At 43.8% G+C, this 144179-nt stretch overlaps 1 protein-coding gene across 1 annotated transcript; it reads left to right on the top strand.

The window, feature by feature from the left end:
• Positions 1-35482: 35482 nt before the first annotated feature.
• LOC144797895 (extracellular calcium-sensing receptor-like) lies at positions 35483-92119 on the top strand. Its single transcript, XM_078668697.1, is given in 7 exon segments — positions 35483-35585; positions 43979-44348; positions 45080-45371; positions 51487-52317; positions 63203-63430; positions 90982-91105; positions 91200-92119. Coding segments are annotated over 7 exon segments (2868 nt in total).
• Positions 92120-144179: the final 52060 nt, after the last annotated feature.

Below are 144179 nucleotides of genomic sequence, written 5' to 3' on the forward strand. Positions count from 1 at the left end.
AATCCACCTCTTGGAGAGGTGTTGGATTTCTTCTGGAGGAAGGAGTACCAAGCAAGAGGTGCTCCTCATATACATATGTTGCTGTGGATCAAGGATGCACCTAAATTTGGAACGGATGCAGACGACTCAGTGATGAGTTTCATAGAACAGTATTCTACGTGTGCTGTTCCAAACGCAAAGGAGAAAAAAAGCCTAAGAGAAAAAGTTCTACGTTTCCAAAGCCATCGATGTGGAAAGTACTGTCGTCGTAAATTCCGGAACAAAGACAAGTTCTACACCAAATGTCGTTTCGGCTTTCCACGATCGGTGATTTCTAAAGGAAGAGTGAACAGTTTGATGTCTTCGCTGCGACATAATGTGATGAAGAAATCACCTAAAAACACATACAATTTGAAGAGGAACGAAGAGTCTAAGTACATCAACGACTACAACCCGGTGATTTTGTCCATGTGGAATGCTAACATGGATATACAGTTTGTGGCTGATAACTGTATGGCTGTGGCTAGGTATGTGACATCTTACATCACCAAAAAAGAGAAGACAGAATTGAAGGATATGTGGGAGGACATTTCCCATGAAAAGAGCCTCAGCAAGAAGTTGTACAGTTTCAGTCTGAAGATGTTGTCGCATCGAGAAATCGGAGCTTACGAATGTTCTGACCGGTTGTCTTCAGCAAGTCTCTATGCCAAGTCCAGGAGTATCGTTTGGGCGAGTGTTGGTCTTGCTGCAACGCGTAATCGAGTTCTGAAACCTGTGCGGGAAATTGAGTATTTGGCGGAAAAGGAGCCAAACAGTACCGACATTTTGAAGAGCAACATGTTGGATACATATTATCCAAATCGAAGCAGTCACCTCGAGAATGTTTGTCTGTATGAGGTTCTGCAAAATTACATATTCAAGAGGAACATCAAAGAAGATACTGAGAAAGGAGTGTATGCTGTAATAGGAAGTGAGGGATGTCTGGTCAAGCAAAGAAAATGCCACTTGATAAACCATCGAAAATTGAGTGGCGAATCTCCTGAAAAAAAGGAGTTTTTCTATTTAGCACTTTTGCAACTTTTTAAGCCTTGGCGTGCAGAAGAGGAACTGCTTGGAGATTTCCTCTGTTACGAAGACTCTTTCAATGCTGCCAAGGAGACCATAGAATGTCCTGCTTTTCCCAAATATGTAGAAATGTTGAATGTGGAAATTGAGCAGGAAGCAACGATTGCAGCCGAGATTGCCAGAGACAGTTCTCAGGACAGTCAGAGTTCTGCTTCATTGAGTCAGGATCCACTAGGAGGACCTCTTATCGAAAATGAAGCTGCCACTGCTATGAATGAAGTGGAAAGAGCCATGGCACATGCTCAGGAGGATGCGGTTAACTTAGAAGAGTTGGAAAGACAACTCAACGTTGAGCAGAGGAAAATATATGACGAACTTACCATGCAAATTGATCATGGATTAAGTCATGATAAGAAAGAGTGCTCATGTACGTCGTTGAAGCCTGTCCGACTGTACGTGAGTGGAGAAGCGGGAACTGGAAAAAGTTTCCTTATTAAAGCAATTTCATGTTATTTGCAGGAAAGGACAGAGTCATCGCTGTCTTGTGTTGTCACCGCTCCAACTGGACTGGCAGCACATAACATTAAAGGGATTACTTTACATCGTTTACTGATGCTGCCAGTGGAGCATGACAACAAATTAGAATATCACAAGCTATCCGGAGATGCTTGTTTTGAAGTTTCAAGAGTCTTGAGGAAAATGAAACTTCTTATCATTGACGAAGTAAGCATGGTTTCCAATGTTATGCTTGCCTTTGTGCATTTGAGAATGCAAGAAGTTCTCAAAACAGAGTATGATGTGTTATTTGGTGGCAAACACATCATTGTTTTTGGAGATCTTCTGCAGCTGACACCAGTGAAAGGGCAACCTGTGTTCAAAATGCTCACGCATGAAGATACCAGGAAGTGCTTAGGGAGTATTGGCAACGTCAATATATGGTTAAACTTCAATTATGCTGAACTGCATGAAAATATGCGTCAGGCAAAGGATGAAGTTTACAAGACTATTCTACAAGATGTTAGAATTGGAAAAGTGACCGAGCATGGGAAAGAAGCTTTACATGCACGATTACTGACAAATTTATATCCAGACGAAGATGTTGTGCCTGAGAATATTTTTCAGAAAGTTACTGAGAAAAAATCTGGAATATGTTTGATGCCAACTCTTGCAGAATGTGCCAAATTCAACAACAAAATGTTGCATTTAGAAAAGCAAGAGATTGTGAAATTGGAAGCTATTGACAGAGTAGAGCATATGGGATCAACAATTATTTTGTCTGAGAATCTGAAAACAAAATTGGATTCATTAGAGAAGAGTATATCTAAAACTGCGGGTTTTGAAAAGACTCTGAATGTGTGCTTGAACTGCCGTATAATTTTAAGAAGGAATTTACATGTTGAAAGAGGTCTGGTAAATGGATCAATGGGTAATGTTGTTGATTTTGTGAAATACAGAAATAGAGATGGAATTGAATTTTTAAAAATTAAATTTGATGGCATTGAGGAAGTACAGCTAATTGCTCGTTGTTCTGCTAGATTTTTGCTTGTAAAAGACTTATATGTTCGTCGTAAGCAGTTTCCTGTTTGCTTGGCATATGCGGTGACAATCCATAAATCGCAAGGTTTAAGTGTAGACTGTGCATTGGTGAATATTGGCAGTTCTGTGTTCAAGGAGGGTATGGCATATGTGGCATTGTCACGAGTTAGGACTTTATCGGGATTGTACTTGATTGAGTGTGATGTCACAAACATTTGTGCGGATCTAGATTGTGTTAAGGAATACAATAGGTTGAGAAGAGAGTATGCGCCACATTTGCCTCAGTATCCTTTGTTTGAGAAACGTGTGGTAGGCCGGAAACGAAGAAATGTGACCAATACTGGGGAGGTTGTAGCAAAAAGACGAAAAGTTGATGAACCTGAAATTATAAGCAGAAACAAAAAGGATTCTGTTGAAGATGTTGTTGGTTTTCAATTTGAAAACAGTTCTGGTGTCAACTGCTATGCTAATGTAGTGGTTAATGTTGTCTTTTCTCTAGAAACTTTAAAAGAACAGATTGTGGTCAATTCGGATCAAAGATTTTGCAGTTTGTTAAATTCTGTGTTAGAGAAATGTAGCACTGATAGAACAAACATAGAAAGTGTGTCTGAAATTCGAAATCTGTTAGACAGATGTTCAGGCCAAACACAATTCTCTCAAAATAGTCAGCAAGATTGTCAGGAGTTTTTAATGTATATGCTTGATGTATTGCATGATGAAGGTGTAGATGTAGATCACCTGTTTGGGCTTTCTTATCAATGGCAGCATGACTGCGAGAACTGTAGGGTATCAGCTACTACTAGTGTAGACTCAGAAAGATTTATATATTTAACTTTGCCAGACAGTAAATCAGTCTCTTTTAATAAGCTAGTAAAAGCAGCTGATCACAACATGGAGTGTAGCCAATGTAAATCTGAAATGATGTCCACTTTATTTATACGAACATATGGCCAGTATGTCATTTTAATGTTCCAACGATGTAGGCCTGATGGAACAAAATTGACAACTTTAATTAAAAATTTTGTGGCTTCACAGTTGTCAATATCAGGAAGGACTTTTGTAACTGTAGCAATTATATATCATGATGGTCCTTCAATAACATCAGGACATTATACAGCTTATTTAAAGTGTAGAAATGGCTGGTCATTCTGCAATGATTCTGTTTTAATTTTCAAAAAAAAATTGCCATATGACCTTAAAAACTCTTACCTGGTGTTTTTAAAACCAAAATTTTAGGGAAAGAATCTCGGGATGTGCTCTGAGGAATTTCAAGAAGTTCTTATGGCTCCTACACTATTTGGCCTTGAGGATAAGTGTAGTACAGAGACATAACTTCTAACCATAAGACTGGACGTCATGGAAAAATAACTGCACTTTGAATGAGTTCAGAAAAACTATTTCTTTTTATAAGCTAATTGAAGCAGCGAATCAAAACATGGAGTAGAGGGAATGTAAGTCTGCAATGCTGTCTACTGTTTTACATTGCTTTGTGATTAAAAGTGATGTAGAGAATTAAATAATTGTACTAGTCATAAAGGTAGTGTAAGTCTGCTTCATAGTAAGCAGTATCAGTGTGATAGGAAATGTAGAACATGATTGAGCAAGAAGGGGAAGATATTACTAGTCCAGGATTGTGTAAATGATCTTCAACATTTTAATTCTGAAAGTTGCGGAAATGCGAAAAGACGGGATTGGCTTACAAGAAATCCAAGAGTTATACATGGCTCTGACACGATTTGGCCTTGTGGAATCGTGTGGTAGAGAGCGAGAAGTCATTTATTGTATGTAACATGTTTTTGAAAACGATGGAGGTTTTCTTTCAGAAAGTGGCGGGTTGAAAGTAATAACAGCACAACAGAGTGTAAGCTGTTCATAGGACATCCTTGGCCGTCATGGAAAGTAAGTTAACTTTAAGGAGTTCTGAATTCTGATTTGTAATGTATGGGTTTTTTAAACACAATCATTTTGATTGTGTTTTTTTTTCCCCGCTGTTATATGATGAATACCTTCAAGTCACTGTTTTAGTGAAATTTGATACATTCTGAGAACAGCAAAAATAAACCATTTAACATGTATAATTAATTCTGTTCTGTTTGCATTTATGATGTACATGTAGAACTGTGTAGGAGGCATGGAGAAGGTGAGGCTTCTGTCAGTGTCAAAGTTGTTGCATACAGTGCTCATATTCTACGTAGTCTTTTATATTTCATTACTTTCACTGTTTCTGACAGATCTAAAAAATTTTTTTTTAAAAGAACAGTAAGTATAAGGGAAGGAAACAGACAGTTATGTTAAAAGAAACACAGCTATAGGGAATAAACTAGGGATACTGTTACCCGCAATCCTCTGCTGATGATGTCACTGAGCATGTCATGAATGATGTAATATGTGACATCATCAGCAGTGGATTACGGGTAATAGTATCTCTAGTTTACTCCCCTATAGCTGTCTTTCTTTTAACATAACTGTCTGTTTCCTTCCCTTATACTTACTGTTCTTTTTTATAAAAAAATTTTTTTGGTTCGCTTCCGGTTCGCGTACCGGGGAGCGAACTGGGAAGCGAACTAAGAGAAATAGAGGTTGGCACAGTTGCAAATATTGTACCAATTTTTTTATAACGGGGAGGTAGTTCTGAAAAGAACTTTTTTTTAAATTGTTTTTGTTGTTTTATATTTTTTTTATTATTTTTCTGAACATTTTTTTTACTTTTTTTGAATTTTTCTGAACAGTTTTATATTTTTTTTGTTTTTTTTTCGGAGGGGGCAACGAAAACGATTCATTGTAAAGGGCTCAACAGGAGGAAGAAAACAAAAAAAAGAATTTATTGTTTGGGGAGTTTCGGACAAACATGAGCATGATTGTTAATAGCTCTGTTGATCAGAGTGATGCTACTTTCTGCGTAGCAAATGATTCCACTGCAATGTACGCAGACTTGTTTTACTTCACGAAATCTCGTTTGTATATTTGGCACCATCTCCCTGCCCTCTGGTCCCGTTACTTCCGGTACAACAGATCTTCTGGCCATAATAGGGAGATTATCTAGGTCGTCCTGTTCCTCTTCTTCCTCTTCTTGCTGAATTATAACTTTAGCAGGTGGTCCACTCTTCCTTGGATGTGGTGGAGGTGGTGGGGAAGCACCAGCTGAAGCTAGTAAAGAAGCCATTGCTCACTGGTAACAAAGGGTCTTTCTCTCACAATGATGAAAGTCAGAGTGAGGAAAGAAGGAGGGATTTTCACCATTTGGGAAAAAAAATAGTTCTCAACCAATGAAAAGTGTTCATTTTAGATCATATGACCTAGTCTTACATCATTAGGAAACCGAAAGTGAAATGAACCAATGAAAAGTGTTATTACCAAGTCACATGACCTGCTGTGTTTACGTTACGCGCTTTGCAGGGCCTCCCGGTTTGCTTCCAGAAACCTGTGCTTTGCGACTCGGTAAGCGTACGAGTTCGCTAACGTAGCACGTCATATGACGTATCACGCGACAACGCGAAACGTCATGCGGACGGGAGGCGTCACGATGTTGTTTTCTAACGCGGCAGTTGCGGTAAAGAAACGTTTACCGGCTCGCGGTCTATTTCGCGGCATCAAGGTCAGCTAACGGGAAGCTTCCCGATTCGCGAAGCGGGAACGAAGAAAAAAAAATATTTAAAAAAAAAAATTATTCATAAACATATAAAATATATTTTTGGATTTAAAGAAGAATACATTTTACAGCTACAGATATTAGCTGTTAAAAAACCAATGAAATTCACAGAAAAAACCATAGGTTATAGACCATATATAGTTAGGAATTAGCATTTACAAAACCTTGAAAATTCACTGAAAAAACCATAGGTTATAGACCATATATAGTTAGGAATTAGCATTTAAAAAACCTTATTTTACTCACACAAAACCATTGAAATTCCATATATAGTTAGTTGCACTAACTATATATCGCGCACCCGTAATCCACTGCTGATGATGTCACATATTACATCATTCATGACATGGTCAGTGACATCACTGATGACATCACTGATGACATCTCAAATGACATCACTGATGATATCTCATTTGACATCAATGGTCACATCAATGATGATATCATTAATGTGACAATACAATGCATCTCCTCACACTTTAATATAACCTCTGTTACACCCAGTGTTAAATACAGAGTATAATTTTTGAAACCATTGACACACCAATACTAGTTACTACATACCCACTCACTGATTCCTACGTCTACACACACATTCACTCATTCACCCATACAATCATTCATACATACAATCACTCATCTTTACAACACTATCATATGCACTCATACACCTATACAGACACTCACACTCTGCCACTCATCCATGGAGTTACTCACACACCTAGTCAGTCCTGTAAAGAATCAATCACAGTTCCATTTTCTAATCTACACAGTTAAACATAGAGTACCTTACATTTTAAAACATATACTAACACATACTTACTCTCTTATAGAATCACTGATACAAGTACACATTGATCTGCACAGAGTCACACACCTCCCAGCCAGTCATACACACACTCAGTCTCCCATACAAATACTTGTGCAACCAATCAATAACCCATATAGCTACTTATATAGCTACTGATCAACACATGCAGCAGCTTGCACAACAACAGACATGCTGATGCACACTTTCAGACAGTTTAGTCACTAACCCGTGCATTTAGTAAGACGCATTTAATCACTCACTCATACAGTCAATCACGCACCTACTAAAACCTTCATTGAGACACTTATACATCCACTCATTCTTCAATATGTAAAACATATTTAAACTTTACAGAAACACATAATCACTGGATGTTGTCATCAGTGATGTCATTTGAGATGTCATCAGTGATGTCATCAGTGATGTCACTGACCATGTCATGAATGATGTAATATGTGACATCATCAGCAGTGGATTACGGGTGCGCGATATATAGTTAGTGCAACTAACTATATATGGAATTTCAATGGTTTTGTGTGAGTAAAATAAGGTTTTTTAAATGCTAATTCCTAACTATATATGGTCTATAACCTATGGTTTTTTCAGTGAATATATATATATATATATATGAAACGGGAATCCAAGCCCTTGCAATTTCCACAAAACAAAAATGCAACGCACTCCAGATCCAATTTAAGCTTTTATTTTCAGCTGTACCAGCTCACACCAATACGTTTCATGTGAACAAGATCCCATGGGATCGAAACGCGTCATGCTGAGGTGTGCCACATTGGGCTGAAATAAACCTTTGTGCACCTACCTGTGGTCCGGGCTCCTATTTTCCTGCAGAACCAATGATGATCGAAGGATTGAATAGAGTATATATATATATATATATATATATATATATGTTCCTTAGATTCTTCTCACTTCGTTCCTTATGATGGAAGTCACGGCACAGCAAACAGGTAGGTTTTAACAAAGAATATTCATTTACACACCAAGTGCAAAATAACGTGCATTGATATATTATACAATGCTCTTTGTCCTCACTTACAAAAAAGAAAAAGACAGCCACCTGGACTCCATCACCTACTAAAGGTAAAAATACAGCTCAATGTATCACAGAAGGACAGAACCTACTTAAGGTGAACACTGAACAGTACTTTTTAGGATTCAAATTACCAGCATTCCAGTGTCCTGAATGTGCTGTGCCCACTTAGGGCGGCTACATCTCAATGAATAAATGTGCAATAATGCGCTGCTTTTCGGACCCCTCTGTGCAGTTCTCCATGAATACGGGGGGTTCCAGCCTCGAAACGCCTCGGAAAAGGTTAAATAATGAAGGTGTGCAGGAATCAAGCTACAGCGAGGCAATCAAGGCTGGAAAGCTGGAGGCAGCATTGTGTGCTCCTCTAAAGCTCAAGGGCTTTTTACGGGATAAAATTACATGCACGACTGCCCTGGCCGTGAGAGGAAGCACCAGTTTCCAGGAAGGCTGAGGAAACAGCTTCAGAAAGGAACTTTTCCTCTCTGTGAGGCACGCTGTCCCCTGGGTGATTATGCTTGCGCACCTGGACTCCCTCACCTACTAAGGTAAAAATACAGCGCAATGTATCACAGAAGGACAGAACCTACTTAAGGTGAACACTGAACAGCACTTTTTAGGACTCAAATTACCAGCATTCCAGTGTCCTGAATGTGCCGCGCCCACTTAGGGTGGCTACATCTCAATGAATAAATGTGCAATAAAGCGCTGCTTTTATGACCCCTCTGTGCAGCTCTCCATGATTACGGGGCGTTCCAGCCTCAAAACGCGTCGGAAAAGGTTTATTAATGAAGGTGTGCAGGAGGCAAGCTACAGCGAGGCAATCAAGGCGGGAAAGCTGGAGGCAGCGTTGTGTGCTCCTCTGAAGCTCATGGGCTTTTTGCGGGATAACATTACATGCACGGCTGCAAAGGCCGTGAGAGGAAGCACCAGTTTCCAGGAAGGCTGAGGAAACGGCTTCGGAAAGGAACTTTTCCTCTCTGTGAGGCACTCTGTCCCCTGGGTGATTATGCTTGCGCACCTGGACTCCCTCACCTACTAAAGGTAAAAATACAGCTCAATGTATCACAGAAGGACAGAGCCTACTTAAGGTGAACACTGAACAGCGCTTTTCAGGACTCAAATTACCAGCATTCCAGTGTCCTGAATGTGCCACGCCCACTTAGGGCGGCTACATCTCAATGAATAAATGTGCAATAAAGCCCTGCTTTTCTGACCCCTCTGTGCAGTTCTCCATGATTATGGGACGTTCCAGCCTACTTAAGGTGAACACTGAACAGCACTTTTTAGGACTCAAATTACCAGCATTCCAGTGTCCTGAATGTGCCGCGCCCACTTAGGGTGGCTACATCTCAATGAATAAATGTGCAATAAAGCGCTGCTTTTATGACCCCTCTGTGCAGCTCTCCATGATTACGGGGCGTTCCAGCCTCGAAACACGTTGGAAAAGGTTAATTAATGAAAGTGTGCAGGAGGCAAGTTACAGCGAGGCAATCAAGGCTGGAAAGCTGGAGGCAGTGTCGTGTGCTCCTCTGAAGCTCGAGGGATTTTTGCAGGATATAATATATATATATATACATACATATATATGGCCAACAAAGTGCCACTGCCTGCCGAACACTTAGTTGATGTGGCCTGCACGCATTTATTTTCCAACAAACGTCCTCCACCAGGAACAGACCGGGGCACATCTCGGGTGTTTAAAATGCATTTATTTCGGCCTTTTAAAACCTGCCTTTCAGTCACTCTGCATGACGCGTTTCAGCTATTCAGCCTTTATCAAATGCCTCGTGTGAATGTTTGTTGTTTCTCGTGTGGGTGGTTAAGTAGTCCCTTGGGCTCCCCATGCATGGTGGATATCGATGAAGGACTATGGATTCACTGGCAGATCTTCTGCTAGTGATGCCGCCATACTTGCATGGTTGCAGTTCTCTTTTCCACATAGTAATTAAATAATTTATTGCCAGTGCTTCATTTTAGTCATGCCATTTAGATCCTCAATACCTTCAGGTATTGAGGATCTAAATGGCATAAGGCGACTGGCGAGGGGAACCGTGTAAAGTAGTCCTACCCCTTTCTAAACAGCGCATGGTGGTATTTCGGAGAGCTGTCAGTTACCAACTGTGCCCATCATAAAATGGAAGATTATTGCTCAATTTCATCTGCACCAAATTGTCCCGTATTTACAAGATAAATACATTACAATGATTAAAGCATGTTAAAAACAAATACAATTTGCTGATGTTCACTTACTAGGGGTATGTGAATAAATGGTTCTCCAAAATCACTATAGCATTCATTATCTGCAATATCCATACTTTCCTAGTGCCTTATAGGTAATGTAGTCAAAGGAATCACCATGCAACTCCATAATATCAAATCACTGAATTCCAAGCATGTTCCAACATAAAAATCAATACACACAATCCGAATGCTCCGTGTAACAGTAATCCGCCTACGTTCGCGTGTGTGTAAGGGTAGCGTATTTGTGAAATACAAGTGCAACGTTTTGTCTTCCCCAATTGGAGAGACTCGCAATGGTTCTCTGGAGTCTGGTATTGCTCACACTGAAATAGGCAAATAGGCATGATGACTCAATAAGGGGAACCGCCAGTTCTAGGGTAATCCATAATGGAGACATGCTGGCTTGGAATTCTCAGAGCTGGTTAATGCTCGAGCAAGATACTTGTAAGAAGTCAGTGTAGAATGGAGCAAATAGCATTAGTGGAATAAGTACGTTGGCAAGCAGGCTTCATACAGAGATGAATTCTAGCGTGCAAAAATAGAACCCTAGTTAGTGGGTAATTACAAGGGGCAGTGTAGGTGCTAGCAGTGTTCTGGACTGAAAATGGTGCAAAACCTCACTTTTTCTCCTTGGAATAATGACATTATAACACCCCTAATGAAAAAGTGTCCTTATAAATTTCCAAACACATTATAGAAGAATATAAATACTTTACATAGATGGAGAAAAAACGTAGAAGATGAATCCAGGAGAAAGGATTAGGGTACAGGTGCCGCAAGCCTGTGACAGAGTCCCTCCCTTTCATCTTGTAAGAGAGAAAAGAAGAGACATAAATAAAAATGTGGTTACAGAAGTACCAGTCACATGGTTATCATTCAAATATTCTGCAAAAGCACTGCCACATTCTGGATTGTGCTAATCATGTTTGTGTCTGTACCAACTACTGCCTACACTGTAAACTGCGGACAGCAGGGCTCACAACTTGAATTCAGCCTTCATTATTAATTGCACAGAGAATTGTACTCCATGTCCTCGGATTTTGTCAAGAAGAACTGACAAAAAGCATTCCTCTATGTCTATGCTAACTACTGCATTCGATCTACACTGCGGGCAGAAGGGCTCACAATTCAGATGCAGTGGCGATTGCAGATGACGCAGTCCAGTTCGCAAGACAAGTTGCTCCCAGCGCAGCCTGCTGGGACCACGCATCATCACATGACGCGCACATGCTGTGTGCTTCAGGTGCTACTAACTTACTGCACCATAAGTCATCGCCACGTGGCCATATCAAGGCAAGACAGTGCTCCCACTGTGGCACGCCGGGACGATGTATCATCGCAGGGTGTGCACACACTGAGTACTCCAGGTGCAATCCTTTTGTGTTTAATATTGAAAGTTTAAATCTGAGCAGGACCTTATTGCTGGCCCCATACTTGTAAAAATAATTTGTTCAAGTAAATATTCATTGGAATTTAAAATTATGATTCTGGTTCTGTTTACTTTAGAATGGGTCATTTAAAATGAAATAAAACACTGGATATTTTGAAGAACTTTGAACGATTGCTTGAAAGAATAAGGTAAAAGAGAATGTCAAAGTACTGGAAATAGCTTACATATCACACTAGGACTGAATTCAGCTAATGCATCCTGAATGAGGCATAATTTACAACATTAGGGTATACCACCCATTAATGAGGTGCTTAGTCTTCCACTACCTTCCCTATTGGTCCAGCTATTGAATTGGGTGAGGTTTTGCGGGCAGTGGGAAGTTTTCCACTTGGGTGTGCGCCTGGTTCAGATGGCCTTCCCTCTGATATGTTCAAAGCTAATATTTCATTGTAGGCCCCACTCCTCCTAACAAGTGTCTTCAATGCCTCCCTAGCTCCTGGCCCCCAAAATAATTGGTCTCATGCGATCACTGTTTCTATTTTCAAAAAGGGCTCCAAAAAAGATCCCCACTGTTATCATCCCATTTCACAGATTAATTGTACTGTAACAATCATGGGATGAATTGTGTTGGACCACTTGCAGTTATGGGCCAAGGAGCACAACATACTTTTGGATCTCCAATTGGTTTCCACGCCAGTCTAGGAACAGTTGAGTAGTCCTCAAATCTAGTTTTCCTTATTGCCAGATATACTGTAGCAGAGCATGGCAAGTTGTGCCTGGCATTTATGGATTTGGTTTCCGCTTTCAAATCTGTCAATAGGTCAACACTGTGGGGTATTATGACTGATATGGAGGTTGACCTGTATATTGTTAATTTTCTCAGAGATTTACACAATTACATCACTGCCAGCGTACAGTATGGTTCGGGGGAAATACATCAGCCTTTAGTCTTGCTAAAGGCATATGCCAGGGTTGTGTCTTGGCCCCTTTATTTTTTCTACTTATATAAACAGCCTGGAGGACAAGTTAGTCAAACTTAGGGCCGACTATCCTTGTGTTTGTGATCGTAGTATCCCTACACTAATCTATGCAGATGACACAGCCATAATTGCCAGGACTGCAAATGGCCTGCAATGCCTGATGTACAGTTTTTGTGAGTTCATGGCCAGCCTAAATCTTATGGTCCATCAAAACAAGACTCATATAATGATCTATGGGGGCAGTAAGGAGGAAAGTTGTCAATGTTCCAATTTTTTCTTATTTAGGCATCCCCTTTGAAACACACCTCTCATGGGGACAGCTAAATACCAGTAGAGCCATTGCCTTTTCTAAATTACTGGAGGCTGTCCTCAATTTTGCCTTCAGACTTGGCCAGAAGCCAATAAAGGAACTTTCAACTGTTTACAAAGCCAAGTGCTGATCTATTACTTCTTACGGGGGAAGGGGTGTTGGGCATTAACGGTTCGTGGAGCCTTGGATTAACTGAGAATAGTTTTATTAAGAGGCTCCTAGCTGCCCCACAATGCACTAGCTCTTTTATATGCCACACAGAGGTGGGGATTGGATACATTAACAATCTTATTAAAATGCAACCCCTCCTTCTGTGGCTTAGAATTTGGACCAATAGTCAGACCTCCTTCAATAGGGCTGTACTAGCAGACTGCCTGAAACTCGACCATTTCTGAGTATCCCTTGGATGAAGTATATTCGGAAGATCTGTCGCGGCTTGGGTGGGAGGATTTGTTTACTTCTCCAGGTAGTGAGTCAGCCAGCTCTAATATTACCTTGAAAGACACGTTTCTAGAGGGATGTCTGGAGGGCAGAATGCGGAGAGCTGTAGATAAGCCAAAGGTCCTGGCTTTTATGGGGATTTGTTTGAGAGTCAGTCCCGCACCTTTCTTAATATGGGTGGGCAATAACCACCGTACATTTTTTTTGTTAGATTCACGTTATGCACAGTGCATTTTTTGGCTGCATTTCCATCACAAAGTTCCCATTTTCCCACTTACCTCTGTGTCATTGTCATGATCAATCGCCAAAAACTACTCTACATTCTATGTTTTTTTGTAAGTTGTACTTGCTTTTGAGAAAACTTTATTTATTTCCCATTCTTAGGGATGCAAACATTCACTACTGCAGAGCAGCTTTCACTTATCTGCAAACTTTGCCCACCATTAAGATCTGTATTCTTGCTGCTGTATACATTGAACGTGCAATAAAGCAGAGGATCATCATTCTTATGTGATGTTTTATGGATTTTTTGTATTTATCTTCATGTTCTTTTTTTAATAATGATTATTTATTATTGGATCACTGTACACTGATGTGTATTTTATATATGTCTGTGATTGTGTTTATACTTGAGTGGTCTAACTAGAACGAATAAAGTTATTTGAACTGAACTGAATACATTTAGGGTCATGTTTACTAGTTTCTCACGCAGCGTGGGGCAGCATCCATAAATGCTGCACTTCGTGAGAAGAAGAGAGCAGGAGAGCCCACTATATACAGAAATGTTGCACTCCTCCTCTCCCTAGCGCCGGCACAGAAATGTGCTGCCAAGTACCGCGGACACACGTTTGCACTATAGGGTAAGCGTGTCTCCGTGAGTCTAGCATAGGTTTTGTACTGGAAAGGTACACTTCCAGTACAAAATGCCATGCTTAGACTAACTTGAAACCTTTTCCTACTTGGAATGTGTGCTGCACAGTACAACTCACATACAAAGTCGGAAAATGAAAAAGCAGTGAAAGCATTTCTGCTCCATAGCACCAATTTGAAATGGATGCTATTTTCCCATGCTAAACTCTGTCTACTTTTCTTAAAAAGTATGGGGAAAGCCATTGACTTGCAAACAGTCCAACAGTACATAGCTCCTTGCACATGCTAAGGCACGTAGCCCTGTCTTTTGTGGATTAGAACTCCCCAAATATTTTATCTTTCACATTTTCATATGATTATGATTAATTATTTTGGGACGTTCCTGGCCTCCAGTTACTGGTTCACCTCCTTGCCACCTTGTCACTGTGACAGGATTTCCTGCAAAACTACTAAGCACTTTATATTATTCTGCCCACTTTATGCAGACTATACATCCTGATTCTTTGTCAGGACCGGAGGTGAGGATTATGCTATTCTTTCTTCACTTTATTTAATAGCAGCCACTCTAAGTGAAACACAATAAACTACAATTCCCATGAAACCGTGGGAATATTCAAGAGAAAACAACAATATAGTCCAACAGGTAGAATGTCCTTCCACAATCCACCAATCAGGGGGCTCCAGCCGGATCATAGTCCCTTATCACTGTCCCTTCCTCCTCTTTCTTCACTGCTTGGAGCCTGAGATAAGTGCACATTTTCATTCTCTCATGCGGTGGTAAAATCTTTGTATCTGCTTGACTTGCTCTGTTTGGCTCAAATTGCGATCGACACATGACACCCTTGCTTGTTCTCACTGTAAGGCTTGCTAGTGGTGCGCATTTTATGCTTATATGGCACTCACATCTGCGCTCATATTCTTACTTTTGTCTTTTTGTGACCGCTCTCTAACGCAGCATTTGTATTTTGTGGCGTCCTTGAGACTCAGGCCCATCTCGGGCTGCAGGAGTGTTTTCTCCTTCGTGGCCACACTTGGTGCGGGCTCAGCGATGTGGTCCTCCCGCCGCCATAGGGCGCCTGATCGGCGCTGCTCGGCCATGGTGCGCGCTCAGCGTTCTGCATATTCTGTGCATTCCAGGGATCGGAGCTGCAGCACCATGGTAAGCCTTGTTGTCTGGAGACCGTAAGCCAGTGTGTGCAGGTCTGTATTTGCCTAGTGGCATGTTTGGTTTACGCCCTGTCTGGGTCTGTACCAGAGTACTCGGCTTACTTCACACTCTGGGGTGAGTGCTCTTCCCGTCACCTCACACTCCCAGGAGGGAGTCAGTAATGGGCAGGTCCTGTTCTGCTGGGACCTTCTACCAGACGTGTCACCCATTATACTTTTTTCACCAGGGCCCCAAGCTTTTGCCCAATAAAAACAGTGAGGCGCGCCCGCAGTGAGCTTAGGATGATACCCAGCCCCCCCATAAGGCATATCCCTGCCATTTCAGCCTGTGCTCATTTATTAGTGGCAATTGCAAAAACAACAATTGATGGACAGAATGCAGAACAATGCGTGTGTGTGTGTGACATTGATCCACATTCAGTCCATCACTTGTTGTTTTTGCAATTGCCGCCCTAAGTGCGCTGGGGATGCCCAGACGTGGGTCCCAGGCACTCCACACCACTTGGAGTCAAGCTAGCCGGGCTGAAGAGAGGTGTTACCTCGAAACCGGTCCGGTCCTCGGATGCTTGATTCCGTTCTGGGAAGGACATGGCTTTTGTAGTTCGGACTGGACTGTTCCCATGGGGCAACAGGGTCAGAGCTGATTTGCATATCGCCATTGTCTAACCCAGGGTGGTGTGGAGTGCAAAAAAACGATGGATTTGGGCCCAGATCTTTTGACTGGGGGAGTGTGTGACATTGATCCACATTCAGTCCATCACTTGTTGTTTTTGCAATTGCCGCCCTAAGTGCGCTGGGGATGCCCAGACGTGGGTCCCAGGCACTCCACACCACTTGGAGTCAAGCTAGCCGGGCTGAAGAGAGGTGTTACCTCGAAACCGGTCCGGTCCTCGGATGCTTGATTCCGTTCTGGGAAGGACATGGCTTTTGTAGTTCGGACTGGACTGTTCCCATGGGGCAACAGGGTCAGAGCTGATTTGCATATCGCCATTGTCTAACCCAGGGTGGTGTGGAGTGCAAAAAAACGATGGATTTGGGCCCAGATCTTTTGACTGGGGGAGTGTGTGACATTGATCCACATTCAGTCCATCACTTGTTGTTTTTGCAATTGCCGCCCTAAGTGCGCTGGGGATGCCCAGACGTGGGTCCCAGGCACTCCACACCACTTGGAGTCAAGCTAGCCGGGCTGAAGAGAGGTGTTACCTCGAAACCGGTCCGGTCCTCGGATGCTTGATTCCGTTCTGGGAAGGACATGGCTTTTGTAGTTCGGACTGGACTGTTCCCATGGGGCAACAGGGTCAGAGCTGATTTGCATATCGCCATTGTCTAACCCAGGGTGGTGTGGAGTGCAAAAAAACGATGGATTTGGGCCCAGATCTTTTGACTGGGGGAGTGTGTGACATTGATCCACATTCAGTCCATCACTTGTTGTTTTTGCAATTGCCGCCCTAAGTGCGCTGGGGATGCCCAGACGTGGGTCCCAGGCACTCCACACCACTTGGTGTCAAGCTAGCCGGGCTGAAGAGAGGTGTTACCTCGAAACCGGTCCGGTCCTCGGATGCTTGATTCCGTTCTGGGAAGGACATGGCTTTTGTAGTTCGGACTGGACTGTTCCCATGGGGCAACAGGGTCAGAGCTGATTTGCATATCGCCATTGTCTAACCCAGGGTGGTGTGGAGTGCAAAAAAACGATGGATTTGGGCCCAGATCTTTTGACTGGGGGAGTGTGTGACATTGATCCACATTCAGTCCATCACTTGTTGTTTTTGCAATTGCCGCCCTAAGTGCGCTGGGGATGCCCAGACGTGGGTCCCAGGCACTCCACACCACTTGGAGTCAAGCTAGCCGGGCTGAAGAGAGGTGTTACCTCGAAACCGGTCCGGTCCTCGGATGCTTGATTCCGTTCTGGGAAGGACATGGCTTTTGTAGTTCGGACTGGACTGTTCCCATGGGGCAACAGGGTCAGAGCTGATTTGCATATCGCCATTGTCTAACCCAGGGTGGTGTGGAGTGCAAAAAAACGATGGATTTGGGCCCAGATCTTTTGACTGGGGGAGTGTGTGACATTGATCCACATTCAGTCCATCACTTGTTGTTTTTGAGAATGCAGAACAATGTCATACATTCACCCCAGTACAGAGATCTGGGACTAAATCCATCGTTTTTTTGCACTCCACACCACCCCAGGTCAGACATGGCCATATGCAAATCAGCCTTGACCCTGTGCCTTATGGGAACAGTCCAGACCGAACTGCCAAGCCATGTCTTTCCTGGACCGGAATCAAGCATCCAAGGACCGGTTCCTGGCTATCAGCCTTCATCAGCCTGGATAGCTTGACTCCAGTGGTGTGGAGAGCATGGGACTCACGTCTGAGCATACCCATCCCACTCGGGGTGACAAGACGGCTGTAATGCCTGAAACCGGTCCTCGGAAGCTTGTTTCCGGTCCAGGGAAGGCATGGCTTGGCAGTTCGGGCTGGACTGTTCCCATGAGGCACAGGGTCAGACTGATTTGCATATAGCCATGTCTGAACTGGGGTGGCAGAGTGGGCTAAAGAACGGTGATGGATCAAACCCAGATCTTTTGACTGGGTGTGAGTGTTTGATTGGTTCAGATGCTCCATCCATCACCACCCCCCTTTTGCACCACTTTGGCTGCCATAAGTGTGGCCGGGTATGCTCAGACGTGAGTCCCTTGTTCACTTTGCCACTGGATTCAAGCAAGCCGGGCTGAAGACAGCTGTAATGCCAGAAACCGGTCCTCGGAAGCTTGTTTCCGGTCCAGGGAAGGCATGGCTTGGCAGTTCTGGCTGGACTGTTCCCATGAGGCACAGGGTCAGACTGATTTGCATATAGCCATGTCTGAACTGGGGTGGCAGAGTGGGCTAAAGAACAGTGATGGATCAAACCCAGATCATTTGACTGGGTGTGAGTGTTTGATTGGTTCAGATGCTCCGGCCATCACCACCCCCCTTTTGTACCATATATTAGTGGCAGCACGCCACAGGGTACAACACCCTGAGTGCCTGGGCATATCTCCCACCTGGATCCCTATGTTGATGGCCAAGGGAGGAGGAGGACCCCCTTGCCGCACTCCTGTTTGATGATGAGTTTTATGATGTGGTGGACGCATCAATTTACAGGGCCGTGTCTGAAGCAATGGCCCCTCTGGAAGAGCGCCTTTCGCGCCAGATTGCACAGGCTTGCGACAAGTTGTCAGGTGCGATCCCGGGTAACGCAACCCTAATGCTGCCTAATGCCCCCCTCCTGACATACAGCCGCCACCAGCGTAGCACCCCCACGATGTGGGAGTACATCTAGAAGAATTTGCTACGCTTAAGCAGGCATTCTTGGCCAGCACTGCTCCTCCGGCGCTTGTCTCGGACCCCACTGATGGGGATCACAAGGACACAGATGATGACACCGGCCCCTCCCAAGCCTGGCTCCCCTCTTCTCAGCCCCCCTCTTGCCCGCTGACTTCTCAGAACAACTAGGGTCTTTGTGGGGACATGCTGGACCCAGATGAGATCCTTCATCTGACGTCTTCGGAATGGGCTCCCTCGGGCAAAGTCACGCAATATGTGGCGAGCCGCATTCAGAAGCCTGAGAAGGATGCCTGCAATGCCTCAGGGAATGTCCCTGCCCATCCTTGGAGGGCAAGGTGACCCTAGCACCCGATATCGACCCACGAAAGGCCACCTTCTTATAAAAGTTTGTTGAGGATCCTAAAAAAGGGATTGATATGTTCTGGCTGGCTTGCCAGGACAAGCTGCTGGACAAACCGAACCCATTCATAAAGATCTTGGATATGGCGGAGGAGGTGAAGGCTTCGGGCTCCCTCATCTCCCCGGATAACCCTCTCCTCATGGGCAATGGTTTTCTTGGGCTACTCCAACTGCACCCTGTCCACTGAATGGCATAGGTTCTTCCTGTTCAAGGTAGACCCTAAACTTGGGGACCTGGCGGACTCGGACGTGGGACCGGTAAGGCAGGGTAGCCTGTTTGGGGAACTCTTTATTAAATACTTGGAGAGGTTTATGAGCACCTTTACCTACCTGGATAAAGCTTAATCATCTATTAAGTACGTGTTTCACTTCCGTTTTTCCGTGGGTCTGGTTGAGGAAGGGGCGCTCGACCAGCTGCCCTAACCAATTTACTCCCAGAGGACAAAGCACCCACCAAGACCAATACCAGGACTAGGAAAGATTTGGGAACTTCTATCCCACCAGAGGGCGGCGTTGGAGTTCTGGACTTTTTGGTTCCGTCCAGAGGTGTCAGGGATAACACCCGAAGACCCCGGAGTTCCACCTGTCTCGGTGCACAAACAAACAGAAACACGGGCTTCTCGATGGTGGCGTCAAAGACCAAAGGTTTATTACTGCAGGGACACAGAAGTCACAGAAACTACACATGGGCAGTATCTAGGAGCCTGTTCAATTTGTACAAAGAGGGTTGTTCCTTATATACTAAATATTCTGCTCGGGGCAAATTCTTTACATGTTACCACAGTTCTAAACATTCGTGTCTTAAACAATAAATATTTGGCGTTGTACAGGAATCGTCAACAGTATCTGATGTCAAAACATTACGAATGAGGGGTTCCCACTAGTCCATCATAATCCCATGTCAATTCTTCATTCAAGACCCGGACCGCCTCATCGTAAATTTCGTTACCTCCCCCTAATAAAGGCCCAGAAGGAAAAGAGCAGAGCCAGGTGTGGAAGATAGAAAGACAGGATAAGAAATGTTTGTGGGTTGTAAATGGGCACGGTTACCAGCTTCGGTCGCCTAATCATGATCAGGCCAACGAACACAAGAACCAGTATAGCAGGACTGGCCTCAGGCTGGGGAGGCAGTTCTTGCCGAGTCATGCTGCTACAGCGTTGCTGGCCTAAGGTGCACGTGTCACTCGCAAGGTGAATCGCCGGTTAAGGCCTACGTGTCCTTAAATAAAAAGAGGTCATTGCGTGTCCATTGATTATGTGAGGGCAAGGAATACAAAATGGCTTCCGTGTTCTAAGATGGATGTCATGGGTAAATCACAAATGTGTTGGTAACAGGAGTGCTCTTGCTCGTAGCATAGCGAAAACACCAGGATATACTAAATGGATCATTTGCGGTTCACTGATACCGAAATTATGTATTTACGACAATGTTTACAAACACGAGTAAAATCGTCACGGAACCTCAGACCCTCCTTTTGCCCTTACATAGGCAATTACTCAGTCTATATCAGAGTCAGAGTCTAATTCTATGCTCATTAGGTCAGTGACATGTTGTTGTATCATCATCCTGTCTCGTGCCTTTTCTCCTAATGCAGGTGGTTTTCTGAAACAGGTTGCAGCACAGAGACTACACAGAGCGGGACCACATTGGATAATAAGACAGCACGAGAACAGAAATACTAGGATGACACCAATGACCATCAGAACCTTCCATCCCCACGCTGATACCAGAGTCCAAAACCACTCCATGAAGGACCAGTTTCCCTTATCTACGTGTATAGAGTCGGAAATCTTATGTAGCTTAGAGATTGCTTCATAGACTGTTGGAGCATTATTTGGAATAAAGACACAGCAGCTCGATTGGATCATTCTGCATACCCCACCTCGATCTGCAAGTATTACGTCTAGAACCATACGGTTCTGCAACGTCATGAGACGATCCGCCTGAAGCTCAGCTGTTAAGTTACTAAGGGCACCAGCAGTTTCTGTAATAGTAGATTCAACTACCCGTGTTAGTTGACGTAGATTTCTACTGTTGGCCATAGGCCCCCAAAACGGAAGGAATCCTTTGAAGAAGTCTCCAGCTTCTTGACCAGCGGTATCTTCCTTGCTGAAGACACCTCTTGCTACTCTGGTTTTGTGATAATCTGAAGAAGCAGTGTATGTCGGGGGTAACAATCGAGCAATATAACATGAACCTGAAAAGTCAGCAGGCAGCCATGTATATGCTCTGTCCTGACAGATGAAGTAGGTACCCCTAGCAGTCAGAAAGGCAGGGGAGGAGTTAGACGGAAATACGTAAGTCTCAACGCACTCACTCCTCCCTAGCTGAGCTCTCAGATTTCTCCCATTTCCTTGCAAACAAACCTGACCTCGGTGAGGCACGACCCAAACTGAAGTGGAGCTTTTACGCTTGCTTTCTCCCAAACTAAGGCGATACTCTGTAGAGTTCCAACTCAAATACACCCGTAATTCATCTCTAGGATAAGGTGGAGTATTATTGACGTCTTTAATCATGTCAATAATTCCCTGGACTAAAGCTTTGTTGGCTGAGTTGTATTTAGTGGACCGTGGTGGACGCGGAGGATAGGTCTCAAGGGCATATGAAAAAATGGTCTGAAAGGCCTGAAATGATCCATTGTAGCTAAAAGGCAAGACTAGATAGGGAATGCCTTTATCCATAGTGTGAGGTATCAAGCCACACACCCAGCAGTCTGTAGTATTAACTACCAGTTGGTGTTGATGCAAGAGCTGTACAAATGTATTGTTAATAAATTCTGAGCGTCGAGCTTGTTCGTGTTCAGGAAATGAGTGAAAAGAATGCATAGAAGAAACCGTAGAAGTAGTAGGATCAAGGGAAGGTACTGTAGTTACTGGCATAAAAATCAAATGTACACCAAAGACGATTCCACCCACCAACGTTATCAAAACAATTAAAAATGTAACTGCACATTGCATTAGAAAGCATTTGCTGTGTAGTATTCTGTACAGTCTATTTCTGCGAACATAAATTACATTTTCTCGTTGTAGCTCAGGAAGCTCCATCTTCTACGACCGTTCGCGACCACTGATGATGTGTACGTAGATGAAAATGCCTCTATCAGCCCTGGGAGTTCCCAGAACTAACAGAAAGATCGACCTTGTGTCTGACCCCCGCAGATTCAACTAGGCACACAGCCACGACCCTACGGCTACCCAGACGGCAAGGCAATTTTAAAACAAAAAGAAAGTATTAGCAAACTTCCTGGCTGGAGGCAATGTATAGCAAATTCAAATCTGAAAATAGGCAGTTTCCTGCTTTATTTGTCCATATTGCGAGAACGTAAGTTGTATCTCAGTTTTGCAGGAGCTGTCTGATCTGGAAACAATGTATTTTCAGCTGACGTTGCAATGTTCACGTTCGCAGATGGCAAATGTTCATTTGGTGCAGATGGCAAATGTTCATTGGGTGTGGATGACAAATGTTCAGGGTTCAAAAGAGCAGTTTCAGGAGGAGAGTCAGAATTTGGTGAATCCGTGATCAGTTCTGCTTCGCTGAAAGGTATGAACCTGGGGATTTGTTCCGTTTCAGAGGCACCGATTCCTTTCTTTACCCAGTTGTCGTAAGGAAGTGGCAGAGGCACACGTTTAGCATGTGTCGTATGGATCCAGTTTTTCCTTCCGGCCACACGAATAGCAGTTCTCGTTGCTAGCAGGACTTGGAAAGGGCCAATGAATCTGGGCTGAAGATTTTTTGTTCTTGCAAAATTTTTGATGACCACCTGATCACCCGGTTTCAGCTGATGGCCTAGACTCTCCGGTGGCTTTGGCAATGCATCGAAAACCTGTTGGTGAATAAGACTCAATTTAGCAGTCAAGTCGAAAAGGTAATCAATTAACATTGGGTATTCCAGCTGCTTAAATTCTTTCGGTCTAGGTACCCCCCAAACATTTGCAGGACGGCCAAAAACTATTTCATAAGGACTAAGCCCTACTCTAGAATGTACGGTTGCTCTTGTTGATAGCAAAGCCAAAGGCAATGCGTCTGGCCAGGACAAACCCGTGGATGCTTGTATCTTAGCAAGTTTCAGTTTAAGGGTGCCATTGTAACCCTCGACTAAACCCGCGGACTGGGGATGATTCGCACTATGAAACTTCTGTCTAATCCCTAGGCCGGCACACACACTCTGCATAACTTTCCCTACGAACTCACTTCCGTTATCTGACCATACAATCCGTGGCATTCCGTATCTGGGGAAGTATTCTTTAAGAAGAATTTTGGCAGTGGATAAGGCAGTATTGTCCTTCAGTGGGTATGCTTCGATCCATCTGGAGAAAGCACAAACTACCACTAGGACGTATTTCAGATTATTGCAACGATCCATGTGAATGAAGTCTAGCTGGATCACTTCAAAGGGGCAGGAAGGAGGAGCGAAGTGACCTGCAGGTGTGGGGATTCCCTTGCCAGGATTATGCATCAAGCATACCATACAATTTCTCACCACTCTCTCTGCACACTTACTAATCCCATCATTCTTCCAGACCGGAGCCAACATCTTACAAATCCCTTTTGAACTGATGTGCGCTGTTCCATGTGCCATCGTTACTACTGCAAGCACATACGCATCAGGCAACATCCAACGCTGTTGTTCCGACAAGTCAATCCAACACCCACTCGAGTCCAATTTACCCGTGCTCTCTCTCCATGCAAGCTTTTCCTCCTCAGTCGCCTCTTTCTGAATTTCCTTCACGCTTTCCACTGTGTCCTCACACATTCCAGACTCAGAAATCCATCTTGCAGACGTTGCAACATACATTCTACTCATCATATTTCTAGCTGTCTGTTTTGCAGTCTCATCAGCAAAAGCATTCCCACGACCAACATCATCCGTGATTGCTTTATGAGCACTGCATTTCACAATCGCAACTTCAGTCGGTAAGGTTAGAGATTCCAACAAGTCATTAACTAGCTGACCATGTTGAATCTTAGTCCCATGGGACGTAATGAAACCTCTCTCTTTCCACAAACGGCCAAAACTATGGGCCACGCCGAACGCGTACTGACTATCTGTGAACACATTCACTCTCTTTCCCTTAGCTAAAACGCACGCTCTTGTTAGCGCGATCAATTCTGCAGCCTGGGCAGAATTCTGACTCACTCTTGCAGTCTCCACAATCGTACTCAAGGTCGTTACTGCATAAGCAGCAGTCACATCACCATTCTCCAATTTGAAGCAAGACCCATCAACATACAACGTGCCATCTGGATCTGACAACGGAGTGTTTTTTAGATCAATTCGTCCTTTTGTTTCTTCCTCAGTTTTGAAACAACAGTCGTGTGGTTCGGAATCACTCGACTCTTGGCTAGTCGGCAACAATGTTGCTGGATTCAATACATTGCATCTTTTGATCTGAATATGACTAGCTAATAGTGTCAGTTCATAACCTGATAATCTAGCACTGGTAAGGTGTTGCGTCTTGGTTCGGTTCATGAGTGTATCCACAGCATGAGGAACCATAACTACTAGCATGTTGTTCATTACTAAACCAGCAGATTGTCGAATGGAAGCTGCAGCTGTAGCTCTCAAGCAACTAGGCAATGCTCTAGCTACTGGAACTAATGTTGATGAAAAATACGCACAAGGGCGTTGTTTATCACCAAATTTCTGCGTCAAAACACTCAATGCACAACCTTCTCTCTCGTGGACATAGAGCGTGAATGGCTTACTGTAGTCGGGTGTACCCAATACAGGTGCTGAACACAGTGCATTTCGTAACTCAGAAAAACTCTGCTGACATTCAGCAGACCATGGTACCGGACTCGGAACACCTTTCCCAGTCAAGGCTACCAATGGTTTTGCTAAAAGAGAAAAATTTGGGATCCATTGCCTACAATATGAGGTAATACCTAAAAAGGCACGTACTTCTCTCTGCGTGCTAGGAACATTCATCTGTGTAATTGCTTTTATTCTCTCTGGGGTCAACTTCCTTCCCTCCTTTGACAAGAGATGACCTAGGTAGGTCACTTCTTGGCAGCAGTATTGCATTTTTGAAGGTGACACCTTGTGATTCAAATCTGACAAGTGATGCAATAAAGAAATCGTAGCTGTTTTGCAAGTTTCCTTGTCATCGGCAGCCACTAGAAGATCATCGACATACTGTATTAAAGCAGAACCAAGAGGAAGTACGAAGGAATCTAACTGGCTTTTTAATGCTTGACTGTAAATGGATGGGCTTTCACAATAGCCTTGTGGAGCGCGTTTAAACCTAAAGCTTCGTCCTCCTAGAGAGAAACCGAAGATATCTCTGCTTTCCTCGGCTATCGGAATGCTGAAAAAGGCATTTTTCAAGTCGACAACTGAAAACCATGCTGCTGTAGCAGGAATCAACGTTAACAATGCAGTAATGTCTGGAACCACAGGAAACTGTGGGATCACAATTTTATTAACCTCTCTAAGATCAATTACGAACCTATATACTGGAGGTTTTGTTGGGTCAGTTCGTTTCAAAATAGGCAGTACAGGACTATTACAGACATTTCCTCTAGTCTCTTCTACAACATCTTTCTTGATCAGGTCTTGTACTATCAGTAGGAGCGCACACTCACCTTCACTAGAGATTCTATATTGTGGAATTCGTGGAAGTTTGACATTTGCTTTCAAAGTTACTACATAGGGTGGAATTTCCAATAGACCTACATCATTAGGACCAGTCGCCCAAAGAGTATCAGGGAGTGAACGCAGCTCTGGTGGGAGCGCATCCATCGACAAGTACATCGGAGAGATTATTCTTTTACCCAACGTAAGTTGTACTCCTGCTGGAGAACAGTACAATGTCGCGTACAGGCGTTTTAACAAGTCTAAACCAAGCAGATTTTCGTTACAACCTGTCGTCAAAATCAGGGGTGCTTTCAATTGACAGGGTCCAACAGAAATAGACAAAGGACCAGAAACAGGGTTGTGAACAGGGGCGCCCGAAAAACCTACTGAAACGTTTGTTGAGCCAGACAAAGGTGCGCCAGGGAGTTTCGCATGTATGATAGAACTTTTTGCTGCACCAGTATCCAACAGAAACGGTTCGACTATACCTGATGTTGCTACTGCGACATAAGGCCCACTCTGATCTACTGGTACTGATACTACTCCCTCTCTTTGTCCATGGCTGTCCTAGTACTCGCTTTGCTGACCTTCCTCACTAGCTTCATAATAGTCTTCCACATGATATTGTGGAGACCTATTCTGTTGGGCAGATTGTCCATTTCGCTGGTCGAAATAATTAGAGGGGCGATCACTTGTCTGTGGAGGCATAGCACCTCGTCCTCGACCTCTAGAGTTTTGCATAGAACTACCACGACCTCTCTGAGCTGCCGCAGCATTATTTTGTGCCCGAACTGGACACTCATTTTTGTAATGACCTTCCACTTTGCAATAAGCACATTGATTCCATTGGTATTGTGGTCTTTGAAAATTATATTCCGTTCTTTGATATGACCCTTGCTGCATATTCGTCTGATTCGTGCGAGGCGGATAAGCTTGCTGTAAAAGTACTTTAGTTTTTAAATCTTTCGTCTTTTTATCTGATTTTTCCTTTTCTTCTTTATCCCTATTTTCATAGTACTGGGCAGTCGCAAGTATTTGCGCAGTCGTAGAGACAGCCCACGCATTTTCAGAATTCTTTAATTTACTACTAAGTTCTGGCAACAGATTGTGCACGAATTTATCAACAAATAATCTCTGGCCTCCTTCTGTGCTCATATCCTGACCACTATGATCCACGAAAGTCTCCTCGAATCTTGTGAAAAAGTCGGAGACGCTTTCGTCTTTCTTTTGTTTGCACGCGGACAATTTGTCCCAGTTAACGCGCAATGCTGGCATCAAGGTTTTCATTAAATCGATTATTCTACCAGGCAAATTAGCAATTAAAGGTTCAGGTTTGGAACCACCTATTTGTTGACCATCCGCTGCAATTATAGCTGCCCAGTCACCACCTAGGGCAACTGGATGATTCTCTTTACGAATTTTAGCCCAAATTGGTTGCGGTACTACATTACCAAATAGCAGATCTATGTCAGCAAGATTCAATACACAAGCGTCAACTGTTTGAGCCAACTCTTTGTAGTACCCTGCAGGATTTTTACGCGGATCTGGCAAGGCCTGTTTCACTGCTAATACTTCAGCTCGCTTCCATGGAATATGTATCCATACTCTCTGGAATTGGGCCGGAGCGGCTGCAATACCAAGGTTTACATTAGCTTGCACAGCTTCACGCCAAATTGGTGGAACCTCTCTCATTGGATATTGACGATTTTGTTTCGTACTACGTTTCCCTAACTTTCTTGGTGAACGAAGGGATGGGTCATTCCTATAACTTAAAATCAGTTCCATCGTTTCTTTTATATTTTGACCAACTATCATACCTGCAGCAAACTCTTTCTGAACATTAATTAATTCTCCTAGATTTGATTCAGGGTCATCCTCTTCCAATTCCTCACGTAGAAGGAAACACATTTCATCGAACACATATCGTTGTGTCGGTTCGTTCCATTGCATAAATGTATCTAATACATCTTGTACATTATATCTTCCAACTTTCGAAACCCATCTAAGAGCAGTGGAATCTAGTATTCCTCTTTCTTCAGTACTGGGAAGCTGACTACGCCTCTGCACAGAGTCAGAGGTAGGAGTCTTAATCAGAGTTTTATAGAAGGGAGATAGAATATTAGAGACAGAATCAGTGATTCTTCGACGAACAGAAAGCGGAGTCATAATATTAGCAGAGGCAGTAAATAGAGTAGCAGTTGGAACAGATAGATTAGGAACAGTAGGAGTAGCAGGAAAAATAGCTTGTGAAGTAGCAGGTGTGAGCGACACAGGCATAGGTAAAGAAGCCGGCAACCCTAGAAGAGGGGTTGTCGAAGGAACATTAATATTGACCACAGGAGGTACAGGAACTTGATTCAGGGGAGCGGGAACAGGGACACCAGGTTGTCCAGCAACCGGTAATTGAACATTCGGTATAGGTGGAGCCGTAGCACCCTGTGCATACGGTGGGGGTGATCGTAACAAGTAAGACAACAGGGGATCCTTTTCAGGGTCCTCTACTATCTTAGCCGTACTCGATGGCAAAGCAGGATAGCACTTGTCTATCGCTAAATTACGCTCTCTATCGGCCACCTCCATCGCTTTCTCAGACTCGTTGAGTTGCAGCTGCCTAGCAGACTGTTCTAAAGTCAACTCTTGCTCTTTCTGTTCTTTCTTCAACTTTTTAATTTCTCTCTGTTTAGATTCTTTTCGCCAATAACGGAAAGAATCAAACATTGCCGGCCGGGCTTTCTTCTTAAACAACCTTCTTTCTAGATTATCGAGAACTTCAGGTTCAAAACTACCATGTAGTGGCCAACTAAGGACACCATCTTTCTCTGTGAAGCGGATCCATACCTCATTATAAGAGATAGGGCCCACACCAAATTTGCAATATAGATCATAAAGGGGAGTTCCAATCGGAGGAACCAAACACGAGTCCTCCAACTGGGAATCACTGTTGCAACTAAAACAAGACAACATACAATTTTTCCGACTTACCATTTTATAATCCGGAACACAAAACAAACAAGACACAAACAGAAAAGATGCGCACTCGAACCAAGAACTTAGGCCTACCAGAACTGACAAATGTATCGATACCTGAACTGAACAGAATGATTATCGTAACCAGAATAACCAGTGATAATCTTACAGAACTGAACTGAACTGAGAACTAAAAGGATTATCCAAACAGGAGCAACCCTCACAAAATACTTAACTGAGGTACTGAAGACGTCACCAAGGAGAAACCCGTCACGTCTCGCCGTACTAAGGACTGCACCTCGGGTCCAAGACAGGGCGACGGTCAAGGTAACGGACCACTGCAGCCGTCTGAACGGGAACCCTCGTGGAAGAGAACGTCGGGGCCACTTTTGCGATATGCCGGGATCGATGAAGTGGGGCGCCTCCCTCTGAAATCTTCACACGAAGCTCCTCGAACTCTTCAGGCTTTTGGACCGGTACCGAATGACGTCGCCCCACGTTGGGCGCCAAATGGAGTTCTGGACTTTTTGGTTCCGTCCAGAGGTGTCAGGGATAACACCCGAAGACCCCGGAGTTCCACCTGTCTCGGTGCACAAACAAACAGAAACACGGGCTTCTCGATGGTGGCGTCAAAGACCAAAGGTTTATTACTGCAGGGACACAGAAGTCACAGAAACTACACATGGGCAGTATCTAGGAGCCTGTTCAATTTGTACAAAGAGGGTTGTTCCTTATATACTAAATATTCTGCTCGGGGCAAATTCTTTACATGTTACCACAGTTCTAAACATTCGTGTCTTAAACAATAAATATTTGGCGTTGTACAGGAATCGTCAACAGTATCTGATGTCAAAACATTACGAATGAGGGGTTCCCACTAGTCCATCATAATCCCATGTCAATTCTTCATTCAAGACCCGGACCGCCTCATCGTAAATTTCGTTACCTCCCCCTAATAAAGGCCCAGAAGGAAAAGAGCAGAGCCAGGTGTGGAAGATAGAAAGACAGGATAAGAAATGTTTGTGGGTTGTAAATGGGCACGGTTACCAGCTTCGGTCGCCTAATCATGATCAGGCCAACGAACACAAGAACCAGTATAGCAGGACTGGCCTCAGGCTGGGGAGGCAGTTCTTGCCGAGTCATGCTGCTACAGCGTTGCTGGCCTAAGGTGCACGTGTCACTCGCAAGGTGAATCGCCGGTTAAGGCCTACGTGTCCTTAAATAAAAAGAGGTCATTGCGTGTCCATTGATTATGTGAGGGCAAGGAATACAAAATGGCTTCCGTGTTCTAAGATGGATGTCATGGGTAAATCACAAATGTGTTGGTAACAGGAGTGCTCTTGCTCGTAGCATAGCGAAAACACCAGGATATACTAAATGGATCATTTGCGGTTCACTGATACCGAAATTATGTATTTACGACAATGTTTACAAACACGAGTAAAATCGTCACGGAACCTCAGAGTGGCAAGCACAGAGGCTGGTACCTTCAACAACTCTGGTGAGTGTCATTCCTTCTTCCCTTCTAAAAGTATGGGGCCTTCTGGTGAGTTTTTTCCAGGCCTGGACTTCCATCATGGGAGACACATGGGTTCTTCAGATGATTCAGGGTTTCCGGATAGAGTTCTATGGGAATCCCACACAGCCTGTAGCCCTGCGGCCCATCTGCTTCTCCGGGGCGGATTCTGCTCTGTTGGACCAGGCGGTTCAGTCTCTCCTAGCCAAAGGGGCGATCTCCCAAAACCTTCCCCACCCCAGGGGGTTTATCAGCAAGCTCTTCCTCGTGGATAAGCAGACAGTAGTCAGCGCCCAGTCATCAATCTGCGAGAATACAACAAGTGGCATATTTATCGTCACTTCAAAATGGAGGGTATTCACCTTCTCCGGGATATCCTGAGACCACAAGATTGGATGGCGCGCCTACCTCTTGGTTCCTATTTTTCCCCCACACAGTAGGTTCCTACAGTTCTCCTAGGGGTGCCGGACTTGCGAATTCAGCACTCTCCCATTCGGACTATCCTCAGCCCCATGGTGTTTTACCAACGTCCTCAGAGCAGTGGAGGAGCGTCTGCGGGTGCAGGGGAGGAAACTTATCTTCTATCTAGATGACATCCTAATGAGGGCTCAATGTCTCAGGGCGCTCACACAGCAGCTCCAGGCAGTGGTCAACTTCCTGCAGGGCTTGGGTTTTGTTCTCAACAAAGCAAAATCCACCCTGGTTCCCTCCCAGAGAGCGATTTTTCTAGGTTTCTTAATCTACTCTGTCGAAGCTACTCTCTGCCTCCCTTCCAGGAAGATGAAGAAAATCCACCTCGAGCTCCGGCGAGCTCTAGTGAAGCCTGCATCTCCCTCAGGCAAGTGGCCCGCATTGTGAGGCTCCTCTCCTTGTCGATCCAAGTCATCTTTCCAGGGCCATTGAACTACTGTGTCCTTCAACGCATGTAAGCCACCCACTTGCGCAGAGGTCTCTCATACTCGTAAAAGGTGGTATTGACGTCGGAGGCCAGGGAGGAGCTCACGTGGCAGCTCACCAACATGGAAGCTGGGAACTCATGGGCAATTTTTGGCTCCACGACAGATATTGTCATAGAGTCCGATGGCACCAAGCTAAGCTGGGGAGCGAGGTGCTGCGATTTCACCACAGGAGGTTTGTGGTCACCTCTAGGACAATGGTTACATATAAATTGCTTGGAACTTCTGGCGTGCTCCTTTGTGATCCAATGCTGGACCAAGGACTCGAACCAATCCTGTGTCCTCCTCAAGATGGACAATGTGTCAGCGGTAAAGTACATAAACCACTAGGGAGGCATGCATTCGAAAGCCATCTCCGATCTCGCTGCCAACTTCTGGCAATACTTCCTGGACCATCGGATCTCGGTCACGGCGGAGTACCTGCCAGGTCAGGACAACCAAGCCGCAGACTTCCAGTCACGCCACTTCCACAAATTGATCTTGTGAAAACTGCACGCAGGTGTGTTTGTGGATCTCCAATACAAATGGGGACCTTTTTTGTGGACCTCTTTGCCTCCTGTTTGGACCACCAACTGCCCAGGTTCTTCAGTTGGAGGCTGTATCCTCTGGCAGAGAACACAGATGCATTCCTCCAGCACTGGATGGAGGAACAGGGCTATGCCTTTCCACCGTTCTCGATGAGCACCTGGGCCTCCGCCCAGGTTCGGTGACAGGTGGCAGACGAGGTGATGATCACCCCTGTTTGGAGATCTCAAGTCTGGGTTCAAGTTCTTCTGGATCTTTATTGAGATTCACCAATCCCTCTGTCCCTATTTCCAGCACTCCTCAATCCGGCTCAGCAGCCTCACCCGCTCATCCTACAAGGGTCTCTTGCCCTCATGGCGTGGTGGATTAGAGGGGACAATGATCCCAGGCCTGGGCGGACAGTACGGTTAAACAATACAAATCCACTTGGGGACACTGGTCTCATTTGTGTTTGCGACGGGATCTCGATCACATTCTGATTTTTTTGGCTTCTCTGGCCAAGGAAGGTTTGGATTACAGCTCCATCAATACGTTCATATCCACTATATCGGCAGGGCATGTATCAGTGGATGGATCCCTGGTGGGGGAGCATCCTTTCGTGTGTCGTCTCCTTCAGGGGATAGGGCTGTCCCTTCCTCCGGAGCCAAGATACTCTTATCTCTGGGATGTCAACCAAGTGCTCAACCTTTTCCTTTCTTGGCAACCGCATAGATTCCTCTCCCTGAAGGAACTCTTACAAAGCTAGCCATGCTCCTTTGCTTGATTTCTTGTAGGAGAGTGTCGGACGTGAGGGCAATGGATGTTTCAGGCAGAATCTTCTCCCCCTTCAGGGTTACATTCACTATTCGTAGACGAACCAAGTGTGGAATGAAATCCATCTCATATCCAGCCTTCCTGAATTCTCCAGAGTTGTGTGTGGTGTCCTGCCTAAAGACCTATGAGGAGATGTCGGAGGAGTTCTTCCCTCTGGCTGAGTGACAACTCTTCATAGCTCTGCAGAAACCCACACAGAGCTGTCTCTTCCCCTAAAATTGCTCGTTGGGTCCGTAGGGGATGCAGGAAGCTGCCATTGATTTGCAGATGTTTGGTGCTCACTCTCCAGGTGAGCAATGGCTTCTCAAGCATTTTCCCTAGGGGCACGTTTGGAGGACATCCTTAACACTACAGATTGGTCTTTGGACTTGAAACGGTTTTACTTCAAACCGGTTCTGCAGATGGCCCACTTGGTGGTAAGTAAGCTTTAAACTAGCATGATCCTCACCTTCGGTCCTGACATAGAATGAAAGAATTCCTAGCTATTGTAACGGAAAGTTTCAATTCTATTAAGGACGGGGAGGCGATATTTATCCCACCCAAGGTTTACCAATATTTGAAACCTCCTTACACTCGCTGTGGAGTAAGTAATGCTTTCATTATACCTCTGGCCTGTATTCTAGTGTGCTGTGTTGTTGCTGAAGAGTATAGGATTGCATAATATTCTCTTGCAGGGCTAATCCTTAGCCATGGTCGTGTCTTACGATATGTTGTTTGGTTGCAGGAACGGATGCAGGCAAACAGGATTCATGAATTGCTGATGGAGGCTGTTCCCACGCGATGACAGAGGAGGAAGGGCCAGTGACAAGGGACTATGATCCGACTGGAGCCCCTGATTGGTGGATCATGAAAGTACATTCTACCTTTTGTTTTCTCTTGAATATTCCCAAGGTTTCATGGGAATAGTTGTTTATTGTGTTTCACTTTGAATGGCTGCTATTAAATAAAGTGAGGAAAGAATACCATATTCCTCGCCTACGTGTCCTTAACAGAATTGCAACTTTCTGTTACGATAGTTAGGACATTTTTCATTCTCATGGACAATCCTTAAAAGAAGTCTTTTAACTCACGTCTTGAAGGCCTGACATTTCTGTGGCACGTAGAGTCCCTAGTGACCTAATTTTCTGTTTTAAATTGTATAGTTCAGATCCATCATGAAGTTGAATTGGCGTTGTGAGGTGTCATGATGTGTTTTGAGCTGATCTTTATTATATATTGCTGAGCCAGAGAAACACTTATTTATTATGAATTTATACTGGCGATGTGCAATCTTATGATTTTAACTGATATTTAATATCATGTCTTAAGTTTTTATACTATGCTGTATATAAATTGTCTTTACTCTGAACTTTTAAGGTTATATATTCGAACGAATAAAGTTTTATTTATTATTGATATTGAAATAAATAGGGTTTAACCTCAGAAATCATGCTGGCTGCTTGGGAACACCCCTGCACCACCCACGGTACACTCCCTTGGTGCTAAGTAGTGCAAAAAAGCGCTACGATTAATGGGCACATGCATCAAACGAAATTGCATTCGCAAACGGTGAGAATCGCAAAATTCGGCCGTTTGCGAATGCAATTTCTACCTCTGGGATGCATCATGTTCAACGTTTTTTTCCGCAAATTTAGGAATCGCAAACCTTTTTGCGATTTCTTAAAAAATCGCTAATTTAAGGAATCGGTAAAATTTGGAAAAATATTGCATGCATGAAAAATCTCTATTTGCGATTCCTTAAAAAATCGCAAATAGGAATTCCCTTTTTTAAGAACAAGTCAGACCAGGTGGTAAATTTTTGAAAAAAATACAAAGCAGGTGTAACTCATCAGTAGTGTATTTAAGGGGCTCCAGAATGCATCTAAGACTTTTTCACAATGGCAGCACTCTTTGTTGTGGCACGTATGTTGAGGTTGAGAGCAGCAGCAAGGAGGAGAAGGATTGTACATGAGAGAATTTTCAGTGTGCGCATCACCTTACTAGTGCAGACACAGGCAGAAATCTATGATAAGTATAGGTTAAATGCAGACTCAATTTTAGATTTGATAGATGAATTGTACCCAATCTTGGAGAGACATACACGCCGGACACAAGCCATACCAACCCATGATCAGGTATTGTGTTCCCTACACCTCCTTGCCTCTGGGTCCTTTCAGGGTGTCATAGCCATTGCTGGTGATGTATCCCAGAGTTCCCTGTCATGTTTTTTTAATGCTTTCCTAAATGCCATGTTGCAAAGGATAAGGCATCACATTACATTTCCAAGCACCAAACAGGAATTGCTTCAAACAAAGTTAGATTTTTACAACATGGCACATTTTCCCCATGTAATTGGCTGTATAGATGGAACACATGTTCCCATTTGTCCTCCATCTGAAAATGAGTACATTTACCGCAATCGGAAATGTTACCATTCTCTTAACATTCAAGCAATTTGCAATTCAAGAACTATCATCACTTACTTAGTTGCAAGTTACCCTGGAAGTGCCCATGATTCCTACATATTTAGACATAGTGCCATCCACACAAGACTGCTTGCTGGAGAATTTGGAGATGGATATTTGCTGGGTAAACATATTTCTATCCATTGTTAGTAATCTCTGTACCATGCTGTCCCATTTTACTAATTATTGTTATCTTCCATTCCAAAAACTCCATAGGTGACAGTGACTATCTTACTCCTGCAAACCGTAAAGTACTGCAGTACAACCATGCGCACATAGCAACTCGCAATGTAATAGAAAGAACATTTGGAGCCATGAAATCTAGGTTTCGCATAATACATAAGACTGGTGGAGCATTACAATATCGTCCTGATATTTGCTGTAAAATAGTTGCAGCTTGTGCCATGTTGCACAACTTAGCCACTAGGAGAGGCCCAGAACTGGAGGTTGAAGACGTACTCCCTCACAATGACAACCAGCCTCAACAACCACAACCAAGATTACGTGGTCCAGATGCAGCAGAGGGGAGAAGAAGAAGGGCAGAGATTACTCAACATTATTTTTGACAGAGGTAAGAACTACGCCACGTAATCTTGTGCTTAACTTAATTCATTTTATTTTTGAAATGTTTAACGAGGACACTATGTACTCAGGGCATCTACCTGCATGCATTTTTTCTGACAGTTAATTTTTTGCATCTATTTTTTTTTTAAAGTATCATAGCAATGCTTTTAACTTCCGACATTATCCAAATTTCAACTATGTATTTACAGAATTGACATACTACTTTTTGCGGCCTCGCACCCCTAATGCCTTGCATGCAATTCCACCATCCCCCTTAGTTATGCTGCTTGCAAAGTCTTGCTTTCTTGTACTACGGCGTCCTCCAGCTGCAGGAGGTGCTACTTGGATACTGACATTTGCGCATTCTTCAATACCCTCAACATGTAGTATGCTCCCAGTTGCTTTTTCATTTTGCATTTTTTCAACATTACTGTTTAGAATCAACATTCCTCTTGCAATATCTCCACAACATTGTTTCATCTCTTTCTGCATGACAACTGTGTTCTTGGTTAGCTGAGAAGTAGTGTTTGAGAGATGATTTATTGACCTGGTGTACCCCTGCATGCTGCCAAATGACCTATTATGAATACTGGCGTTTCCTACTTGCTGTGCCTGTATTGCTGAACACATTGTTTCAATTGCTGTTGCAATCCGGTCTAGTTTCTCACATGATGCTGCATGAACGTTCTCAAATATATTTGTCATGTACTTTAGACTGTTATTTATTGCTCCAATTTCATGACTAATGTGACCAGAGTTTCAACTCTAAAGCACTTGCATTGCTCTCATCTTCATCTTGTGGTCTATTTTGTGATAGACGTGCCCTTCGCCTATAAAACTGTTGTATCCTATTACACCTGCCCTGCTGTGTGTGAATTCTTGCAGTAGTTTGAGCAGGTTGGTGGACTTGGACATGTACATTTGAATCTTCATCACTGTCAGACTGCTGCAGTTGAAGCACTCTGTGTCTTTGACTTCTTGGATGAATAGTGGGAGAAGAAGTTGCTGAATGAATTTCATTTGTGTTCTGACCTTCCAGAATATGTGACTCTGACCAATTATTTGTATTAGTGTCCTCTTCTGCATCTATGATTACAATAGTGCAAATAGTATGTTAAATTTAAATTGTGCACTTTTTGCAGCATGAACTAAATTACATTTCATAAAAAAAGAACATGTTGCAAGGATAGTCTCCTATTCTAACAGTGGTGCAGTGTTTTTTAGATGTAAACACTTAATTTTTCAGTAACTCAACATGTACTGGTGGTTGAACTACCAAACCCATGATGCATTGCTTTAATCATTTAAAGTGTTAATATTAACAGCTGTATTCCAAATAGAAAGTAGTAAGTTAAAGGGATTTCTAATAAGCAGCTAGGACATCATTAAGGGTGTCTTTCACTCACATTTGAAAGTAAAAACACATGTATGAATTCTTACCTTGAGATGGGCCAGCTTGCTCAGAGGTGTCAATATCTATGACTCCAATTACTTCTTCATTTGTAAGAGTTCCTTCTACCATGTCCTCAAGAGGGGTGTTAGGTCTATCCCTGTGTGTTCCACCACCAGTCTTTTTTTGCTGCCTTAATTCGGTTTGCAATTCTTTCCTTGGCACGACTGTGCAGGTCATACCAGCGTTTCTGCAAATTATCAATGTCACGGTGTGCCACCCCCACAGCATTTACTTTGGCTTGTATAGCAAGCCACAGCTTTCTCTTTACTGCCTCAGGCACCTTCAAAGATTGCCTCCCAAAAAGCTGGTCCTGCCTCACTGTGACCTCCTCAATCAGTATTTCCAGCTCCTGGTCACTAAATTAAATTTTTCTTTTCCTGGCCTGCAGGTCTTCTCCAGCATTTTCCAAGGCCATTTCCCCTTCTGCTGCAGACAAAGAAAGTCCTCCAGTTATTCAAAGCTGAGCTCCAACTGCCAACTGCCACTCCTGTAGCTCAAACATGGGCGCAGGTGTGTTTAATTAGTCTCCTGGCTTCCTTGGTAACAATGGTTACAGGTGTGTGTAAGCAATCTCCTGGCTTCCTTGGTTACAAATGGTACGGGTGTGTGCAATTACTCTCCTGGCTTCCAGTGTGTGATGTCTTTACTATGTATCAATTTGCGAATTTGGTAAAAATTGCGATTTTTACCGAATCGCAAAAACACAGCGAAAAACATGATGAATTTCAAATTGCGATTCTTTAATTGCGATTCCTTAATTTTCGCAATTAAAGAATCGCAAATTGAAAGAATGATGCATGAGGCTGTAAGTGTATTCCAGCACTAAACAAGCTCTGAGCTGAAAAGTAAATTAGTAAAAAAAGACTTAGCGTTGCTTTACATCACTTTTGTGATGCAAACACTGCGCTGGATCTCAGTAAATAGACCCCTTACTGTCCTTTTCTGTTGTAGTTGAGTGCACAGTTGTGTGAACTTAGAAAAGAATATGAAATTAAAAAAACAGAATTCTATTTAACACCATAGAGTAGACTATTCAGTCAATCTAATTCAAGCGGGTGCTGTGACTTAGCTTGTTAAAATGCCTGCCTACTAAACAGCAGATCAGAGTTCAAATCTCAGTAACACCTTGCAGTTTTGATCATTAAATAACAAATAATTTTCATTAAGTAGCTCTGTGATACAACTAAAAAGGAAAAGTCTGATTCATCTTACTATTGAACAGTTCTTCTTAAACCAAAATATACCTCATTGTGTTTTTTATGATTATAGAAACGATACTGTGAATGTATATTAAAAAAAGTATATCAATGGGGAATATGGAGATGAAATATAACCCTAGGGTTGAGGAATATTGATGCATTCCAGTCTTTGTAAACTATTAATGAAAAGTAATCCACTTTTAAAAGAGTTCTTTTTATTAACACTTAGGGGGTGATTACGATGGTGGACGGACTTAACTCCGTCCACCATCGTTGCGGGGATTGGGACAGGCCACCATGGCGGTCACCTCGTGTATCTCTCACATTGCGGCGAGTGCTGCTGGATTCAGCACCCGCCTCAATGTCTTAAATGCACTGTTTTCATTTCCCTGCACTACGTGGCAGGCAACATGCTGTGGCTTCCACCTGGTGCAGGGAAATGTAGGGGGGTACCATCGGTGCCCCGAAGTGCTAAACAAAACTCCCCCTGCACAAGGGGGGCCCGCAACAGGCCCCCAAAGTACATCCCCACCAGGCTTAACATGGCGGTTTCACCCCCATGTAAACGCTGGCAGGGAGCAGCATCGTAATATGGGGGATGGTGTCTGCCAGGCACTGCCACCATTCTACTGAAACAATGCGGTCCGACAGGCAATCGTTACGATTGCTGATTTGTATAGGGATGGGTTCAAACTGGAATGGCATGGTGAGCAAACAAAAGACGGATTTCGGCCCGGATCTCTGTACTGGGATGAATGTATGACATTGTTCTGCATTCTGTCCATCAATTGTTCTTTTTTAATTTGTCACCCCGAGTGGCATGGGTATGCCCAGACGTGGGTCCTGTGCTCTCCATGCCACTGGAGTCAAGCTATCCTGGCTAATGAGGGGTGAAACCCCGAAACAGGTCCTAGGATGCTTGGTTCCAGTCCAGGGAGGACCTGGCCTGGCAGGTCGGGCTGGGCTGTTCCCATTGGGCACAGGGTCAAGACTGATTCGCATATAGCGGGATTCAAACTGGAATGGCATGGTGAGAAAAAAAACAATGGATTTAGGCTCAGATCTCTGTACTGGGGTGAATGTATGACATTCTTCTGCATTCTGTTAGTTCTTTTTGCACGGGGCCCACAAATGGCAATTTACTAGGGACTTACCAGTAAATCAAATTTGCCTATGGATAAAAAATCATAATCACAATTTACCTGGGAGCACTTGCACTTTAGCACTGATCAGTACTGGTAAAGGGCCCAGAGTAAACAATCCCGCAAAAAATAAGTCCAGCATACCGTCAAAAATAGAGGAGATAGAGGCACAAATATAGGGGAAACCATGCCAAGGATGACAAGTCTAACATGGATTAAAACTTCACAAGAGAGATTTTATCTTTTAGGGTTCTGCGTGAATATGATTCCTTATTTAGGGGCTTTCCCGGTTACAGGTTCTTGGTTTGATTCTTTGCCACCCTGACCCTGTGATGGGATTTTGTGCAAAACTACTAAGCACTTTATATTATTTTGCCTACTTTAGGCAGTCTACAGATCCCAATTTTAAGGCCACTCCTTAAAGGGAAATCATTTAACTCGCATCATGAGGGATTGACATTAATGTCATACATCCCTTGCAGCACCTTGAGTCCCAGTTGATTGGTTTAACTGTTCTAAATTTTATTATTCAGTCCCTGAGTCTAAGAAAAAAGGTATGCATCATGAATTTAAATTCGGGATGTGAGGTTGACTGATTTATTTTTTATCTGATATGTGATTGTACTTTTTACGTTTTCTTTTTATACACTACTGAGTCTGAGAAAAGGATATGCATCATGAATCTAAAACAATGAAGTGTGGTTGCATAATTTGTTTTATCTGATATTTAATTGTATTTAGTATGTCCTTTATTATACATTGCTGTATATACATTCTTTTCTTTTCATGAGGTTTTATGGTCGTACACCCAACCGAATAAAGCTTTATTTATTGAATTGAATTACAACCTCACTTCCTTCTCACCCACTGGTACAGCAACCAACCGAGTTGTTAAAGTACCTTCTCAACTCTGTCTTAGTTGTGAGTACTTCAGCAAAGAAAGCATTTTTTGTGTGATATAGAGTGTTCACTACCTGGATAAGAACATTTAGAACTCATCCAGATGTTAACTCAAACTGCGCTCATATTTGATGGCGAGAACGTTTTTCCATCTTCAATCTTTCTCCCAGAGCAAGGTGCAAAAAGACAGGCAATGAAGGAAGGAAGAAGTAGATAAAAATTGGAAAACCATGACAACGGGAGGATTCAAGGATGAAAAGGAATCTGTAAGAGATGGGAAGTGTAAAGTGGTGTAAAAAAGAGGCACCAGGGTGGACCAGGGTTTGGAAGCTCCGGTATTTGACAATCCCCAATATTTGACAGCACTGGTGGCAGGCTTCTGAGAATATCTTTGGATCTCTACACTTTTATTTATTTACAAATTCATCACTGATATGGACCTTGTCGTGACAGTAGTATAATCACACCTACTGCTAAAAGTAATGACCTATGCACTCACTGAACGTTGATGGATGGATAGATATTTAATCTTGGAAACGTGCCTGCCTGGTACTCCTTCTCCATTTGCACTTGGGTGCTGGTGGGTTGAAAGAAAGTACATCATTTGTCAATAAACATTACTTCATTAGGTATTGTGCTCCACTTCGAGCAATTAGCATATGTGTTATTATCTCTTTCCTAGGAGAACTCCGGAAGCAATCTTTTTAAATGACTGCTCCTATGCGTTGCTCCATTGGGAGCTGACTTTTAAATAAAGGATTGCAGCACACAGCCACTGGCGCACACAATAGGCGGATCCATCGGCGAACAGAGACAGAAGCAGACAGAGTTTAACAGGTCCAAATAAGGAGTCAAAGGGAGTTGAAAAAAAGAGACTTCAGGATCGTCAAAAGAAGGGAGAAAGGTAGACTTTGTCTTGGATGCCATGACAACTGCAGAAGATGTCACAGCATCATACATTCATGGGCCCACTCAGAAATACCAAATATTAGAGTGCCAGAGAGAGGAGACATTGGAGTGCTGGATCCAGATAGACACTCAGAAGGAGAAGTTATCAGAGTGCTGGACCTACAGGGACAAAGATAAGGGGCAGGAATTACATATTTCAATAGCTTTTTTTTTATTAGACGAAAATGAGCTGAAAGGACCCAAAAGCTTTGCAAATAGAAGTTGAAGAGAGCGACTACCAGGCCCCATAAGACATGAAATGCGCCGATGAAGCATCCTTGTAGCACAGGGACACTAGAATTCAAATCCTACAATCATATTGTGAGTCCAGGAGGGATTGGGGAGTGTCGCTAAGTACAGCACAGGGGTCCACATTGACCCTAACGAGCTTCAGATACAGGGCCCTAGATTCACAGAAACACAAACATGTGCAGAGATGAACTCGAGGCCCCTGGACCACCCATCCTGTGAGCTTTAGAACATCCTGTATCCACAGATACACTGTGAACAAGAACCCCACAGACACCGGGAGCCGTGGAAACACCCAGATGTGCACATAGACTGTCCGAGAGCCAAAAAGATGTATACAATGAATTTAGAGGAAGGTTTGTCGCTTGGTCTCTGAGATGGGGTCTCCCTGAGCACCAGAACCGGCTCATCTTGGAATGGAGGGCGCAGCTCCACGGGAGGACCAGTGTGGCAGAAAGCATCTGCCCTGGAGCACGACTGTCCTAGAGTGTCTCTCGGCCCCCAGCAAGGACCCCATGGACTGATGGCTGACGGTGTGAGGGCTCAGGTGGATGCAAGTAAGCGTGGGGGGGGCTCAGATTGTGCATAGATCACTGGTTTGTGGGGAAAAAATGCTCTTTGTAAAGAGTGGTCCTTATTTAAAGTTGGGGAAATGCATGACTTCAGCCAGAACGTGGTATGTGTCCCCCCACCACATTAAGAGTGCATTGATGTCAATGGCACTCACACTTTGGCATACAGGGCACCTGACGTTATTTGGTGTATGCCCCTCTATGCCAAACTCTAACTAAGTAAGAGATATGATAATCATGGAGGTATCAGTGCAGTAGGATCCAATGCCCCCCCCCACTGTTTACTATTCAATATGTATATTGTCCTATGTATGAAAGCGTAACTTTAGCAATATTTCCATCCTCTCTGCTGTGACACTGTTAAACGCATGGTATTGCATTTCCAAAATGACATCCAGTAGATAAGTAAAAAAAGTATGACAGTGAAACGAGTGTATGAGTTATAAAATAAATAATAATATATGCACACACGCACAAAATAACCCCCCAAAGGCAACTCACAGAAAGTAGCTGATCTAATCCGCCCCAGGCAGAGCGTAACCCATGCAGGCGTTTTTTTGTGTTTGTTTTATACCCATTTCTCTATTTATTAAAATAAGACTTTATTAAAGTAAGACTTTAAACCCTGCAGACGTGACAGCTGTTGCCTGCGCCTGTAAAATTGCAAGACCGTTCCCGTCTGCCTCTGCCTCACCACATTTAGCAGTGCTGCTGGCGGGCTGTTGAGAACATCTCGGGTCTTCCTGCATTTAATTTGTTACAAATGAACAGTATTTATCTGTGCATAGATGTGTCATTCTCAAAATTAGCAATTGGCGAATTGATCTGTGTATGTTTCGAGAGCTCTGCACTTTTCCTCTTTGACTCTTCCCAGTTAATATGACCTTTGACATATTTAAAGTGCATGGATATTAGTTTACTTCCAAAAAGTAGTTTGGTATAAGCTACACAACAAACACCTGCCTTCTTCCACGGAATGCTGTGGTGGCAACGAGTGGTCTTCGAAAGCAAGAAATAAGAAAACGAGCATACATTTTCTGCTTTGTACAAGTAACTGCAGCAAATCTAAATCACTCGGGAAAGTATAAACATACATCGTATGATTCACAGATATGTGAATTTTACTGCAGGCCCTGGTTTTAGGAAGGCAGGGATTTGAACCTAAATTTGCTGAGATAAAATTGAAATAACGTAGAAACAAGCAGTGCAATCCAATAGATCAGATTTATGAATACACTGACAAGCCAGACCTAAGAAATATCGATGTGTGTTAATGCCTACCTCCTCCTATGTGTGGTGTAGCCTCAGAAACACACCATACATGTGCCCCTGTACATCAGGCAGAGGCAACTGGATATAAACACACAAAATGACCATAACTGTGTGGAGGGCAAGCACTTTTTTTGTGGAGACACGCAACTTCTGGCCAATCAATACATATACTCCTGGGCCTCAAATATGTAGGAGGGGCCAATGCTACTCTCTTGGTAGTTCTCACATTCTTATATGGCGACAGCTGCATTGTCAAGCTAGACCATAACACTGAATATATAGGCTCATTTACAATTTGGGGTATTGGTGTAGGTAGGACTTTATCCTATGGATTCAGTTGTGACTAATTTTGCAACCCTCCTCATGTTTATTTCTACCTTTCTTACAATTGTTTGCTATTCACAAAGGTATTTAGCTAGTAGTATCTTTACGACTGCGGAGCCTCCACACATAAAAATGTAGGAGTGACCTATCTTATACAAAAGTGTAAGTTTACCTTTGTGAATCAGGCCCATTGTCCTCTGCTATTTGTTACCTGTAGATTTTCTGATTGCCTGTGCATCTCGGTCAGAGCTACATAAATACATTAATAAACAAATGAATATTAATGGTCCTCAAAAGAGATGTTTACTTACCATAACCTGTTTATTTTTAAATTCATTTAGTTACATCTTCATCACACTATGACAGATCCAGGGCAGTCTCAGCAACAAATAACATTACAGCAAGCAGAATACAGATTTTCTCATCCAGTAGTGGAAAAGACAAGGTGTTTCGGCAGGAGGCGAACAGTATGTCCTCCATACGTTTTACCCAAATCTGCCACAAGGCAGTGGTGTATTGGATGGCCACCTTCCTAATGCCCCTGTGTGTGACTCATCCTGTGACAACCATGTGCCAACTTCAGAGAGCCACTGTTAGCGGATTCTCAAAAGATGGTGCAATAATGCTCGGTGGGGTCATTGCTATCCATGATGCCAGGGAGTACGAGGTCATCACCTTCAGAGAGGAACCAACAGTGACCACATGTCAAACGTAAGCAAGACTAGCACTTCTCCGGAGAAATCATTATGTTGTCACTTCTCTTAAAGTCTTATAGCATGTTTTGCTATTTTATGTTAATTTATACCATGTCACGTAATATAGTGCTATTTTTTTATTAAGAGATCTTAGGCATAGCGCACCATTCTTACGTGGGAGTTTTATTATGTAAAAATGCACTATTAAATGTATCTACATTATCAATATGTGCATAATGTACAGTGTCTTTATTACATATTGACGTTTTGAAGTATAATATTAAAGTGTACATCCTTTTAAAATTGCATTCAAATACTTTATTAAAGTAATTCGAATTGGATTTAACGTATAAAAAATGAATTAAATTTTTCCAGTTAAATAAACTATACAATTCAATAGAGATAGATGTAACCACCAATGTAATTGTCTTTTCTGTGATGTCCACCGATCTACTTATCAATTCTCAGTATTGATATCAATGTTGTGTTATTGATATAGTGGGGGTGTACCACTGCCTTCAGAAGATAATGCTATTCTTCAACGCTGCAGTATTATTTGTAATGGATCCTCAGGTGATAGTGCAACTTATGATTAAGTTGCGTAGACAGAAAAAGCTTCCACGAGACTGCGCCAATTTCCAATTACCTGATGTAATAAGAATACATCTAAAATAATTATTTTGCAGATTGTAATGACTTCCTTCACAGGCCCAATACGTGACCTCTTTGGTGAATTTTTCAATGCAGGTTTGTGTTCGAGAATTTCCTCTGGCAGCAAGCTATGGTGTTCGCGATTGAGGAGATCAACAGTGATCCTGCTATCTTACCCAACATCACCCTAGGGTTCTGGATCCACGACTCCTGTATGGGGATACAGCGATCACTTGAGGGTACTCTGTGGATGCTGACAGGAAAAGAGGAACCAATACCAAATTTCCAGTGCTGGAGAAGTCACCCACCTGCAGCTATCGTAGGGGATGCCATCTCGACAAGTTCAGTGCTCATGGCACGGATACTGGGCTTGTACCGATACCCGCAGGTGAGATTCTGAAACAGTTACTTCAGTGGCATCATTAAAAATGACTGGGCCCTCCTCAGAATGAGGTGAGGGGGTTCTGAATCTCTTATAACTTACAGGTATTCATTGCCCTTGAGCTCAATAGGGCACCCTGTAAAGAGATGAGGCCCCCCATGCATCGTAGGGGCCTGCATTACACCCCTGAGTCACTCACTTAAATGTCTCAAGAGATGAGTCAAACGTGTTCAAGTGAATATAGAAGCAGAGGAAGTAACAAACTTTACTAGCGTAGCATCAGCGACTGAAGCTTGAAACACAAGTGGGATCAATTGCGGAAGAACTTTTTATCGGCCCAAATGGCGCACTTCAAAGATCGTAAACTAAAGCCTAGGTCTCATTGGCTTCATTTTGGCAAATCCAAAGTGTTGATAAAGGAACTCCCACACACCCTACCACCATCCTGTTTTGCGCCTGTGTATGGAAGGGAGCCAAACCCCGCATTGAATGACATGGTATCAGTAGTGGCCGGCCTTGCTTGTGGGCAGGGGGGATTCGCGGGTGTGTCGCAAGGGGGGGATCGATGGGAAATAAAATCATAATAATAAATTAAACTTAACTTTCCACCAGATGCCGCATCTTTTTGGCTCCTGCTCATGCTCTCCTACCTCAGACAGGAACAGCAAGCAGGCAGCCAGGCTCCTCCCCTAAGCCAATCACAACACTGCAAGCAGCAATCTGATTGGTCGGGCCGCCGCCCAGCCAGGGGCTAATGGGGTGGCCATGTTCTAAATGCAGGGTGCCACAGAGCCTGCATGGAGAGAGCAGAGTGTGCATGACTGGTTTGGGTGGCCCAAGAGTGCGACCAAATAGTCTTTGCACAGTCAGGAGTGAGCAAACCACTCCTCTTCTGCACTGCACAAAGAGCAGAGCAGCCCCGCCCACCTGCCCACCTGCAAAGTTCAAAGGAACCATAAAATGGTAATAACTTTTAAGTTATTGCCATTTTATGTCTTGACTTTCTTGCACTGCGAGAAGGCAGTGGGACGATGCTCCTCCACCCTAGTGGACGAGCCACACCTGGTTAGTAAGGAAGCAGCAGACAGGTTAGTTCATAAACTTTGAGCAGTGGTTGATCGTCCTTGCATCCGAGCAATGCTCTCTAGAGCCTATTAAGAAACTCTGTAGATATTGTGGTTGCATTAAACGGTTTGCTGGATTTCCGTGTCACGCATGAGTTTTTTTTCTCTGCGTACTGAGATGACTTTCACATGAACAGAACCCATCCAAGCCAAACCCAACCTGGGGTGCGATTCACCACACGTGCATGTTTGTAGCATGATTCCATTTCAGAATATATATGCATGATTTGCTTCTGCAAGTTTAAGTTTTGCTGACATTTTCTGCGCAATCTAATTGTGGAGGGGAAACTAGAATGCTTAATTCCAAGTGACCTCTATTTACTGAGTTGGACAGACATGGGAGTGTCTGTAAAAATCGAAGTTATGAGGAATGCATGCATTCATGCAAATCTACCCGCAGGTGATTCCCGGGACCTGTTGACCAGGTCAAAGCTGGAGGAAACTGTCTCCACGGTCAGGGATGTAATTTGGGAATCATCTGCAGATATCTAAGGGTGTATTTATGGAATTACTTATAGCACTGTAGTAATTCTGCATACAATAATACAGTGTTCAGAGAGGCAATGCAGATGCATCAAATAGAAATGAAGCAACAGTAAGAAAAAACTACAAAGCACACGTTAAGAGGGGAACAGTCAGCAAACATTTACAGAATAAAACAGATAGGGTGCTTGTTGTATGGTATATAGCAATTCACAGTTCAGACTGACTGATTCAAATGATACAGCAGGGAAATGCAGAGTAATAAAAGGCACCTCACTAAAGGTCATGGTCAAACATAACATAACAGCAGAGTGGTCCAATGCAGATCCAGGCAAAACAACACAAACCTCTGCAAAACAGGTCATGTCAAGCAATGCAGGGCATGCAGGATAATGTAGCATGCAGGGAAGATGGGCAAAGCTCCAGTGCATCAGTAAAATCAGGTACCGGTAAAACAAGCACTTGCAATGCAATAGGTCTTGGATTTGCAAGAGTTTAAGCTATTGGCATTGTAAATGACAATGCCTTTTATGTATCTGTTATGCTAATTAACACATAATAAAAGGCGTTGTCATTTACAATGCCAATAGCTCAAACTCTTGTAAATGCAAGACCTATTCAAAGGAGCACCCACCATTGTCCCGGGCTGCTTGAAAAGTGAAAGTGTGCATGGCGGGCTGCTTGAAAAGTGAAAGTGTGCATGGCGCGCTGAATGTTGCAGGAAAGCATGTTGTGCCTGCAGTAGAAGAAACTTATTAAAGAAAGTAGGCTTAAAAACTGAGAAAGACCTACGGTGTGACAGCCGAAGTTAAAGGGCCAGTCCTCATGGGAGGTTACAAATGAAGACAGGTAGATACTAAAGAGGTACTAACACACCTTTTAACGAATCAGAATCCAGCATTTACGATGGGCAATGACACAAGCCAATGACAAATATGGGCAGAGAGTGGGCGGGGCTTCTATTCCATACTCCAATACAGCATGCCACAGCGCATGCGCTGCCCAGGCTAGACCTAAAAAGGTTATACAGCTCACAGCATGAATGACAGAGAGTAAGGATGCTGTCACGCAAACTAACACCACACGCTGTGAGGCAGAACACACCCAGGCAAGTTTTACTTATTTGAGGGCGGAAAATAATTAGGGTGCTTCCTGCTTTAAGTCACAGACCTAGTAATGCATGTCTGTGCGGAAACGCACAGAATAAGGATGTCAGCACTGCAAAAGGTAACAGCTATTATAGCTTTTTTACATAGTAAGACTTGGCTAAGAAGTACCATGACACATTGAAAAGATTGTAAGAAAAGCACAGTGACGGGTGGGTATGTGTGGCAGGGGGCAAAATAAAATAAAATCCACTTCTGGCATGAATTAGAAGATTAAAGAGTTTACCACAAACCAAAATACTGAACTTTAAATCTGGAAGTAGGTGATGATCAACAAGGGTTAAGTCTGGCTTGAAAGTGAGGCTGGCACTATGCCTTATTATGCGATCAACAGAGAAACAGCTTTCAGAAACACTACTGAGAGAGGGGTTTCAGCTTCGCCAACATCGAGTGCAGATTTTGATTGGGTGGAAGTTGTGTGCACCTCCTGAAAAAGAGAGCTTGCACTGAGCTTGTTTTGCTTTGTAGGAAATCCTGAGCTCAATACAGCAGCAGCAGACTGAGTTGGTTATTGGGACAAGCCAGTGTTCAAGGCTATAGGCCTGAACTGTTTATTATGAAAAGTTAGAACAATGGTAGGTGGATTGACGTATGTCTTGTGGACGTCAATAAATGAAGCCAAAAAGATTGGGAGGATAATAATTACACTGTGATAAAGCTCGTAGACAGTCAGTTTTTGAAAGGAAATCAGAAAGATTACAAATGTAGGAAAGGGTTTAGGTGGTGTTATCCCTTGGTAGAAGATGTGCACTTTCAGAATAGTTGTTAGTCCATGTTGGAGAGTGTTGTATGACATTTGGGCAATTTGGCCTGTGTAACTGCATGGCTCAACACAGTTGTTTGCTCAATACAGTGGTTCCGAGGTTTTTTTTTTAAAGAAAAGCCAATGCTAAAGGCATTTATAGTTACAACATAACCTGACTATGCATTATCTGAAAATGCAGCTTACATATCAAGGGACATGAACAGAGGAGGTTTTGATAGAATTCTTGGGAATAATCCCTTTGTTTTTGCACCGTATTATGGACTGAGGATATTTTGTGAATCATCCTCTGAATATCTATGACAAGAGACTATGAAATCAAGTGAGACCAATACCTTATAAATGATAAAGATCAGTAAAGTTGAGATCCAAATAAAATTGCTTTCAGTCTTTAAAAAGCAACAGACCTTGAAATGCCGGTTAGCTGTTTTATGAAATAAGTTGTTATTTTGCATATGAATTCATTTGTGAAGTAATAAAGATTTACATTTGAGAATCTCAATTTCTGTTTGAAGAATTGATAGACTTTAAAATGCTGCCACTTGACTATTTTGATGGACAAATAGTAGAACCACACCAGTAAAGTGTGGTCGGGGCTGGTACTGGGGGATTACTGCAAGGCCAGAAATCTGCTTTACCCAATAGTGTAATATATGTTGTATTTTTGACTCATGTAATTCTGTACCTACTTGCAATTTTATTGCTTTACGTTTGATGGTTGACTTGTGGGAAAGCTTATGCTCAATGTAGAAGGCCTCAGTTTGGTAGAGTGACCATATAATGTAATGGCTATCTACACAATTGGTGTATAGGAAAGTTATGTCAGATGCAATAGGTCTGGTCTATTTATCATTAAAAAGTATGACATAAACAGAAGGCCTGATTTATTTATTATGACGAGCATATCAAAAAGTCAATAGTCCCTAAGGGTATTGTTATTTGACTGTGTTAAAGCCAGTACGCCTGTATTGTCTTACATGTATTCTCATAGATTTACTACTATAGTCAGGGGGTCTAGTGTTGATTACATCGCAGACAAATGATTATGGTGATGAGCAAGTGATGAGGGGTATTGGACTGATGGTTCATGAGGAAGAGCTATTTTGGATCCCATGGGTCCAATTCGCTTATTATGACATTTTAGAATAAAGGCAGTAGGCCTGACTTATTTATTCTGAAAATCGTATGTTAAAGTAAAAAGATCATTATGGGTGGATTGATATTACGCTGTGTTAATCCATGGAGACCTGCGTTTTATTACATTGAATCTCAGAGTTTAATGTGGTATGCATGGATTATAGTGTCTTCTACATCTTTTCACAAACCCTTAGGTAGAATATTTGCAATGTGATAATTCCTCCTACTCTCTTTTAGCAGGTGTCTATTGTCGCTGGAGAAGCAGCATTTAGCTTGATCATATGTGCATATTCCCTTTAAAATAGGTGTGCTTCAGTGTCTTAGACAATCATTTAATCACCATTGTTTCTTTGTTAATGTCCCTTTTTAATGTGTTTACTTTTCCCTTTTTTTAAGTGTCCTACAGCTCCCCTATGGCTAATATTCCTAAATAGAATGGCCATCCTAAAACTCTTTGCCCAGAATGTATCATTGTTTTCCAGTTTTAATATGCCCATTATGTTTGAAAATGACAATTTACATTGCACGAGTTATAACGCGTGTCATTACAACGCATTTTTTACATTGCAAAATCCATTACAACGCATGTCGTTACAACGCATAATCCAATTGCAACGCATTTACTATTCTAAATCCGCCGGGGCGTTACTTTGGGGACTGGGTTGTAATGGATTATGCGATGTAATGACCTGCTTTGTAATGGATGTTGCGATGTAACACATGCGTTGTAATGACATGCGTTGTAACGCTTGCTTTGTAAACGATGTTTCCCATTATGTTTAGATGCAGCTTTTTGGTCACATTGGATTAATGCAAAAGGGATACACTATACACGTTAGCATTCAAACATGGCTGCTCAGTGCAATGTTTACTGAGAGACCATCTTTGAATTACAGTGTGCATTGTTTTTAACACTCTGAAATTGTCAACAATTTGCTACTCGACATGGCAGCTATGTTGGACTTTAAAAACAGTGATAACCTATGTACAATACCATTACAAGACTATCACTTGCTGCTAAGTTTAATTTTATTTTTCTATTGCACGCACATGCCAGCAATGTTTAGGAGGTGGCATATTTTATTTTCCTGCTTTTTATTCTTTCATTTATCTTCTACATTCTTCAGTTTGTGAAGATTCTGTGTGCTTTTGAGAAGTAAACTTGTACCCCATGCACTGGAATGCAAGCACTCCATAAGGGAGTAGAATAAGGTAAATAGTAAGCTTCAAGTCACAGCAAGACCTTAAACACCTGGTAATGACAGATCTGCTGTTTTTTATATCCTGAAACGCATTAAGGGATATCCTATTTTGCCCTGTCAACAATATACTCCTATCGTGCACCCAGTCCTTCCCTTCCACAAACTCAAATAATTTTTCAAACTATGACAATTCGTTTTTAAAAAGTAATGTGTTAAAGCATCACTTTCTGTTTTATTATTGTAAAGATAAGCTACTCTGCTTCAAGTCCCCTTCTAAGTAACCGGAACCAGTTCCCTTCGTTTTTCCGAACCATTCCAAGTGACGACTTCCAGTCCCATGGTTTGGCCCAACTGGTGATGCATTTTGGATGGACGTGGATTGGTCTTCTGGGTGATGATGATGACTATGGACAACAAGGAATACATCTGCTGCAGGAAGAGCTCCTGAATGCCGGTGTTTGCATTGCTTTTTCTGCAAACATTGTCACAAGCAGGGCTGACAAGAACGCCTTTCAAGTTGTCCAAGTAGTTAAAAAATCAACAGCCCGAGTCATTGCCATCTTCTCCAATGGGGCCAATTTGGCAGTGGTGCTGGATGAGATGGTGAGACAGAAGGTTACTGGGAAACTGTTTGTTGCCACTGAGGGCTGGTCCACTGCCACTTCCCTATCTATTGAAAAATATGCAAAAATTCTCACTGGCTCCATCGGCTTTGAAATCTACAGTGGAGAAATGCCAGGATTCAGAGACTATCTCACTAGCCTGTGCATTCCAAGTTTTTCAGATCTTACATTTTTACAAGAGTTCTTGGAAGGAGCCTATAACAGTGATTGGAAGAACCAGAAGACCAAACAGATTGTGCAAGAGATCTGCTCCAAACTGAGCAGTGGAACAGAGGATCTGAAAAGTCTTCACATGAGTCGTAGTGGTATTTCCAGATTTGGACTACCGTATAAAATCTACAATGCAGTGTATGCCATTGCACTGGCTTTAGAGGACCTGAGATCCTGCAAGCTGGAAGAAGGACCCTTTAGCCAAGGGGCGTGTGCTAGCATCATGCATTACCAGCCATGGCAGGTGAGAATCAATATTTCTTCTGACAGCTTTACTGCCAAAGTGATACTGACTAGTGATTCACTATGTTATAGTTAGGGGGGCACTATCAGCTTTGCTGGCTTGCAGAGCCGAGTACCTGTTTTATACCGTGCTTTATGTGCCTTGAGTGTGTAAAGTGAATTTATTTAACCCGAAAATGTTCTGAATTTGCACTCAATTTTCAGATCATACAGCTAGGAAGCAATGAGCAACCTTTGCATTTGAGAAATACCAGGTTAAATAAATTCACTCTATGCACTGCAGGCACATATAACAGGCTCTTGGTTCTGCACAAGCAAAGCCCATTGTGATACGGATCATAGATTTTGGCTCACTAAATTGGGTAAATCCATCAATATCAATATACCACTAAAAAGGAGTTATGCCACACACAACACAATAATGACACACAAAAGTGGAACACTGACAGCCTCACCCATCCACTTCTCACTCAGAGCCTTCACTAGCAAAGTAATGTCTCTGATACATACAATTGGTTCAATTCAATTGGAAGAAACACCAGCAAACAATGAGAATGTAGAGCAAAGGTTAAGAGGGCCAATAGTATCACTGCTGGATTCAGAAATGCGGGCATTCGCCTCTGAGATCTGATTCACTCATCAAATTCCAGATCATTTTAAACTGAAAATAATGTTAAGGGAAAGGATTGTAAGTCCTTTGGAAAAGTAAAAGATGATTCTGTAAAAGGTGATTGTTAATGTTAATGATAAAGCCATTTATAACGCGCTTGAATCACCCCGAGGGGTATCTCGGCGCGACCAGGCAGCCAAGCTGCCTAGCAAAACTAGCTCAAAACAAAATTGTCTTCAGTATTTTCCTGAAGCAGAAATGGTCCGTACAGGTCCTAATATAGAGTGGGAGCTTATTCCAATATAAAGGGGCCAGTTGGGAAAAGGACCTGTCACCCGAACGGGTCTTCTTGATACGTGGGATGCTTAACAGTGCTTTGTCCTTTGATCTCAACAGTCTGGACGGAAGGTACTGTGTACGTTTGGAGGCTATGTAAATGCAGCCATGATCAGTTAAGGCTTTGTGTGTAAGGTAGCACAGTTCGAAGATAATTCTCCTCCGAACTGGGAGCCAATAATGGGTTTGAAGTAGGGGCGCCAAAGCGGTCATGGCAGGCCAATTACAGATAAGGTGAGCCGCAGTATTCTGCACCACCTGCAGTTTAGATAGCAACGTCTCATTGGAGGAAGCCAGCAACATGTTGCAGTAGTGGAGGCAACTAATCACCAGGGCCTGGACCACCATTTTTCTCGGCTGAGAATGGGATGAAGGGGAGAGATCTTCTCAGCAGGTCATTAATGTGAAAACAGGAGCCAAAGGTAGACATCATCGGTTCTTTCAGTGGGAGGGATTGACCCATAAGTACTCCCAAGTTCTTAAACACCAGCTTAGGTGAACGAGCAGTTCCAAGTTCAGCTGGCCACCAGTCGGCAGACCATATTTGTTGTGCCTTGCCAAACAACATAATCTTAAACTGGAGACAGTTATCTGTCATCCATGAGAAAATTGCTGTCAGACCATCTTGAAAACATTGTTTTGTTTCAACTAGGTCTTTATCGAAGGAGATTACTAACTGAGTATTGTCAGCATAAGTAATCAACTCAAACCTGAAAGCTCATACAATCTTAGCCAGGGGGGCCACAGATATGTTAAAGAGCAGCCGGCTGTGACATGAGCCCTGGGGAACCTCTTTTTCTAATGCTACGGTGCACGATTTAAAAGAGCAAAGGATGGGGGCATGGCCTGGCAGTCCAACATGGGGGAAGCGCCTTAAGGTATCTCCTATAGCCCTAAAAAATCCTTCATTATTCCTGCCACATCGACGCGCCTATGCCCATCGGGCACCCTCCATGGCCCTTCGTGATGCCCCACGGCCACCTGGGTGTCCATCGGAAATACACCTTGGTGCATGCTGCATGATCTGCGGCCACTGGCAAAACGAGGCTCAGAGTGCCAGCATCGGCATAAGCAATGCACAGCACCGGAGTGCGTGAGGCACCACCAGGTGGGCTGAGGTGTGCCCTGGAGGCGATTGAGGCTGCTCTCTACCCTGACGAAGGGAGCCATCCTCCTGCTGTGCTGAGGTGGTGGCAGGACTGGGGGCATGGTATTTCTCTGTCCTCCTCAGCCCCTTGGCCTGGACCTTGACGGACACTTTGAGCCGCGGCGGGGGTACGGTTCACCACTTGGTGCCCTGTGGGGGTGAGTAAGAGGGGTGATCCCCGCTGCCGTGGTATTCCTGCGGGGGACCTTGCTGGTGCGGGAGTCTCTTCCCGGCTGGCCGGAGATGCCAATGACTGGACCCGAGTTGCTGAGCCCCTCCCCGGGTCAAGCTGGATACCCGGTTTGGTGGCCATATCGGGCCACGGTGCTCTCTTGCCCTGCGTTCCGTGTTGCTGGAAGTCTCCGGGGAGTGCCCCAACTGCTGCAATAATGGCGGGCCCGCTGTGGCATGTCCCTGACCTGGAAGCCCCCAGGCCCGAACTTGTGTGGTGTGGTGAGGCCTGATCCGGGACTGTGCTACTGTGGGATCGGGGGTGAGTTATCTCTGTTACCTTCTTCCACCCTCCCACCCCCCTCCTGGACACAACTTTGACAACATTCGGCGGTGTGTGGGAGCCTGTGCTGCAGTAGTGAGGTGCCCCATCTGACTTCAGGGATATTGATGAGGGAGAACCTTGGACAATCTGGGATCACCCTCTCAGTTCTCTAGGGCATATCTGCATGGCTCTGGCCTCAGCAACTGGCTCTATTGGTTATTCTGTGTGGATGACGTGCTGCCCCGATTGATATAGGCTCTGCTGCAGGACATGGGAACCCATGAAGGGTTTGAGCGGCGGTCTACCACCAGTTGTCTCGGATTCCTTGTATAGCTGTCCCAGGGCCAAATTGACCACATGCCGCTCGCCCGCCTCGTGGCCCATGGATGGAAGTTCCAGTATAATCTTGGGAAGAGACTGAGATCCTATTTGTAGCTGGAGCACGGAAGTGGACAACGATACCCATAAGGGGGGTGGGTGGTGCCCGCTGGTGGAAGCGGCCAGGCTAGGTCTCTGTGCGGCTTGTGGGTGTGGTGTCCTCCCCCGACTGTCGCTCCTGGCCAGCCACCAAGGTGATTGGGCTGGAGTCATCAGTCTCATGACCACCTTGAAGCAATGGTGTATGCCTAGACATACATCCAGAGGCGACCCTTACACAAATCGAGACAGAATGGTTAAGGATAAAGTACCTGGCACTAACTCCAAACAATGCACAGTGGATAAATACACCGGCGCTATGGCCCAACCACCAGAACATGCGAACTTGGCTACACCCATACCTTATAATGCAGCATTGCTCGCAACAATCACACAATCCAGAGGCATGCTGGAGGCTAGGATCGGTGCTGTTTTCTTAGATGTTATGCTGCTCCGTCAGGACCTCCGAAATGCAGTGCAGCGTATTACTGAGTCGGAATCTCAAATTTTGACAGGAGAAGATATGGTAACCACCCTCCAAAAGAAAATGTCTACTCTTAGAGACACTCACAAGGGGACTAGCGACAAACATGTGGAAGATGCAGAAGTGCGTGCCCGAAGAAACAATATCCATTTTGTGGAATTTCCTGAAGGTTGTATTGGTAATCATATGGAGGACTTCCTTATGAAATGGCTTATAGACTGGCTCCCCCCTAACTCAATGTCTCAGTGCTTCATCATTGAACGTGCGCAACTGGCCCTTTTGCAGAAACCATCAACTGGTGCCCATCCTCAACCAATTATTGCTAGATTCCTTAATTATAAGGATAGGAACGTCATTATATAGCAGGTCTGGTTGAAGGAAACCCTTAGCTATGCCTCCCATCACATGATGATGTTCCCAGATTACACTAAGATGGTTCAACAGCGTCAACAGTCTTTTGCCGAGGCTAAGGCCTGCCTGTGGGGCTTGAGATCCAGTATTCCCTGCTCTTCCCAGCCTGTTGGAAGATGTCCTACCAATCATGGGCACCCTTCTTCAATACGCTCGAGGAGGAGTTGAATTGGACGGATGAAGTTGTAAAACTGAAGACCCACGCTCTGCCCAAAATAGACTCTGACACTTCATCGGGGGGTCTAGCTGCGATCTCCACACAATTAGCGGCAAGCAACATTGTCAGTCGTGTTCCAAGAGATTATCCAAAACTCACAGTAAATCCCCTACGCACTTGATGGAGGGTCAACCGGTGCCAACATCATCCTAACTCACAACTGCAGGGCCATGTACCGACATTTAATAAACTCAACAGCAAGAATATAAGGGCTAAGTTTGTACATACAGCCCATTGGTTTTAAGACGCCTATGTACAAGGGATGTTCATTTGGGATCAATTGGCAGGGAGTTGATCCTACCCTTCCTCGTTGGGTGAGGGATGCTCACCGTGCCGCGCTGAATGCTTCAACTTTATTGAGGTGCTGGAGTAGAGGGAGGGCAAGGGGGGTTATGGGAATTTATTATTTGTTTTCAGTGTCATTATCATTCACTACCTACATGGTTCCCAGGTGGAATTTATCACTCATGCCTCAGAAAAACGAGGAAAAAAGTGATTGAAGACAGAATCTCTACTCATGCACACAACAGCAAAGAACTCTTCAACATCATCAAGGAGTTCGTCCAACCCACCAGCGAGACCACAGACAACCCTCCCTCACAAGACCTCTGCGACAAACTCAGCACCATTTTCCACCACAAAATCAAGAGCATCTACGACAACTTCGACGCAGACAACCAACACACTGAAGCCTCACCAACCACCCCTGACACCCTGAAGCCAGCTATCGACAACTTGACAACCCTCACCACCGAAGACATACTGAAGACGATGAAGTCAATCCATTCCAAGGCCCCCATGGACCCCTGCACCACCACATTTTCAAAAGAGCCGCCGACACCTTCACACCCATGCTCTGCCACACCAACAACTGCTCCCTGGCAACCGCCTCGATCCCAGATGACTGGGAACACGCTGAGATCAACCCCCTCCTGAAGAAACTAGTGACAGACCCCACCAACCTCAAAAACTACAGACCCATCTCCCTGCTCCTGTTCCCAGCGAAAGTCATCGAGAAAGCCATAAACAGCCAACTTGCCACATTCATCGAAGAGCACAACATCCTTGACCCCTCCCAATCCGGCTTCAGAAAAAAACACAGTAGGGAAACTGCCCTCCTCGCCGGAACAGACGACATCCGCACCTTACTGGACAAAGGAGAAACAGCAGCCCTCTACCTCCTCGACCTTTCAGTGGCGTTCGACACAGTCTCTCACCGCACCCTAATACGCAGACTCCACGACGCAGGGATCCAAGACAAGGCCCTCGACTGGATCCGCTCCTTCCTTTCCGGCAGAACTCAGTGAGTCAGACTCCCCCCTTTTCTCTCGGACCCTACACCTACCAACTGCGGAGTCCCCCAGGGGTCTTGCCTCAGCTCTACGCTCTTCAACATCTATATGGCTCCTCTCACCCCCATCGTCGGAACCTACGGACTCAACATTGTGTCAGACGACACTCAACTCAGCCGACTCAAATTCCACGCACCCCAAAGGACCCAATGATCAGCCCAGCTCTCCTATGCTATCGTCCCCCGCACCAGAAAGACCAGATCGGAGGCCGCTCCTTTTCCTTCCACGCAGCCAGAGCCTGGAACGACCTTCCGCTCCACCTCAGACAGACAACAGCGCTCCCCATCTTCACAAGAAACCTCAAAACCTGGCTCTTCGACAGACCCCCTCCTTGATGGACTGGAACCTGCGACCCCCTCCCCGCATCACCTTGAGACCCTTCCAGGTGAGTAGTCGCGCTTAACAAACACCTGATTGATTAACAAACACCTGATTGATTGAGCGACGATCCATAAGTCACACCACTATATATGCCATCTGCCATGAAAGAATCCAGGGGACGGGGACTTAATATTACGAGCTGGAATGTCTGTGGCCTTCTAGATAAGATTAAACGGGGAGCAATACTTCGCCAAGCTAAGCACTACAAGGCGGTTGTCCTGCTCATACAAGTAACTCACCTGTTAGGTAATAAGACTTGTGAATTACAAGTCTTTAATTTCTCAGTGGGGAAAACACTTTTTCCATGAAGGATCATCTTTACATACACTTGGAAAAATGTTGGGGGTGTTTTCCCTCCAAATTTCTGCCTGAGGTATGAATTCATTCCACTCTCTGAAGGTATACAGGAGGTAAATGTGCCTTGAAAATGTTTTAAAATATTCACACATGCATACATTCATATGTGTTGATTTACTTTCCAAGAAATGGCCACTCTTGAGACACTATACCCTACCCATTTGAGCACATTTACTTAAATTTAATATTAGACCACAATAGTGTCATTTTACATGTGTGTAAATTACTTTGCACAAATTGAGCCTCTGCTAATAAGTCAACCCATGTGCACCTAAGTTGAATTCTGTCTTTAAGAATATGGTGGAAGGTGTTCAGAAGTGTCTGCAGCATTGAATCAATAAAATTAAACTTACTAAGGTAAGAAAAATTACGCAATTTAGCCATACTCTAAGATTTAACCCATGTTGTTTAATTTAATTGCTTTTAGAAACCTTTTTGGGCTAAAAAGCACTCTTATTCATCTTCTCAGTGTACATATTATGGATCAGACAAAGAGATGCTATTATACTTGTGTACTTTCACATGAATGCAGCTTTGCTCTAAAAAAGGATGATATAATTAAGCACATACCAATGATTGCAATAATCCTACTATTGGAAATGCCATTCTTTGTATGGGGAACCACAGATTATGGCCTTGATGTTTTTTCTGGCTGTCGAACTAAGTTAACCAGTGGAATAGGGAACGTGCTCCCCATTTAACCATGATGGGACTGTCATACCCCTGATTTGTAATATGAACTTACCTATAAGTCCATAGTATATGGTACAGAGGGTAACTAGAGGTTGTAAGTTAAATCTCACTAGTAGGCTGCAGCACCCATTGTGCCGCCCTCTTTAGTGACAGTGCAAAGATGATTGCGGGATTTTCACTTATAGCCGGCCTGTGCATATTAAAACTGCAAATTCAACTTGTCACTGATATATGAAGTTCCAACTCTGACAAAGTCTGAATCCCCCAGGAAGCAGCTCCACGCCCCCCTCTCCCTCACTCACCCCACGCTATGCAAGTTCCCAGGAAAGTCCATTTTGTGCATCGGAGGTGAGCAGATCATGCTCACAAACAATGTACATCGTACATCATACAACAGCAAATCAACCTGTCAATATAACCCCTTTTGATAGCTTAATACATCTCTTTTAAATATTAGTATTTTAGCACAAACTAGACCGTATTGCCAATAGGGCAGAGTGCACAATATTTAAAAGTAGGACATGTAAAAATGTGATGTTTTGCATGTACTTACAATAAAAAAAACTGAAAAGCTATTTTCCCTGTAGCAAAGCTGAATGTTCTGTTTGGAAGAATTGGTGTGCAATATTCAATTTAATATTATTGCCTGCTAGGACACACCTACAAATGTAATTCTTGGACTTTTTGAAATACTTATTAAAATACCAATTCACCGGGGAAGTTGGTATCCTATAAATATTTTTTAAAGGGTAGTTTTTTTTCTTCCCTACCTAATGCCCAGAGAGGTCCAATGGCATGAGCTCCAACTGTTACATGGCAACTGTTGAACATTGGGTTTATGGTTGGCAGAGGTATTCATCCTGTCCAATCAAGAACCACAATCATAGTCAGGGTAAGTCAGATACAAACCCTAAATTAGCCTGTGTTTACCCTCTGATAGCTTGGCACAGAGCAGTCAGGTTTAACTTAAGAGGCAATGTGTAAAGTATTTGTGCAACACTTCAAACAGTAACACAGTGAAAACAACACACAAAAAGATATCACACCTGGTTAGAAAAATTGAGAATAATTTTGTAAGTAAAACAAGGCCAAAACATCAAGCATCCAACAAGCAGAAGTTGAGATAATAATTTTAAAAGAAACAAATGTAAAATAGCTCTTAGAAGCAATAATTGCTTAAATGGGATACCTGGTCGCACTAGACCGGGGTAAAAGTTCAGTCCGACCACGATGAAGTGCAGGCCAGATAGAGGGACCCACTTTGGCCTCCTGAACCAAAGCACCATAATCCAGGATGCATCATCATTGACGAAGGTGCCAGATGCTGCCATAGCAATGTGCAGGTGTTGAGCCACACAGTGGATGAGATGCTTAAAGTTTATCCATGCAACTGCAGCGATGTGTTGGTTTTGAGTGCAAGGCACTTGTTCCAAATGCGATGCACGGCTGCTGCTTCCATAGTAGGCAAAGCATTGATTCCTAAGGCAATGCACTGGTTCCATAGGCGATGCCCCAGGTCCTCTCCACACAACAAAGAGGATGCACAGGTTCTGACTCACGCAAAGAAGATGCGCCGTTCTGAAGAGTATCCGTGGGTTCTGGTTCAAGCAACACTTTATACCCACTTCCAAGAGCCCAGGACTGGGTTTCGAGCTACTTGGCAGGGCAAGACATGCAGCAAGCAAATTCCTGGTGATATAGCATGATACCTTGAAGTCTTTGATGTCCCAGAGACTTAGAACAGGAGGCAAGGGGTGACATGTGTAAAAAGGGAAGATTTTGTCCTGGCAAGAGGTTTATCTTCAAAACGAAAATGCAAACCAACCACATTTGATCCCTTTTCAAGCGGCACAACCAAGTTTATCACTGAATAAATCCAATAAATTGAAATTTATATGCTTAATTCACTTATTTCACTGCTTACTCTTTAAACTTTTCCCCTGTTTTTGAAAGTAATCAATTTATTTTTACTAGTTCCCATTCTTGTGCGAAGTTCTTCATAAAACACAGGAACAAGATCCGTTTCCACATGTCACGTCTTTATTTAAAATAACCCAATGCATTTCGGGATACTTCCCTTCATCAGGGGTGTCTACAATGCAATAAAATGTATTAAACTATATCACCACCACCATCATGAATAACATTCCTAATTGCTTAAACAAACCCTATTACTGCGTTCATAACAGCGCAATTAATGCGGACTGTAACACTCTATATTCACCCCAACCCGACATCGATATCAACGCTGCTACTCAATGGCATCACGTTAGGCCACTGATGAAAAGCCTCCATTGGCTCCCAGTGGTCAAGCGTTGTGTATTTAAGCGGAATGTACTATTTTTAAAGCTCTTCACGGCAACAGTCCAGCCTTCATCTCCTCTAAGATTCTACGTTTTGCCCCCTCTCGTAACCTGCGATCCTTCCACCTGAATTTGTTAGTCACTCCCACTTTTAAACGCAAGAAACATGGTGGCTCCCGATTTATGACTTTAGCCCCCAGTTCTGGAATTCTCTCCCCATGGAGATGAGGTCTGTTACCTGCTTTGCATTATCCAGGAAACAGCTGAAAACCTGGTTGTTTTCCCAGCCATAAGATAACTAGGTTACTTTCCCTCTGCTGCTACCTTACTCACTACCCCAGCGCCAAGAAATTGTCCGGTGAACGTGCGCTTAATAAATATTTTTAACATAACATAACATTACCATAACATTATATATACAGCATTCACCAACGTGGACAAATCCTCTTCCCCATGCTAACTAGTACCATCCTGTCCTCCTGTGTTTCCAACATTCAAATCTATTTATGCAGTTTCCCCCCCCAGTGTGTATGAAGGGTGGTGAGATGCACACCGGTGTACTCAATATGTAATGGTGTGCAGACTTGCTCCGCACTCTGCCCAAATCATGCTGAACGTATGAACAAAAATATGAAGGAACTACATTTGATCCCTATTCAAGCAGCACAACCAAGTTTATCACTGAATAAATCCAATGCATTGAAATTCATATGCTTAATTCGTTCAGCGCGAATTTTGCGGAACGCGGAGCAACTCTGCACTCCGTTACAATTTTGAAATGTCTAGCATGGTTACATATTGTGCATCTCACCACCCTTCATACACAAGAGGTGTGTGCCAAGTAGAAATGGCAGAATAAACTGCACAAACAGGCTCTGCAATGGCATATCCGAGACATGGATAAGGGGCTACTTTAGAGGGTGACACAATCAGTGCTGCAGGCCCACTCGTAGCATTTCATTTGCAGGGCCTGGGCACATGTACTAGGTACTTATAAGTAAATTAAATATGCAAACTGTGTATGAGCCAATTATACCATGCACTAGGCACTGGTTAGCTATGGTAAAGCGCTCAGAGTTCTACAGTCAGCAAAAAAAAAGTCAGAAAAAGAAGAGACAGAAGACAAAAGGTTTGGGGAGTAATGTTGCAGAGAGGGCAATTTCTAACAGCAACTAAATAGCCCCCCTGATGTAGTGTGAACATTTGTCCTCAGAGCAGGACAAAGGACTTGGTTGTGCGGAGGTGTGTCTGTTTCTCAGCAGGATGACCATCTAGGCTGTGCCAGTGAATTTGATAACTTAATAAAGGGCTACCTGGTCACAGGAAAATGTCAGCTAACTTAAAGGCAGGGCCCTCAACTGTTCCACCAGGCAGGCAGGCATCACATTTGTAAAGTCTTTGGTGCGTTAGCAAAATTAGATTCCACAGTTGAACTACAATTCTCAAAGACTTGTCCCCTTTCTGTAAGGGAGGTCAAATTTCATGCCAGGCAATTCTGCAACACCTACAGTGGCCTTCTAAGCTTTTTTGAGGAACAGATAAAACACCCCAGAATAATATTCTGTCCCTAAAGAAAAATAATAAGTACATTTTGTGTCTGTTTAAAAATAAACCCACTCATAGACCAATCATACTAATAAAAGCAATATATTGATAGTCTTTCTTATGCCCTCTTTTTCTAGCTTCTTCACTATATTAAAAATGTACAGTTTCGGGACAGGTTTGGCAGAGGGAAGTTCTTTGATGAACATGGAAACCCTCCTGCACAGTATGATATTGTTAACTGGCAAAGGAGTCTTAAGAGCACTATCATTCAGGTGAAGGTTGGTCAATATGACTTCAGTGCACGGGCAGAAGAGACCCTCGTTATTAACACTAGCGCCATCCAGTGGAATGATGAGAATTCAAAGGTAGGCATTTTTCAGGTATGTATATTTTATATTGCTATTTGTACTTTTTTATATAGCTGGTGTAGATAGAGGAGTATTTGAGGGTCCCATGGGGCAGGGAATGTGGTGGAGTGAAGAAACACAATAGACGGTAAACTCATCCTTCGTTTAAGTTATTTTCTCATAGCACAATCATACTCTCAAAGGTTGGAATGGCTGCTTGCCAGGCTGTCTCTATCCAAAACAGTGTGATCAGCACATGAATCTGTGTGTTTGTGATGCATGATTAGTCAGCATTGAGAAAACACTTGAAATATGTTCTTATGAAATTTTGATAATTGCCTTATACACAAAATAAGATCAGTATTTTCTCCAAGGCAGTATTCTTCATATTTATTATACATTCTTCTCACAATGTCCTTACTGAATAAATAACTAATTAATTGCCCATGGTCTGCCACAGGAGGCACACGGTTAAAGCTGACATTGATCAAGTGAATAAGTCTCTTTTATTAGTGAGCCAGTTCCTCATTGTTTGGCAATTCCGTGAGCATGATTATGTGAATGGGTGAATGAAAGAAAGTGTCCATGTGTAGATGAATGAGTGAATGGATAGATAAATGAATGAATGGGTGAATTAATGAGCAAATGAATGAATACGTTTGTGGATAACTAATGGGTAGGTGCATGGGTTTACGGCTCAATGGGTGAGTGCATGAATATATGGTTGAATAAATGAGCGCTGGATGAATGAGTGAGTTCATGAACAGATGACCACGTGAGTGGTTTTAGACAGAATTCACAAATCTTGTAGGCTGACCAAGCAGTGAATGACGTTCTTCAAATTTCATATTTGAATCACCTCTGACCTCGCATGAAAGCTGCATGTCTCCCTCTGTGAGCCAGATTGTTACTTTTAGCAGAAGAATGCGGGTGGAAAAGGCAACAGTTTGAGCAATGCTTGTGTTGATTGCTTGAGTCAATAGGCCTGAATGTGCCCACCATCTAGTAACAAAAAGCAGTCCAGTGTTCAAAAAGCAAAACTCCCAGCTGGCTGGGCAAGGGTCTTTCCACTAAGTTGAGATTGATTGGTTCTGGTGTCCATGGGCCACTCACCTATACAGCTCTACCGGCAAAAAGAGGGACTGCCCATCACCTGTTTGGGTAAGTCCAAGTCAGCCCCTCCATGGTTCTGAACTCACACAGGAACCACTTCCAATTGGCGGTAGTGCTGGGTTCACAACCATGGTGGGGCAGCTGCCCTGCTCTCTTATCAGCTATCATAACATATATGGACTCGTTTGCTAATCTCTCCAGTAAAGCACAAATCCATAAAATACCAAACATCAGTATCTATTCACAATGTCTATGGCAAAGGTTGGTCCAAAATACCCATGACACTCCCACTGTAATGGCTGAGGAAGACTGGCCTGAAGCCCATGTCTACGTAAGTGTTATATATTTCTCAATTACATGACATTTTGCAACTCTGGCCTGTCAGATTTCTAGGGTAAACAGTGGTATAAAACATGCCATTGTAGGTAGATATAGGTATAAAACCTCAAGCCAGATCCACAGCACACTTTGGTATAAAACAGAGGTTACAAGTTGAGCGTTAGTGTTGGGGAGAAGGCTGCAAATAGCCCAAAACTGGTTGTTAAAGGAAAGTGAGAGAACGCAAGCAAAAATTAGCCAATCATTGAAACCACTGCTGGGGTAAAATGTGACATCCTGATTAAAAAGAATTCATTTACAAGTGTCCTGTATATTATTTAAAAGAGCTGTAGGAAATTGGGAATTAGTTGTGGTCCTTAATGGGACCCAAGCGCACACTCTAGTGCTTAACTCTCTCGGGGTAGCCAAACAAAGCATTTCAAGGCATACCAAGGGGAGGAGGTGTGGGCTAGGGATCACTGAAATAATATCGAGGGACAGAATATCGACCATCAAAAATATCGTTGAAAAAATATCGACAGTCAAAATATCGAGTTTCTATCTACAAACAGGTAAGTACAAAAATATCGAGTTTAAAATATCGTTTACAAAAATATAGTTGTAAAAAATATCGTATTTACTAAAAACAGTGTTAAATTAAATTAATATTAATAATTAATTACTAAAATATACTTAAAATTACTTAAATTAACTTATAATAATTAAATAATTAATGAAAGTTAAATAAATTTTTTTTTATTTCATATTTATTAAACATATATATATATATAGTAACAAAATATAATAAAATAATACCCAAAAACTGAAAACTGACCCTGAACCCTAAAAATACCCCTTTACCCAAAAACTGAAAACTGACCCTGAACCCTGAAAATACCCCTTTACCCAAAAACTGAAAACTGACCCTGAACCCTAAAAATACCCCTTTGCCCAAAAACTGAAAACTGACCCTGAACCCTAAAAATACCCCTTTACCCAAAAACCCAAAACTGACCCTGAACCCTAAAAATAGTTACCCCTTTACCCAAAAACCCACAACTGACCCTGAACCCTAAAAATAAAAACGATATTACTTCACTTACCTTAAAAATGATATTTTGGCTGTCTATATTCTGTCCTGTCGATATTTTGTCCAAACGATATTTTTTACTCGATATTTTGTCCAAACGATATTTTGGAGTCGATATTATGTCTGTGCACCGTGGGCTAGCAATTACCATTCACTGGCACGCAATAATAACTAAGCCTGGGCAAAGTTCACGGAGTTCCGCTATGCAACACTCTTCGAAGTGCAAAGAAACTCTGCCGCACTACGTGAAGCTCCGCGAGTGGCGGACTTTCTTTAGATAAATGCAGTTTGCGGTGATTTTCAGCGCCAGGTGCTTGTCCACACAGTGCAATAATCGCGAACGGCATCATGCACAGCGCAAGCGGGCGCTGCTTCCTTTCTGCCGCTCAGGTAGATTTTTACTCGAGCCGCAGCTTTCACAACGCGAGCGGGAGGTTTCTCAACGCGAGCGGTCACGTGCATACACGACCACTCGCAATGAGAAATCTGACCGCCCGCGCTGAAAAATCCCGCCGGGAGGTTGATTTTCCACGCAGGCATTTGCCAACTTGATGTTGACGGTAACGAATGAGGAAAAACATCGCCGGGAGGGGGATTTTCCACGTGCCCGCCAACTTGACGTTGATGAACGCGAGCGAGGGAAAAAACTCCATTCCGCAGAGTTTTTAGGAACTCTGCGAGCTCCTCATAACGCGGAGTGCAGAAAACTCCACAAACTCTGCAAGCAGAGCAGAGTTCACCGCCCAGACTTGATAATAACACTCAATAAATAACTTTCCAGTCAGTGCTTTTTCTTTAAAAAAGGATAAGTACATTTATTACACACACACTACTAAATAATGCACATGAATTTACAAATCAATGCATAACACAGATAGAAAAACCTTAGATGACATTCTGAAATCACATTTAACCCCTAAACGGTCATGACTTCCAAAATCACAGTACCCCCCCCGTACACCAGATAGCACATCACATTATAGGGGGCATCACTTTAAATAAAAGGGGCCTGTTGGCTTACTGAAAGGATCATCATAACATATAAGGCAAACCTATTGGCATTATCGAAAGTTCACCACATTAAAAGTGAAAAATCATGAGTTAAAAAAATCATCACTTAGACTTAGGGCCAGATGTAGGACACCAAATAACGGTCGGTATCGGCCGATTTCGGCCATTACCGACCGGTATTTGGTTTTTGATATGTAGGGGCCTAAAATTTACCGGTAAATTTACCGATTTGGTAAAATACCGAATCTGTAAAGTTACCGAATCGGTAAATCTAGATGTAGGTGGCACTGAAAACAGTGCCACAAAGTTAAAGTTAAAGTCCACATTTGTAAAACGCACAATAACCCGTAAGGGTCTCTAGGCGCTCGGGGCCGTCGGGAAGATTAAGCGAGCTATTGCCCAGAGTCACATGGTGCTGGGCTAACCTGCCGCCGGAGCCGGGGATTGAACCGTGGTCCCCAGATTCCAACGTCAGTCGCCCTGGCCGCGGCGCCACACCTCTCCCACAGGCCCTTAAGAATTCGTTATTTACCATGAAATAATATTTGGTGGAAAATAACAAATTCCTGTGTACATGCACATCTGTGCATGTACACTTGTGCCATGTGGCACACATATATGCCCTAAGGGCATGTATGTGTGTCACATGGCACACAAGCCAGAATCAGGGGGTGCAACAGGGTGTCAAAGTGACACCCTGTCCCCCTTGACAATTCAGTAATTTTACCGAATCGGTAAATATCGATTCAGTAATTACCGAATCACACCGATTCGGTAAAAATTACCAAATTATTTCCTACATCTCATTTACCGAATCTAGAATACCGAATTGGTCAAATTCGGTATTCTAGAGTCGGTAAATGAAATTTACCTACATCGGGCCCTAAGTCATTAATCATGTATAAATGCAGACCTTAATGTCAAAAAATAATTGGCATGATAGCATTTTAACATTGATCAAAATCACTGGGAACATAAATGATTAATAAAAAGAAACAAACATGATGGATGGAATGCAGAATAAATCAAACATGCACCCCCATTCGAGAAATCTGGGTTACATCCATCCTTCTTTTGCTCACCATGCTACCCCAGTTTGGACCCAGCCATATGCAAATCAGTCTTGACCCTGCTCCTCATTGGAATGGTCCAGCCTGAACTGCCAAGCCAGGTCCTCCTCGACCAGAAACAAGACTCCTGGGACCAGTTTCAGGGTATCCAATTGTGGATGTACAGAAGTAGTTACCACAGTCAATTTTGGGATAAAGCACAGTGACTAGGGTCCTGATTAGCAGGAACCCAGTCCGACTAGTCAAACACACACCGACATCAGATAAAAACGTGGGGGTAACCATGCTACAAGGATCCTCCTGCCTTCCTACACTCTATAAATTACTTTATTTCCCTTGGGCTCGCTTCACAGCAGTGCAACTGTGTATATCGCACAGAGTGTCTAAAATGCACATTCAACGTGGGAGAAATTCTCTTCTGAGATGAATGGCCCTTAAATCAAACATCAGTGTGAAGTGAGCACTGCAACTGAGAAACATCACCCCAGGACCTATGCATTCATGCTACCTCTGGATACAAATACCACGAAGAATGCATCTGGTGTACTTTGCAAGCCTTGTGGTAGTGCAACTAATTGATTGTAGCTTTCAACTTAAAAAGACTTGAAAGCCATCACTGCCAGGGCTTTTCCAACTAAAGCTACAAAGAGGCAATAGTTGTCTGGGCTTCCTCCTTATTCCAATGGTCCTGGGCTGTCCCAGCCCTGATACAATGTGACAGCTAATTTACAGATGCAGATTTTCTTCGCCATCTATTCTTCTTTAGGAAGTGAAGGAAGCACTATTAATTACTCATTTTTTGTAGGGAGGTCTTTGCTCCCTCTGCTTAGAGCAGAGCAATTAACTTGGCCCAGCAGGATGACAAAAGACCTGGGGCTAGATGTAGGTAATCACAAATTACCGATTCTAAAATACAGAATTTTACCAATTCGGTATTTTAGAACTGGTAAATGGGATGTAGATAATTATTCGGTAAATGTTACCGAATCTGTATGATTCGGTATTTAAGAATCGGTATTTACCGATTCGGTAACTCCCATTCATTCCTATGGGCCTGGAGGCCCAAAGGAATGAATGGGAAGCCATTCACCATAATACCGAATCGGTAATGGGTAAACTCATGCAAGGGTGGCAGGGTGTCACATTGACACCCTGTTGCACCCCTGAATAGTGCTTGTGTGCACATGTGGCACACATACATGCCCTAAGGGCATGTATGTCTGCCACATGGCACTGTTGAAAATGCACAGAATTGCATTTTCAAAGGTATTCGGTATTTACCACCAACTTACAGTTGGTGGTAAATAACAAATCCTTAAAGCACATAAGCACTCTTAAAAGTGCTTCCTGCATGCCATTTACCATTTCGGTAAATACCAAATCAGTAAATAATGATTCGGTAAATACAGAATCGGTAAATACCAATTCGGTATTTACCGAATCATCCCCTACATAAGAAATGGCTCAATACCGGTCAGTAAGCCTGAAATGTACCGAATTTCGGGTTTACTGACCGGCAATGGGCCACCTACATTGGGCCCCTGGACTCTGATCCTAAGCTGAGACAGTGAAAAATAAAACTTCCAAATGACCCATGTTATTTATATATTATTGTGTGACCTGTGTAGTCAGACTGCAGACTGGAAGCACATATTTCAACCTAGTTTTATGCCACAGAGGACTGTGTAGGCGTAAGTGAAGCAAAGCTGCACTCTAAGGCAGATTTCGCCTACATTGTCACTGCAGACAAAACAATAAACCATACTGACTTCAACTATGAATGCTATCTGATATGTTAAGGCCTATACCAGTTCTGTGCCTGGCTATCTGTGTGCAGTTACTGGACTGCCCACAATGGTAGTCTCAAACATTCAGCCCTCACACATGTGCACATGTGTGTGCCTACATGTTCACATGTAACCAGCAAAGTGCCTCTTGCCCTAGCTGCATTGCAGCAGGCTTATCTTAAAAGACAGACACTGGTGGTAAATATGTGCAGTCAATTTACCAGGTGATTACAGTGAGTGAGACACACACAGTGATCCTCACCCACAGTAAAAAGTCCAAAACCAGACGATCAAAATAGCAAAAAATTCAGGTGCACTAAATAGGTGGAACCCATTTTGCAACAGTGGCAATCCAGGGTAAATAAAATAGGCGGTTATCTTAATACAGTCCTGTATCTCTAACAATCACCAACAAAAATGTTCTAGAGCATGGCTTTATTAATGATGTCTGCTTGGGTTTCGAGATTTATTTATTTATTATTTTTTTTTTTTTTCTTGTCCTCATTTGCCCCTCTTCACCCTTTTCTTTTACGGTAGCGCCCCAGGGGTTTTTCATCTCATATAATAGGACATTTTTACTCTCTTAGGAGGGAGTACACTCCCATAACCGGCCTACGTAGAGCATATTTCCACCAAGATTTCAGAGTGACTTAATCATAGGACTTTCTTCCACGCTTGCCTTCACAACTTCACCCACACCCTTCACCCATAACAGTTTAAGAAAGGAGTCCAAAATCTATATCTCTTCTCATGCTGGCCGACCATATCCAGCTTTGCTACAGCCCTCATAGCTCTTATCCAAGCCAAACTTGTTGGAGGATCAGCAGAGACCCACAGCTTGCATATTTCCCTACGGGCCAACAATATAGCATAGAACACCAACTTTACTTTATCGTCCAAGCCCCTACCTTGTAGATCTGCTCTTCCCGTAATAACAAGTTCAGGGCTTACCTCAATATGTTGGGCCAATGCAGCTGACAAGCATTTACTCACATCACCCCAAAAATCTTTTATCGCCGGGCATGTAACAAACATATGCATGTCGTCCTCGTTTGGGCTGCTGCATTTAGGGCATCTCACCATACCACCATCTTTGAATTTCGCCAACTTCTTTGGGGACCAATACGCCCTGTGGAGAGTAAACAAGTGGTTCCTTCTTAAATTTGCAGGTTTTACCACCTTGTAAAGAATCAACACAGTTACTTGCCAATGATCTTCTCTAGCGGTCCTCGGCAAGCACTCTCCCCACAGGCGTTCCGGCAATGTAAATGGTCCATCCTCCATTTCAACTATTGCCCAGTACCAGGTCGCCACTTTTTTCTTTATCGTGGCCTCCAAAGCCAGCTTCTCTTCAAACTCGTTATATACCCCTATTAAATGTTCTTTCCCAGCTGCCCAACTTTGTATCTGGAAGTATTTAAACTTCGAGAATATTTGCCCCCACTCTTGTTCACAGTAAATCCACGGCAATAAACTGCGATCTATAAACAGATCCCCCCATCTCTGAGGTCCCTCTACTTTTAGCATCCTTGCCAGTGCATCCTCGGCCCAACTTGGGGTACCTGGTAGATTCCAGATCAGTGCTCTTACACTAAAATATGGTATTCTTGTGGCCCACCTGATTCTATACCAGACCATTGCCAAATCTTTCAGAACTTTTAGTCTCACTTTTTTAAAGTACTTTGGGTCAGAAAATTTATACATAAATCCATTCTGCTTAATGTTCTCGACTCTCAACATTGCAGACAGTAGTTCACCAATAACTGAACTTCCTGGCGTTCCCAAAAGCATTCTACAGTTTTTAAGCAAAAAAGCCCAAGAGTATATCTGGAAATCTGGTGCACCCAAACCTCCTTTCAAAAGTCTTCTCCTTATTTTATTCCAGGATAAGCGTGATCCCTTAGAAGCCCAGATAAAAGACCCGATCTCGCTCTGCAGTCTCGAGAAACCCTCTTTCTCAAACATAAGAGGGAGCATGTCGAATAAGAAGGTTATCTTAGGTAACGCCATCATCTTCACCAAGTTGACACGTCCGTAAATTGTTAAAGACAGATGGGCCCAACCCCTCAAAGCCGAAGATATTTCCTTCCTGACTTTAACAAAATTAACTTTGGTAAGATCCTTTATGTCCTGAGTAATTTGGACCCCAAGATATCTTATTTCTTTTTTACACACTATACCCTCTGCTGCCAGGTTCCAAGACATAATTTCTGTTTTATCAGCATTTAGCCGATATCCCGAAACTTCACCAAATTTCTTCGTTAAAAAACCTATGGTGTCCAAGGTTTGATGCAGATTTGATGTTAAAATGACGATGTCGTCTGCATACAACCCAATCTTTCTAGCCCATCCCTGGAACTTAAAAGGGGGAATCCTGTCTGCCTCTCTAATTCTGCAGGCTAACTGTTCAATATATAAATCGAACAAGAGAGGGGATAGAGGGCATCCCTGCCTTGTACCTCTCATTACTTTTATCGGCTTAGTTAATACCCCGTTTACTAAAACTCTTGAATTAGGTGACTGGTATATTCGAGCCAATGCCCCACCAAAATTAACCCCCAATCGTAGGTGTGTTGTTAAAGCCTTCATAAACTCCCAATTAACGCGATCGAACGCCTTGGCGGCGTCAAGAGCAACAACCGCCAAGGGGAGATTGTGTGTAACTGCGACATCAATGCTACCAATCAGAGAAAAGGTTAGCTCCCTTAGATATCTGCCCTTAATGAACCCTTTCTGGTCTTCATGAATAAGATGGGGGATTACTCTGCCAAGCCTATCCGCCATGATCTTAGCAAACAACTTATAATCACTGTTTAAAAGCGATATAGGCCTATATGAGTCCATGTATTTTGGTGATTTCCCAGGTTTAGGAATGACAATAATGTTCGCCTCATTCCATGATGTGGGAAGAGCCGCCTTTCCTGTGAAAACCTCATTAAAGACCTTAGTTAATAAAGGTACCAGACTCCCCCCAGAACCTTATAGACCTCAACCGGTAACCCATCCGGACCTGGTGCTTTCCCTTTCTTAGCCTGCTTAACAGCCTCCTCTACTTCCCCCTGTCTGATTTCCTGGTTCAACACCTCTTGGAGTTCTTCTGTCAATGGATCTAAAACTTTTATCCACTTTTCTATCTCGTGCTTATCTGGGACAAGATCTTCCCTATAGACCTCATCAAAATGTCTATAGAAGGCTTCAACTATATCTTTAGTGTCTGTAACTAAACGGCCCGACTCCCCCTCTTTTACTTCTTTAATCGTATTTCTTATCCGGTCCCTACTTGCTTTCCAAGCCAATAACTTACTCGTGCCTTCTCCATATTCAAAGTGCGCGAAATTTGAGGCCTCCCATCTTTCTCTCACCCTTTTGTTGACCACGGTGGCTATCTCCTCCTTCAGTTGTTCCAGTTCTTGAACAGTTTTTTCCTTTACCAGAGTCTCCCCCGTATTCACCACTACTGCCTCCTTCTGGCGAATATCCTTTTCTAAAAACTCTATTCTGTTGTAGTAAGCTCTTCTTTTCCTTGCACCCATTGCTCCCAGCCTACCCCGAAGAAATGCCTTAGCTGCCTCCCAAACACTGTCTATCTTTGCTGAACCCATATTATGCTCGACAAATCCATCGACTTCCTGCCTAAGAGTCTCCATAACCTCATGATCATACAAAACAGTACGATCCAATCTCCAAACTGAACCTGAATCGACAAATTCTGTTTTGAGCTCCAAAATAACCACTGAATGATCTGATAAATGTACCCCCACGTGCATTATCTGTTTCACTCTATCCATGAGTCTAAGGTCTATTAAAAAGTAGTCAATCCGGGATCTATGATTATACTTTTTATTATAGTATGTGTATCCTAATACCTGCCCCGCCCTTTGTCTCCATACATCACAAAGACCAAACTGATCTATCAGGCCCTTAACTCTAAATGACATTTTACTATTAACCAGGGCCCTGCTATTAGCTGATCTATCTAATTTTTTATCCAGCACCGTATTGAAGTCGCCAGCAAGCACAATAAACCCTGTAAGACCCATCATTTCCTTAATTAACTCATCTAGGGGGGCCAGATCATCTTGATTTGGACCATAGTAACCTATAATATTATACATGAGCCCATTTATCCTCAAATTCACAATCAGCCACCTACCTTTGATATCTGCCACCTTACCCTCAACAACACAATCTAACCCTTGCCTGACCAATATTGCAATGCCTTTAGTTACCACCACTTGCGGAGTATAGAAAACATGTTTTAACCATCGCTGTAAACCAATAAATTTCTTGCACTCTTCTTCTGTTAAATGGGTCTCTTGTAAAATCATAATTTGAACCGAAAGATCTCTCAAGTATTTCATAATCCTGTCCCTTCTAGCTTTAACCCGAAGGCCATTCACATTCCATGACATACAAGTTAGCACCATTGCACTACCCTCCACCATCCCACATCTTCCCACACCCCCACACTTCCTTTGAACACCCAGGTGCAAAAGTGGCTTATGAGAAATGTTTTCATGTTTTTTCCCCCTACCCCATACCCCTTCCAACCTAACCCAACCTTTTTCCCTGCCCTCCCACCCTTATTCCCCCTCCCACCCTCCCTGGAAAACCCAACCAACTTCCTTAGACCCATCCTGGGCCCTTCGAGTGCCTGTTCGGGTGGTCGTGTTTCTTTCCACTACCATTTTCCATGCAAAAAGGAAACCTCTACATGACTGATGCCATTTTCTCACTAGGTTTATATCAACTTAATCCTTCCCTCTATACTGTTAGAGCCCTCCATTCTGACACTGTTCCAAGAAGCCATCTACATCTTCCACAAATCTAAAAGTATACATTTTATTTTTCCACATGACTTTTAGGAAAGCTGGGAACTTCAGTTGTACAGTTGCCCCCAAGCTTCTTAGTGGTTCAATTCTTTTGCCCAACTCTCACTGTCTGTTTGCAGTTACCACAGAAAGGTCTGACCTTTCCTCTACTCTCGCTCCTCCTACCATCAATGCCCCCTTCTTCAGTGCCGCAGCAAGGATCTTTTCTTTTAAACTATATGTTAAGAAATTTATCAGGATCCTTCTAGGCTTTGAGCGATTTGGGTTCAGTCGGAAGGGATCTCGATGTATCCTCTGAATATCCAAAAGGATCTCCTCTTCTGTTTCCTCTATCTGCAATTCTGTTTTTAATAGATGAACCATAAACTCCTTTATGTTGTCACCTTCTTTCCCCTCCGGAAGTTTCAAGATTTTTAGATTATTTCTACGCTGCATATTTTCTAATTTTTCTAAGCGTTCCTCATACATTCTTTCCTTAAATCTAACCTCCTCCAGATCTTTACTATGTTCCTCAACCTTGCCTTGAATCTCCTTAATTTCTACCTCCAGCGCTTCTGTGCGGATATTCAGCTCCTCAAACTTAGCCTCCAAAAGACCACATACCTCCCTGATCCCTTCTTGATTGGCCTTTGACTCCTCAAAACCTCTATGCACATCAAAATCTAGCTTTTTTAATAGGGCAATAACCACACTGTCTGAACCCCCAGCTCCCAAGAGGGCCTCATCACTTTCTTCACTTCCCCCTGATTTTTCAGCTCCTAATGCTACTAGTATACTGGGAGGAGCTCCTATGCTCCCAAGTCCACCACTAGCGTCCAGATCCTCCTGCTCAATCCTTGCCACTTCTCGATTATCTTCCTCCATCTCTAACAGTTTATATCTATTTGGACTCTCGAGCGCTGCCCAGTCCACCCAAGCTTTTTCCGGACCGGCCTTCTTTATACTGTTATCACCACCTGCTGACTGTGGTGACTTCCCACTTTCCTGCTCTTTTGTTGAGTCTTTAGAATTTCCTGGTGTAACGCTGTCGAGGACGGAACCCTTTGAGAGTACAAGAGTCTTGGGCAACGGCTTGAAGTAATCGTTCAAGGAGGGGTTCACTGCTATTGTTTTTCCAGTATACCTGTTCTGTTATTATGTTTTATGTGCTTTTTTGCAGTAATCTTATGACTTATTTCTTTATTCCCTCTGCAGCCCTTCTGTAGACTATTTTGTTCCTCCCCTGCTATCTTAATTGTACTCCTCAAAACATATCCTGTATTTTTTTTGTAGAGCTCCTTTTTGAATTGTGCACTTTCTCTTTTCTTGTCACTTGCTCTATTACAGACGATTTTTGACCGGGCAGCTTCCTCCCTTCCTTCTGAGGTTCCGTGACAATTTTAAGTGATGTTTTCGACTCGCACGAATATGGTCGAGTCTGGTATCTAAGAACCGCAAATGACGAGTTTAGTAAGTGTACGCAGTTTCGCTGTGCTAACTTAAACCGTTCGTTTGATATGCGGGTTTTTCATCTGTACCCACGGGTTCCATCTTAGATACGGCATCCATTTTGTCTCTTGCCCTCAAGTAGCCAGCGAACGGACACTGTCCGCTTCGTCACCCTGGGACTCTCAGGATATTTGTGGAAGACACATGTTCTTTGTAAATATCTTTTACGATGAGGGGGATGATACTGTAAGGCAAATGGCCCCGCTCGAGGCTCATCTTGCCGAGTCGGTTTATTGTCTCAGCCGTGCATCTCATTAGGCACGTCCCTTTGATGCCTGTATCTTGTGTTTCCCGATACCTCCCCTTTTACACTCTTTTCAATCCCCCACTGCCTCCATCTTCCTCTGCACCTGTCCTTGTCCCTATTTCGATCTGTTTTACTGCCGATTGGAATTCACTAATGTTGGGAAGATGGGTTTTTACAGTTGGGAACCGCCAAATGTTTCCGCACTTATGTTCCGGACCTTATGTGTACCAAAGTGACCAAAGCGACCCCTCTGAGGGATAATTATGGGAACCAGGTTGTAAACTTTTGTGTACCATGTTGTCCTATGAGTTAATTTTGTATAAAAGGAGCGATCCACAGAACCAATTTGAAGCAGTCTCCCCAAGTTGCACGTGTTGTACTTGTCGTGACTTCTGTGTTCCCTGCAGTAATAAACCTTGAATCTTTGACGCCGAAGGAAGTGTCCCGTGTCTCTGTAGTTTGTGCGCCGAAACAGGTATCCCATGAAGGTTATAGGTGTTGTTCCCTGGCACCGCTGGTACTGTTAAAAAGTCCAGTCCTTCAGTTGGCGTCCAACGTGGGGCGACTTCAGCGGTACCGGTCCGGTCCAAAGCCTGATGATCGTGAGGAACTTTGTGTGAAATCTCCGAGGGAAGGTGCACCCCGCTTCATTGATCCTGTTGTCGAAATAAGTGGCCCGAAGTTTTTCCCTGCGAAGATTCCCGCCTCCTGACGGCTGCAACGGACCGATGCCCTGACAGTCGACCTGTCTTCGACGCCCGGCGTAGACCTTATGTACAAGCGAGACGATAGACGGGCCTTCCTGGTGACGCCATTGAAGTTCTGAGTTAAGTAATTGTGGGTCGCTCCCAGTCCTTAGTAGTGGTTCTAGCTTTTGAAAGCTTTGTGGTTAGCCTTTAAGGCTTTGTGGTAATAGCTCACTGAGCTTTGTAATAGCCTTCTCAGGCTTTGTGGTTAGCTCTTCGAGCTTTGTGATAGTCTTAAGGCTTTGTTGTATTGCATGGTTTCATTGCATTTGTGGTTCTTAGTATTGGTCCTTAGTATTATTTGACAGTTGCAATTGCCAAAAACCGAGGGTTTTGACTTACACGAGGTTTTATTGCTTCGGTAATCCTTGAAGTTTGATACTAGGTTAGTGTGCACGATGCCTAGCCATAGTGATTTGTTTCGTATTTTCAAATGTTGCGCAATGGATTCCCGGTTGGAGGACTCGTGTCCGATACCTCCAGTTGGAACTCCAATACATGATCTTTATAGTCGACATGGGGTGGGTCCTATAATATATAATGATTACTGGGTCCGTTATACAAAGAAAGACGGTGACCTTAGATGGCCGCCACATGGAACTTTTGAACTTTCGATTTTAGATAATCTTGAGGCTAAATTATTTTTAAAGAAAGCTAGGCCAGCTATGTTTGATTCCTTTCGGATATGGCGTAAAGAGGCCAAACAGAAAGAAATCAAACAACTTAAAAAAGATAAAAAGCAAGAGTTTGTTCCTATAATGCAAGCTATAAAAGAATGTAGACAAGACAAAGAAGAAAAAGATATGGAAATCGCTACTAGATTGCATCACATGAAAATAGATAAATGTTACCCAGTTTTATCGAATAATCTAGAAAAGAAAGAAGAAGATTTGAAGGAGGATTCCTTGTTATCATACTTGATGAAATCACCACCTCCTTATGTACAGGGTGCTACTGCTCCTGTAGTTCCTCCTATAGCTCCTCCTGTTGTTCCTCTTGTTGCTCCAGCGGCTGCGGGCCAGCCCGCTGTTAACCCTACGTTTGTTCCACCACCTGTCCTCGTTCCTACTGCTCCTGTACCTGTACCTTCGCAGACTGTTGTTTCTGCTACTCCAACTACCTTGTCCGTTCCTACTATGCCTTCCTTCACCTCCAGTGTTGTTGCCCCTGTTTTTCTTTCTCCTTCTGTTCGTAAGCGTGTTCCTAACTCTGTTGCTACTCTTTATTCACCTCTTTCTGGTCCGTTATTTTCGTCTGATTCATCTGAAACTCCTCAGAGACGGAGTCAGATCCCTAGTGGTAGGGAGAAAGAGACGTTAGTAACAATGGCACATAGGTGGATAAGACATCCTGCTAATTACACTCCACGCGTAGTCTTTGATACGTTTTCTCAGTTTAATGAGCCTACGCAGAGATTCGTATTTGAGGAGATGTGTAACTTTTTGAGGGAAGAATGGTACAATAATGATGTAGATGATGTACCGTCCGACATAATTGAACTTCAAAGTCACTTTTCGAACGGTATGATTATAGGAGACGATGTACGACGTGCAGTGGAACGCTTATTAGCATTCAGACCCACAGCACATTCTCGGGTGACATTAGATGATACCACTGAGAACTGGAAAGCGGTTCCTGGTCAATATCCCATGAGAGAAGTCCCGCCACTGTGGGTGCCTGGAGATCCGCAAGCTAACCCTGCGGTTCTACCGCATTTTCGAAGGGTGTGGATACATCTTCCATGGAAACGATCAGAAGTTTTGCAAGTGAAGCAATCCTTACCTGATCCGCGTAAAAATCCGGCTGGTTATTATAAGGAGTTATCACAACTGGTGGAAGCTACTATTATGAATATTGCTGACATCGACATGTTGTTTGGCAACGGTGTACCGCAACCAGTTTGGGCTAAAATTCGTCAAGCCAATCACGCAGTTGAATTAGGGGGTGATTGGGTTGCACTGCTAGCAGCTGATGCATTACAAGTAGGTGGGGCCAAGCCTGAACAGCTGATTTTGGATTTGCCTCAGAAAATCATTACGCTCATGAAAACTCTCATGCCAGCGATGAAGGTGAACTGGGATAAGTTATCAGCTTCTAAGCAAAAGAAAGACGAGAGTGTCTCAGATTTCTTTACAAGGTTTGAGGAAGCGTTTGTCGACCACAGCGGCCAGGACATGGGCGCTGAGGGAGGCCAGCGGTTATTCGTTGACAAATTCGTGTCAAATTTGTTGCCTGAACTAAGCAACAAATTGAAGAATTCAGAGAGTGCGTGGGCAGTTTCAACCCCTGCGCAAATATTAGCAACGGCCCAGTATTATGAGAATAGGGAAAAGGAAGAAAGTGATCGTGTAGAAAAGAAAACAAAAGAACTCAAAACGAAGGTTTTGTTGCAGCAAGCATACCCTCCACGATCAAACCAAAATGATTCACAACAGCAGTATCGACCACGAGCACAGCCCGATAGGACACAGCCGCGCTCTGACAACTTTGATCCCAGATCTTCACTTGGGTATAATCAGTGCGCATATTGTAGGAAAGAGGGACACCTAAAATATGATTGTCTTGCTTTACGAGACCGTCTGAATGGTGTGTCAGCACGAGGAAACCGTGGTGGTGGTCCTCAACAGGCACCACGTGGTAGAGGTCGTGGTTCATTCCACAATCAGAATGATCGTTATCAAAATCAATCAGATGTAAATAATTACTTTGACCAGCGAAATGCGGGGTCAGTTCGATCTGCACAATATAATGTGGATGATTATTACGTAGAGCACGAGGCTGTTGTAAATGACCATTACTAGGACAGCCAACGACAAAGAGAGGGAGTAGTGTCAGTTCCGGTCGATCAGAGTGGGCCTTACGTTGCAGTGACTACATTGGGTGTAGTTGAGCCTTTTCTGTTAGACACTGGTGCGACGAAAAGTTCCATCATGCATTCAAAACTCCCTGGCGCACCTTTGTCTGGCTTAACGAATGTTTCCGTTGGATTCTCTGGCGCCCCTGTTAGTAACCCAGTCTCTAACCCTTTGCCTCTTATGATTGGACCACGTGAGCTAACGGCTCCACTGATTCTATCTACAGGTTGTGGTGAGAATCTTTTGGGGCTGGATTTGTTGAAACGACTATATGCAACATTGTACTGTTCCCCAGAAGGAGTGGAGCTTACATTGGGACGGAGAGTGATCTCTCCCATGTATTTATCGGTTGATAAATTCCCACCGGAACTGAGTTCCCTCCCTGCGTCCTTATGGGCCACAGGTCCCAATGACGTGGGCCTACTAGACATTCCACCCTATGTGATTCAATTGAAACAAAATGCGCGATTACCGCGTTTACCTCAATATCGTATTTCTCTTGAGGGCGAACGAGCGCTGTTAGCAATCGTTCATGATCTCATTGGAAAAGGTGTTGTTGAAGAAACGCGTGGAAACGTGTGCAATAGCCCTGTATTACCAATTTTGAAACGAACTGACCCAACTAAACCTCCTGTGTATCGTTTTGTTATAGATTTGAGAGAGGTAAACAAAATAGTGGTTCCGCAATTTCCTGTGGTCCCCGACATTACGGCTTTACTAACAATGATTCCAGCATCTGCCTCCTGGTTCACAGTGATCGATCTAAAGAATGCTTTTTTCAGCATCCCGATTGCAGAGGAAAGCAGAGACCTATTCGGATTCTCATTAGGAGGTCGCAGTTTTAGGCTAAAACGCGCTCCACAGGGCTACTGTGAGAGTCCGTCAATCTATAGCCAAGCACTTAAAGGTCAACTTGATGCCTTTGTACTACCTAAAGGTGCAGCTTTGATTCAATATGTTGACGATCTTTTAGTGGCAGCTGATACGGAGGCTATTTGCAAAACGGCTACAGTATCATTGTTACACTATCTACATGAATTGCACCACAAGGTATCGCCTTCAAAGCTACAGTATTGTTGTCAAGAAGTTACCTATCTAGGTCACTTATTGTCAAAAGAAGGGAGAAGGTTGACCCCAGAGAGAATTGCAGCGATTTCCCGAATGACTGTGCCAAAAACCCAAAGAGATGTTCGCGCCTTTTTGGGTATTACGTCCTACTGCAGACAATGGATTCCAAATTTTTCATTGTTGGCGAAACCATTGATAGCCCTTACATGCAAAGACGTTTCATCCCCAGTACCTTGGTCTGAGGAATGTCAGAAAAGTTTTTCTGAATTGCGTGATGCGTTGTGTTCGGCTCCTGTGTTGGGCACTCCTGACTACAGTAAGCCATTTACACTATACGTTCACGAGAGGGATGGTTGCGCGTTGAGTGTTTTGACACAACCTTTTGGTGGTAAGCAACGCCCATGTGCCTACTTTTCTTCGACTTTAGACCCAGTAGCAAGAGCCTTGCCAAGTTGCTTAAGGGCAACAGCGGCAGCTGCGGCGTCCATTCGACAGTCCGCAGGTCTAGTCATGGATAACATGCTCACGGTAATGGTTCCGCATGCAGTCGACACTTTATTGAACCGAACGAAAACTCAACATCTGACAAGTGCAAGATTGTCTGGTTATGAGTTGACGTTGCTGGCCAGTCATATACGGATAAAACGGTGTAATGTGTTGAATCCAGCAACATTGCTGCCGATCGACACAGAATCAAGCGATGAAGCAGTACATGACTGCTATCTCAAAACTGAAGAGGAAACCAAGGGTCGTATTGACCTAAAAGATACTCCATTGACAGATCCCGATGGTACTTTGTATGTGGATGGTTCCTGTTTTAAGTTACCGAATGGTGATGTAACAACTGCGTATGCTGTAGTTACATTGAGAACGATTGTGGAGAGCGCAAGGTTAAGTCAGAATTCGGCTCAGGCTGCTGAGCTAATTGCTTTGACGAGAGCGTGTGTGTTGTCTAAAGATAAACGGGTGAATGTGTTTACAGATAGCCAGTATGCGTTTGGTGTGGCACATAGTTTTGGACGACTGTGGAGAGAGAGAGGATTCCTTATGTCACATGGTACGAAGATTCAACATGGACAACTTGTAAATGATCTTTTAGATGCACTCACATTGCCTAAACAGGTGGCCATAATCAAATGTAGCGCACATCAGAAAGTAATGGATGATGTTGGTCGTGGAAATGCGTTTGCGGATGAGACTGCTAAGGAGACTGCCCGGAACCTTAGCACTCGAATGTATGTGACGAGTTCGGTTAGGTGGCCTGCAGAATCAAGTATGTGTGAAAACACTATCGAGAGTGTGAAAGCAATTCAGAATGAGGCCACCGAGACTGAAAAGGCGAAGTGGAAAGAAAGTACGGGAAAGTTGGATGCGAATGGTTGTTGGACTGATTTATCGGAACAGAAAAGATGGATGTTGCCTGATGCATATGTGTTGGCTGTTGTGACTATGGCACATGGGTTAGCACATATTAGCGCGAAAGGTATCTGTAAATTGCTGTTTCCTGTGTGGAAGAATGATGGTATTACGAAATGTGCTGAACGCTTGGTTAAGAATTGTATGGTGTGTTTGATGCACAATCCTGGTAAGGGCACTCCCACTCCACCTGGCCATTTTGCCCCTCCTGCGTACCCTTTCGAAGCTATCCAGTTAGACTTTATCCACATGGAGAGATGTAATATTTTGAAATATGTGCTGGTTGTGGTGTGTGCATTTTCTAGGTGGATTGAGGCCTACCCCCTTAAGGATAATACGGCTTTATCCACGGCAAAAATTTTACTCAAAGAGTATTTTTCCCGCTACGGAATGCCTCGGGTTGTGTGGTCAGACAATGGAAGTGAGTTTGTTGGGAGCGTGATGAAGAGTGTGTGTCGCGGGTTAGGGATTGTACAGAAATTCCATAGTGCCAATCATCCTCAGTCAGCTGGTTTGGTTGAGGGGTACAATGGTACCCTTAAACTAAAACTAGCAAAGATCCAGGCTACGACAGGTCTTTCGTGGCCTGACGCTTTACCCTTAGCATTACTGTCAACAAGGGCAACTGTACACTCCCGAGTAGGGCTCAGTCCCTATGAAATAGTGTTCGGTCGTCCTGCCAATGTTTGGGGGGTCCCTAGACCGGGTGCCTTTTGTGATCTTGAGTATCCAATGTTGATCGATTATCTTCATGACTTGACTGCTAAACTGAGGTTAATTCACCAACAGGTTCACGAAGCATTGCCGACACAGACGGAGGGTCCAGGCCACCAGCTCCAGCCCGGAGATTGGGTGGTAACGCGGAATTTTTCACGCAAGAACAATTTGGATCCCAGGTTCACTGGACCCTATCAGGTCCTCCTTGCCACGAGAACTGCAGTTCGTCTTGAGGGGCGGAAAAATTGGGTGCATGCCACCCATACCAAGAAAGTCCCCATTCCGTTGCCAGCAGACTGGTGGGTAAGGAAAGGCATTGCATCAACTGAAACCGAAGGATTGCCGGCGTTTGTACCTTTCAGCGACGCACAACCTGTCGGAGAATCCTCAGTGCAGCAAAAAGGCATTATTGAACACTTGTCATCAGAAGACTCAAGACCAGAACATTCAGCTGATCAACAGGGTGTTGTCCCTTCAACGGATCTTTTGTTTAACGAACAGACACGTCCTGGGAAAACCCGATATTTTTTAAGATCCAGCACTAAAGACTAATAAAAAACCCCGTTCTGTCCCTTGACAAGTGCATTATCCCGTTTTCCATGATCAGTTTGAACACTCATACTATTGTAATTATTTTGTATATATTCATTGAGCTTCGTTCCTTACATTTTTGTTTCCACAGCTGAGAGACATTTGCTTTTATATATATATATATTTTTGTGAAATAAAGGCCGTAGGGCCGCGCGTGTACTTCCTCCTGGTTAGCAGGTCTTGACGCTAGGTTAAAGACCGTCGATTTCTGGGAACTCCCAGGAATTGACTATTGCTACACAGAACGAAGTGTGTCAAGAAACGTTGCGGACGGTCATAGGGAATGGCATTTTCGAAGCTGATGGACTTGGAAAAAGCTCAAGCACAAAGATTCAAGCTGCAGCAACTCAGTCGTACCAAATGTTTTGTGTTCCAAATATTTGTACTGTTTGTGACTGGTTCTGCGTTATTAGCGGGTGGAGTGTATTACACAATGTCTTACTTCTTGCCTTCTACTATACCTACTCCTACCCCTAATCTTAAACTCATCTCCACTGACTCTCCTCATTCTTTTCACATCTTACCTGAACACGAGCAGGCTAGACGTGCAGAATTCCGCAACAATTCCTTTATTCAACTCCTTCATCAGCATCAGTTAGTGGTTAACACTACTAATGGCTGGGTGTGTGGGTTGATGCCACATACTACGGATAAGGGAATTCCATATCTGGTGTTACCATATAGCTCCCAAGGGTCTGCTCGAGCATTTCAAACAATGTTTCGAAGCGCACTGGGTTTCCACCCCATTCGAGAACCACGTTCCCCCTACTCTGGTCCTACCTCGTACCAAAAATCTTTGTCTATAGCAATAGAGGATTTAGATAGCGATATCTATGATCCCTCGCTTATCCCTGAAGAAGAGGTACAAGCCTATAGGGTCCTAAGTAGAGGCGAATATAGTGTGTTCACTGGTGAAAAACAGCTTAAAAGCTTGCCTCCGATATGGGTCGTACCCCACACTGGCAATTTTTGTTTAATAGGTCGCGGCCGTAGATCGAAATCCCGACTTGGAGAGAGTGCTTGCACTGAAAATTATATTTTGCCAATGGTCTCGTCCCCTGTGTTTTTGGCTGCCAAGGGTACATACTTTATTTGTCATGATCGTGCATATGCATGGTTGCCCTCTGACTTCATGGGCTCATGTTTTATCGCAAACTTGTTGCCTCCGACATTTACTGTAGATGCAGATTATCACAAAACTAGAGTTGTGAGAGGCGTAATTAGCGAAGAGGATACTGCCGGTCAAGAGGCAGGAGACTTTTTCAAGGGTTTCCTCCCATTTTGGGGACCTATGGTTAATAGTAGGAACCTAAGACAGTTGACTCGAGTGGTAGAATCGACAGCTAATATTACTGCCAGTGCCCTTGGTAATATCACCACAGAACTTCAGGCGGATAGACTTATGACGTTACAAAACCGTATGGTTTTAGATGTGATCTTAGCAGATCGAGGTGGGGTATGTAAGGTGATCCATTCGAGCTGCTGTATTTTCATTCCTGATAACGCTCCGACTGTCTATCAAGCCATCTCGAAGTTGCATAAGATCTCCGAATCCATACACGTGGATGTAGGGGATTGGACGCTACTTGGATGGTTTTGGGGCCTGATGTCGACTTGGGGTTGGAAAATTCTGACGATCATTGGAGTCGTTGTAGTGTTCCTGTTCACTTGTTGCCTTTGCGTGCAGTGCGGTCCTGCCTTATGTGGCCTCTGTGCTACAACGTGTATGAGACAGCCACCTGTTACCAAAGGGTCTCGGTTGGACAGAGCTATGCTACAGCAACATCTCGAGGGTCTGATGAATATCAAATATGATTCCGACTAGTGCTTGCCTACATGAGGGCAAAAGGAGCGTCTGAGGTTCCGTGACAATTTTAAGTGATGTTTTCGACTTGCACGAATATGGTCGTGTCTGGTATCTAAGAACCGCAAATGACGAGTTTAGTAAGTGTACGCAGTTTCGCTGTGCTAACTTAAACCGTTCGTTTGATATGCGGGTTTTTCATCTGTACCCACGGGTTCCATCTTAGATACGGCATCCATTTTGTCTCTTGCCCTCAAGTAGCCAGCGAACGGACACTGTCCGCTTCGTCACCCTGGGACTCTCAGGATATTTGTGGAAGACACATGTTCTTTGTAAATATCTTTTACGATGAGGGGGATGATACTGTAAGGCAAATGGCCCCGCTCGAGGCTCATCTTGCCGAGTCGGTTTATTGTCTCAGCCGTGCATCTCATTAGGCACGTCCCTTTGATGCCTGTATCTTGTGTTTCCCGATACCTCCCCTTTTACACTCTTTTCAATCCCCCACTGCCTCCATCTTCCTCTGCACCTGTCCTTGTCCCTATTTCGATCTGTTTTACTGCCGATTGGAATTCACTAATGTTGGGAAGATGGGTTTTTACAGTTGGGAACCGCCAAATGTTTCCGCACTTATGTTCCGGACCTTATGTGTACCAAAGTGACCAAAGCGACCCCTCTGAGGGATAATTATGGGAACCAGGTTGTAAACTTTTGTGTACCATGTTGTCCTATGAGTTAATTTTGTATAAAAGGAGCGATCCACAGAACCAATTTGAAGCAGTCTCCCCAAGTTGCACGTGTTGTACTTGTCGTGACTTCTGTGTTCCCTGCAGTAATAAACCTTGAATCTTTGACGCCGAAGGAAGTGTCCCGTGTCTCTGTAGTTTGTGCGCCGAAACAGGTATCCCATGAAGGTTATAGGTGTTGTTCCCTGGCACCGCTGGTACTGTTAAAAAGTCCAGTCCTTCACTTCTCCACCCTTACAGACCGCTGCGGGCTGGTCCTACCTCAGTACTTTTGTCCTTGGTGCTCCCGGTACCTCTTCCGACTGCCCCGCCCGCACTGAACTGAATTCTGGCCCCAGCTCGTCTTCCTCTACCCAGCTCTACCGCCGCGCGGCTCCAGCGCTCCCCACAGGCTGTTGACTCCTCTAGCGGCTCCACAGGCGGCTCCACAGGAGGCTCCTCCTCCCCCGCACTCAGCCCGAGATCTTGCACTGCTTCCTCCGCCGCCATACACGAGCACCGCAGCCGCGGAGTTTTTCACGAACGGAACGAAACAAGGTGCCGAAGGGGGTCGCCGCAAAGGTAATAACGCTCCGTCTCCGCCTATCACTTTTCTGAAATGCCGTTTACTCTAATTTCGCCATGTAGAGGAAAGAAACAACGCAGAAACACGCCACCTCCCTCCAGGCACTCGCGACCCACTACCTAGCTGGCCGCCATGTTTTCCCCCCCTGAACAAGCACCTGGGTTTCGAGATTTATTGACATCAATCACCAGATGGCCCCTTTAACATAGTCCACAGGTAATAGATTGTCTCCCAACTCTACAAATTTTGCTGTCAAACTAGCTGGCTTGTGCACTTAAATAAGAATATCAGTTTGCTAGTAAAAGATATTACAGCACAATGAGTGGTGCCATGAGAGTCTTATAAGAAAATGTATTTACCTGCTTTAGTAAACATATTGATAAATGGTGGCTTCACTGGTAATCTGGATTATTTAAAATACATTCAATAGTTTTATTGTATAAAGTTTAAGTATCCTTGAAATATGAGCAGAATTTATAATTCACACACCTAACTACATAAGACCATAATATTTTATATTTTATAAGAGGGTAGCTGTGACAGCATGTAAATACGATAAGACTCCTGCCCCTTACTGGTTGGGATCAAAATATGAAAGCTAAAAATGATGAAGCTATCTTGTTTGAGCACAATCACGCATTCTTGTCTACCAGTTGCAGAGCTCAGCTAGGATAGGCTCACTCGTGCAGTTTAGCTGAAATTACAGAAGAGTTGCATGGGCATTAGCTAGTTGCAAGGCACCTATGACATTACAAACACCATTAGATGAGGGCATTTAGTTTAAGGTATGGGAGCAATTATATCTATCAGTCATTAACTATATTTAAAATGTAACACACAAAAGGAGAATCCCTCAATAGCATGGGTCACAAGAGCTGGGCATTTCTCCAGTGCCCCTTTGTAGGAGTAAAGGGTTCTTGACATTCAAACTTTCTATTACACCTCAAACCTCCCATAACACACTTTGTTCCTACTGAAATCGACAAGTTCACCAGGTCTAGGTCTCCTCACCTGTTTGTCATGCATGTTATTGCACGCCTTGGATGTTTTCTGTGTAAGATCCACTATTCCAGGTGATAATATATGAATCCCTCTATATTTAGCCTGGAAGGATTTGTAGGTGCTAGTATCTTGCATTACATTGCTCGCTTTCGAAGACTCTGTACACTTGTAGTTTGTAGGAAATAAAGAATCCTGTACAGGCCAACTTTGAGCAGGATCCCTTATTTAAGCACAAACACTAGTAAAGCTAAAACAGGGGCACTACCAGGAGCTTATGTTTAGCATATGCTCAGCCTCTGCCTCTAGTACCTTCCTGCCACAGCCAGCACACTAACCACATGGGATAGTCAACACTTTATTACATTTACCACAGAGCATAGAGCTACACAGACAGGGAGAGTCGGAAACCAAATGCACAGCCTCGCTCTTGTTTCTCCACTCCTAGCCATTGTAGCCACCAGGTGCTCGTCCCTTATTTCCACTAATCAACTCAGTGTAATACCTTATTTCCCTAGCCCTATACTTGATGCTTCAGCTTGCTGCTGCAACTGTGCCCTCTTCTCATTGTAGGTCCTGTCTCTCATAGACTTCAATAAGACACCTCGGCTACTGCAACAAATTTAGGGCCATATTTATATAATTTCCTTCACGTAACGCAGCAAGACACCTTGCTGCGCAGCGTGAAAGGGAGCATTCAGTTATGCACCATATCTATAAAGGTATGGCACATTCCTGATTTCTCTTTGCGAAGGTGCACTTTTTGGCTTCATAGCAAGCACCAAGGCAGGCAGGATTGTTTTTGTGCAGGAAAGACTACCTTCCTGCACAAAAACTATACTTTGCGGCTTTTTCTTCTTTCTATGTGTGCTGCAGAATGAGGAAAAATGAAGGAAAATAAAGATATTTCTACTTGTTACGCCTCCCCTGGAAAGGTGTAGCCTTTTGATGCATTCCAGGTCTATCCCTCATGGTAAATATGGGAGTGCACCAAAATCCATGGGTGGATGATTGGGAGCACCCATGCTCCACCCATGAAACTCCTCCATGGGCCAAAGTAACGCAAGGCAATGACTTGCACTGCCTTGCGTTACTCCAGATTTACCAAGCACCGCAGGGACACGCAAGGTGGCCTGGAAACAGACAGAACACCGCAGCTTCAGCCACGTGTGTTCCAACATCACAAGAGCAACCACGCTTGCCTTAACCACGCATATGCCTTAGCCACACATATGCGTGGTTAAGGGACATGCACAGTCTAGTTCCCGCTGATTGGCTGGCTGGCTGGCTGGCTGGCGGAAGCAGGAAGAGGAAGGTATGGGAGAGGACGCAATGAGGTAAGTGGGGCTTTGTGGGAGTGACGGGTAGTTTGTATGGGTTGGGGTAGTTTACAGGTCTTGGGGTTGGGGTAGCTTTCAGCGCTGGGGGTTCTGGAGTTTTAGGGCTCAGTGCAGGGGAAAGGAGTAGTTTTTGATCTGCACCCAAAGAACTGCATTTTGAAAAGACTGCACCTGCACCTGCTGCACAATCTGGTACTACAGCCCTAAGGACTTTTCCTGGCTTCACAATGATTAAGGATTAGACTCCCTGAAAGCTACAGGTTGAGACAGTCCCCCTGCATCATCTCCACCAAGAGAAGTCCCCAGACTGGACTTTGTCCAGTGACCTTTTAAGGATTTGGCCAGGTGCATTGTGGGAATTGTAGTCCCAACATTCCAAGGTCCATCTAAGAGCTTCTAGGCCCCTGGATTGGTGTTGTGGCCACTTTGAACCCTCAAGAAGACCTTCTGGAAGAAGTTCCAGATGTCTGGAGCAACTTTTGTAAAAAGCTCCACAAGTTGACCAGGTGCATTGTGGGAGTTGTAGTCCCAGACCCCAAGAGGCAAACCAGAGCATATGAATACTTGGCTGGTGCCATGGACCACCTTCCTGCATCCAGAAACAATTCTGGAAGTAAGTCCTGGTCCAACAAAACCTTTTTAGCCCTTTGACTGCTATTTGTGGTAGTTTTACTTTTAATCTTCGGAAATTCATATCTCTGGTTCCCTCCATTGAATATTTGTCTTTTTGGTGTCATTTTAATCATAAAAATATTTAATATTTTTATTGATTGGTGTTGGATTTTTATTGTCTGCGTGTCTTACTTATTTAATGTATTGGTGGTTTTAAAAGGTCTCCTAAGTTAAGCCTGCCTGCTCGTTGCCAGCTACCAAGTGTGGAGCAAGGGAATACTTTGAGACCTGGACTGAACCTTTTATTTTGTTTGTGGCCTTATTATTAGTGGCAGGGCCCTACTCATTTCTAATAATAAACCACTTTCCGACAAAAACCTTGATAAATATGCCCCTACATGAATCTCAAATATCTAAAACAACCAGAGGTTGTGCCCCACTTGCCAATCAATGACTGATGGTGGTTATTGCATTATTTAGGTTTCGTAAGAAAGTTTGTGTTTTAATTAACTTGTTTATTGTAAAGTATTGCATGAGTGAGAGTCATATGCTATTGAAAAAATTAATTAATTGATTGGAAAATACTCTTTGCACTGAATAGTCTGCCAGATAAATACAGTAATTCCATTAAATACGTGTAAGCTCTAATATTCTGCTCTATATGACAATAATAGCACATATGCACTGAAGACATAACTAAAGTACATGCTACATATATAGCATGTACTGTAGATAATGCCAGATGGATGTATGACATCACAACGCATGCTTTTACATCGCATGCTTTTACATTGCAAGTTTTACAACGCATGCCTTTACAACGCATAGTGTTGAGGGGTGCTGGATAGTGAATAGTTTCATTTACTATTCCAACTCCAGTCCCCGTGGATAGTAGGGAATGTGTTGGATAGTAAATTAAATCTATTCCCTATCCTAGAGCGCCCCCCAGCGCAATGCGTTGTAATGGTTTGCGTTGCAAAAGTTGCGATGTAAAAGCACTGCGTGGTAAAAGTTGCGTTGTAGAGGATGTTTCCCATGCCAGATAGTATGAGCTCACAGTTCTGGTCACAGCATCTATGGTTGCTCAAGTATTACACCAGGATTTTAATATGCTCTGTTCAGTGATTACTTGCAATTATCTGTATTTATCCCAGGTTCCAGTCTCTGTGTGCAGTCCCAGCTGTCCTTCTGGCTTCAGAAAAGTTGCTAGAGAAGGGGAACCCCTCTGCTGCTTCCTGTGTGTGAAATGTCGCTAAGGGGAGATTTCCAACCAAACTGGTGAGTTCATTATCATGACAGGTGGGCTTAAAACCAGTTTTCAGAAAAATAATATCTACATGTGCATAACTTACATGTCTATTATCTATTGCAGATTCCATTGAGTGTTTGAAGTGCCCTTGGGAGCAATGGCCCAACGAGAAGCAAGACCATTGCATCCCTAAACTCACAGAGTTCCTCTACTATAATGAGCCCTTAGGAGCCATGCTGGCAGTGACTAGCATCTTCTCTTCAACTCTACCAATTACAATCTTTGGACTATTCCTGCACTACAGAGAGACCCCCATTGTCAAAGCCAATAATAGCTCAATCAGCTACCTCTTGCTTATATCTCTAGCCTTGTGCTACCTCTGCTCACTTGCCTTCATTGGTTACCCCACGCCGGAGAAGTGCCTCCTTCGACAAGCTGCCTTTGGAATCATTTTTGCTTTTTCTATCGCATGCGTCTTAGCAAAAACCATCACGGTTGTCATTGCCTTCAATGCCATAAAGCCCAGCAGTGACTTAAGGAGATGGGTTGGTCCTCAGCTGTCTTATACTCTCATTGGTGTCTGCACACTCATTCAGGTTATTCTCTGTCTCTCTTGGCTCAATGCCTCACCTCCTTTCCCACAATATAACATTCTCTCTAGACCAGGAGTGTTAATACTGGAATGCAATGAGGGGTCTCTCATTTCTTTCTGGTGCATGCTGGGATACCTTGCCTTTTTGGCTGCAACAAGTTTTGTAGTCGCTTTCACAGCCAGAAAACTGCCTGACATCTTTAATGAAGCTCAGTTCATCACCTTCAGCATGCTCGGGTTCCTCAGTGTCTGGCTGTCATTTATTCCTGCTCATCTCAGTACTAAGGGCAAGTACATGGTGGCCATGGAAATCTTTGCCATTTTGTCTTCAAGTTCTTCCTTGGTTTCTTGTATATTTTTACCCAAATGTTACATCATTGTGTTTAGATCTGAGGTAAACACGAAGGAGTCAATGATGGGTAAAGGGACTGGACAAAAAAGGAAAGCATAAAGAAATAGCAGGATCTTGTATATAGTGACAACATTGTTTTTCCTATAGAAGACCATCGATTAACTAGTACCTGATGAAATAACACCCAGACCCTCGTCCTGAGTGACCAACAAATACCAGGGTCAGGTGCAAATAGTGCTCCTGCCTGATCTTGTTACCCAAAATTGTATGATAACACCACACACCCAAGATGTTTCCTTGGGCACAGTTCACTAGGTATGTCTTGACAAAATGTTCACTGCAAAAACTGATTATAAAGATAGAAAATGTGTATATTGTGAGTGCAATTACTCTGATTCCACATTTCTCCTCTCAGAGACAGGGACACTCTTAATTATGCGGTAATTTCTGAGAAGGTAAAACACAGTGAACATTAAAAGTTTTTTTGTAAATTTGGAATGTTTTTTGGTTTTCAGCCGGTGTCACTGTTACAACAGCGTCGCTTGGCAAATCATTGAGTATATTTTGTGCCTGTTGATGTGATGAGTTTGTTCCCATATTCTGGCTGCAGACCCACCATGATACAGATAACATGTAGGTAAGTGTGAGTGAGTACATTTTTAATCTATTCAAAAAAAAAACTGCTGACAGGATTCTTGTAAACAGCACTATTTAACACTCAGAGAATACATCCCTGTTGGCAGATGAACTTGTAGATTGTGCCCACATGGTCTTGTAGCATGGTTAGTGGCGCAGACCAACACCTAAACTATGTGGTGTAAGAACGGCATACTCATACAGTGGATTAAGATTAGACCGTTTGGCAGAAATTAAGCTACAAATTAATATAGTAAATCACATGGAGCCCATCTGACAATTTTAGTTGGAAACTTAAGTGCAAGTTTGCAAACAACTGCATTTACGAGGGGGAATTCATTTGCGACATTTGTTCTAATAAATAGATGTGCTGGTATGTCAAGTCAAGAAATACTTTATTCGGTTCAATTTTCAGAAACCATAAAAGTACAAGACACACTTAAACAAGCATTTACAATGCAATGGTTTTGCCTTTGTTAAAGTTAGAGCTATTGGCATTGCTCTTGACATTATTTTTATTTATGTTTTTTTTTAACATAAATGGCATTGTCATTTACAATAGCAAATTCAACCACTCATCTAACCCATCTGAACACCCAGCCACTGATCCACCCGCTCATCTATCTACGCATGCGCTTGCCAATCTCTTCATTCACCCACCCAGCTGCCCACTTGACCATTCCGGTACCCACTCATCTATCAAAGCAGGCGCCCGTGACCTCATCATACATCCGCTCCCTCGTCCCTCCCTCCAGCTGCCCACCTACTCATCCATCCACTCATCCTTCCACCTATTCATCCATCCGCTCACACATCCATCCGCCCACTCATCAATCTGCTCATCCTTCCACCCGCTCATCCATCCTCTCACTCATCCATCTGCTCATCCTTCCACCTACTCATCCATCCACTCATCCTTCCACCTACTTATCCATCCAACCACCCACTCATCCATCCGCTCATCCTTCCACCTACTCATCCATCCGCCCACTCATCCATCCACCCACTCATCCATCCGCCCACTCATCCATCCGCCCACTCATCCATCCGCCCACTCATCCATCCGCCCACTCATCCATCCGCCCATTCATCCATCCGCCCACTTCTAGGATGGTCAAACAGTTTGGAAAATGTTTGCAAAAACTCACACACTCCTGAGCTTGTATTTTCTCACTGCATGTTGCACGGACGGCCCTCGCAATGCTCCTTTCCTGCGGTGGTAAATGCGCCATTCTGGCAGATTTTCCACTATTGTAAGAGCAATTTATGATCGAGTTTTCTATTGCAATGGCATTTTTTGGGTGCCCACGGTCTGCTTGTTTGACTCTGGCCTTCTAGGTGCCTTCATAACCTGGTCACAACAGCATCTCTGGGTCTCAGCAGCCCTTTAATACTCTAGTGTGCAATGTATCGATGCAGCGCCTGCTCACGCCCTGTGCACTGACGATGATTCAATGCAGTGCCTGCCCACGTTGCTGTGCACATGCAGGGCCTGTCTAGCCCCTGACCTTACATGCCATTGTGTACAGCTTTACAATGTATCAATGCATTGCCTGCCCACACCCCTGTGCACTACCTTCGCATGCTATTGTGCTCTGCCTGACAATGTATCATTGCAGTGCCTCCTCACGGCCCTGTGCACTGCCTTTCCATGCCAATGCAGTGCCTGACATGTATCAATGCAGTGCCTGTCTATCCCCCTGTACCCTGCCTTTACATGCCACTGTGCACTGCCTGATAATGAATCCATCCAGCGCCTGCCTACGCCCCTGTGCACTGTCTTTCTATGCCCCATGCTCTGCCAGTCCGTGCCTCCGTGCCGTACCTGGCCATGCCCCATGCTGTGCCAGTCTGTGCCCCCATGCTGTGCGTGTCCCGTGTTGTGCCAGTGCGTGGCCGAATGCTGTGTCAGTCCGTGCCCCGCGCAGTATCCGGCCATGCCCCCATGCTGTGCCTGTCTGTGCTCCCATGCTGTACCGGTCTGTGCCCCGTGCAGTATCCGGTCATGCTCCTTGCTGTGCCTGTCCGTGCCCCCTGCGTGCCCCCATGCTGTATCGGTCCGTGCCCCCATGCTGTACCGGTCCGTGCCCCCTGCGGTGCCAGTCCGTGCCCCCGTGTTGTGCCAGTCCGTGCCCCCATGCTGACAGTTCGTGCCCCGTGCAGTATCCGGTCATGCCCCCATGCCGTGCCTGTCTGTGCCCCCTGCGGTGCTCGGGCAGCAGGGCACAGTGTGAGGGGCAGGAACCGAGAACCAGGAAGAGAGTGAGGGACAGTGAGAAGGAGGTCGGTTGGGGCGAAGGAGGGGAGAGTGTGCAGAGCGCCAGGACTGACAGTGAGGAAGGGGCAGACAGGCGGCAGCGAGTAAGAAGGGAGAGCGAGCAACAAGAAGAGAAGGAAAACGACAGCGCAAGGGTGAGAGGGGCGGGCAGAGAGGGAGTGGTGGAGGGCGAGGAAAGAGAGAGAGGGGCACCGAGGGGAGAAAGAGACAGATAAGAAAAGCATTAAAAAAGAGGAGCGGGAGGGCCTTGGCGAAGGAGAGGAGCGGAGAGGGGCGGCCACAGAGAGACAGGGTGAGGGAAGGGTTAAGACTAAGAGAGTGCGAGGGGACGAGTGAGCCACGGAGAAACACCGAGGCAGACAGAGAAGACAGAGCACGGCGTGTGTATGAGAGAGACAGAGAGACTCGGAGAGCTGCTCTCAGACGGGGGAGTGCGGGGGTCCCACAGCCCCCATCCCTGTGGCCCGGGGCGGAGCTGAAGCCAGCGCCGGAGGAGGAGGACAGAGGGAGTAGTATTCCGAAATGTGGTGTTGATTTAAAGACTTCTCTGTTCCTATTCTCCGGCGAGCCCTGCCAATTACAGAAATCTAACTGGGCCAGAGCTCAACTCCAAAACAGTGCCCCGGAGGCACGGGCCAGGAATGCGCTTGGAGGAATGTGATGTCAGCACCACATCTGAGGCGCCGTGGCGGGGGTGAAGATCGGAGGTTGCATGTAACTAAACAGCACTCATGTAAACAACTCTCAGTCACACCTCAATCCCGTTCCTCCGAACCACTGCTCATCTAACCCAAACCGCACTCATCGATGCCACTCTCGGCCAAGTCACACTCATGTAAAGCACTCTCAGCTGAACCACAATTGCAATTATCCTTCTCCTGTAACCAGCACTTAATTAAATTACAAACATCTCCTTTGAATCGCTGCTACATTCTCAGCCATACCCCTGTCATCCATACCCCTCTCATTTGAGATACTTTCAATTCAGCCGCAGACCAGGCACTCGTCTAATCCAAACTGCACCAATCTAAATTACTGCCCATAAGGCCCCCTTGGATAGTCCTTAGCCAAGCCCCCTATTTACATTGCTGGAATCAAAGTGCTACCACGAGGGGGGAGAGCGGGAGGGGGGGCGGCGGGAGGAGGGACATGGAGAACTTTAAAACTCACCGGACTGCTTAGGCTTTCATTACCAGGCTCCGGGAGGAAGACAAGACCACACGGAGAGCGGGAGGGGGGAGAGCGGGAGGGGGGACGGCGGGAGGAGGGACACGGAGAACTTTAAAACTCACCGGACTGCTCCCAGGAGGCGGACTTTACCCGAAGGCATCGAACACGGACAGTGGGCGGGCGGGAGAGAGACGGCTAAAAAAGAACAAGTCAGGTCCCGGGCCGCGCTGTGATTGGCTGACGTCACTGGGGTGTCCCGGGCCGGCAGCCAATCACAGCGCGGCCCGGGAATGACATCACGGGGGTGTCCCGGGCCGTCAGCCAATCGCAGCGCGGCCCGGGACAAAAGGGCGGGGCTTAAAAAAAGCACCAGAAACGCCCCGAATCGCGTTTTCAAGAGAAAGCGCGATTGACAGCCTCTGTCTCCCAATGGCTAGCCTCCATTTATGGAGCTAGCCAATGATAGACAGAGGCGGGTCATCACCCGACATAGAACTCAAGAGGTTTTGCTAGCGCATGCGTGCTTCGTACGCATTGCTAGGCAAAACCTAAAAACGGTCCAGAGGTCGCAATACATCATTAAAAAGAGTTACATTTTACGATTAAAAAGAGGCAAGCGATGATAAAAACATTACAGAATAAAAAGCTAGATTCAGTTATACAATAAGCAGAATTAGTAGTGGGTATTTTACGTCCAATTGATCTTTTTACCCAATCTCACTGCAATAGATAAACATTTGGCCACATTATAGATTTCCCAGATATTAGTTAACATCCGAAGATATAAAATAGCTGGTTTTACCTGCCTAAACCCTCTCCCCTTTAACAGGGGGATAATACATTTTTTCCTGATGCCTTTGAAGTGGGTACAAAAAAACAGGTAATGGGCAGTGTCCATGATGGAGTAGCCATCGCAGTTACATATGTTCAAATCCGAGTCCCTGGTCCAGCCATGACGGCCAGAAATTAACAAATGGACTTTGTTCAATCGGAACTTAGTGAGAAGGTACCTATGGTTTGGATTATTAACAACCTTCAGGTAAAGTTCCGGTTCATGGTCTGAAGAGACAATCAATTGATGAGACCTAACAAAGGGTTTTATCAGCTCCCTGTTTTCCCTGTCCATTCCACTATACAACAAAAAAGTGTTTTTGTCCACTTCAAATCAGACTTCACAAGGGCGGATGGGTTGTGGAACAGTTCAGGCCTTCCCAGCTTTACACACAACTGTTCAACATATTTTAGCCAAGGAATCATGTTCCAATGATCTAATTTTAGGCAGTCCTTCAGGATTTCATGATTAACTACAAGCTCTGGATTGAGCCACACAGATATCCATTTCAACAGAGGGGCCATAGAAACTCGGTCTTCCAAAAAATCCACCCCACATTCCTGATGTACAATAAAGCTGGCCGTGGATTTTGGCAAGGAGAGAATGGATTTTAAAAAATTATCTGCGATCACTTGGAGAAATTTGACAGGCCTAATGCCCCACAGGTCAGCACCATACAAAGCGATGGCTATGCATTTAGCAGCGTACACTTTTAAAACTGCCTCTATGGGCTTCACCCCAAGTTTACGTGAGAAACCAAGGACTGCAGATATGGATCGTGCCAAAACCTTTTTTTTCTCCAGCATTTGGGGGTGCCATGTGGAACGGTCATCAAAAACAACACCCAAATAAGGGAATCTGGAAACCCTTGATAACTTGTGGCCATTACAGTGTAAAATCATAACGTTTTTTTTGGCCTTTGCATGGTGACCTACCACCATTACATGGGATTTGCTAAAATTGATACCTAGATCCAGTTTTGTCATAAAACTATAAAAAGAGTTCAACAGGCTTTGCAGACCCACTGCAGTTCTAGCTATAAGAGCAGCATCGTCTGCATACAGTGAATATATGATATTACCACGATTACAAGTTCCACGCATGGCATTACCACGCAAATTTTAGTTCGCAAGTGGCTTTACCACGCTGGAATTTGCAACGAAGGATTATACCACGCATTTTAACGTCCTTTAAGCACAAACGATAAAGATTAATTTCTTACCTGACACCTTCCTGTCTTTCACCAGCAGCCCGTACTTCAATTCACCATCGAAACAAGCGTCAAAACACGTCTACCAAAACTAAAAAAGGACTGCTATTTTCACGTAAACGGCACGTCTTTGGGGAGGCACTTTCCTTTTTCTTCGGTGGTACTGAAGTTCGTTTTTTTTTAATTTAAGTAATCCGCTCCTTTGTTTGTTTTTTGGGGGGGAGACCCCCCCAGCCGCCCTCCGAGCCCCCCCCTTGCCCCCCAAGCCCACGCCCCCTCCTGCCCCCCCAAGCCCACGCAGAACAACTTGAAGGAATACCACGTCTCCCCCCCAGCCTGTGGTAAAGACGTCGTGGAAGGCACCCTCGTTGTAAAGACGTTTGCGTGGTAAGTGTCACGTGGTAAATGTTATTAGTGGTAATACCTTCGTGGTAAATGATGTTTCCCGCATACAGTAATGCGGGCAATGTGTATTTCCCTGCCCTAGGTATATCTTTACATGCTGTACCCAGTGTTCCACCCAAGTCGTTAATATATAGTGTAAAGAGCAGGGGAGCAAGAATGCAGCCCTGCCTTACACCGTTGGTAATACTAATTTTCCCTGTGCAGTTCCCTTTTCTGTCATAGCGAACTGTAGCGGTAAGGTCCTTATGGAGGTCGGCTAGAAAATACACAATATTTGGGTCAATTCCTATGCTAAGGAGCTGGCCCCACAACTTGGATCTGTTAACTCGGTCAAATGCCGAGGACAGATCCATAAAGGCAATGTACAGGGATCCCTGCTTTGCTTTAGTGTATTTTCCTATCAGCAATCGTAGGTTTAAGCTCTGATCGATGGTACTCCGTCCCTTTCTAAAACCATACTGAAGGGGGGAGAGGGTGTTAGTCTCCTCTAACCATTCAGTAAGTTTGCTGAGAACCACCCTCCCTATGACCTTAACCGCAGAATCTATTAGGGATATAGGGCGATAATTTCCGGGTTCTCCCCTGTCTCCTTTTTTAAAAATAGGGACAATTACAGATTGGGTCCATGATTCTGGGATACCTGCTTTAAAAATGCTGTTGAAAACTCTAGCTAAGATTTTGGACCAGAATAAAATATCCACTTTAAAAAGATCAGCGGGAACCCCATCCGGCCCGGGAGCTTTATTACTAGTCATTTTTTCAATGGCTACGGCCACCTCATCCTCATCCACCGTTAGGCTATAGGGGAGTTGGTATAAACTAGTCATGTCCTCAGCCCCAGGGGTTACCTGTTCATAAACAGATTTAAAGTGCAAGTGCCATTTCTCTTCTTGGATGCCACAATCCAGTTCATTATTGCTTGAGTCCGAGAAGAATGGTTGATTGACCACGGCCCAGAATTTGGCGCTACTTTTCAGGACATCAGTTGAGGTTAGGTCGGCCCAAGCATCCTCTCTGATCTCACGCCGCCTATTCTCAATGGTGGTCTTGTATACTTTCCTGAGGGTAGCCACGAGTTTTCTGTCTACTGGTTTGGATTTTAAGGCTACTTTTAACTTGTGATTGGCAGCAGAACATTTGTTGTCAAACCAGCCTACCTTTCCTTGAGTTTTCCTTTTACATTGTTGTGTCAGGTGGGACACGATGTCGGCGCAAACCCGATTATACGCCTCTATTACCTCTATGTCCCCCGCCTGGTCATTCAAGCAAAGTTTAAAGGCCTCCTGACTACTTATACACAAATTACCAAAAAAGTCCTCATGAATTATTTTACACCATTTAATTCTACGGGCCTGGTCAGTTGGTCGTAAATCACATTTATCAACTAGACTCAAGCTGCTTTCCTTATTGTCAAATACATTCTTAATTTTTAGTACAACCAGATTGTGGTCACTAAAATGGGACCTTACAACATTGTAACAAATAATATTACTGCCATGACTACTACTCAAAAAAATATAATCAATGGTGGACCCACTGCCATGACCCGTGAAAGTTGGAATGCCCTCTTCCCCCCCAAGTGGCAACATTAGTCCATTTTCAGCTAGCAGGGATTCTAAAAATGTTCCCTGCTCTGAATGTTCAAAATGGATATTTTCTTCATCTGGGGGGCCAAATAAAATATTGGGGGGACATTTTTCCTGGCAACAATGGACATTAAAATCTCCCAGTAGAATAACAATACAGTCAGGATCCATAGACTCCTGGAAGTTGACTAAAAAGGAATTTAACCTCGACAGGTTGTCAACTGGATGTTCTCTATCAAAGGAGTTATAGAAGTTCACTAACAGTACAGCCTTAAAGCCCCTGTGTGTAATTAAAACTGCAAGACAGTAGGGACTGCCAGTAGGAATTTCATTATAGGTGCCTGAGATTTTTGCAGATATCAAAGTAACCAGACCACCTCTGGCCCGCCCTCGCTTTGAATTAACAGCTGGAAGAAAAAAAGTGGTAAAACCGTCCACTGTAAGTACATTTTCGGTGGCCCACGTTTCCTGCATGGCAATTATGTCCATTGAGCCTATAAGATCTCTCCAATGAGGGTCATCAATTTTATTCCTAAGGCCCGCAATATTCCATGTGGCCAGTGCGATCCCCCGCCTGCCCCTTTCATTCCCATCTGATGCACACAATGCTGTCCCTCCCTCAGTACCCTGGCCTATAGTTAACGTTGGATCAGTACTTAACTGAGAGTTTAGTTCTTGCACGGGCTGACTGCTCTGTGGAAGAGTGTAAGGGGCATTTTGCAGTTGTTTAGTGGGTGAGCCCAGTGTATGTCAATCTACCCATTCAGTAAATGACGGGTAATCATAGTGATTGAACGTTGGAACGTTATAGTAGTTTTCTTGCCCGTTCACATAGTGATAATCATAATGTGGGTGGTTATTTTGGGGCCCTGCAGCAAACCCAGCCTGGAGAGGTCTGACCCTTCTTCTCCTAACCAGATTCCATCCGTCCTCACCACCCTCATCCCAGCCGCGGGGTTGGACCTCCCATGGGGGATTGAACTTCTGTCTAGTTTTATGTTCCTGGGGGCCATTTAACCAACTCCATCTTCTATCGGATTGATTCCCCTGAGCATAGAAGTAGGAGAGAGGCCTGGCAGTGACCGTGCTCGCCTGATAGCGCGGTGTGCCGGCACAGATATGCTTTACTACCTGTGGGTTCTCGAAGGTGACCACAACGCAGTCACCTTGTAAATTTTTCCTGTTACCTCCAACCCAAGGAGTTCTCTCCACCATTAAGATGTTACTGGGCATGCCGGGCGATAGTGGGTGATTTTTGGACAGCCAGTGACATACCTTATTTTTTAGGGTTTGGTAGGACTCTGTTTCAGTTGGTGCAAGTTCAGTAACCCCAGTTAAGATCACAACGTAGGAGCATGCATCCTGGGGAAGGTGGATGTTTCTCCGTAGTTCTCTCTTTTCTTTTGGGGCCTGGTCTAGTTTAGGGGTCGGGGTGTAGGATCTTTAAACTTGACCTGGGAGGGTACCTTAGGTTTAGCAGGTATCTGTTTTGGGTCAGGGGTTTTCAAAATAGTGCCTCCTGAATTGATGGTATTAGTGGAATTGCTGGGCACGCATTTGATGATAGGGACATTTTTGTCTGCTGTGGAAGGCTTATTCGTAATCTTTTTTACGTGGGGCATCTTATTATCCAAACAGAAACTGGGAGCACTTATGTCTTTATGAATGTTTTTTAAAATAGTTTCTAGGCAACGTAACCTAACCTCAATGGGTTCAAGGAGGATTTTTAACATTTCAAAGATGTTGTTATTTCCCATGTTTAAGCTGTTCCTGTCCTCGTTGCTTCTGACATGATTATCTACTTCACCACTTAAATCCAAAATTTCCTCTAAACTGCTGTCTATAACAGTATCATCTGGTAAGCTTAGGGGTAGGCCCACATTGGCTTGGTGAGCTCCATCAGTATCAATAGTATGAGCAACCAGAGTGCTATTTATGTTTATTGTGTTTAGAGGCGCCAGATCTAGGGTAGTTTGGACGAGGTTATGAGTGGTCTGTGCTTTTTTCCTTTTACGTGTAACAGGTTTGGCCTTTTGTTTTGGAATTGCCCCCTCTTTCATGCCCCTTTGATGTGCATTAACATTAGAGGCGCAATCAGACTCATTTTCAGGTATACCACTCTCTACTAACAAAGCGAGATTAGGTGTTGCCTCCAAACCTTCTTGAGAGCTTAAAACATCATGGCCCCCCTCATTATGTACAATAGCAAGGGTATTTGAACCTATTTCGGCATGTGGGGAGCAAGCTTGAGCTATAAGGCCTAAGGAAGATCTCCTGGCCATAGCCAAATCCTGAGACACCCTTCTGTCCATTAAAATGATCCCTTCATCTATTAGGGCATGAGTCCGCACAATAAAATCGTCAAGGGTACCAGTCAGTTTTTTGGCCCCAGCAGCTGCCATGCTTCTGGTCTCTCGACAGTTCATAACAGACTCCAGTAAAATGGCAGTGGGGGATAGCAGGGATTGCGTGTAGGCAGTCACAAATGTCAGTCTGTAATATTAGTCCCGATAATAATAAAGTGAACAATAGGCGAACTTACAGTTGTTTTGGTGGTCCGTGGGTCCAAGGGCTGGGAGTCAACTGGCAGCGTGAGTGGCCCAGGCCAGGCTCCTCGGGCCTCTGAGGGCCACAGAGGGCCCGCCCTTTGCCCGGGCTTAGCCCCGCGTTTGGTCCCGCTCGCGTCCCGCTACGCGGAGGTGGCGCCGCTGTTTTAAGCGCCTCCGGCCGCCTTCTTGCGCGTCACTGTCGCGCGCCCCCGCACAGGCTCCTGGGTGTTGGAGTCCCCCTGCTCTGCTTCCACGTAGATGTTGAGCTGCGGCGGCAGGGGGGACTCGGCTCTTTTTCCTCCGGTCACTGGCAGATTCAATCTCTGCTACGGCGAGATGGCGGTCACTCCCTCTGGTGCGTGAATTCTCCTGGAAAGGCTCCCAAGGCGCTCCGGCGGCGCCGCTGTTTTAAGCGCCTCCGGCCGCCTTCTTGCGCGTCACTGTCGCGCGCCCCCGCACAGGCTCCTGGGTGTTGGAGTCCCCCCGCTCTGCTTCCGCGTAGATGTTGAGCTGCGGCGGCAGGGGGGACTCGGCTCTTTTTCCTCCGGTCACTGGCAGATTCAATCTCTGCTACGGCGAGGTGGCGGTCACTCCCTCTGGTGCGTGAATTCTCCTGGAAAGGCTCCCAAGGCGCTCCGGCGGCGCCGCTGTTTTAAGCGCCTCCGGCCGCCTTCTTGCGCGTCACTGTCGCGCGCCCCCGCACAGGCTCCCGGGTGTTGGAGTCCCCCCGCTCTGCTTCCGCGTAGATGTTGAGCTGCGGCGGCAGGGGGGACTCGGCTCTTTTTCCTCCGGTCACTGGCAAATTCAATCTCTGCTACGGCGAGGTGGCGGTCACTCCCTCTGGTGCGTGAATTCTCCTGGAAAGGCTGGTATGTCAAATTATGCTACTGTGCTGTAATTTATAGTAAATTGACTGCAGGAGCGGGTTGAGGTCTTTTAGGATAGGAACAGTGGAAAAGTAGACCAATGCTCACAAACGCATTAACTTGTGGGTTTACACAAACGTCTGCAAAGCACTTTCACAGCCTGAACGCGATTCAGAGTTTATGTTTGTCAAGATCAGATTTAGCGAGTATTCAAGGTGGGAAAGTGAAAGAAAGAACTTAAATATTGGTGGGCGTGAAGGGAAAATTATTTTTACAAGGACAAACATGTTCCCTGTGTTGAAACTGAAAACGTTTTAAAGTGCAAATTCACTTTTGGGCTACATTTGCAGATTTCTAAATATACAGTATGTACGTTTGCACATGTGCAGATGGTAACAGACGTGAGAAAAATATTATGCATTTGCACCTAAGAATCAGAAACTGTGAGAGACTTTCAGGCGTTGCTAACACACATGCAAATTGTATGTAGGATGAAACCTTATCTAGTACATTTCGGAACACTTTTTGTTCACAAAACCCATTTTGCTTAAACTAAATTGTACACATGTTCATTTTAATGAACGTAATAAAGTCAGTGTAACATTGTACAATAGAACAATGTTTGTATCATAATGAACTTGATAATATTGTGGAATTCACGAAGGACAGCAGCGTTTAGTTGCGAGAAAACTTTGATAAGAGAATGTTATTGAAAAATATCCAGAGTAGCCTTAAACAAATATTATTGTATTGCATTCATCACAACTGACTTCGAAAATAAAAACAAATCGATGTCAATTCACATGAGTTCGGATTTTTTATACCATGTGGCAACACAATCAAATACAGAGTAGTTTGAAGACACCAATGCACGCAGAGGCAACACTCATATTTTCACACACAGTTACATACAACTGGCCGGATGCTCAGTTAGTTAAATGCTTGCTCCTGCCAGATGTGATGATCTGCATGCTACAAAAAAGGATGTCTGAATAAATTGAGACATATAAACACCGATTGCAGTGGGACAACTGGGGTGTCCGGGTGCTGTCCAGGTACCTGTGTGCAGCTCCACGTTGTCCCTGATCTCTGCACGTTTGCTCTCCATTTATTTAGCAGTCCTCATGACAACACAGTGTTCATGTTTTCAGGAACACTGGCAGTTAATAGAAAACTGCGGCCGGTAGTGGGAGTACCGGCAGGGCGGTGATGTGGGTAGGGGCAGGGTGGGGGGTAGTAATGTATGGATGACGGACTTTAGCAGTTAAATAAACATAAAAATAAATAAAACCAAATGCGATGCAGTGCGCGCAACAAAATTCGTTTTATTTATTTTTATGTTTACTTACCTGTTAAAGTCCGTAATCCATACATTACTACCCCGCCACCCTGCCTCTCCCCCTCCCCACGTCACCGCCCGGCCGTTTCGCCCACTACCGGCCGCGGCTGTGCATAGAGTCTTCAAAATCCACAGTGTTGAAAAATGGGTGTTTGGTTGAGGGGTGTTAGCCCTTCTCAAACAACAACTACAATCTATGTTGGGGTGAACCGAAAAAAAAGTAAATAAGTAAACCTGTGATTAAGCCTCTAGTAGCTTTGCACAAAAGCAGTCAGGCTTCACTTAGAGGTAATATGTTAAGTATTTCTGGAGCACATAAACAGTAATAAAGTCAAAACTCAACACAGGAAAATCCGACACCAATTTACAAAATATAGAAAAAGGTAATTTTTTTTACGATCCCCTCTCTCATTTTTGTTTTTTTAAACACTTTCTCGTACACACTAGTGGGTGATGTGGGGGGATGGTGGTGGTTTGTGTCTTGGGGGAGGGGAGGTGGGGAGTGGGCTCCCACTAGGCTGTCAGTCAGCAACAACAGGGAAGGGGATGATTCCTTTCTGTAGGTACAGGGGGGTGGGTTCAGCAGGGGTAGCTTGGTTGTTTGTATCACAGGAGAGTGGTCTTTCACCATCTCGTCAGGGGTTGGGGGGTAGGGAAGGGAGGGTGTTAAGTAGCCACTCAATAGCTAGAAGTTTACTCACAGATCAAATAGGGCAAAAGGATACAATTAGGGGGAAGAGGGCCGAATTTAGTTCATGTAATATTTGATTTAAAACTTCTGTGCTGGAACTTGGCAGGGTTGAAACAGGCTAGAAAGCGGTGATTCATTGGGAAGGAACCTCGGGTATTTAGGCCACATATACTAGGCTTAACTGAGACTCATCTAGCTTATAAGGATAGATCTCAGCTGAAACAAATTGGTTTGGGTATATTAATATGTACCCCACAGGCTGTTTCTATACGTGGGGTTGCTATACTAAAGTCTAGGAACTTAGCAATCACAGCCTTTCGCACACTAGCTAATCCCAAGGGGAGATGGGCAATAGCTCAGCTTTTGAAATCTGGGCATAAAAGTACAATCGGTGTAGTGTATGGCCCCAATTCTGATTGTCCTGACGTTTATCACAATTTAAGCTCTGAACTGCTGTGCTGGGCTGGGGATCTGATAGTTATGGGCGACAGAAATTGTATCATGGATAATAAAATTGAGACTACCAATAGTAAAACACGGGCCAGAATGGTTAGGACTAGGGCAGCTATTTTTGAACTATTTGAATTCACATCAGCTAGACGATGCTTGCAGGAGACTATTTCCAACGTTGCCGGGGTATACATTTTATTGATCCCCACACAAACAGTACTCTTGCATTGGCATGATTTTTATCAAGAGATCATTATTGGAAAATGCAAGTCTGCCCAAAAATCACATCCGATCACAATCCAGTGATGCTAACACTGCAGAAGCAGCTGGGGGCCAGAGAGGCTCATCTGGCCTTCTCATTTCCTCAACATCTACTTAGTAACCAAGAGTATCAGGCACATATCAGAAGAGCACTGGCGGAGTATTAAGAAACAACATCGGTCATGCTTCTATTTCGGGTGTATGGGACTGTATGAAAGCCTGCGTCGGGGGGGGGGGCACTCTCCAGTTTATTTTAGCACAGACTCGGTGGGCAACCAAGGAGGGAGAGTAGGATCGCATTGACTACCTAGATCTGATATGTCAAGACGCAAAAGCAATTGTAGTAAGGGTTCTAGCGGGGCAGCCAATATACCTCAGGCTCCTAGAAGTACGACCAAAGCTTAATAGAGGGTTAGCAGAGAAGGTCGCCCCTAAATATCATAAACATAAAACCCTGCAGTATGAATATGGAGAGGGGGTTGGCCGTTTGTTGGCTATTCAGATTTCTGACTGGAAGGCTAGAACCAACGTCAAATTTATTAAAGGAGAAGGTCTGTCTTATACTCAATCACAGGATATAGTCAAACAGTTTAGACTATTTGTTTCCAAACTATACCGCTAGCCAGCATCTAGCAATAATTACGTTCTCCTCAAATATCTGCAAGAGAGCCAATTACTGTGGCTCGACTCTGCAGAGTCTGTATCACTGCAAAAAAGATATAGAGTTAGCAGAGGTTGAGGACGTAATTAAGTCCCTCCCCTCAAATAAGACGGCAGGTGAAAATACTATTCCGCTCAAGTTCTATAAAATGTTCAGGGACATTTTGGTACCCGTCTTTACAGAATTGATCACAGGCATCACTAATGGGGTGATGCCTCTGCCTCTTGGAGTGTCACTAATATAGTGGTATTCCCTAAGAATGGGAAACCACCTGAGGACAGAGGCTTGTATATTTGATCAACACTGTTGCCACAATTTTCTCAACATTTTTGGCCTCACGCTTGGCCCCTCTTATCCATCAGTTAGTCTCTGAGCAACACCATGGGTTTGTCCCTGGTAGAGACATGGCGGCTCATATCAACACGGCTATTACTGCCTTTGATGCATTCGGCAAAATAAATAAAGACATAGGGATGATCAAGCTCAACTCTGAAAAGGCCTTTGTCAGAGTTGCCTGGGAGGCACTCTTGCTCACTATGTCAACATTTGGCCTTGGCTCTAGGTTCATCTCCTCGGTCCAGAAACTTTATAAAAACACTGTAGCAGCAGTCAAACTCAGTGGCATTTCCTCTACTCACTTTGCCGTTCAAAGGAGTAACAGCAAGGCCGCCCACTTTCTTTCTTATTGTTTGCCCTCTACATCGAGCCTTTTATAAGGCATGTGCTGCAGAATCTAGGGATCTCCCCAGTGTGTCTCAATGCGACGAAATTGCCCATTTCTTCTCGGAAAAAATTGCCAAAATTGATCAATCCTTCCCTCCCACTAAACCACCCTCCATCCTACTCCCTTACGACCCCTCTCACCCTCCCTCTTCTCTACACCCCCCCAACCACTCCACTGGCCTCTCTCCTACCACTTTACATGCTACCAACTCCCCTAACTCACAACTAAAGAACAATGCATCCTTGCTCAACTTCCTCCCGTCACAGAGCTAGAAGTGCTCAAAATAATTAGCAATATTAAACCGTCCTCCCACACAAAAGACCCTGTACCCTCCAATCTTGTCCCCACCCTTAAACACATCATCGCCCCATTCTGGACAAAAATTATCAACTCCACTCTCCCCACGGGCTGTCCCCACCTCCCTTCAACTTGGGCAAATCTCGCCCATAATTAAAAATCCAAATGCTGACCCAAATGACCTAAACAATCTCCACCCTTTCACTAACCTCCCCCTTCTCTCAAAGGTCCTTGAAAAATGTGTCCTACTACAACTTGACAAACACATCGAAAACTTTAACCTACTTGACCCCCTTCAGTCTGGCTTCAGGAGAGGCTGTAGCACCGAAACGGCAATGCTCAATGTCATTGATGAATCAATCAATCACTTGACAATGGCGGGACCTGCCTTCTTATCCTCCTTGGTCTCTCCGCAGCGTTTGATACAGTCAACCATTCAGCCTTACTCAACGTTCTTAGGACCCGTTTTGGCCTTAACGCCACCGCCCTCAAATGGTTCACTTCATACCTTCAACACCGTACTCAGCAAATAAAAATTCAAATTGTCTCTCTAACCCCACTCCTGTCTCCCTTGGAGGCGCCCAAGGTTCTATCCTCTCCACTTCCGTCTTTAACCTGTTTATGGATCCCCTGACTCTCATTCTTAAACAAGCAGGCATCAACTGCCACCTTTACGCTGATGACACCCAAATCTATTACAAGATTAAAACCCACGCTGACATCTTACACCTTTACAACTCCCTTCACAAGATTCAATCCTGGTTCCAGTCAAATCATCTCAAACTAAACCCAAATAAAACTGAAATCATCCTCTTCGCCCCTAAAAAGGAACGTCTCCTCATTCAATCATGGATCGCATTAACGCACTCAACTGCTCACTCACACTGTCCAACTACGTCAAATTTCTTGGCATTACTATCGACTACACCCTCACCCTTAACACTCACATCAAAAACTCTGCCAAAGGAGCCCTCTTCACTCTCCGTCACCTTAAGAAAATCAAACCATGCTTACCCATCGATGATTTTAAACTTGCAGTTCAATCACTGGTTCTTTCACGTATTGTCTATGGCAACGCCATCCTCAACGGAATCCCCAAGGTCCACCTTGCTCCCATTAAAGCTGTGCTCAACCTTGTAGCCAGACTCATCACAGACTGCAAATGCTTCGATTATATCTCCCCAGCTCTCAAATCGCTTAAATGGCTCCCTATCGAGGGGAGATCAACTTACAAAACAGCATGCATTACTTATAAAGCCCTCCACCAAAACACCCTGCAGTACCTATCCAAGAAACTCCTTATCGCTGGTACCACTCGTCCTCTGAGAAGCACACACGCCCTCCTCCTAATCCCTCCTCTGCATAAAAAGAAAACCACACAATCTCGCTCCTTCTCTGGAAATGCACTTACTATCTAGAATACCCTCCCGAAACACCTGCGCTGTAACCCCTCATACGCCAGCTTAAAAAAAAAACTAAAAACCCACCTCCTTAACTAATACAGGGGATCCTAATCCAGTGCCTGACGCCTAATCTCTTTCACTATACCATATTTGTCTCTGTAATATATGGCCCTTTTCCTGTAATTCCACTCTACCTATATTACCTGTTTTATATTGCTTCAACTCCTGTTTCATCTTTCCTTGATTTAGTAATTATGTTTTGTTTTTTAACTTTGTTACATGCTTTTTATACTATGTTTGCCTTATTCTATCCTGATCATGTAAAGCGCTCTGATACCTCTGGGTCTAGCCAGCGCTCTATAAAACTTTTAAAATAAATAAATCTATATAAAATACGCAGATTACATTGCTGTCTTCTCTGCTAACCCATTCAATGCTATAGCTGACATTACATAAGAGGCTGAGCTTTTCAGCTCTTTCTCCAGCTAGACGCTTAATCTAGCCAAGATCCAGACAATTCTTCATTTCCAACCTGAAACTCTGCCTATATCCTTAGGGGCCACAAAAGCGGCTACATATCTAGGTGTCTGTCTTAGCAGTCAAGCAGAGGATGTTGTTACGCTGAATTATGAGTCGCTTCTTAAAATAGTTTCAGCTAATTTGGGTAGATAGCATTGGCTCCCTCTCAGTATATATGGAAGTTGTAACATAATTAAAATGAATATACTCCCTACCTTTTTATATCTATATCGCTCAATTCCCTTGCGGGTTCCATGATCCTTCTTTAAGCACTTATACAGTGTCATAGGTAGCTTCATCTGGGGGTATAGAGGTGCTAGGAGGGCTCTTAGGCTCATTAAGCTGCCTTACAAACAAGGGGGCTTTAGGCTCCCAGACTTTAAGGTTTACTATTGGGTGGCATTCATTGGGTGGATTTAGAGCTTGCCTAACAGGCTTGATGCTGGTCTGGCTTTATTATCATATTAGTTAGCTTGTGAACCGTCCATTGGGTTCACACAATACAAGACTTCTCATCCCAACTACTACAAGCGTGTCAGATTTAAGGTATTCAAATATATCAGTTGGATCTGGCATGATATCCGCAAGGAATATTCCTTGACCCCACTACACCAGTACACGGTGTTATGGGGCAACCCAGCGCTGCCTGACATATTCCAGGACCACATTGGAAGAGTCTGGCAGCGTAAGGGTATTAACCAATTAGGACAATCGCATGATGGGTGCGGGTTTCGATCTTTTGCTGCATTAAGAGATGAGTTTGTGTATCCACATAATACCTTTTTTAAATACTTACAAATAAGAGACTGTTTTCTGCAGGGACAGAGGCTATCAGAAATGCCAAGTCTATCAGAAATATTGTTTGAAATATATGTGAGCTCTGGCCGTGGCGGTATTAGCGTAGCTTACCAGACATTTCTTATAGTAGCTCGTGATGATAGCCTGCAGATCTCCGTAAAATTAAGCTGGATTCTTAAAAATGATATAACAGTCGAGGAAATACAGGAGGCAATGGGTACATTAGACCAAGTAGTAGCCTCTGTCAACCTGAAACTACAACAGCATCGGACAGTCTAAGGGCCATATTATCAAGAAAGGGCGATACATTATCGCCGCTTTTATCGGCAGGAAACTGCCGCTAAAGCGGCGATAATGGGCTTGATAATATGTCCTTGTGAATTCCCATAGCAGCCCAGGTTCTGGTGTTAACCTGGGCTGCTATGGGAATTCACAAGGACATATTATCAAGCCCATTATCGCCGCTTTAGCGGCAGTTTCCTGCCGATAAAAGGGGCGATAATGTATCGCCCTTTCTTGATAATATGGCCCTTTATGCTGTACCATCGCCGGAGCTTATTTCCAAGTGGGCAACTTTCCCAACCCTCGTTTAAATCGTTTTGACCAAAATGTCAGCTCTTTGCTGCAGGCTTAAGGCACATGTTTATTGGCTGCCCGAGGTTCAGCACATTTTGGAATAATGTTTCCTCTATTCTCGTACTATACCTCGGCCGTCATTTTTGATTTACTGATAAGGAAACATTTCTTAAATGTGAGGTAGCTAGCTTTGAGAGCTTATTAGCTACTATTGTCATCGCATGTGCCCATTTTTGCATCGCTACAGCCTGGATTAATAATACTAGCCCAAATGTGAAAGAAGTCTGAGCAATACTTAGACAGGTGTATGAGTTGGAACTTGCTCTTGCCAAGGTCAGAGGTCTCCGCTCTCTGCTCAAAATTAGAAGAATCTGGTCCAGTCTCCAGTGGGATTAACGCTGCATTGTTATTTTATCCTATGCATCTTGCCGTTGTCTCCCTCGTTTCCCATTTGCTGTGTTCTGTTTTTTCTTGTCTCGCTCCCCAATGTCTTGTTTTCTTGTTTTCTCTTTCTCTCCTCTAGCTACAATGGAGTAACTTTTCTTTTGACCTAGAATTATGTGATTATTTCAAACATGTATGTGAACTTTACGCTTTTTTTCCTTTTTGCTTCTTTAGTATTCTATAGTTTTGTACTTTTGTCATACTAATGGCTATTAAAAAAAAGATCCCAGGAATCTTAGAGATTTTTAATTGTTCAATCTTCACCATTTGCTGTGACATTCTGGGCATCCATCCAGATTGCTCTTGAAACATCTGCATGCCCCATTACTATCTGAAAGTTTTAATTATGCTAATCATAACAACTACCATTTCCCAACTTCTTAATGTATTGAATATCTTCCAAGTGAAGGACACTCAAATGTGGTACTATGTTTTCTAGAGATACCAATCAATTTGCTCTTGTCATTGTGGCACATCTTGCCTCTGAGGATTATTGGCAGCCAGGGTTCTTTCAAAGCGGTGGCACATAATACTTGATGCCAATTCCCATTGACTAGCAAGCCTTAACCCTACCGGGAGGGTTTCAGAAGTTTTAACACTTAGAAGAATTTGTAGATCATGGCATCAAACAATGCAGTTTAAAAAGAAACTTTAAAATACATGTGATAATCAAACATAATTCCTGAAAGTATATAAACAAACGGTGCCCAATAGGGATAAAATCTAATCACTTTATTCTCCAAAAGCAGATTTAGTTACTATTGAAGCCCAATATATGCACAACTATGACTACATGTATTCTGAAACACCATTGACTTTAGATCACTGCCACAATTCAGTACCATGTAGAGTGCTCATTAATTAAAATCATTCACAATATTTCAAAAAATGTGTGCATAAACATATTTCATTGCAGGACAAATTTCACTCTCCTTGCTTAAATATAGAGCCTCTCCATGCATATTGCAAATAAGGTGTCTCAAAGATATTCACTTCATTGATACACCCAAATGAGCATTCCAAACAGCCATTTCATATGCTTTTATCAGTCTAATGAACACCACTGTATAGTTTCTGATTCAGTATAGTCCATAGGGGAAACATCTTTTACAACGAAACTTTTACAATGCACCACCATTACAACGCAACTTTTACAACGCAAACCATTACAACGCATAGCGCTGGGGGGCGCTCTAGGATAGGGAATGTATTTAATATACTATCCAACACCTTCCCTACTATCCACGGGGACTGGAGTTGGAATAGTAAATTAAATAAATCACTATCCAGCGCCTAAAAGCACTATGCGTTGTAATGGTATGCGATGTAAAAACCGCGTTGTAAAGGTAGGCGTTGTAAAAGTATGCGTTGTAACGTCATACATCCGTCCATAGTTTTATCCTGATTATAACTTTTATTTCAAAAACTGTTGATGCCTCTCAGCTAATCATTCAGGCCTCATCAGGACAGAGATATAGGAAACTGATGGTTTTCAAGACAAAGTAACCATTGTTTTTTAAGTTTGAGTTTATTGAAATCAGAAGAAACAGAAGAAGAAGAAGCAATCAAAAGGATACCTCCATATAGATAATACAATTAAAAATCAAATAAGAAAAATATTACAAAGCATCAAGTAAAATATAACAAAATTGCAATCGAACCTTGCATTAAAGAAATAACAGCGTAAGCATAATGATACCAAACAAATAATTGGTATTTAGATAACGAAAATTATAAAAGGAATTGGGAGAATTATGGTGGTTTTTGAACATCATCTGAATTAGTGTGAAGAGTATTTGTCGAGGGAGCAATTAATGATATATAACTGGTCAAAGGGAGCCAAAGGAGGTCACGTTTGATTGCCAGGGAAATGGGAGAGACATAGTTTGTGTCAAGACGGTGATGAAAACAGACTGCATTCCACCAAGAGCGACAGGTGACATTATTAGCCAGTTTCCAATTGGAGGTTATGAGATGAAATGCGATAGCTATTAAGAGGTCTATAAGTGTATAATGCTGTGAGGATTGAGGGTAGATAGGGGAGAGAGAACCTAGAAAAAAGTTAGTAATGGGAAAGGGGGCGTGAAACTGAAATTGTTTGGGATTTGGGACCAAACGAGTTTCCAAAATTGGAGTATAGGGGGGCAATCAAAAAGCATGTTTTTCAAATCTGCAGAGGGACATGAGCAAGACCAACAACTAGAGGCTGTGTCTGAGGAGAAAGTCGACAAAATCAATGGAGTAAATAAGATCCGGTTATAAATGAAAAAAAGGGTCTGTGTGGTGTTGGCAGCCCTAGAGGTTTTATGAAGTTTCAGCCATATCTTATCCCAGAGGGGAATTGTCTAATCCTGTGAAAAATCTTTTTCCCAGGCTAGCTCAATTTTAGATTTAGCTCTGTCCGTTGAAAATTGGATAGATTTATAGAGAAAAGAAGCAGAAGGGGAACGATCCAATGCAGATGAAATAGGTTGTAATATAGTAAGAATGTCATTAGTAGTAGGTAGTGATTGAAGATATTGAACCAGGATGGGACAAAGTGAATTATACTGTGAACGAAAAGAAGAAGGTAAGGAAAATTGAGATTGAAGGTCAGTGAAGGGAAGAGGTTGATTATGAGAAAGAAGCTGGGAAACCCATCACAGACCGTGGGAATACCAGGTTTTCCAGAATATGGAACGGTTTCAAATCTTACGTTGTTTATTATGCCATATAGGTTGTAGATGAGTGGAGTGGAGAGATGGATAAGAGGAGGATAAGAAAGGAATGAGAAGATTACAAGAGTGAGAAATATTAGGATTTCAAAGGGAGGCAATGGTGGATGTAAAGGATAATATATCCCGAAATTCAAAAGGAGTAAGAAAGGAAGATTCTAGTGTGAGCCTGAGGGGGGGTAGTAGGAAAGAGCAGTCGAAAGCCAACGAGTAGCCTGTTTTAAGGAGAAAACTTGATTATAGGTTTTAAAATCAGGGAATTTAAGCCCACCAGATGACGTATCCTTCTTTTAAGTAGCAAGTGCTATACGGGAACGTTTAACTTTCCACAAACATTTAAGTAGAATAGAATCAATACTCTTAAAATAAGGATCATTAATATGAATAGGAATCATAGAAATGGTGTAGAGTATAAGTGGTGCCAACATCATTTTAATCGAGTCGAGACGGCCCCACCAAGAAAGATAGAGAGGATTCCATTGAGTAATGGCAGCATTCAATTTTTTGTATATATATTCAAAGTTTATGTTAAAGGTTTCAGACAAGAGAGGAGCAAACGAAATTCCCAAATATTTGATCTTTGAAGGTTGCCAAGAGAATCCAGAATTTTCAAAAAGATGTTTTTGACAAAGAGGGTTTAAAGGTAGAATTTCACATTTATCGACGTTAAGGTAATATCCAGAAACTTTGGAAAAGGAAGAGACTTGTTGCATGAAAAAAGGAAGAGAAGACTGTGGGTCAGAACAGTGTAAATGAATGTCATCAGCATAAACCGAAAGTTTAACTTTTGGGGACCAAAGTGAAAACCGAGATATTATCATCTTGCCGGATTTTAGTAAGAAAGGGTTTTAAAGCTAAAGCAAATAATAGAAGAGACAATGGACAACCTTGTCTAACAACTCTTTGTGATGAAAAATAATCCGAGACCATGCCATTTGCAAAAATTGATGCCCACGGGTCAGAATAGAGTAGGGAGATAAGAGAAATAAATGTAGGTGGAAAGCCTGCCCACTTGAGAGCTTGGAACATAAAATCCCAACCTATCCTATTGAATGATTTCTCAGCATGTAGGGAAATAGCGGCCAAAGGATGATCGACTGAGGGAGCCTTACTCAAAATGTTGAAAAAGACGCATGACTTGTCAGAAGAGAGTCGTCCTTTAACAAAACCTGATTGTTCAGGACCAATTAAATCAGGCAAAAGTGGATCCATCCGAAGAGCCAACATTTTGGCGATAATTTTATAATCAGTATATACCAAAGAAATAGGGCGATAATTCTTACATAGAGAGTGATCTTTATCTTCTTTGGGGATTAGTCAAATCAAAGCTTCTTGAAACGTACCACAGGAAGAGCCTGAGTCAAAAAAGGATTGAAATACAAGCAATAATTTAGGTAAGAGAAGGGAAGCAAAATAGCTTTAAAATTCAATAGTAAAACCGTCAGGACCAGGAGCATTTCCATGTCATAATACCGAGACAGCATGAGAGATTTCTACAAGGGAGATGACAGATTCTAGAGACCCAAAATCCACGTGATCAGAGGGAGGGGAAGGAATAGATTGGAAGTAGGAAAGAAGATCGGCTGAGTCAGGACAAAATTCTGGAGTATAGAGATTTTTGTAAAAGGTGACAAATTTGTTTAGAATATCTTTGTCTTTAAAAAGGGAAACACCAGAAGACCCTTTAATAGATTCAATTTTTGTTCTCTTTTTCCGTATTTTAAGATAATTGGCTAGTAATTTCCCCATTTTATTCGGACCCCCATATTACCGGGAATTAAGTTTTAATAAAAAGTTGGAGGCAGTATTCGTGGTCATTTTATTGAAAGTAAATTTGGCATCGATAAGGCTCTATGAGAGGAATCAGTAATGGAATGGTAATAGATGTATTCGAGTTGTTTGATTTTATTTAAAAGTTGAGCAGATTGAGCTTCCAAATGTTTCTTCCTCTGTGAAACGAAATTAATGATAAAACCTCTAGCAGCTGCCTTAAAAGAATCCCACACCATAACAAAGGGGGAATCAGGGGTTTGATTAATCATGAAAAACTCAGTGGCAAAAGTAGTGAATTTAGTACAGAAAGTGGGATCTTCCTGGGTGAGAGGAAAAGGGAATAAGATCAATATCAACAAAAATAGGTGCATGATCTGAAATTAAAATAGAACCAATGTCAGAATGAATGGCATGTTGAGCCAAGGATTTACTTAGAAAAAGATAATCGATACAAGACTGTAAGTGATGGGAAGGAGAGTAAAAACTATATTCTCGAAGGTCAGGGTGACATAATCTCCAAATATCCACTAGAGCATTATGATGAATAGTGGTAGTAAATTGAGAGTGCATTTTAGAGGTGGAAAATTTAACTTTGGAATTCCTGTCTAAGATAGGATCAAGGACTTGATTACAGTCACCACCAAAAATAATATAATTATCAGTAAGTGTAACCAATTTCTCCGAAATAGCAGGTCAAAAAGATTTATCAACACCAGTAGGAGCATACACATTAAAAATAACAATAGGAATCTTGTCTATAATTAGTTTAACAAGCAACCAACGTCCATCAACATCATGTTCGTGAGAAACAGTAGAATTATTAAATTTTTTATGACACAAAATCACAACTCCATTTTTCTTACCAGCAGCAGGGGAGTTGAATACATGTCCCACCCAACAATGTTTAAGTTTCGAGGCTTCAGCTTCTGAAAGATGGGATTCCTGGAGAAGGGCCACATCAGCTTTTAGCCTGGCTAAATGGGATAATGTCAGTTGCCTTTTAATTGGGTTATTTAAACCCGTAATGTTCCAAGTAACAACCCGGAAGGTGAAACAGAGAAGAAATCTGAGTAAACATTATGCTTACAAGGTTAAAAAAGCGCTGAAATGCATAAAGAAGAGAAAAAGCATAAAGAACAAAAAGACCGTACAAGTCAAAAACAGACGACTGAGAAACATACCTACAATACAAAATAAAAGCGAGGGTGACGGCATCAGAAGACGACGAAGACAACAGCAAGAGCAGGCATCACCGAACAACCGCTGCACGAACAATAAAACATCATATAGCAAATGGGGCATATCGGGAGGAGTAGAAGGAGCACAACACCTGTATAAGGAGAGAGAAAAAAAGCAATAAGAGTGGGGAAGAAACATGGGGAAGGAGATTGAAGCAGAGAATATAATACACAACATAACAAAGAGAAGACATATCAACAATCAATAAAAGCAGACATAGAGAGTAAATTAAGCAACTCTTGAGGTGTCCATAACATCCACTCCATGATGATGAAGGAACTCTTGTAAGGCCGCTGGGTCTTCAAAAGTGGTAGTTTTGTCCTTGTAAGTAACCTTGAAGAGACAAGGGTGAAGCAAACCAAATCTCGCATTAAGAGCACGTAACTGTGGGCGGATTACCAAAAACTTTTTCTGACGGTCAGCTGTTGTTTTAGCTACATCTTGCAAGAGAAATAAACGATGACCTTCCCTAATAATCTGCTTCTTAGATTTGGCAGCTGATAAAACTTGTAAAAGGTCAATGTATTGTAGAAACAGCATAACGACACCTCGAGGTTTGTTAGATGTTTTTGGACCAAGTCTATGAGCTCTTTGGATGTTGAAGGAGGAGGAGGCAGGTAAGTCCAGAATTTTTGGAAAAAAAGATTGAAAAAAGGCAGTCGGGTTTGATCCCTCCGAAAGTTCCGGAAGTCCATAAAGTCAGAGATTGTTCCTGCGATTACGATTTTCCAAATCCTCCACTTGCCTCTTGAGCTGCAATATATCTGCTTCCATAGAAGGTATATGAGAACAGGAGGACTGAAGAGAATCAGTTGATTGCTCCACAATAAGAATACGAGATTCCAGTGAAGACCATTTGTCATGCAGAAATTGTAAGGTCTTAGTGGTCTCCTCCATGAACGGTTTAAGGGCACGTATTTCTTCTAGAATTAAATCCATAGATGACGAGGCTGAAGAAGAGCCTGGAGAGGGAGGGTCTTTCTTCAAGCGTTTGGTTGGCGCTGTCGTTGTGGGAAGTTTACTTGAAGACTGCAATTTAAAAGTTGTTCCTGCAGAGGAATCCAATTTCTGTGGGGGAATGTCCTCCATGTCTTGAGAAATGGGGCCAGAATCAGAACCAATAGTAGGTTTGACAGGAGTAGAAAGCTTGAGCTTCCGCAATTTCCCCATAAATAAGCAGTAAAATAACGTGAAAAAGGCTCTCAATAACTAGTTATAAACTGCAACCCAGCGCCAGAGATTAGTCGCAGTTAGTGAAAAGGAAGCACATTGAGAAAGTGCGCAGGATGGTGGCAGTTATAGGGACAAAATACAAGAGAGCATTATGAGGAGAGCAATACACATAAATTTCACTGAGTAGCATATGAAGGAGGTGAGGAGCTGAAATACTGGAGCGTCGCTGTATCAAACAGGCATTTGTGAAGAGATCAAAGTACATAAAAGTCACTGAAAGGCATTCAAAGGAGATGAAGAGCTGAAGCACTGGTATGACGCTGCATCAGATAGGCACTCATGAGGAGAGCAATGCCCTGAAAGGTGACTGAATGGTAGTTGGAAGAAGCGAAGAGTCAAGACTCTGGGGTGTCGCTGCATCAAATACGTATTTAAAACCATTTAGCAGGAAAAAGAAATTATTTCCCACTGCATCGCGCTTTAAGTTGAAACGGCGCGAATGGAAAAAACAAAATGGCGGCCAAAACCGGGAGTTTTGATTTTCACCGAAAAAACAGTGCAGGAATGTCGAAAAAGTCACCAAAGGCAAAGCCCTAGGCTCACCTCATATTTAGATATCCAAAATTAGTCCATCTTGCTTGAACTGCCCAAAATTGCCTCTAAATAGAGTTCGGGAACGGAGGTCGCCGACGGAGCTCGGCAGCTACGCCGCCATCTCGTACGGCGCGCAAGCCACGCCCCCAAAGTAACCATTGTTAATGAATGTAACTTGATCATGCTGTTCCCAGTGATGCACCTCTGGTGCTCAGAAGGTGGAATGTTTACAAGTCACTCTCCTATATAAGTATGATCACTAATAAAATCATAAACAAGCTTTGGTGTAAGGCAGCACAAACGGAGAGAGATTTGCATTCATGAAATGCCTAGCAAGCTAGCTATGATCAAATTAATGAATTACGCCTTGAGCTGGCTCTTCTTTTGAATTTGTGGGATCCGTATTCAGACCGGTCGATACTCAATCGTAAATGTGAAAATAGTCTCTAGCGGGGCTGCCTTTGCAATCTGAGTGAGCGCTATTTAGATTGAACAGTGGAAGTTAAACTATCTTGCATTCTGACTCACTTTCTTATTCACATCTTCATTTACATGTTCACCGTAGCACTCAGATTGCTCATTCACATGGCATCCACTCTCACTCACTCACTGACTCATTCACTCACTCACACACCAACCCATTCACTCTCACACTCAGCATTCTCATTCACTGACATAGAGTTTCTTACCCATTGTGCACGTTTGAAAACATTATTATGTACATGCTCTCAGCTGCCTACATCAATCCCACTCGGTGCCTTAGCTGATGGTGCTCCATTTGGAACTCGAGTCACAAGCACCCAAGCGGAAAACTAAGAAGTGGAACCTGGCAGTGACTCAGCACAGACTCAACATCGGAGGGTGCATGCTAAAGCACTGAGCAGGTACCAACTTTCAGCCTCTTGCTTTATCATCCCACCCTTTCCAAACTCTGGGACCAATTGGAAAAGGGTGTGGTAAAAGGCTGAGTAGTGTGTAGCCCCTGCTGGGATCAAGCTGAAAGTCACCAAGGCTACCATTAGCAGTGATTTTACAGTGTATTACAAATAGCAAGACACTGAGGCATGGCGAGTCTCAAAGACCAAGGCTTGGACTATCTGTTTGATAGCTGGTGCCCTGCACCTACGCCAGCCATGAAACTGATGTCACTGCCTGCTTTAGGCTTCTTTAGCCGTACTGGAGTCTGCATGTTTGTTATACTATAGATATACCTTACTATTTACTGTACTCATAATTCTTCAATATTCAAAGCTACTTTAATATAGAAAAAAGGCAGTACAGTGTGGCCCATAAGGGCAAGCTGTCTCTGCTGAGGTAGAATTCCGAGGAAATTAAGAATATTGCAGCTCATTGGTCTAAACACTTCAGAGTGAAAGGCAGGTTGTCAACTTGATTTGGCCTCATTTGTATGTTAGACTCCTTTACTCCCTGTATTTCACCATCTCATATTGCTGTCACATTCTGCTTTAGTTGTCTCACGTGTCTTTTCACAATCAGAAGTGAGCTTGGCAGGATAGGGTTGGCAGCTAATTTCTACTCTTGACATTTTACCTTATGTGGATCTCTATGACTAATCCTTCTATTTTTACTCTTCTTTTCCCTGAGCCCCATGGGCCTCGAAGCACTTCGTTTAAGTCCGGTACATTTCTAAAATATTGGAAACAATTGTTCCCTTGTCTTTTCTTTCCATTTCCCCTTTTTCTTTTCTTTGAAGAACTTGATTTGTGAGTTCTGCAAATAATGGATCAGATGCCTCAGCATCACCTCAATTCTAATTTCATTTAATTAACAACAAATATGTGAACCCTCGCATTTAATATGGTGCTTCGACTGAATATCTACCTAATTTATTCAGTCCATTAACACACCAGTTACCTCCTCTTCATTTCTTGAACTGCCATCTGCATAGACTTTTCTAGAGCTTTCCTTTTTTTCTTCTCTTACACAAAACCCTATAAGGGCAGATTTACAAGAAACTGACGCATCTCTGCGTTAGAGGAGAGATGCGTCAGTTTCCCTGCGCCTGCATGAGAAACCCTTGCGCCACCATGAATGAGTCATATTTACAATACTGCGCACCATGGCTCTAGGATTGACAGATGCGTCGGAAAATCTGACGCATATGTTGGCACAAAAGTCACGCATTGCTGGAGTTGTGTAGCAAGCACGATGCAAATCCAGAAATGCATGGGGAGGCCTAGACTTAGTGTGCTGCGTCACTAAGGTTTTGACGCAGTGGCATCCTAGAAGTGTCACAGTGAAATGTTTGAGATTTCACTGCGTCACTTCTATGAGGTTTACCTGCATGGGAACGCCCACCCTGCACACATTAAACCTGATGCAGGTATAACGTGACTCAGGGCTTTACAATGTGATGCATCACTCTAGATACGTCACATTGTAAATGGGCCTCAGTGTGGCGCATTGTTTACACCCTGCTACATCACAAAAAGTGACATAAAGGGGCTTGAAAATCTGCCCAATGGTATACAAAATAAAAGTATGAAAGTATGGTCCTGGACTCCAGTTTATCTTCCAAAAGTGCACTCAACAATATTCAGTGCCCCTGCTATTAAGAGAATTCAAGAAAATGTGTTACAGCTTTAATTTAGAATTCCTGTTACACCACTGGCCACTACTTAAACAACATCCCTAAGCATGTTTTTCAAAATTCCACTCCTTTTGTTCTGTTATTACTCTATGCTGCTGTATGCTCTTGTTTATGTGAAACACTCTGCTGCTCTTTGTATAGCTATGAAAAATGTAGTTATTGTAAATGATTAAATAAACAAATGAAACAAGGGAGAGATCTGCTTCCATAATCACTTTGAGGTTGGGGATGGGTGGACCTATTCTGAGTTCCGATGGCCATCTGTTGCAATGGTGGAACCTAGAACATAACTCCAGGTAAGCATCCCTGGGTTGGTTGTGTTGAGGGAGGTGTTTCCTTTACAGCCGGTAGTCCATTGCACTGTTGCGGCTGCACCCAGAGCACAGGAGTCACAAGATTTTCTGAGCAAATATCTAATCAGCCACTGGTTTGCCTGTTGGGGATGTACAAGCTCCGGCTGGCCCAGAGACATAAGTTCCTGGCTGTGGCATTGTTGCTCGCCAAAAAGTCACATAGCCCTACGCTGGGGGAGCAGAAGCCCACCGAAGTATCAAAATTTGGTCGCAGACATGACATATTATAAAGAGATGCTCGAGACATATGCCGAAAAATTGTGGCACGCCTCCACACCTAGGGATTTTTGGGAACCATTTGTGCAATATATTCGCTCTACACAAAATGATGTTTGACGTTATAATCCAGTAGATTAGTAGTGTTCAAGTACGTGGTGTCTCTGTGTCAGACGAGGTGAGAGGCAACGTGGAGGCTGAGGGGTGTTGAGGCATGGTGCATGCTTTCCGAGAAGCGTGGGACTTGATAGGTGTAGACACTATGTTTAGATGAGTAGTGCATATGAATATGATCATGGTGCCGATGTTTATGTCAACCAGTGAAATGCCATTGTACACTGTCAATTGTGTTTTACTGGAACCAATATTGTGCATATTTGTGTTGTCTACTTTCTGCTGACCTGAATAACTAAAATATATATATTTTTTTAAATGTGATCCTAGCGAGGCAGAATTGTTCAAAACATACAAAAATTTCCTAAAATAAATCACAGGCCTACGATAACTTGACAAAGTGCTACAGATGGGTAAGGTGAGTGGAGATTGCAAGAACAGATAGGCAGGTCGACATTGTTCAGAATTATATTCTCGTCAAATAGGCAATATTAAGCGCTTCTTCATGTCCTTATAAAATGTGCAAAAAATACAAGATATTCAGGGTACTTCGATTAGAAAGATTGTCACAGAGGCATTTAAGTAAAACTTCAGATCAGTCATTTATAGTAGGAAAAGTCGTCAAATGATTAAAGATATCCAACCTGAAGTGAGTTAAAATTAACCTGTGGTGTTGGGAGGCCATTGGGGTTACACAACTGGGCCAGGTCATGTCCGGCGCCACCCTCAAGTCCTTCGAGGAGCTCCGCGCGGAGTTCCAAATGCCTCAGTCCCAGTTCTTCCGCTACCTCCAGCTGCGACATGCCCTCGCCCCGAGCATCGCGGGCCTCGACTCCTTGCCGGAGTTCAGCCCTATCGAGGCTAAGGTGTTTATGGGGGACCTGGGGGAAAAGAAGGTCTCTAAGATTTACCAGACACTTGTGATCCATTGCTCCTCCACCCTACACTCCCTTCGGGAGGCGTGGGAAGTAGACGTGGGCCCCCTTGATGAGGACGACTGGAGGGAGGCACTGGAGTCTGGAATCCCCACGCGGAACCGCCATTGCAGTCCGGCTGCGGCTAATTAAATTTAAATACTTGCACCGCGCCTATTATACGCGTGAACGGTTGTGGAAGGCTGGATTGATTGCATCTCCGGAATGCCTGCGCTGTGGAGCGGTGCCTGGCTCCTTGTTGCACACGGTGTGGTCGTGTGGCCGGCTAACTGGATTCTGGAGGGGTGTGTGGAGTTGCCTGGCTGAGGTTCTGGGCTGGGACCTCCCTCGTACCCACCGGCTGGGCCTACTACATGTCATGGAAGGGTTTGGGGGTAATGTTTATAAGCGCCACTTATTGCTCTTGGGGCTGGTTGTGGCTAAGCGAGACCTGGCCCGGGCGTGGAAGTCAGTGAGGGCTCCCCCCCTGTCTGCTTGGAGGGCTGGGCTGGATTATTTTATGGGTCTGGAGAGGCCGATCTTTGAAGCTCGGGGCTGCCCGTGCAAACACTACAAAATCTGGAAGCGTTGGGCTGACTACCGTGGTCTGTCCTTGGACCCCCCGGCGGAGCAGGAGGAGGACGTTTGATCACAGTGACATTTCTGGCCCGAAGCGGTAAAGCCCTGGTGGCATTACACCTACTTTCTTTTCCATTGCTTCTGTACACGTGTGGTAGAGGGGGTTGGGGGGGGCCTTTTGAGGGGGGGGGGTAGAGTTGTGGGTTAGGGTAGGTTGCTGGGGAGTTTCTATACTGAGCATATTCTGAGCCTGTTTTTACCGTTTTTTGCTGCCTATGAAACTGCTATATTGATATTGTTGTGGTGATCTTCGGGTGTGGAGACGCCACATTCTTGGTGCTCATTTGCTCAATAAAAATTGGTTGTGAAAAAAAAAAAAATTAACCTGTGGTGAGGATTATGTTCAAATTTGAGGTAGGGTTGAATATCGTAAATAACCAGAATCATCTGATTATTAACAACATTTGGTTTTGTAAGCTCAGTGGATAATCTAAGATCTTCAAACAAACATGTACAGGCTGTCTTTAGCTCGTTCCTACTGGTACACTATTAAATGTCATGACGTTCAAAATATTCAGCATGCCTCGAATCGATAGAGAGATGTTTAATATAGTTCAACCATGGAATTGGTGAAAATAAGGACAGTTAAGGCACTCCCTGATAACCTTACTGTTTAATAGAGTATCATCGCACGTCCAAATCTTATGCCAAAGAAGTATTGACTGAATTCTAGCTTTATCTCTTTTAAATGGAGCCCTAAGTTCAGAATGACAAACAAAGGAGGAGTACACTTAGGGTCAGAGAGGAGATTCCTAAAGAATTCATTCTCCACCAGCTAAAGGGGTGAGTGTTACTATGACCCAAACTGACACCTCATACAGAGCTGTCAACAAAAATTAGCTTTATGGATTGTTAACATTTTACACAAAGGTGTTGTAGCAAGCAAATGGGGCATATCGGGAGGAGTAGAAGGAGCACAACACCTGTATAAGGAGAGAGAAAAAAAGCAATAGGAGTGGGGAAGAAACATGGGGAAGGAGATTGAAGCAGAGAATATAATACACAACATAACAAAGAGAAGACATATCAACAATCAATAAAAGCAGACATAGAGAGTAAATTAAGCAACTCTTGAGGTGTCCATAACATCCACTCCATGATGATGAAGGAACTCTTGTAAGGCCGCTGGGTCTTCAAAAGTGGTAGTTTTGTCCTTGTAAGTAACCTTGAAGAGACAAGGGTGAAGCAAACCAAATCTCGCATTAAGAGCACGTAACTGTGGGCGGATTACCAAAAACTTTTTCTGACGGTCAGCTGTTGTTTTAGCTACATCTTGCAAGAGAAATAAACGATGACCTTCCCTAATAATCTGCTTCTTAGATTTGGCAGCTGATAAAACTTGTAAAAGGTCAATGTATTGTAGAAACAGCATAACGACACCCCGAGGTTTGTTAGATGTTTTTGGACCAAGTCTATGAGCTCTTTGGATGTTGAAGGAGGAGGAGGCAGGTAAGTCCAGAATTTTGGGAAAAAAAGATTGAAAAAAGGCAGTCGGGTTTGATCCCTCCGAAAGTTCCTGAAGTCCATAAAGTCAGAGATTGTTCCTGCGATTACGATTTTCCAAATCCTCCACTTGCCTCTTGAGCTGCAATATATCTGCTTCCATAGAAGGTATATGAGAACAGGAGGACTGAAGAGAATCAGTTGATTGCTCCACAATAAGAATTCGAGATTCCAGTGAAGACCATTTGTCATGCAGAAATTGTAAGGTCTTAGTGGTCTCCTCCATGAACGGTTTAAGGGCACGTATTTCTTCTAGAATTAAATCCATAGATGACGAGGCTGAAGAAGAGCCTGGAGAGGGAGGGTCTTTCTTCAAGCGTTTGGTTGGCGCTGTCGTTGTGGGAAGTTTACTTGAAGACTGCAATTTAAAAGTTGTTCCTGCAGAGGAATCCAATTTCTGTGGGGGAATGTCCTCCATGTCTTGAGAAATGGGGCCAGAATCAGAACCAATAGTAGGTTTGACAGGAGTAGAAAGCTTGAGCTTCCGCAATTTCCCCATAAATAAGCAGTAAAATAACGTGAAAAAGGCTCTCAATAACTAGTTATAAACTGCAACCCAGCGCCAGAGATTAGTCGCAGTTAGTGAAAAGGAAGCACATTGAGAAAGTGGGCAGGATGGTGGCAGTTATAGGGACAAAATACAAGAGAGCATTATGAGGAGAGCAATACACATAAATTTCACTGAGTAGCATATGAAGGAGGTGAGGAGCTGAAATACTGGAGCGTCGCTGTATCAAACAGGCATTTGTGAAGAGATCAAAGTACATAAAAGTCACTGAAAGGCATTCAAAGGAGATGAAGAGCTGAAGCACTGGTATGACGCTGCATCAGATAGGCACTCATGAGGAGAGCAATGCCCTGAAAGGTGACTGAATGGTAGTTGGAAGAAGCGAAGAGTCAAGACTCTGGGGTGTCGCTGCATCAAATATGTATTTAAAACCATTTAGCAGGAAAAATAAATTATTTCCCACTGCATCGCGCTTTAAGTTGAAACGGCGCGAATGGAAAAAACAAAATGGCGGCCAAAACCGGGAGTTTTGATTTTCACCGAAAAAACAGTGCAGGAATGTCGAAAAAGTCACCAAAGGCAAAGCCCTAGGCTCACCTCATATTTAGATATCCAAAATTAGTCCATCTTGCTGGAACTGCCCAAAATTGCCTCTAAATAGAGTTCGGGAACGGAGGTCGCCGACGGAGCTCGGCAGCTACGCCGCCATCTCGTACGGCGCGCAAGCCACGCCCCCAAAGTAACCATTGTTAATGAATGTAACTTGATCATGCTGTTCCCAGTGATGCACCTCTGGTGCTCAGAAGGTGGAATGTTTACAAGTCACTCTCCTATATAAGTATGATCACTAATAAAATCATAAATGAGCTTTGGTGTAAGGCAGCACAAACGGAGAGAGATTTGCATTCATGAAATGCCTAGCAAGCTAGCTATGATCAAATTAATGAATTACGCCTTGAGCTGGCTCTTCTTTTGAATTTGTGGGATCCGTATTCAGACCGGTCGATACTCAATCGTAAATGTGAAAATAATCTCTAGCGGGGCTGCCTTTGCAATCTGAGTGAGCGCTATTTAGATTGAACAGTGGAAGTTAAACTATCTTGCATTCTGACTCACTTTCTTATTCACATCTTCATTTACATGTTCACCGTAGCACTCAGATTGCTCATTCACATGGCATCCACTCTCACTCACTCACTGACTCATTCACTCACTCACACACCAACCCATTCACTCTCACACTCAGCATTCTCATTCACTGACATAGAGTTTCTTACCCATTGTGCACGTTTGAAAACATTATTATGTACATGCTCTCAGCTGCCTACATCAATCCCACTCGGTGCCTTAGCTGATGGTGCTCCATTTGGAACTCGAGTCACAAGCACCCAAGCGGAAAACTAAGAAGTGGAACCTGGCAGTGACTCAGCACAGACTCAACATCGGAGGGTGCATGCTAAAGCACTGAGCAGGTACCAACTTTCAGCCTCTTGCTTTATCATCCCACCCTTTCCAAACTCTGGGACCAATTGGAAAAGGGTGTGGTAAAAGGCTGAGTAGTGTGTAGCCCCTGCTGGGATCAAGCTGAAAGTCACCAAGGCTACCATTAGCAGTGATTTTACAGTGTATTACAAATAGCAAGACACTGAGGCATGGCGAGTCTCAAAGACCAAGGCTTGGACTATCTGTTTGATAGCTGGTGCCCTGCACCTACGCCAGCCATGAAACTTATGTCACTGCCTGCTTTAGGCTTCTTTAGCCGTACTGGAGTCTGCATGTTTGTTATACTATAGATATACCTTACTATTTACTGTACTCATAATTCTTCAATATTCAAAGCTACTTTAATATAGAAAAAAGGCAGTACAGTGTGGCCCATAAGGGCAAGCTGTCTCTGCTGAGGTAGAATTCCGAGGAAATGAAGAATATTGCAGCTCATTGGTCTAAACACTTCAGAGTGAAAGGCAGGTTGTCAACTTGATTTGGCCTCATTTGTATGTTAGACTCCTTTACTCCCTGTATTTCACCATCTCATATTGCTGTCACATTCTGCTTTAGTTGTCTCACGTGTCTTTTCACAATCAGAAGTGAGCTTGGCAGGATAGGGTTGGCAGCTAATTTCTACTCTTGACATTTTACCTTATGTGGATCTCTATGACTAATCCTTCTATTTTTACTCTTCTTTTCCCTGAGCCCCATGGGCCTCGAAGCACTTCGTTTAAGTCCGGTACATTTCTAAAATATTGGAAACAATTGTTCCCTTGTCTTTTCTTTCCATTTCCCCTTTTTCTTTTCTTTGAAGAACTTGATTTGTGAGTTCTGCAAATAATGGATCAGATGCCTCAGCATCACCTCAATTCTAATTTCATTTAATTAACAACAAATATGTGAACCCTCGCATTTAATATGGTGCTTCGACTGAATATCTACCTAATTTATTCAGTCCATTAACACACCAGTTACCTCCTCTTCATTTCTTGAACTGCCATCTGCATAGACTTTTCTAGAGCTTTCCTTTTTTTCTTCTCTTACACAAAACCCTATAAGGGCAGATTTACAAGAAACTGACGCATCTCTGCGTTAGAGGAGAGATGCGTCAGTTTCCCTGCGCCTGCATGAGAAACCCTTGCGCCACCATGAATGAGTCATATTTACAATACTGCGCACCATGGCTCTAGGATTGACAGATGCGTCGGAAAATCTGACGCATATGTTGGCACAAAAGTCACGCATTGCTGGAGTTGTGTAGCAAGCACGATGCAAATCCAGAAATGCATGGGGAGGCCTAGACTTAGTGTGCTGCGTCACTAAGGTTTTGACGCAGTGGCATCCTAGAAGTGTCACAGTGAAATGTTTGAGATTTCACTGCGTCACTTCTATGAGGTTTACCTGCATGGGAACGCCCACCCTGCACACATTAAACCTGATGCAGGTATAACGTGACTCAGGGCTTTACAATGTGATGCATCACTCTAGATACGTCACATTGTAAATGGGCCTCAGTGTGGCGCATTGTTTACACCCTGCTACATCACAAAAAGTGACATAAAGGGGCTTGAAAATCTGCCCAATGGTATACAAAATAAAAGTATGAAAGTATGGTCCTGGACTCCAGTTTATCTTCCAAAAGTGCACTCAACAATATTCAGTGCCCCTGCTATTAAGAGAATTCAAGAAAATGTGTTACAGCTTTAATTTAGAATTCCTGTTACACCACTGGCCACTACTTAAACAACATCCCTAAGCATGTTTTTCAAAATTCCACTCCTTTTGTTCTGTTATTACTCTATGCTGCTGTATGCTCTTGTTTATGTGAAACACTCTGCTGCTCTTTGTATAGCTATGAAAAATGTAGTTATTGTAAATGATTAAATAAACAAATGAAACAAGGGAGAGATCTGCTTCCATAATCACTTTGAGGTTGGGGATGGGTGGACCTATTCTGAGTTCCGATGGCCATCTGTTGCAATGGTGGAACCTAGAACATAACTCCAGGTAAGCATCCCTGGGTTGGTTGTGTTGAGGGAGGTGTTTCCTTTACAGCCGGTAGTCCATTGCACTGTTGCGGCTGCACCCAGAGCACAGGAGTCACAAGATTTTCTGAGCAAATATCTAATCAGCCACTGGTTTGCCTGTTGGGGATGTACAAGCTCCGGCTGGCCCAGAGACATAAGTTCCTGGCTGTGGCATTGTTGCTCGCCAAAAAGTCACATAGCCCTACGCTGGGGGAGCAGAAGCCCACCGAAGTATCAAAATTTGGTCGCAGACATGACATATTATAAAGAGATGCTCGAGACATATGCCGAAGAATTGTGGCACACCTCCACACCTAGGGATTTTTGGGAACCATTTGTGCAATATATTCGCTCTACACAAAATGATGTTTGACGTTATAATCCAGTAGATTAGTAGTGTTCAAGTACGTGGTGTCTCTGTGTCAGACGAGGTGAGAGGCAACGTGGAGGCTGAGGGGTGTTGAGGCATGGTGCATGCTTTCCGAGAAGCGTGGGACTTGATAGGTGTAGACACTATGTTTAGATGAGTAGTGCATATGAATATGATCATGGTGCCGATGTTTATGTCAACCAGTGAAATGCCATTGTACACTGTCAATTGTGTTTTACTGGAACCAATATTGTGCATATTTGTGTTGTCTACTTTCTGCTGACCTGAATAACTAAAATATATATATTTTTTTAAATGTGATCCTAGCGAGGCAGAATTGTTCAAAACATACAAAAATTTCCTAAAATAAATCACAGGCCTACGATAACTTGACAAAGTGCTACAGATGGGTAAGGTGAGTGGAGATTGCAAGAACAGATAGGCAGGTCGACATTGTTCAGAATTATATTCTCGTCAAATAGGCAATATTAAGCGCTTCTTCATGTCCTTATAAAATGTGCAAAAAATACAAGATATTCAGGGTACTTCGATTAGAAAGATTGTCACAGAGGCATTTAAGTAAAACTTCAGATCAGTCATTTATAGTAGGAAAAGTCGTCAAATGATTACAGATATCCAACCTGAAGTGAGTTAAAATTAACCTGTGGTGAGGATTATGTTCAAATTTGAGGTAGGGTTGAATATCGTAAATAACCAGAATCATCTGATTATTAACAACATTTGGTTTTGTAAGCTCAGTGGATAATCTAAGATCTTCAAACAAACATGTACAGGCTGTCTTTAGCTCGTTCCTACTGGTACACTATTAAATGTCATGACGTTCAAAATATTCAGCATGCCTCGAATCGATAGAGAGATGTTTAATATAGTTCAACCATGGAATTGGTGAAAATAAGGACAGTTAAGGCACTCCCTGATAACCTTACTGTTTAATAGAGTATCATCGCACGTCCAAATCTTATGCCAAAGAAGTATTGACTGAATTCTAGCTTTATCTCTTTTAAATGGAGCCCTAAGTTCAGAATGACAAACAAAGGAGGAGCTACACTTAGGGTCAGAGAGGAGATTCCTAAAGAATTCATTCTCCACCAGCTAACGGGGTGAGTGTTACTATGACCCAAACTGACACCTCATACAGAGCTGTCAACAAAAATTAGCTTTATGGATTGTTAACATTTTACACAAAGGTGTTGTAGCAAGCTAAGTTGTGAAATTTGACAACTCTGTAGTGGCTTCCGCAAATTTTTGGCCTGTGTCCAATAACCATACTTCTTGAAACATAACACCTAGGTAGGAAAATTATGTAGTAAAATGAAACTTAGGGGCCCATTATGATGTTGGGCGGATTGCCAGCCTGGCGGGGGCAATCCGCCTGACATCCACACTTGTTTGCCCCCCGCCAAATTAGTATGGCGGGGGGGACCTCGGAGGACGGAAAGACCGTCCGCCGCTTTTCCGCCCCGGTCGCCTTGTGGCCGGGGCGGAAAAGGAATAATATGGTGGCGGTGTCTATCAGACACCGCCAGCCATATTATGATGGTTGTTGTCAGGTGCCATTCCGCGGCGGCGATGCTGCCACGAAAAAGGCATGCGGTTTTCACTGTGAGGGCCCCTTGCAGGCCCCCAGAGTGAAGTATAGGTGGGGGGTGCACACGGGGGGTACCTGTGGTACCCCCTTCATTTGCATTGACAAAGCGGCAGGCACCTTGCGGTGCCTGCCGCTTTGTTAATGCAAATGCTGAAATGCATTTTTAGCATTGTGGCGAAAAATGCAGGAAGTGCCTGCCACTGTGGCGGGCACAATCTAATACCCCCCACGGGACCCCCACCATTATGGCGGGCAGTGCCGAATTCCGACAGGATGGCGGGCGGACAAAGTCCGCCCGTCATCCTAATGACCCCTTAATGTCACCTATCATGAGATTGCGACAGTTTGGAAATCTCCTCCCGCACTTCATTAAAAATGTTTAGTCCAAGTTAACTAGAAGACCTAAATCCTTCATATAATATACAAAATGTTTGAGTAGTTGTTGTAGTCCCAGGGGAGTGTGGGCCATGAGCATGGCATCGTCAAAGTAGAGGGGGATGGAATCGGTCGATGACCAAATGGGCATAAGTCCCTACAATGCTCTGCCAAAACATTGCCTATGCTGTTGATATATAAGGTAAACAGGAAGGGACGAGGACACAACCCTGTGTAACTCCCAGCTCTCTAAGCGAAATGAATGAGTACATTCTCCCTTAAGGCTATACCATACCCTGGCCCTACTCCCCAATTACAATTTCCTTAAGAATTGTATTATAGGAGGGTCCACACCAAACTCTGCCATAATAGAGCACAACTTGTCATCCGTGACACAACAAATGCACTGGAGAAATGAACAAAATATAAAAATATGTGATCCATCCTAATCAAGGCATACTTTTGAGTCCCTCTTCAAGTGTCCCTAAACCACTGTGGAAAACATACTGAAGATCTGAACTTTCCCCAGAGATTCAATAAGCCAGATGGGTTGATAACAAGCTAGTTTAATCCTGTCACCATTCATACAGATGTGAACGATTACTGACTCAGACCACGTGTTCAAAAACCCAACACTACAATACATCCCCAGCATCATGGTCAATATAGGGCCCCAAAGGAGATTTTTGCCTTAAAAAGGTAGACAGGAATTCTGTCAGGGCCTTGTGCTTTTCTGCCCTTACTAGCCACAAGGGCTCTATCATCCTCATCTAGAGAGAATGAAATGCTTTCAAGTCTGCATGTGGCATCCTTCCGGGATGAGGAGCACTGCAGCAGCACCTGCTCAGATGAGCTTCACTTAAGAGTTGTCTTTCCCTCCCTACTCCCCGGAGGAAAACTAACCATCTCCTTAAAAATGTATAGGCAAGTTCTGCACCTATAACGCAACATCAGTAATTGAGCGACTGGGCTCACTAACAAAAAGGGGTAAGTGAATTTACCTACCCATATGTTCACAGAGCAAACAACAAAAAGATCACTCCTTCACCAATCCTGATGACCCCATGACCCACCAGGATGACCTAGGGCTGAAACATGTTGACCTACCACGACCTGCCACTAAGTGATGTGGATCAATAATACACCCACAATAGCACCTCCATTGAAATGTTTTAATGTTATCAATTTCCTGAAATAATAAAATATTGTATGAGGAAAGTAGATCTTTTTTTATCTTTTCTCACTATTTACGACTATCATGAACCAGACAGTCTCCATCCAGGTGGAGGATAGTAGATCACCTGCAGAACTGAAAACTCAGATGATAAGACCCAATGATGATGCTGCTCACCTAAACACAAGAGCAGAGCATCAACATATATCGCGCCCTCTGTTAGTGTGATTGAGGGTCTCCGTGACAATCATATAGAGACTCTGGAAAATCAACTTGAGAGAGCGCAATTTGGGAAAAATTGTAGAAGTGCACCCTATTTACAAGCACGTTGTATTAGTCTAGTAAAAATTATGTAGGAGTGTCGAATTTATAGAATGCAAATGTATAAGAGTGTTTAATTAAATTAGAATGCATATATCTGTGTGAGAAACTAATGTAGAATTGTGTAGAAATGTTAGAATGATGTTGGAATCCTATGTTATGTGGCTGTTGGAGGGGAAAATGTAATTCTGCTAAACGTAGAGATGTGTAGGCCACATGGCAGTTCTCAGAGAATACAAGAAGCTGATGCCTTTCCACATAAAATGGATTTTAATGTTATTATAGTTCAAAGTATTATTGACTATAGAACTGAAGTATATGTTTTATATAAGTTTATATATTCATTGTGTGTAATAAGTTAGAATACTGTTTAGACTAAGAAGTTAAGATTTGCAGAGTGCATAGGCCCGTTTCATGTAGATCTGATAGGCCTGAATAGACAAAAGTCGTTTCTTTGATCTGCATGTGCTCGTTAGAGAAAGGTCGTGTTAGGCACAAACTGTGGAGCCTGCTCTATGGTTTACGACTTAGAAGATACGGTGGAGGTCGGAATTTGGGGCCCACAGTACAAGTGTCTGTTTGCAGGTGCGAGGGGGTTTTTATCAAGAGAGTGATGAATAGACTTTTGTCTCGGGAACCAGGCACAGGCCTGGAGGAGTCTTCAGGAATTTCCTGGGGGGCACCGGCCTGCCGGAGAGGAGCCTGGGAAGCAAGGTCAATGCTAACGATGGGCCCAGAGGAGTACCAGCATGGAAATTGCCGCCAGAACCAACACCACGTGAGGGGCGTCTCTAAGGGCGTTTCTATTGGAAATGTGATTTTGTATTAGGGACAGTACCCCTGGGTGAAGTTCGAGCAGATGGTCTGAGGAGCCTAAAAGAGCGGATGGGTAGGCAGATAGATCAACTGCGAAACCTCGATTTACAACGAAGACTAAGAGAAGTGTGTGATCTTCTTTGGAAGTCACCACGGCTGACACCTTTTTAGGTAAAAATCTTGTTAAGTAGGGATGTCACTTAGTCTAGTGTAGGGACAGTCTAACCTGAATTTTTCCTTTCTGTAAATGACTTCCAAGCTACAGCTTGTGTCTATTCTTGCAACTCTAGTGATTCTGGAATTGGTTTTGGTGATATTCTTCTGCTGATTAAGAACATTTAGAAAATTCCTGTTTGTATTGATACCTGTATATCTTTTGAACCTTATTTTGAGATGTTTGTATCTCCAGTTAACTTTGGCTTTGAAATAAACTTTTAAAACTTATTCTTAGTAAGTGGTTCTTTAGATTGGTGTAAGTCCTTAACTGTTTGACCTAGTAGTGGATTGCCTTTTACTCAATGACAGGTACCAACGGTTTAGTCGACCTGAGTTGGGATCTAGATCTATAACTATAGACCAGAAATCCCGCGTTAACAGTTGGTAGCAGAGTGAGGATGGTTACCTTCTTGAGGAAGGTAATCTAGTCTAGGTTAAGTTTACCCCAAGGTCCCTAGAGATCGAGAGGTGGCCTGCCGAAGAAGGTGCTGACGGTGACGGTGCGAGAAGAAAAGCAGCAGAATCGGACGAGAGTGAGTATAACAAGGGTCATGCGTTGATAGATTGCGGTGTTTTGTGTTGTATTTGTATTGTAATGTCATGCGGAGTTGAATGCCTGTAGAGTGATCGAGAGAGGGTTGTGAGCGCGCGCAACCTGGTAGACTGGTAAACTGGCAACCTGGTAAACGGGTGAACCGGTGAACTGGTGAAAATCTTAAGTTCGGGGTAGAGCTTAAGTGGTTTGGGTGTATCGAACATCCAGAGTAGTTATCGACCAGAGTAAGGGGGTCATGAGGTACCATTGATCGCCCGCAGGACCGAGATAGGGGGAATGCAAGAGTGAGTGTGTGGGTAACGGACGCAGGTCGAAAGTTACCGTGTGCAAGTAACATATCAGAGAAGGCGATTGTCTAGACGTACAAGGAAAGACATCTCGTCAGTTAAGGTGACAATTACAGTTAGACTGTGGACGTACAGTCAAGGAAAGTGATCGCTTGGTCGGAAGTAATCATTTTTCAGAGTATGAATGGGACACATGCATGACCGCGGAGACGAGCTGAGAAAGGAGGGGAACTGCTGGGAAGGGGGAGAGTGACGTCAGCTAGAGCCGCGCTGGGATAGGGCGGTTGGTGTGACGTCAGTGAGAAGCCGCGCTGTGATAGGCCAGTTAGCGAGAACCGCGCTGAGATTGGTGGATTGTCATCAGGAAGTAAAAGAACGCGGAGAAAGTAGAAACATTGTAGGTTTTAAACATGAAGTGTTTTAAATGTTTGAGAGGGATTTTTAAGAGAAAAAGAAGAGGATCTTATTACGGGGAAGAGGCACCGCCAGAGGGTACACCAGCTTACTATATGGCAACGAATGTTGGGTTGCATACTATACTGTGGCTTGGTACTTGGAGTAAGATTACAGAGGGGAATGAGGAACTGACGTTTCCGAAATACGGAACGTTTAGACTAGAAGTGTTACATCAGCTGAAAGCAGTTATGTCCTCACTGAGACCTTTGCCCAGACCAACACAGTTTGAGGCCCTTAACGCGTGGATTAGGGCGGCGCACGACAGGAATCAGAATAGACGCCAATAAAGGGTACGGCGATCAGTAAGGGCAGTGCAAGATGCCAAATGGGATGCAGAAGCCAAGATGTGGAGGATACAGGCGATTGAGGTGGATAAGTTGTACACAGTGAGAGAGGTTGCAGGAGAAAAGAGACTCATGGAAGAGGATGAAGAGAGCGAGTCGGAGGACAACGTAATAAATAGGTTGTTGATGGATAGACCACCTCCGGACAATAGGGAGACGGAAGGGACGGAGCTCCCAAGGGAAGACAGGGTTGGCATAGAAGGGTATAGGCCACTCCCTATAGCGGATTGGGTACCTACCAAAGATGAAGGGTCACCTCAACATGGTACTGTACAGAAGGTAGTCGGAAGGGTTGCAGTGCAGAAGATGCCAGCAACCGAGAGGGTTGAGTCTTATGAATTGCCAGATGCTCTTCAAGTACCCGTTACCATAGGTCCCATACGGTCGATTTATCACCCAGAGAGAGGGAAAGAGGAAGAACAGGTACAGCTAGACAGAGAACGAGTAGAGATGGAAAGAAGGAATAACACGACAAATGCCTGGAGGCAATTGCCAGAACCGATAACGTGGAGCACCCCATTGGATTCAGCAGTGGGTCCCGTAATAGAGCAGGGGGGTCAGAGAGGACAGATGGACCTGAGGGGACCACGGCCGAAATCCTTCAAAGAGCTGAGGGCTGACTTGAGGGAATGGAACAGGTCCACAGAAGCTCCGAACAACAGGCCAGGAGCAGAAGCTGAATGGGGAAGTCGAGGAAAAGGGACATTATCTCACTGCGGGGCTAGCGAAAGCAGTCGGGAGTGGGATGATAAAAGTCAGGAGAGTAGAGGAGTTACACGTCATATGGACGGAGAGAATGGGCAGGAGCAAAGAGGCAGAAGTACGGAGTGTGGAGAGACATCTCGTTTCATTCAAAGTGGGGGAAACCAAAGAACCCAAGAATACAGAGATAGGTTTAGGTGCACTCACCACGCACCTAATGATAACGTACAGCACTGGAATCGTGGGAGCATAGGGAACAGCGAAGGATCTTGCCATGTGTCGAGTGATCAGAGACCACCGGCAAATGGTGAAGAAATGGGGAATAACGGAATGTCTTACCATGCACCTAGAGAAACCAGGCAGGATGGGAATTGTGGGACTATGGGAAATAGGAAAGTGTTTCACTATCCACCCAGAGAGGATGGAACTGCATGGGACCTGGAGAGATGGGAGCATGGGAGGACTCCCCATAACTCGCCTGCGCCCAGACGTAGGACTCAGAGCTGTGATGGGAGAGATGTAAATGGACCCTCTACAGATAGCGTACTTAAAGCCGTGATAAAAGCCAAAAGACTCGATGTGACCAGTTTGAAATCTGACTTGGACGAGATAATAGATGGTACGTTTGCTTTAGAAAGGATCGACATGTACGAACAAGATGAGCTACTGTTTATAGGACATCACCCGAAAGGCAAAAGCAACTCATGAAAAACTGTCTGAACTGGCAGACAGGTATACTGTAGATTTGTCCAGAACAAAGACATTGCAGGGTAACCATAGGTTGCAGTATTCAGACCAGGACTTAGATGAGAAGAGAACTACAGGATTAAAAACACACATAAGGGAACTGATCACAGGAATAAGAGCATGGAGATATCTGGACAAATGGGAAGAGAGGTGGTCCAAAAAGGGAACTGTTAGGCGGAGTACGAATGTGATGTCTCCGGAGGGAAGACTAATGCAGATGGAAGCATTCCCTTTGCGAGAAATAGCGAATGGGAATTATGTACACGTGCCCTGGAGTAGAGGAGATTTGGCCGCATTTACCAACTCATTTCCGAAGTTAAGGGAGAACCCTGTAGAGTGGTACAAGCAGGTAGAGAGGTTTGTCAAAATTTCAAAAGTATTGTGGATTGATTTGAACACCCTATTCGACATTGTGGTCCCAGGAGACTTGTGGATAGCATGCAAGATTAGTGTAGACTGGCCAACTGCAGAACCAGAAAGGAATGCTATTACTAATGGACCGTCAGAAAGTGTCATGTTAAAATATGAAAGGGTAATAACTTGGTTGAAAGATAAGGTGCCACCACAAGACATAGATTGGGTAAAAATAGACCGAACAAGGCAGGAACCCAAAGAGACAGTTAATGAGTTTTATGAAAGATTGCTGAAAACGTTCAAACAATGCAGTGGACTCGATGTAATGGACCCCAAGGATATAGGACAGTTTGTATCAAAGTTCGTTTTGGGGTTGAGACCTGATATTTGTTTGATGATTCAGCAACATTTAATTTGCTGGCAAAACAAACCATTGGATGAAATTTTGAGATATGCAAGGTATTGCAGTGATGAAATAGATTCTAAGGCCAAGAAATTGAAGGAGAAGCTTATGGTGGTGCAGATGCAGTCAGCTGGAAAGGGCAGACAGCATCAACAGGGAACGGGGACAATGGGACGAAAGTCAAATAGTCAGAATAAAAACATCGAGGAAAGCCTGAGACCTAGAACAGACTTTGCTACATTGAAGAAAACGACAAAGTGCCACCAGTGTCACCAGGTGGGACATTGGAGACGCGAGTGTCCCTATAACCCTGAAAACGGAGAACTAGAAGTAGAGGAGGAAGTTCAAGAGGTCCCAGTTCAAGGGGTGACCATGTCAAGAAGTAATGTGGCCAAAGGGGGGACTTCGGCTCCACGAGCTCAGTTCCCGCAGCCACCAAGGATTACGACAGGGGGAAAGATTCATCGACAAATGCCTCTTTTTTTAGATGAAGAAAAATGTTATTACATTGATCCATTGACAGGACAACGTGTAAGCAGAGAAGAGGACTGTACCCTCGGGGCAGTTCTAGAGGTGGATCAAAGAGGACCGTTTGTTGAGGCTGAGGTGGCAGGGTGTCCTACAACGTTCTTGGTGGATACTGGAGCTACTCGATCAACCTTGAGATCGGCAGTGGTTCCCGATTTACCAATGTCGGGGGAAACAATTCAGGTGGTAGGAGTCGCAAACAGGAGAATGACTAGCCCTCTGACAGAATCAGTGTCCGTGAAAATAGGAAACTACATGAATGAACACCAGTTTGTAGTATGTGATTCAAGTCCTGTGTGTCTGTTAGGAAGGGACTTATTGTGCAAATTGAACTGCACAATATACTGCACACCTCAGGGAGTGGAGGTACAGACTACAGTCGATGATGCTACCTTTAAAGTTGCTAATTCGAGGACATGCGTAGAACTGTATCCCACTCTGACTGTGGAGGACCTCCCTTGGGACTTACGAGATGCAGTGGCATCAGAGGTATGGGATTTTACTGGAGAAGAGATAGGATTGATCAAAGGAGTGGAACCAGTGAAGATCATGGTAAAACCAAATGTCGATTATCCAAGAACGCCTCAATACAAATTGTCCCAGGAAACGATGGCAGGAATAAAACCTGTAATCGACTCTATGATTCAGCAGGGAATACTGAAGGAAATCGTGGGTAGTCCATGTAACTCCCCGATTATGGGTTTGCAGAAACCTAGTGGGAAGTTCAGAATAGTACAGGATGTTCGAAAGATTAACAGCATAGTTGTTTCATGTTGTCCAGTGGTACCGAATCCATCAGTGATATTGTTTCAGATACCATTCCAAGCTGAGTGGTTCACAGTGATAGATCTTTGTCAGGCTTTCTTTTCAATTCCATTAGATGAGGAGAGCCAGTACCTTTTTGCTTTTAAACTGGAAAATCGCGTTTTAACATGGTGTCGTATCCCACAAGGGTTTACAGATAGCCCATCAATTTTTAATCAGTTACTGAAGAAAAATCTTGAAAGTCTAATACTGCCACAGAACTCGGTTCTGGTCCAGTATATAGACGACCTACTTGTTGCGTCAGGAACAGAAGAAGCTTGTAAGGTAGACACCATCGCCTTGCTGAACCGTTTAGCTGAAAATGGACACAAAGTATCTCCGAGCAAATTACAGTACTGTCTGACAGAAGTACAGTATTTGGGTCACCGGATTGAAAAAGGAAAACGCAAGGTGTCACCAGATAGAATAGAGGCGATAATGAAGATGAACTCGCCACGACACAGAGAGAAGTCAGGATGTTTCTAGGAATGGTTGGGTATTGCCGACAGTGGATAGCTAACTTTTCACTAAAAGCAAAACCCTTATAGAAACTGACGCACAAGGAGGTGAGTGATCCGGTACCATGGGACAAGGAGTGTTTGATGTCGTTCCTACAGCTGAGAGAGGACCTGTGTCGTGCTCCAGCTTTGGGGATGCCAGATTATGAGAAACCATTTTCACTTTACTGCTGCGAAAGAGAAGGTTGTGCTTTGTCAGTTTTGGTACAAACTCATGGAAATGCCCGTAGACCAGTTACATACATTTCGGCTACTTTAGATCCGGTAGCCGCAGCGTTGCCCGGATGTCTCAAATCCGTTGCTGCAACAGGTGTCAGCATTGAAAGGTGTGAGAACATCGTTATGGGGCACCAATTAGTGGTGTATGTACCGCATTCTGTAGAACTGTTGATGACCAGGACCAAGACACAGCACTTGACCAATAGTAGGCTCACGCGCTACGAGCAAGTTATTCTTGCTGCGGAGAACGTGACCCTCAAGAGGTGCTCTGTTTTGAATCCTGCTACATTGATGCCACTTCCTAACGATATAGAAGGCGAAGAATGTGAAGATCATGATTGCCTTGATGTGACTGAACTATGCACGAAGCCCAGACCAGATATTGTGGATGAGCCGTTGACTGATCCCGATGAAATTTTCTTTGTTGATGGCTCATGTTTAAGAGACGATACTGGTCGGTTGAGAGCAGCTTATGCTGTTTGCACCATTACTGGAGTTGTGGAAGCCGCTTGCCTGGAAGGAGTACACTCCGCTCAGGTAGCAGAAATCATTGCATTGACACGTGCCTGTATAGCAGGTAGCAAAATTAGAGTCACCATTTATACCGATAGCCAATATGGTTTCGGTGTAGTTCATGATTTTGGGCAATTGTGGTCTCAGAGAGGTTACATGACCTCCTCTGGTTCGCCTATTCAAAATGGAGAATTTGTGCGGCTGTTGTTAGAAGCATTACAAGGTCCAGATGCAATCGCCATTGTCAAATGTGTAGCCCACACCAAAAATACAGATTTTGTGTCACAAGGAAATAGCTATGCAGACGAAGTTGCCCGCTATTGTGTGGAGTATGGATACTCTTTCACGGAGGTAGAGATAGGTGGGGCACAGGAAAAGACAGAGTTAAACATGATGTTAGAAACCGTTGACACCTGGGAAGATTTGAAGGTAATGCAAGACAATGCACCGGAATCAGAGAAAAAGGCATGGGAAACAGCAGGTTGTGTGAAAAGTGAAATTGACTTCTGGGTTTCAGCAGATGGAAGGGCAGTATTACCTGAGGAGTTAGTGAGTCCAATGGCATGACAGATACATGGTCCAGTACACTTGGGAAGAGATGCCATGCTGAGGGTGTTTAGGCAGACTTGGTATTGTCCTAAGTTTAGGATTGCAGCAGAAGCAGTGTGTAGGAGATGTGTCACATGCCAACAATTGAACGTAGGGAAAAGAACACCAGTTACAATGAGTCACATTGGGAGGTCTGGGGGGCCTTTCAACAGAATGCAATTAGATTTTATTGAGATGCCGAAAAGCAACCGCCTTAGGTATGTTCTGGTGGTTGTTTGCATATTTTCCAGATGGGTCGAAGCATACCCTACACGCAGGTGCGATACACTCACAGTAGCAAAGTTGTTGCTTAGAGAGTTGAACCCGCGCTTCGGGGTGCCGACCTCTCTGGAATCAGATCGAGGAACTCATTTCAACAGTGAAGTTGTGAAGATGCTTTGCTCTGCATTGAACATTGATCAGAAATTGCACTGTAGCTATCGACCAGAGGCTTCAGGTATCGTGGAGCAGATAAATGCCACACTTAAGTCCTGAATTGCCAAAGTGTGTTCATCGACGTCCTTAAGTTGGCCTGATGCTTTGCCTTTGGTGCTCATGAGTATGCGTAGCACACCAGACAGGAGAACAGGACTATCTCCTCATGAGGTGTTAATGGGGAGGGCAATGAGACTTCCGTCTGTACCGACCACAGCTTTGTTGAACATTACAGATGATCTGGTCCTGGTTTACTGCAAAGGTTTGTCTGATGCCATCCATTCTGTGTCTCTTCAGGTGCAGGCTGCTGAAGTCCCAACTTCCAGAGATCTATGTCACGACTTGCGTCCAGATGACTGGATCCTATTGAAGAAGCACGTCCGGAAGAACTGCCTAGACGTGCGTTGGAAGGGGCCCTATCAGATTATCTTGACGACGAACACTGCAGTGAAGTGTGGAGGGCTGCCAAATTGGGTACATGTTTCCCATACTCGAAGAGTTCCAGCACCCCTAGAAGAAACAGCTCCTCTCGCAGATGAGAATCCAGCTGTGGACGGCGAACCACTAGAGGGGATCAGTCAAGCTGTGGGGGTGTCGGAAGAAGTTGGGAGCGCTACAGATCCAGAAGAAGAAAGACAGCACGACAGTGAAACTGAAGTTGCCACAGAAGGAGAAAGTTGCTGTGAATACGGCTCAGACTCAGAACAAGTCCAGAGTGATCAAGAACTGAGTGAGAAGACAAGATACAGGAGAACAAAGCGTGGAGAAGCAAGTTGGCCTGAAAGAAGAAAGAGGCCGAGCTTGAAGTCAACTCCAGAAAGAACTCTTGCTCCTATATCTGAAGACTCGGATCTGGACGAAAGTGTACAAGGACAAGAACAGGAAGGTCCGAGACGATCAAGGAGGGTGCGAGTGCCTTGCAGAAGATACGCTACTCCTGAGTGGACCTACCTCGCTGCAGATGTCCCGAGCACACAGATCTGGGAGGGTGAGGGAAGTGACCCTGACCAGTACTGACCCCATCATAACAGTGGAAATAAAGTTGCTGATACCAGGAGTGGAGGTCGAAGGGTTGCTGACACTCAATATCGTCTATCCTCCCTACCTGAGCGGAATAAGGGATTTGGTTTTAAACAAAGTAGAATTTCCGGTGTGTTGTTCAAGGAGTCCAATACTTGAGGAGCTCCTTCTTCGTTTGGAAATATTAGAATGCGTGATGCGAGTTGTTGGAACACGTATAATTCCAGATTGCTAAAAACTTTGTGAAGACTTTGTAAATAAACAGATTGAGAGATAACCTAGCACCAAGTGGAAGAAGAAGAAGAAACTAGGGACTTCCATTTTAGCGGATGGTGAAGGGCTAGGGTTGTCTATTACTACTGAACTCAGAGACTGATTTGCGGAAGGGATTATCAGCTTCCAGGTGTGGTTTGAAAGGGCTGAAGAAGCAAAGGAAAGAGACTTTGTGCACTGAAAGAAAAGCAGAGCTACACTGTCTTGAGATCATGGAGGTTGGCACCCTGAACCGCAGGGCAAAATGCATAGTAGGCACACTTTTAGTGGGGGTGATTTTTCTTATAGCTTTAGTAGTTACTATATCATATGTAGTGGGACATAAAAATGAAGTGAACGCAACAAAGGAAGCAAAAAGTGTATCGACACAGAAACCTACTACTGCTGGTCAAAGGGGGGACAATACAGAGAAAGATAAAGCTTTACTAGCAGCAGAGACTCGTAGGTTACATGTAGATGCATCACAGGGGAACTTTAAATCAAATGCATATGCTAAATTGCTTTATGAATATGTTGATGCTATGGAGGCTAAAAATTGTTATGTGTGCATGAAATTGCCAGCCTCTGTAGACGAAGGTATTAGATATCATCATCTTCCATTGACTTATGGAATCACATGTAGTTTGTTGCTGAGCATATTTTATGAACGTGATAGTTTCGAATATTATTTCTCAAACTTTGATTCTGTGTTACCAGAAGTGCCAAACTACAAGCATTTAAATAAGTGGGATTATTATAAGAGTGAAGACAAATTACAGAAATTGTTCCTTCCTTGGAAAACATTAAATACTTCACATGCCCGAAGAAATAATTTAACTTGTACAGTGTCAGAAATTGAGAAAAAGTTTGTAGGACAGGTGGATGCTCGGTATAGGAGACAGAAGATTTTAAAATCTTCAGGTCAATGGAAAACAGATTGGACCGAAGAAGAAAGGTCACATCAACGGAAGGGTAGCAATGGTCCAATAGC

Source organism: Lissotriton helveticus, chromosome 12 (assembly GCF_964261635.1).
Source record: "Lissotriton helveticus chromosome 12, aLisHel1.1, whole genome shotgun sequence".
In the NCBI taxonomy this organism is placed as follows: domain Eukaryota; kingdom Metazoa; phylum Chordata; class Amphibia; order Caudata; family Salamandridae; genus Lissotriton; species Lissotriton helveticus.